Genomic DNA, 144179 nt, shown 5'->3' on the forward strand with positions numbered 1-144179 from the left:
TGTCAGTCCAGTTCTACATTCCGATGCTACACTTCAGGTTTACTGTATACCATGGACCTTCGTATAGACGATGAAGCACAGAAAATGCATCGGAATAAAATTCAAAACGCATAATTCCGACTTAAGTACTAGAGGACTGTGACTCTAACTTTCTATGATTTGAGCCCCTCCTGTGAGTCCAGCTTTAAATTCCGATGCTTCACTTCAGGTTTACTGTATACCTTGGACCTTCTTATTGACGATGAAACACGGAAATTGCATTGGAATTATATACAAAAGGAACAGTGCTGACTTAAGTACAAGAGGACTGACACTCTCACTTTCTATGATTTGAACCTCTCCTGTGAGTCCAGTTTTAGAGTCCGATGCTTCACGTCTGGTTTACTGTATACCTTGCACCTTCATATTGACGATGAAGCACAGAAATTGCATTGGAATTAAATACAAAAGGCACAATGCCGACCTAAGTACAAGAGGACTGACACTCTAACTTTCTATGATATGAAACTTACCTGTGAGTCCAGTTTTGGATTCCGATGCTTCACTTCAGGTTTACTGTATACCTCGGACCATCTTATTGACGATGAAGCACAGAAATTGCGTCGAAATTAAATACAAAAGGCACAATGCCGACTTAAGTACAAGAGGACTGACACTCTAACATTCTATTATTTGAACCTCTCCTGTGAGTCCAGTTTTGAATTCTAATGCTTCACTTCAGGTTTACTGTATACCTTGGACCTTCTTATTGACGATGAAACACAGAAATTGCATCGGAATTAAATACAAAAGGCACAATGTCGACTTAAGTACAAGAGGACTGAAACTTTAACTTTCTATGATTTGAACCTCTCCAGTGATTCCAGTTTTAGTTTCCGATGCTTCACTTCACGTTAACTGTATACCTTGGACCTTCTTATTGACGATGAAACACAGAAATTGCATCGGAATTAAATTCAAAAAACACAATGCCGACTTAAGTACAAGAGCACTCACACTCTAACTTTATATGATTTGAACCTCTCCTGTGAGTCCTGTTTTAGAATCCGATGCTTCACTTCAGGTTTACTGTATACCTTGGACCTACTTATTGACGATGAAACACAAAAATTGCATCGGAATTAAATTCAAAAGTCACAATGCCTACTTATGTACAAGCGGACTGACACTCTAACTTTCTATGATTTGAACCACTCTTATGAGTCCAGTTTTAGATTCTGATGCTTCACTTCAGGTTTACTGTATACCTTGGACCTTCTTATTGACGATGAAACACAGAAATTGCATCCGAATTTAATGCAAAAGGCATAATGCTGACTTATGTACAAGAGGACTGACACTCTAACTTTCTATGATTTGAACCTCTCCAGTGATTCCAGTTTTAGTTTCCGATGCTTCACTTCAGCTTTACTGTATACCTTGGACCTTCTTATTGACGATGAAGCACAGAAATTGCGTCGAAATTAAATACAAAAGGCACAATGCCGACTTAAGTACAAGAGGACTGACACTCTAACATTCTATTATTTGAACCTCTCCTGTGAGTCCAGTTTTGAATTCTAATGCTTCACTTCAGGTTTACTGTATACCTTGGACCTTCTTATTGACGATGAAACACAGAAATTGCATCGGAATTAAATACAAAAGGCACAGTGCTGACTTAAGTACAAGGGGACTGACACTCTCATATTCTATGATTTGAACCTCTCCTGTGAGTCCAGTTTTAGCTTTCGATGCTTCACTTCAGGTTTGCTGTGTACCTTGGACCTTCGAATTAACGTGGAAGCACAGAAAATGCATCGGAATTAAATTCAAAAGGCACAATGCCGACATAAGTACAAGAGGACTGACACTCTAACTTTCTATGATTTGAACCTCCCCTGTGAGTCCAGTTTTACATTCCGATGCTTCACTTCAGGTTTACTGTATACGTTGGACCTTCTTATTGACGATGAAGCACAGAAAATGCAACGGAATTAAATTCAAAAGGCACAATGCCGACCTAAGTACAAGAGGACTGACACTCTAACTTTCTATGATTTGAACCTCTCCTGTGAGTCCAGTTTTTTAGATTCCGATGCTTCACTTCAGTTTTACTGTATCCAATGGACCTTCTTATTGACGATTAAACACAGAAATTGCATCGGAAATTAATACAAAAGGCACAATGCCGACTTAAGTACAAGAGGACTGACACTCTAACTTTCTATGATTTGAACCTCTCCAGTGATTCCAGTTTTAGATTCCGATGCTTCACTTCACGTTAACTGTATCCCTTGGACGCTCTTATTGACGATGAAACACAGAAATTGCATCTGAATTTAATACAAATGGCACAATGAAGACTTAAGTACAAGAGGACTGACTTTCTAACTTTCTATGATATTAACCTCTAATGTGAGTCCAGTTTTAGATTCCGATGCTTCACTTCAGATTTACTGTATACCTTGGACCTTCCTATTGACGATGAAACACAGAAATTGCATCGGAATCAAATTCAAAAGGCACAATGCCAACTTAAGTACATGAGGACTCACACTCTAACTTTCTATGATTTAAACCTCTCCAATGAGTCCAGTTTAGATTCCGATGCTTCACTTCAGGTTTACTGTATACCTTGGACCTACTTATTGAAGATGAAACACAGAAATTGCATCGGAATTAAATTCAAAGGGCACAACGCCGACTTAAGTACAAGAGGACGGACACTCTAACTTTCTATGATTTGTACCTCTCCTGTCAGTCCAGTTTTAGATTCCGATGCTACACTTCAGGTTTACTGTATACCATAGACCTTCGTATAGACGATGAAGCACAGAAAATGCATCGGAATAAAATTCAAAAGGCATAATTCCGACTTAAGTACAAGAGGACTGTGACTCTAACTTTCTATGATATGAACCTCTCCTGTGAGTCCAGTTTTAAATTCCGATGCTTCACTTCAGGTTTACTGTATACCTTGGACTTTCTTATTGACGATGAAACACAGAAATTGCATTGGAATTAAATACAAAAGGCACAGTGCTGACTTGAGTACAAGAGGACTGACACTCTCACTTTCTGTGATTTGAACCTCTCCTGTGAGTCCAGTTTTAGATTCCGATGCTTCACTTCTGGTTTACTGTATACCTTGCACATTCATATTGACGATGAAGCACAGAAATTGCATCGGAATTATATACAAAATACACAATGCCGACCTAAGTACAAGAGGACTGACACTCTAACTTTCTATGATTTGAAACTCACCTGTGAGTCCAGTTTTGGATTCCGATGCATCACTTCAGGATTACTGTATACCTTGGACCTTCTAATTGAAGATGAAACACAGAAATTGCATCGCAATAAAAATTCAAAAGGCACAATGTCGACTTAAGTACAAGAGGACTGAAACTTTAACTTTCTATGATTTGAACCTCTCCAGTGATTCCAGTTTTAGATTCCGATGCTTCACTTCACGTTAACTGTATACCTTGGACCTTCATATTGACGATGAAACACAGAAATTGCATCGGAATTAAATTCAAAAAGCACAATGCCGACTTAAGTAAAAGAGGACTCACACTCTAACTTTCTATGATTTGAACCGATCCTGTGAGTCCTGTTTTAGAATCCGATGCTTCACTTCAGGTTTACTGTATACCTTGGACCTTCTTATTGACGATGAAATACAGAAATTGCATCGGAATTAAATTGAAAAGGCACAACGCCGACTTAAGTACAAGAGGACGGACACTCTAACTTTCTATGATTTGAACCTCTCCTGTCAGTCCAGTTTTAGATTCCGATGCTACACTTCAGGTTAACTGTATACCATGGACCTTCGTATTGACGATGAAGCACAGAAAATGCATCGGAATTAAAAATCAAAAGGCACAATGCCGACTTATGTACAAGAGGACTGACACTCTAACTTTCTATGATTTGAACTTCTCCTGTGAGTCCAGTTTTAAATTCCGATGCTTCTCTTCAGGTTTACTGTATACCTTGGAGCTTCTTCTTATTGGCGATGAAACACAGAAATTGCATCGGAATTAAATTCAAAAGGCACAATGACGACTTAAGTACAAGAGGACTGACACTCTAACATTCTATGATTTGAACCTCTCCTGTGAGTCCAGTTTTTTAGATTCCGATGCTTCACTTCAGTTTTACTGTATCCAATGGACCTTCTTATTGACGATTAAACACAGAAATTGCATCGGAAATTAATACAAAAGGCACAATGCCGACTTAAGTACAAGAGGACTGACACTCTAACTTTCTATGATTTGAACCACTCCTGTGAGTCGAGTTTTAGATTCCGATGCTTCACTTCAGGTTTACTGTATTTCTTGGACCTTCTTATTCACGATGAAACAAGGAAATTGCATCCGAATTTAATACAAAAGGCACAATGCCGACTTAAGTACAAGAGGACTGACACTCTAACTTTCTATGATTTGAACCTCTCCAGTGATTCCAGTTTTAGATTCCGATGCTTCACTTCGCGTTAACTGTATCCCTTGGACCCTCTTATTGACGATGAAACACAGAAATAGCATCTGAATTTAATACAAAAGGCAAAATGAAGACTTAAGTACAAGAGGACTGACTTTCTAACTTTCTATGCTTTGAACCTCTAATGTGAGTCCAGTTTTAGATTCCGATGCTTCACTTCAGGTTTACTGTATACCTTGGACCTTCTTATTGACGATGAAACACAGAAATTGCATTGGAATTAAATACAAAAGACACAGTGCTGACTTAAGTACAAGAGGACTGACACTCTCACTCTCTATGATTTGAACCTCTCCTGTGAGTCCAGTTTTAGATTCCGATGCTTCACTTCTGGTTTACTGTATACCTTGGACCTTCATATTGACGATGAAGCACAGAAAATGGCATGGGAATTAAATACAAAAGGCACAATGCCGACCTAAGTACAAGAGGACTGACACTCTAACTTTCTATGATTTGAAACTCACCTGTGAGTCCAGTTTTGGATTCCGATGCTTCACTTCAGGTTTACTGTATACCTTGGACCTACTTATTAAAGATGAAACACAGAAATTGCATCGGAATTAAATTCTAAGGGCACAACGCCGACTTAAGTACAAGAGGACGGACACTCTAACTTTCTATGATTTGAACCTCTCCTGTGAGTAAAGTTTTAGATTCCGATGCTTCACTTCTGGTTTACTGTATACCTTGGACCTTCATATTGACAATGAAGCACAGAAATTGCATCGGAATTAAATACAAAAGGCACAATGCCGACCTAAGTACAAGAGGACTGACACTCTAACTTTCTATGATTTAAACGTCTCCAATGAGTCCAGTTTAGATTCCGATGCTTCACTTCAGGTTTACTGTATACCTTGGACCTACTTATTGAAGATGAAACACAGAAATTGCATCGGAATTAAATTCAAAGGGCACAACGCCGACTTAAGTACAAGAGGACGGACACTCTAACTTTCTATGATTTGAACCTCTCCTGTGAGTCCAGTTTTAAATTCCGATGCTTCACTTCAGGTTTACTGTATACCTTGGACCTTCTTATTGACGATGAAACACAGAAATTGCATTGGAATTAAATACAAAAGACACGGTGCTGACGTAAGTACAAGAGGACTGACACTCTCACTTTCTATGATTTGAACCTCTCCTGTGAGTCCAGTTTTAGATTCCGATGCTTCACTTCTGGTTTACTGTATACCTTGGACCTTCATATTGACGATGAAGCACAGAAGTTGCATCGGAATTAAATACAAAAGGCACAATGCCGACGTAAGTACAAGATGACTGACACTCTAACTTTCTATGATTTGAAACTCACCTGTGAGTCCAGTTTTGGATTCCGATGCTTCACTTCAGGTTTACTGTATACCTCGGACCATCTTATTGACGATGAAACACAGAATTAGCATCGGAATTAATTTCCAAACGCACAATGCCGACTTAAGTACAAGAGGACTGACACTCTAACTTTCTATGATTTGAACCCCTCCTGTCAGTCCAGTTTTAGATTCCGATCCATCACTTCAGGATTACTGTATACCTTGGACCTTCTTATTGAAGATGAAAAAAAGAAATTGCATCGCAATTAAATTCAAAAGGCACAATGTCGACTTAAGTACAAGAGGACTGACACTTTAACTTTCTATGATTTGAACCTCTCCAGTGATTCCAGTTTTAGTTTCCGATGCTTCACTTCACGTTAACTGTATACCTTGGACCTTCTTATTGACGATGAAACACAGAAATTGCATCGGAATTAAATTCAAAAGGCAGAATGCCGACTTAAGTACAAGAGGACTGACACTCTCACTTTCTATGATTTGAACCTCTCCTGTGAGTCCTGTCTTACAATCCGATGCTTCACTTCAGGTTTACTGTATACCTTGGACCTACTTATTGACGATGAAACACAGAAATTGCATCGGAATTAAATTCAACAGGCACAACGCCGACTTAAGTACACGAGGACGGACACTCTAACTTTCTATGATTTGAACCTCCCCTGTCAGTCCAGTTTTAGGTTCCGATGCTACACTTCCGGTTAATGGTATACCATGGACCTTCGTATTGACGATGAAGCACAGAAATTGCATCGGAATTAAAAATCAAAAGTCACAATGCCGACTTAAGTACAAGAGGACTGACACTCTAACTTTCTATGATTTGAACCTCTCCTGTGAGACCAGTTTTTTAGATTCCGATGCTTCACTTCAGTTTTTTTGTATCCAATGGACCTTCTAATTGACGATGAAACACGGAAATGGCATCGGAAATTAGTACAAGAGGCACAATGCCGACTTAAATGCAAGAGGACTGACACTCTAACTTTCTATGATATGAACCACGCCTGTGAGTCCAGTTTTAGATTCCGATGCTTCACTTCAGGTTTACTGTATTACTTGGAACTTCTTATTGACGATGAAACAAGGAAATTGCATCCGAATTTAATACAAAAGGCACAATGCCGACTTAAGTACAAGAGGACTGACACTCTAACTTCCTATGATTTGAACCTCTCCAGTGATTCCAGTTTTAGATTCCGATGCTTCACTTCACGTTAACTGTATACCTTGGACCTTCATATTGACGATGAAACACAGAAATTGCATCGGAATTAAATTCAAAAAGCACAATGCCGACTTAAGTAAAAGAGGACTCACACTCTAACTTTCTATGATTTGAACCGATCCTGTGAGTCCTGTTTTAGAATCCGATGCTTCACTTCAGGTTTACTGTATACCTTGGACCTTCTTATTGACGATGAAATACAGAAATTGCATCGGAATTAAATTGAAAAGGCACAACGCCGACTTAAGTACAAGAGGACGGACACTCTAACTTTCTATGATTTGAACCTCTCCTGTCAGTCCAGTTTTAGATGCCGATGCTACACTTCAGGTTAACTGTATACCATGGACCTTCGTATTGACGATGAAGCACAGAAAATGCATCGGAATTAAAAATCAAAAGGCACAATGCCGACTTATGTACAAGAGGACTGACACTCTAACTTTCTATGATTTGAACTTCTCCTGTGAGTCCAGTTTTAAATTCTGATGCTTCTCTTCAGGTTTACTGTATACCTTGGAGCTCTTTCTTATTGGCGATGAAACACAGAAATTGCATCGGAATTAAATTCAAAAGGCACAATGACGACTTAAAAACAAGAGGACTGACACTCTAACATTCTATGATTTGAACCTCTCCTGTGAGTCCAGTTTTTTAGATTCCGATGCTTCACTTCAGTTTTACTGTATCCAATGGACCTTCTTATTGACGATTAAACACAGAAATTGCATCGGAAATTAATACAAAAGGCACAATGCCGACTTAAGTACAAGAGGACTGACACTCTAACTTTCTATGATTTGAACCACTCCTGTGAGTCGAGTTTTAGATTCCGATGCTTCACTTCAGGTTTACTGTATTTCTTGGACCTTCTTATTCACGATGAAACAAGGAAATTGCATCCGAATTTATTACAAAAGGCACAATGCCGACTTAAGTACAAGAGGACTGACACTCTAACTTTCTATGATTTGAACCTCTCCAGTGATTCCAGTTTTAGATTCCGATGCTTCACTTCGCGTTAACTGTATCCCTTGGACCCTCTTATTGACGATGAAACACAGAAATAGCATCTGAATTTAATACAAAAGGCAAAATGAAGACTTAAGTACAAGAGGACTGACTTTCTAACTTTCTATGCTTTGAACCTCTAATGTGAGTCCAGTTTTAGATTCCGATGCTTCACTTCAGGTTTACTGTATACCTTGGACCTTCTTATTGACGATGAAACACAGAAATTGCATTGGAATTAAATACAAAAGACACAGTGCTGACTTAAGTACAAGAGGACTGACACTCTCACTTTCTATGATTTGAACCTCTCCTGTGAGTCCAGTTTTAGATTCCGATGCTTCACTTCTGGTTTACTGTATACCTTGGACCTTCATATTGACGATGAAGCACAGAAATTGCATGGGAATTAAATACAAAAGGCACAATGCCGACCTAAGTACAAGAGGACTGACACTCTAACTTTCTATGATTTGAAACTCACCTGTGAGTCCAGTTTTGGATTCCGATGCTTCACTTCAGGTTTACTGTATACCTTGGACCTACTTATTGAAGATGAAACACAGAAATTGCATCGGAATTAAATTCTAAGGGCACAACGCCGACTTAAGTACAAGAGGACGGACACTCTAACTTTCTATGATTTGAACCTCTCCTGTGAGTAAAGTTTTAGATTCCGATGCTTCACTTCTGGTTTACTGTATACCTTGGACCTTCATATTGACAATGAAGCACAGAAATTGCATCGGAATTAAATACAAAAGGCACAATGCCGACCTAAGTACAAGAGGACTGACACTCTAACTCTCTATGATTTAAACGTCTCCAATGAGTCCAGTTTAGATTCCGATGCTTCACTTCAGGTTTACAGTATACCTTGGACCTACTTATTGGTGATGAAACACAGAAATTGCATCGGAATTAAATTCAAAGGGCACAACGCCGACTGAAGTACAAGAGGACGGACACTCTAACTTTCTATGATTTGTACCTCTCCTGTCAGTCCAGTTTTAGATTCCGATGCTACACTTCAGGTTTACTGTATACCATGGACCTTCGTATTGACGATGAAGCACAGAAAATGCATCGGAATAAAATTCAAAAGGCATAATGCCGACTTAAGTACAAGAGGACTGAGACTCTAACTTTCTATGATTTGAACCTCTCCTGTGAGTCCAGTTTTAAATTCCGATGCTTCACTTCAGGTTTACTGTATACCTTGGACCTTCTTATTGACGATGAAACACAGAAATTGCATTGGAATTAAATACAAAAGACACGGTGCTGACGTAAGTACAAGAGGACTGACACTCTCACTTTCTATGATTTGAACCTCTCCTGTGAGTCCAGTTTTAGATTCCGATGCTTCACTTCTGGTTTACTGTATACCTTGGACCTTCTTATTGACGATGAAACACAGAAATTGCATTGGAATTAAATACAAAAGACACGGTGCTGACGTAAGTACAAGAGGACTGACACTCTCACTTTCTATGATTTGAACCTCTCCTGTGAGTCCAGTTTTGGATTCCGATGCTTCACTTCAGGTTTACTGTATACCTCGGACCATCTTATTGACGATGAAACACAGAAATAGCGTCGGAATTAATTTCCAAACGCACAATGCCGACTTAAGTACAAGAGGACTGACACTCTAACCTTCTATGATTTGAACCCCTCCTGTCAGTCCAGTTTTAGATTCCGATGCATCACTTCAGGATTACTGTATACCTTGGACCTTCTTATTGAAGATGAAAAAAAGAAATTGCATCGCAATTAAATTCAAAAGGCACAATGTCGACTTAAGTACAAGAGGACTGACACTTTAACTTTCTACGATTTGAACCTCTCCAGTGATTCCAGTTTTAGTTTCCGATGCTTCACTTCACGTTAACTGTATACCTTGGACCTTCTTATTGACGATGAAACACAGAAATTGCATCGGAATTAAATTCAAAAGGCAGAATGCCGACTTAAGTACAAGAGGACTGACACTCTAACTTTCTATGATTTGAACCTCTCCTGTGAGTCCTGTCTTAGAATCCGATGCTTCACTTCAGGTTTACTGTATACCTTGGACCTACTTATTGACGATGAAACACAGAAATTGCATCGGAATTAAATTCAACAGGCACAACGCCGACTTATGTACACGAGGACGGACACTCTAACTTTCTATGACTTGAACCTATCCTGTCAGTCCAGTTTTAGGTTCCGATGCTACACTTCCGGTTAATGGTATACCATGGACCTTCGTATTGACGATGAAGCACAGAAAATGCATCGGAATTAAAAATCAAAAGGCACAATGCCGACTTAAGTACAAGAGGACTGACACTCTAACTTTCTATGATTTGAACCTCTCCTGTGAGACCAGTTTTTTAGATTCCGATGCTTCACTTCAGTTTTTTTGTATCCAATGGACCTTCTAATTGACGATGAAACACGGAAATGGCATCGGAAATTAGTACAAAAGGCACAATGCCGACTTAAATACAAGAGGACTGACACTCTAACTTTCTATGATATGAACCACGCCTGTGAGTCCAGATTTAGATTCCGATGCTTCACTTCAGGTTTACTGTATTACTTGGACCTTCTTATTGACGATGAAACAAGGAAATTGCATCCGAATTTAATACAAAAGGCACAATGCCGACTTAAGTACAAGAGGACTGACACTCTAACTTCCTATGATTTGAACCTCTCCAGTGATTCCAGTTTTAGATTCCGATGCTTCACTTCACGTTAACTGTATCAGTTGGAGCTTCTTATTGACGATGAAACACAGAAATAGCATCCGAATTTAATACAAAAGGCACAATGAAGACTTAAGTACAAGAGGACTGACATTCTAACTTTCTGTGATTTGAACCTCTAATGTGAGTCCAGTTTTAGATTCCGATGCTTCACTTCAGGTTTACTGTATACCTTGGACCTCCTTATTGACGATGAAACACAGAAATTGCATCGGAATTAAATTCAAAAGGCACATCGCCGACTTAAGTACAAGAGGAAGGACACTCTAACTTTCTATGATTTGAACCTCTCCTGTGAGTCCTGTCTTAGAATCCGATGCTTCACTTCAGGTTTACTGTATACCTTGGACCTACTTATTGACGATGAAACACAGAAATTGCATCGGAATTAAATTCAACAGGCATAACGCCGACTTAAGTACACGAGGACGGACACTCTAACTTTCTATGATTTGAACCTCTCCTGTCAGTCCAGTTTTAGGTTCCGATGCTACACTTCAGGGTAACTGTATACCATGGACCTTCGTATTGACGATGAAGCACAGAAAATGCATCGGAATTAAAAATCAAAAGGCACAATGCCGACTTAAGTACAAGAGGACTGACACTCTAACTTTCTATGATTTGAACTTCTCCTGTGAGTCCAGTTTTAAATTCCGATGCTTCACTTCAGGTTTACTGTATACCTTGGACCTTCTTATTGACGATGAAACACAGAAATAGCATCGGAATTAAATTCAAAAGGCACAATGCCTACTTAAGCACAAGCGGACTGACACTCTAACTTTCTATGATTTGAACCTCTCTTGTGAGTCCAGTTTTAGATTCCGATTCTTCACTTCAGGTTTACTGTATACCTTGGACCTTCTTAATGACGATAAAACACAGAAATTGCATCCGAATATAATGCAAAAGGCATAATGCTGACTTAGGTACAGGAGGACTGACACTCTAACTTTCTATGATTTGAACCTCTCCTGAGAGTCCAGTTTTAGATTTTGATGCTTTACTTCAGGTTTAGTGTATACCTTGGACCTTCTTATTGACGACGAAGCACAGAAATTGCGTCGAAATTAAATACAAAAGGCACAATGCCGACTTAAGTACAAGAGGACTGACACTCTAACATTCTATTCTTTGAACCTCTCCTGTGAGTCCAGTTTTAGTTTCCGATGCTTCACTTCAGGTTTACTGTATACCTTGGACCTTCGAATTGACGATGAAGCACAGAAAATGAATCGGAATTAAATTCAAAAGGCACAATGCCGACATAAGTACAAGAGGACTGACACTCTAACTTTCTATGATTTGAACCTCTCCTGTGAGTCCAGTTTTTTAGATTCCGATGCTTCACTTCAGTTTTTTTGTATCCAATGGACCTTCTAATTGACGATGAAACACGGAAATGGCATCGGAAATTAGTACAAGAGGCACAATTCCGACTTAAATACAAGAGGACTGACACTCTAACTTTCTATGATATGAACCACGCCTGTGAGTCCAGTTTTAGATTCCGATGCTTCACTTCAGGTTTACTGTATTACTTGGACCTTGTTATTGACGATGAAACAAGGAAATTGCATCCGAATTTAATACAAAAGGCACAATGCCGACTTAAGTACAAGAGGACTGACACTCTAACTTCCTATGATTTGAACCTCCCCAGTGATTCCAGTTTTAGATTCCGATGCTTCACTTCACGTTAACTGTATCCCTTGGACCTTCTTATTGACGATGAAACACAGAAATAGCATCCGAATTTAATACAAAAGGCACAATGAAGACTTAAGTACAAGAGGACTGACATTCTAACTTTCTATGATTTGAACCTCTAATGTGAGTCCAGTTTTAGATTCCGATGCTTCACTTCAGGTTTACTGTATACCTTGGACCTCCTTATTGACGATGAAACACAGAAATTGCATCGGAATTAAATTCAAAAGGCACAACGCCGACTTAAGTACAAGAGGAAGGACCCTCTAACTTTCTGTGATTTGAACCTCTCCTGTCAGTCCAGTTTTAGATTCCGATGCTACACTTCAGGTTTACTGTATACCATGGACCTTCGTATTGACGATGAAGCACAGAAAATGCATCGGAATTAGATTTAAAAGGCACAATGCCGACTTAAGTACAAGAGGACTGACACTCTAACTTTCTATGATTTGAACCTCTCCTGTGAGTCCAGTTTTAAATTCCGATGCTTCACTTCAGGTTTACTGTATACCTTGGACCTTCTTATTGACGATGAAACACAGAAATTGCATCGGAATTAAATACAAAAGGCACAGTGCTGACTTAAGTACAAGAGGACTGACACTCTCACTTTCTATGATTTGAACCTCTCCTGTGAGTCCAGTTTTAGATTCCGATGCTTCACTTCTTGTTTACTGCATGCCTTAGACCTTCTTATTGACGATGAAGCACAGAAAATGCATCGGAATTAAATACAAAAGGCACAATGCCCACCCGAATGCAAGAAGACTGACACTCTAACTTTCTATGATTTGAACCTCTCCTGTGAGTCCAGTTTTAGATTCCGATGCTTCACTTCCGGTTTACTGTATACCTTGGACCTTCTTATTGACGATGGATTACAGAAATTGCATCGGATATAAATTCAAAAGGCACAATACCGACTAAAGTACAAGAGGACGGATACTCTAACTTTCTATGATTTGAATCTCTCCTGTGAGTCCAGTTTTTGATTCCGATGCTTCACTTCAGGTTTACGGTATACCTCGGACCTTCTTATTGACGATGAAACACAGAAATAGCATCGGAATTAAATTCAAAAAGCACAATCCCGACTTATGTACAAGAGGACGGACACTCTAACTTTCTATGATTTGAACTGCTCCTGTGAGTCCAGTTTTAGATTCCGATGCTTCACTTCAGGTTTACTGTATACCTTGGACGTTCTTATTGACGATGAAACACAGAAATTGAATCGGAATTAAATTCAAAAGGCACAATGCCGACTTAAGTACAAGAGGACGGACACTCTAACTTCCTATGATTTAATCCTCTCCTGTGAGTCCACTTTTAGATTCCGATGCTTCACTTCACGTTTACTGTATTCCTTGGACCTTCTTATTGACGATGAAACACAGAAATTGCATCCGAATTTAATACAAAAGGTACAATGAAGACTTAAGTAAAAGAGGACTGACTTTCTAACTTTCTATGATTTGAACCTCTAATGTGAGTCCAGTTTTAGATTCCGATGCTTCACTTCAGGTTTACTGTATACCTTGGACCTTTTTTATTGACGATGAAACACAGAAATTGCATCGGAATTAAATTCAAATGCACAATGCCGACTTAAGTGCAAGAGGACGGACACTAACTTTCTATGATTTGAACCTCTCCTGTGAGAATAGTTTTAGGTTCTGATGCTACACTTCAGGTTAACTGTATACCATGGACCTTCTTATTGACGATGAAACACAGAAATTGCATCCAAATTTAATGCAAAAGGCACAATGCTGACTTATGTACAAGAGGACTGACACACTAACTTTCTAAGATGTGAACCTCTCCTGTTAGTCAAGTTTTAGATTCTGATGCTTTACTTCAGGTTTACTGTATACCTTGGACCTTCATATTGACGATGAAGCACAGAATATGCGTCAAAATTAAATACAATAGGCACAATGCCGACTTATGTACAAGAGGACTGACACTCTAACTTTCTATGATTTGAACCTCTCCAGTGATTCCAGTTTTAGATTTCGATGCTTCACTTCACGTTAACTGTATCCCTTGGACCTTCTTATTGACGATGAATCACAGAAATAGCATCTGAATTTAATACAAAAGGCACAAGGAAGACTTAAGTACAAGAGGACTGACTTTCTAACTTTCTATGATTTGAACCTCTAATGTGAGTCCAGTTTTAGATTCCGATGCTTCACTTCAGATTTACTACATACTTTGGACCTTCTTATTGACGATGAAGCACAGAAATTGCATCGGAATTAATTACAAAAGGCACAATGCCGACTTGAGTACAAGAGGACTGACACTCTATTTTTCTATGATTTGAACCTTTCCTGTGAGTCCAGTTTTGGATTCCAATGCTTCACTTCAGGTTTTCAGTATACCTTGAACCTTCTTATTGACGATGAAACACAGAAATTGCATCGGAATTAAATACAAAAGGCACAATGCTGAATTAAGTACAAGAGGACTGCCACTCTAACTCTCTATGATTTGAATCTCTCCCGTGAGTCCAGTTTTTTCTTCCTATTCTTCACTTCAGGATTACTGTATACCTCGGACCTTCTTATTGACGATGAAACACAGAAATTGCATCGGAATTAAATTAAAAAGGCACAATGCCGACTTAAATACAAGAGGACGGCTACTCTAACTTTCTATGATTTGAACCACTCCTGTGAGTCCAGTTTTAGATTCCGATGCTTCACTTCAGGTTCACTGTATACCTTGGACCTTCTTATTGACGATGAAACACAGAAATTGCATCGGAATTAAATTCAAAAGGCACATTGGCGACTAAAGTACAAGAGGACGGATACTGTAGCTTTCTATGATTTGAACCTCTCCTGTGAGTCCAGTTTTTGATTCCGATGCTTCACTTCAGGTTTACTGTATACCTTGGACCTTCTTATTGACGATGAAATACAGAAATAGCATCCGACTTTAATGCAAAAGGCACAATGCTGACTTACGTACAAGAGGACAGACACTCTCACTCTCTATGATTTGAACCTCTCCTATGAGTCCAATTTTAGATTCTGATGCTTTACTTCAGGTTTACTGTATACCTTGGACATTCTTATTGACGATAAAGCACAGAAATTGGGTCGAAATTAAATACAAAAGGCACAATGCCGACTTAAGTACAAGAGGACTGACACTCTGACATTCTGTAATTAGAACCTCTCCTGTGAGTCCAGTTTTGGATTCTGATGATTCACTTGAGGTGTACTGTTTACGTTGGACCTTCTTATTGACGATGAAACACAGAAATTGCATCGGAATTCAATTCAAAAGGCACAATGACGACTTAAGTCCAAGAGGACTGACACTCTAACTTCCTATGATTCGAACCTCTCCTGTGAGTCCAGTTTTGGATTCCGATGGTTCACTTCAGGTTTACTGTATACCTTGGACCTTCTTATTGACGACGAAACGCAGAAATTGCATCGGAACTAAATTCAAAAGGCACAATGCCGACTTAAGTACAAGAGGACTGACACTCTAACTGTCAATGATTTGAACCTCTCCTGTGAGACCAGTTTTAGATTACGATGCTTCACTTCATGTTAACTGTATACCTTGGACCTTCTTATTGACGATGAAACACAGAAATTGCATCGGAATTAAATACAAAATGCACAGTACTGACTTAAGTACAAGAGGTCTGTCACTCTAACTTTCTATGATTTGAACCTCTCCTGTGGGTCCAGGATTAGATTCCGATGCTGCACTTCAGGTTTACTGTATACCTTGGACCATCTTATTGACGATGAAACACAGAAATTGCATCCGAATTTAATGCAAAAGGCACAATGCTGACTTAGGTGAAAGAGGACTGACACTCTAAATTTCTATGATTTGAACATCTCCTGTGAGTCCAGTTTTAGATTCCGATGCTTTACTTCAGGTGTACTGTCTACCTTGGACCTTCGTATTGACGATGAAGCAGAGAAATTGCGTCGGAATTACATACAAAAGGCACAATGCCTACTTAAGTACAAGAGGAATGACATTCTAACTTTCTATAATTTTAACCACTCCTATGAGTCCAGTTTTAGATTCCGATGCATCATTTCTGGTTTACTGTATACATTGGACCTTCTTATTGACGATGAAACACAGAAATTGCACCGGAATTAAATTCAAATGGCACAATGCGGACTGAAGTACAAGAGGACTAACACTCTAACTTTCTATGATTAGAACCTCTCCTGTGAGTAAAGTTTTAGATTCCGGTGCTTCAGTTCAGGTTTACTGTATCGCTTGGACCTTCTTATTGACGATGAAACACAGAAATTGCATCCGAATTTAATACAATGGGCACAATGCCGACTTATGTACAAGAGGACTGACACTCTAACTTTCTATGAATTGAAACTCTCCTTTGAGTCCAGTTTTAGATTCCGATGCTTCACTTCATGTTTACTGTATACCTTGGACCATCTTATTGACGATGAAACACAGAAATTGCATCGGCATTAAATTCAAAAGGCACAATGCTGACTTAAGTACAAGAGGACGGATTCTATAACTTTCTATGAGTTGAACCTCTCTTGTGAGTCCAGTTTTAGATTCCGATGCTTCAGTTCAGGTTTAGTGTATACCTTGGACCTTCTTATGGACGATGAAACACAGAAATTGCATCCGAATTTAATGCAAAAGGCACAATGCTGACATAGGTAAAAGAGGACTGACACTCTAACTTTCTATGATTTGAACCTCTCCTGTGAGTCCAGTTTTAGATTCCGATGCTTTACTTCAGGTTTACTGTATACCTTGGACCTTCTTATTGACGATGAAGCAGAGAAATTGCATCGGAATTACATACTAAAGGCACAATGCCGACTTAAGTACAAGAGGACTGACACTCTAACTTTCTATGATTTGAACCTCTCCTGTGAGTCCAGTTTTAGATTCCGATGTTTCACTTGGGGTTTACTGTATCCCTGGGACCTTCGTATTGACGACGAAGCACAGAAAATGCATCGGAAATTAATACAAAAGGCACAATGCCGATTTAAGTACATGAGGACTGAAACTCTAACTTTCTATGATTTGAACCTGTCCTGTGAGTCCAGTTTTAGATTCCGATGTTTCACTTCAGGTTTACTGTATACCTTGGACCTTCTTATTGACGATGAAACACAGAAATTGCGTCGGAATTAAATACAAAAGGCACAGTGTTGACTTAAGTACAAGTGGACTGACACTCTAACTTTCTATGATTTGAACCTCTCCTGTGAGTCCAGATTTAGATTCCGATGCTTCACTTCAGGTTTACTGTATACCTTGGACCTTCTTATTGACGATGTAACACAGAAATTGAATCGGCATTAAATTCAAAAGGCACAATGCCGACTTAAGTATAAGAAGACGGATACTCTAACTTTCTATGATTTGAACCTCTACTGAGAGTCCAGTTTTAGATTCCGATACTTCACTTCAGGTTTACTGTATACCTTGGACCTTCTTATTGACGATGAAGCACAGAAAATGCATCGGAATTAAATTCAAAAGTCACAATGCCGACTTAAGTACAAGAGGACTGACACTATAACTTTCTATGATTTGAACCACTCTTGTGTGTCCAGTTTTGGATTCCGATGCTTCACTTCAGGTTTACTGTATACCTTGGACCTTCTTATAGACGATGAAACACAGAAATTGCATCCGAATTTAATACAATAGCCACAATGCCAACTTAAGTACAAGAGGACGGACACTCTAACTTTCTATGATTTGAACCTCTCCTGTGAGTCCAGTCTTAGATTCCGATGCTCCGCTCCATGTTTACTGTATACCTTGGACCTTCTTATTGATGATGGAACACAGAAATTGGATTCGAATTTAATACAAAAGGCACAATGCCGACTAAAGTACAAGAGGACTAACACTCTAACTTTCTATGATTAGAACCTCTCCTGTGAGTAAAGTTTTAGATTCCGGTGCTTCAGTTCAGGTTTACTGTATCCCTTGGACCTTCTTATTGACGATGAAACACAGAAATTGCATCCGAATTTAATGCAAAAGGCACAGTGCTGACTTAAGTACAAGAGGACTGACACTCTAACTTTCTATGATTTGAACCTCTCCTGTGAGTCCAGTTTTGGATTCCGATGCTTCACTTCAGGTTTACTGTATACCTTGGACCTTGTTATTGACGGAGAAACACATAAATTGCATCGGAATTAAATTCAAAACGCACAATGCGGACTGAAGTACAAGAGGACTGACACTCTCACTATCTATGATTTGAACCTCTCCTGTGAGTCCAGTTTTAGATTCCGATGTTTCACTTGAGGTTTACTGTATCCCTGGGACCTTCGTATTGACGACGAAGCACAGAAAATGCGTCGGAAATTAATACAAAAGGCACAATGCCGATTTAAGTACATGAGGACTGAAACTCTAACTTTCTATGATTTGAACCTGTCCTGTGAGTCCAGTTTTAGATTCCGATGTTTCACTTCAGGTTTACTGTATACCTTGGACCTTCTTATTGACGATGAAACACAGAAATTGCGTCGGAATTAAATACAAAAGGCACAGTGTTGACTTAAGTACAAGTGGACTGACACTCTAACTTTCTATGATTTGAACCTCTCCTGTGAGTCCAGATTTAGATTCCGATGCTTCACTTCAGGTTTACTGTATACCTTGGACCTTCTTATTGACGATGTAACACAGAAATTGAATCGGCATTAAATTCAAAAGGCACAATGCCGACTTAAGTACAAGAAGACGGATACTCTAACTTTCTATGATTTGAACCTCTACTGAGAGTCCAGTTTTAGATTCCGATACTTCACTTCAGGTTTACTGTATACCTTGGACCTTCTTATTGACGATGAACCACAGAAAATGCATCGGAATTAAATTCAAAAGTCACAATGCCGACTTAAGTACAAGAGGACTGACACTATAACTTTCTATGATTTGAACCACTCTTGTGTGTCCAGTTTTGGATTCCGATGCTTCACTTCAGGTTTACTGTATACCTTGGACCTTCTTATAGACGATGAAACACAGAAATTGCATCCGAATTTAATACAATAGCCACAATGCCAACTTAAGTACAAGAGGACGGACACTCTAACTTTCTATGATTTGAACCTCTCCTGTGAGTCCAGTCTTAGATTCCGATGCTCCGCTCCATGTTTACTGTATACCTTGGACCTTCTTATTGATGATGGAACACAGAAATTGGATTCGAATTTAATACAAAAGGCACAATGCCGACTAAAGTACAAGAGGACTAACACTCTAACTTTCTATGATTAGAACCTCTCCTGTGAGTAAAGTTTTAGATTCCGGTGCTTCAGTTCAGGTTTACTGTATCCCTTGGACCTTCTTATTGACGATGAAACACAGAAATTGCATCCGAATTTAATTCAATGGGCACAATGCCGACTTATGTACAAGAGGACTGACACTCTAACTTTCTATGATTTGAAACTCTCCTTTGAGTCCAGTTTTAGATTCCGATGCTTCACTTCATGTTTACTGTATACCTTGGACCATCTTATTGACGATGAAACACAGAAATTGCATCGGCATTAAATTCAAAAGGCACAATGCTGACTTAAGTACAAGAGGACGGATTCTATAACTTTCTATGAGTTGAACCTCTCTTGTGAGTCCAGTTTTAGATTCCGATGCTTCAGTTCAGGTTTACTGTATACCTTGGACCTTCTTATGGACGATGAAACACAGAAATTGCATCCGAATTTAATGCAAAAGGCACAATGCTGACATAGGTAAAAGAGGACTGACACTCTAACTTTCTATGATTTGAACCTCTCCTGTGAGTCCAGTTTTAGATTCCGATGCTTTACTTCAGGTTTACTGTATACCTTGGACCTTCTTATTGACGATGAAGCAGAGAAATTGCATCGGAATTACATACTAAAGGCACAATGCCGACTTAAGTACAAGAGGACTGACACTCTAACTTTCTATGATTTGAACCTCTCCTGTGAGTCCAGTTTTAGATTCCGATGTTTCACTTGAGGTTTACTGTATCCCTGGGACCTTCGTATTGACGACGAAGCACAGAAAATGCATCGGAAATTAATACAAAAGGCACAATGCCGATTTAAGTACATGAGGACTGAAACTCTAACTTTCTATGATTTGAACCTGTCCTGTGAGTCCAGTTTTAGATTCCGATGTTTCACTTCAGGTTTACTGTATACCTTGGACCTTCTTATTGACGATGAAACACAGAAATTGCGTCGGAATTAAATACAAAAGGCACAGTGTTGACTTAAGTACAAGTGGACTGACACTCTAACTTTCTATGATTTGAACCTCTCCTGTGAGTCCAGATTTAGATTCCGATGCTTCACTTCAGGTTTACTGTATACCTTGGACCTTCTTATTGACGATGTAACACAGAAATTGAATCGGCATTAAATTCAAAAGGCACAATGCCGACTTAAGTACAAGAAGACGGATACTCTAACTTTCTATGATTTGAACCTCTACTGAGAGTCCAGTTTTAGATTCCGATACTTCACTTCAGGTTTACTGTATACCTTGGACCTTCTTATTGACGATGAAGCACAGAAAATGCATCGGAATTAAATTCAAAAGTCACAATGCCGACTTAAGTACAAGAGGACTGACACTATAACTTTCTATGATTTGAACCACTCTTGTGTGTCCAGTTTTGGATTCCGATGCTTCACTTCAGGTTTACTGTATACCTTGGACCTTCTTATAGACGATGAAACACAGAAATTGCATCCGAATTTAATACAATAGCCACAATGCCAACTTAAGTACAAGAGGACGGACACTCTAACTTTCTATGATTTGAACCTCTCCTGTGAGTCCAGTCTTAGATTCCGATGCTCCGCTCCATGTTTACTGTATACCTTGGACCTTCTTATTGATGATGGAACACAGAAATTGGATTCGAATTTAATACAAAAGGCACAATGCCGACTAAAGTACAAGAGGACTAACACTCTAACTTTCTATGATTAGAACCTCTCCTGTGAGTAAAGTTTTAGATTCCGGTGCTTCAGTTCAGGTTTACTGTATCCCTTGGACCTTCTTATTGACGATGAAACACAGAAATTGCATCCGAATTTAATGCAAAAGGCACAGTGCTGACTTAAGTACAAGAGGACTGACACTCTAACTTTCTATGATTTGAACCTCTCCTGTGAGTCCAGTTTTGGATTCCGATGCTTCACTTCAGGTTTACTGTATACCTTGGACCTTGTTATTGACGGAGAAACACATAAATTGCATCGGAATTAAATTCAAAAGGCACAATGCCGACTTAAGTACAAGAGGACTGACACTCTAACTTTCTATGATTTGAAACTCTTCTGTGAGTCCAGTTTTAGATTCCGATGCTTCACTTCTAGTTTACTGTATACCTTGGACCTTCTTATAGACGATGAAACACAGAAATTGCATCCGAATTTAATACAAAAGCCACAATGCCGACTTAAGTACAAGAGGACTGACACTCTAACTTTCTATGATTTGAACCTCTCCTGTGAGTCCAGTCTTAGATTCCGATGCTCCACTCCAGGTTTACTGTATCCCTTGGACCTTCTTATTGACGATGAAACACAGAGATTGCATCCGAAATTAATACAATGGGCACAATGCCGACTGAAGTACAAGAGGACTGACACTCTAAGTTTCTGTGATTTGAACCTCTCCTGTGAGTCCAGATTTAGATTCCGATGCTTCACTTCAGGTTACTGTATACCTTGGACCTTCCTATTGACGATGTAACACAGAAATTGCATCAGCATTAAATTCAAAAGGCACAATGCCGACTTAAGTACAAGAGGACGGATACTCTAACTTTCTATGATTTGAACCTCTCCTGAGAGTCCAGTTTTAGATTCCGATACTTCATTTCAGGTTTACTGTATACCTTGGACCTTCTTATTGTCGATGAAGCACAGAAAATGCATCGGAATTAAATTCAAAAGTCACAATGCCGACTTAAGTACAAGAGGACTGACACTATAACTTTCTATGATTTGAACCTCTCCTGTGATTCCAGTCTTAGATTCCGATGCTCCACTCCAGGTTTACTGTATACCTTGGACCTTCTTGTTGACGATTAAACACAGAAATTGCATCCGAATTTAATGCAAAAGGCACAAAGCTGACTTAGGTACAAGAGGACTGACACTCTCACTTTCTATGATTTGAACCTCTCCTGTGAGTCCAGTTTTAGCTTCCGATGCTTTACATCAGGTTTACTGTATACCTTGGACCTTCTTGTTGACGATGAAGCACAGATATTGCGTCGTAATTAAATACAAAAGGCACAATGCCGACTTAAGTACAGGAGGTCTGACACACTAACTTTCTATGATTTGAACCTCTTCTGTGAGTCCAGTTTTGGATTCCGATGCTTCACTTCAGGTTTACCGTATACCTTGGACCTTCTTATTGACGATGAAACACAGAAATTGCATCCGAATTTAATATAAAAGGCACAATGCCGACTTAAGTACAAGGGGAACGACACTCTAACATTCTATAATTTGAACCACTCCTATGAGTCCAGTTTTAGATTCCGATGCTCCCCTTCAGGTTTACTGTATACCTTGCACCTTCTTATTGACGATGAAACACAGAAATTGCATCGGAATTAAATTCAAATGGCACCATGCCGACTTAAGTACAAGAGGACTGACACTCTAACTTTCTATGATTTGAAACTCTTCTGTGAGTCCAGTTTTAGATTCCGATGCTTCACTTCAGGTTTACTGTATACCTTTGACCTTCTTATAGACGATGAAACACAGAAATTGCAACCGAATTTAATACAAAAGCCACAATACCGACTTAAGTACAAGAGGACTGACACTCTAACTTTCTATGAATAGAACCTCTCCTTTGAGTCCAGTTTTAGATTCCGATGCTTCACTTCATGTTTACTGTATACCTTGGACCTTGTTATTGAGGATGAAACACAGAAATAGCATCGGCATTAAATTCAAAAGGCACAATGCCGACTTAAGTACAAGAGGACGGATTCTATAACTTTAAATGAGTTGAACCTCTCTTGTGAGTCCAGTTTTAGATTCCGATGCTTCACTTCAGGTTTACTGTATACTTTGGACCATCTTATTGACGATGAAACACAGAAATTGCATCCGAATTTAATGCAAAACGCACAATGCTGACTTAGGTGAAAGAGGACTGACACACTAAATTTCTATGATTTGAACATCTCCTGTGGGTCCAGTTTTAGATTCCGATGCTTTACTTCAGGTGTACCGTCTACCTTGGACCTTCTTATTGACGATGAAGCACAGATAATGCATCGGAATTTAATACAAAAGGCACAATGCCGATTTAAGTACATGAGGACTGAAACTCTAAGTTTCTATGATTTGAACCTGTCCTGTGAGTCCAGTTTTAGATTCCGATGTTTCACTTCAGGTTTACTGTATACCTTGGACCTTCTTATTGACGATGAAACACAGAAATTGCGTCGGAATTAAATACAAAAGGCACAGTGCTGACTTAAGTACAAGTGGACTGACACTCTAACTTTCTATGAATTGAACCTGTCCTGTGAGTCCTGTTTTAGATCACGATGCTTCACTTCAGGTTTACTGAATACCTTGGACATTCTTATTGACGATGAAGCACAGAAAATGCATCGGAATTAAATTCAAAAGGCACAATGCCGACTTAAGTACTAGAGGACTGACACTCTAACTTTCTATGATTTGAACCTATCCTGTGAGACCAGTTTTAGATTCCGATTCTTCACATCAGGTTTACTGTATACCTTGGACCATCTTATTGACGATGAAACACAGAAATTGCATCGGAATTAAATTCAAAAGGCACAATGCAGACTTAAGTAAAAGGGGACTGACACTCTAACTTTCTATGATTTGAACCTCACCTGTGAGTCCAGATTTAGATTCCGATGCTTCACTTCAGGTTTACTGTATACATTGGACTTTCTAATTGACGATTTAACACAGATATTGCATCCGAATTTAATGCAAAAGGCACAATGCTGACTTAGGTACAAGAGGACTGACACTCTAACTTTCTATGATTTGAACCTCTTCTGTGAGTCCAGTTTTGGATTCCGATGCTTCACTTTAGGTTTACTGTATACCTTGGACCTTCTTATTGACGATGAAACACAGAAATTGCATCCGAATTTAATTCAAAAGGCACAATGCCGACTTAAGTACAAGAGGAACGACACTCTAACATTCTATTATTTGAACCACTCCTATGAGTCCAGTTTTAGATTCCGATGCTCCCCTTCAAGTTTACTGTATACCTTGGACCTTCTTATTGATGATGAAACACAGAAATTTTATTCGAATTTAATACAAAAGGCACAATGCCGACTTAAGTACAAGAGGACTGACACTCTAACTTTCTATGATTTGAACCTCTTCTGTGAGTCCAGTTTTGGATTCCGATGCTTCACTTCAGGTTTACTGTATACCTTGGACCTTCTTATTGACGATGAAACACAGAAATTGCATCAGAATTTAATACAAAAGGCACAATGCCGACTTAAGTACAAGAAGAACGACACTCTAACAATCTATAATTTGAACCACTCCTATAACTCCAGTTTTAGATTCCGATGCTTCACTTCAGGTTTACTGTATACCTTGGACCTTCTTATTGACGATGAAACACAGAAATTGCATCGGAATTAAATTCAAAAGGCACAATGCCGACTTAAGTACAAGAGGACTGACACTCTAACTTTCTATGATTAGAAACTCTTCTGTGAGTCCAGTTTTAGGAACCGATGCTTCACTTCTGGTTTACTGTATACCTTGGACCTTCTTATAGACGATGAAACACAGAAATTGCAACCGAATTTAATACATAAGCCACAATGCCGACTTAAGTACAAGAGGACGGACACTCTAACTTTCTATGATTTGAACCTCTCCTGTGAGTCCAGTCTTAGATTCCGATGCTCCGCTCCATGTTTACTGTATACCTTGGACCTTCTTATTGATGATGGAACACAGAAATTGGATTCGAATTTAATACAAAAGGCACAATGCCGACTAAAGTACAAGAGGACTAACACTCTAACTATCTATGATTAGAACCTCTCCTGTGAGTAAAGTTTTAGATTCCGGTGCTTCAGTTCAGGTTTACTGTATCCCTTGGACCTTCTTATTGACGATGAAACACAGAAATTGCATCCGAATTTAATACAATGGGCACAATGCCGACTTATGTACAGGAGGACTGACACTCTAAATTTCTATGAATTGAACCTCTCCTTTGAGTCCAGTTTTAGATTCCGATGCTTCACTTCATGTTTACTGTATACCTTGGACCATCTTATTGACGATGAAACACAGAAATTGCATCGGCATTAAATTCAAAAGGGCACAATGCTGACTTAAGTACAAGAGGACGGATTCTATAACTTTCTATGAGTTGAACCTCTCTTGTGAGTCCAGTTTTAGATTCCAATGCTTCAGTTCAGGTTTACTGTATACCTTGGACCTTCTTGTGGACGATGAAACACAGAAATTGCATCCGAATTTAATGCAAAAGGCACAATGCTGACTTAGGTAAATGAGGACTGACACTCTAACTTTCTATGATTTGAACCTCTCCTGTGAGTCCAGTTTTAGATTCCGATGCTTTACTTCAGGTTTACTGTATACCTTGGACCTTCTTATTGACGATGAAGCAGAGAAATTGCATCGGAATTACATACTAAAGGCACAATGCCGACTTAAGTACAAGAGGACTGACACTCTAACTTTCTATGATTTGAACCTCTCCTGTGAGTCCAGTTTTGGATTCCGATGCTTCACTTCAGGTTTACTGTATAACTTGGACCTTCTTATTGACGATGAAGCACAGAAATTGCATCCGAATTTAATACAAAAGGCACAATGCCGACTTAAGTACAAGAGGAACGACACTCTAAATTTCTATAATTTTAACCACTCCTATGAGTCCAGTTTTAGATTCCGATGCTACATTTCAGGTTTACTGTATACATTGGACCTTCTTATTGACGATGAAACACAGAAATTGCATCGGAATTAAATTCAAAAGGCACAATGCGGACTTAAGCACAAGAGGACTGACACTCTAACTTTCTATGATTTCAATCTCTCCTGCGAGTCCAGTTTTAGATTCCGATGCTTTACATCAGCTTTACTGTTTTCCTTGGACCTTCTTACTGACGAAGAAACACAGAAATTGCATCCGAATTTATTGCAAAAGGCACAGTGCTGACTTAAGTACAAGATGACTGAAACTCTAACTTTCTATGATTTGAACCTCTCCTGTGAGTCTAGTTTTAGATTCCGATGCTTCACTTCAGGTTTTGAGTATGCCTTGGACCTTCTTATTGATGATGAAACACAGAAATTGGATTCGAATTTAATACAAATGGCACAATGCCGACTTAAGTACAACAGGACTGACACTCAAACTTTCTATGATTTGAACCTCTTCTGTGAGTCCAGTTTTGGATTCCGATGCTTCACTTCAGGTTTACTGTATACCTTGGACCTTCTTATTGACGATGAAACACAGAAATTGCATCCGAATTTCATACAAAAGGCACAATGCCGACTAGAGAACAAGAGGAACGACACTCTAACAAACTATAATTTGAACCACTCCTATGACTCCAGTTTTAGATTCCGATGCTTCACTTCAGGATTACTGTATACCTTGGACCTTCTTATTGACGGAGAAACACATAAATTGCATCGGAATTAAATTCAAAAGGCACAATGCCGACTTAAGTACAAGAGGACTGACACTCTAACTTTCTATGATTTGAAACTCTTCTGTGAGTCCAGTTTTAGATTCCGATGCTTCACTTTTGGTTTACTGTATACCTTGGACCTTCTTATAGACGATGAAACACAGAAATTGCATCCGAATTTAATACAAAAGCCACAATGCCGACTTAAGTACAAGAGGACTGACACTCTAACTTTCTATGATTTGAACCACTCCTGTGAGTCCAGTCTTAGATTCCGATGCTCCACTCCAGGTTTACTGTATCCCTTGGACCTTCTTATTGACGATGAAACACAGAGATTGCATCCGAAATTAATACAATGGGCACAATGCCGACTGAAGTACAAGAGGACTGACACTCTAAGTTTCTATGATTTGAACCTCTCCTGTGAGTCCAGATTTAGATTCCGATGCTTCACTTCAGGTTACTGTATACCTTGGACCTTCTTATTGACGATGTAACACAGAAATTGCATCGGCATTAAATTCAAAAGGCACAATGCCGACTTAAGTACAAGAGGACGGATACTCTAACTTTCTATGTTTTGAACCTCTCCTGAGACTCCAGTTTAAGATTCCGATACTTCACTTCAGGTTTACTGTATACCTTGGACCTTCTTATTGTCGATGAAGCACAGAAAATGCATCGGAATTAAATTCAAAAGTCACAATGCCGACTTAAGTACAAGAGGACTGACACTATAACTTTCTATGATTTGAACCTCTCTTGTGAGTCTAGTTTTAGATTCCGATGCATCACTTCAGGTTTACTGTATACGTTGGACCTTCTTATTGACGATTAAACACAGAAATTGCATCCGAATTTAATGCAAAAGGCACAATGCTGACTTAGGTACAAGAGGACTGACACTCTAACTTTCTATGATTTGAACCTCTCCTGTGAGTCCAGTTTTAGCTTCCGATGCTTTACATCAGGTTTACTGTATACCTTGGACCTTCTTGTTGACGATGAAGCACAGAAATTGCGTCGGAATTAAATACAAAAGGCACAATGCCGACTTAAGTACAGGAGGTCTGACACTCTAACTTTCTATGATTTGTACCTCTTCTGTGAGTCCAGTTTTGGATGCCGATGCTTCACTTCAGGTTTACTGTATACCTTGGACCCTCTTATTGACGATGAAACACAGAAATTGCATCCGAATTTAATACAAAAGGCACAATGCCGACTTAAGTACAAGAGGAACGACACTCTAACATTCTATAATTTGAACCACTCCTATGAGTCCAGTTTTAGATTCCGATGCTCCCCTTCAGGTTTACTGTATACCTTGCACCTTCTTATTGACGATGAAACACAGAAATTGCATCGGAATTAAATTCAAATGGCACAATGCCGACTTAAGTACAAGAGGACTGACACTCTAACTTTCTATGATTTGAAACTCTTCTGTGAGTCCAGTTTTAGATTCCGATGCTTCACTTCAGGTTGACTGTATACCTTGGACCTTCTTATAGACGATGAAACACAGAAATTGCAACCGAATTTAATACAAAAGCCACAATACCGACTTAAGTACAAGAGGACTGACTCTCTAACTTTCTATGACTTGAACCTCTCCTGTGAGTCCAGTCTTAGATTCCGATGCTCCACTCCAGGTTTACTGTATACCTTGGACCTTCTTATTGATGATGAAACACAGAAATTTTATTCGAATTTAATACAAAAGGCACAATGCCGACTAAAGTACAAGAGGACTAACACTGTAACTTTCTATGATTAGAACCTCTCCTGTGAGTAAAGTTTTAGATTCCGGTACTTTACTTCAGGTTAACTGTATCCCTTGGACCTTCTTATTGACGATGAAACACAGAAATTGCATCCGAATTTAATACAATGGGCACAACGCCGACTTAAGTACAAGAGGACTGACACTCTAACTTTCTATGATTTGAACAACTCCTGTGAGTTCAGTTTTAGATTCCGATGCTTCACTTCAGGTTTACTGTATACCTTGGACCTTCTTATTGACGATGAAACACAGAAATTGCATCGGAATTAATTTAGAAAGGCACAATGCCGACTTATGTACAAGAGGACTGACACTCTAACTTTCTATGAATTGAACCTCTCCTTTGAGTCCAGTTTTAGATTCCGATGCTTCACTTCATGTTCACTGTATACCTTGGCCCATCTTATTGACGATGAAACACAGAGATTGCATCGGCATTAAATTCCAAAGGCACAATGCCGACTTAAGTGCAAGCGGACGGATTCTATAACTTTCTATGAGTTGAACCTCTCTTGTGAGTCCAGTTTTAGATTCCGATGCTTCACTTCAGGTTTACTGTATACCTTGGACCTTCTTATGGACGATGAAACACAGAAATTGCATCCGAATTTAATGCAAAAGGCACAATGCTGACTTAGGTAAAAGAGGACTGACACTCTAACTTTCTATGATTTGAACCTCTCCTGTGAGTCCAGTTCTAGATTCCGATGCTTTACTTCAGGTTTACTGTATACCTTGGACCTTCTTATTGACGATGAAGCAGAGAAATTGCATCGGAATTACATACTAAAGGCACAATGCCGACATAAGTACAAGAGGACTGACACTCTAACTTTCTATGATTTGAACCTCTCCTGTGAGTCCAGTTTTGGATTCCGATGCTTCACTTTAGGTTTACTGTATACCTTGGACCTTCTTATTGACGATAAAGCACAGAAATTGCATCCGAATTTAATACAAAAGGCACAATGCCGACTTAAGTACAAGAGGAACGACACTCTAAATTTCTATAATTTTAAACACTCCTATGAGTCCAGTTTTAAATTCCGATGCTACATTTCAGGTTTACTGTATACCTTGGACCTTCTTATTGACGATGAAACACAGAAATTGCATCCGAATTTAATACAAAAGGCACAATGCCGACTTAAGTACAAGAGGAACGACACTCTAACAATCTATAATTTGAACCACTCCTATGACTCCAGTTTTAGATTCCGATGCTTCACTTCAGGATTACTGTATACCTTGGACCTTCTTATTGACGGAGAAACACATAAATTGCATTGGAATTAAATTCAAAAGGCACAATGCCGACTTAAGTACAAGAGGACTGACACTCTAACTTTCTATGATTTGAAACTCTTCTGTGAGTCCAGTTTTAGATTCCGATGCTTCACTTCTGCTTTATTGTATACCTTGGACCTTCTTATAGACGATGAAACACAGAAATTGCATCCGAATTTAATACAAAAGCCACAATGCCGACTTAAGTACAAGAGGACTGACACTCTAACTTTCTATGATTTGAACCTCTCCTGTGAGTCCAGTCTTAGATTCCGATGCTCCACTCCAGGTTTACTGTATCCCTTGGACCTTCTTATTGACGATGAAACACAGAGATTGCATCCGAAATTAATACAATGGGCACAATGCCGACTGCAGTACAAGAGGACTGACACTCTAAGTTTCTATGATTTGAACCTCTCCTGTGAGTCCAGATTTAGATTCCGATGCTTCACTTCAGGTTACTGTATACCTTGGACCTTCTTATTACGATGTAACACAGAAATTGCATCGGCATTAAATTCAAAAGGCACAATGCCGACTTAAGTACAAGAGGACGGATACTCTAACTTTCTATGTTTTAAACCTCTCCTGAGAGTCCAGTTTTAGATTCCGATACTTCACTTCAGGTTTACTGTATACCTTGGACCTTCTTATTGTCGATGAAGCACAGAAAATGCATCGGAATTAAATTCAAAAGTCACAATGCCGACTTAAGTACAAGTGGACTGACACTATAACTTTCTATGATTTGAACCTCTCTTGTGAGTCTAGTTTTAGATTCCGATGCATCACTTCAGGTTTACTGTATACCTTGGACCTTCTTATTGACGATTAAACACAGAAATTGCATCCGAATTTAATGCAAAAGGCACAATGCTGACTTAGGTACAAGAGGACTGACACTCTAACTTTCTATGATTTGAACCTCTCCTGTGAGTCCAGTTTTAGCTTCCGATACTTTACATCAGGTTTACTGTATACCTTGGACCTTCTTGTTGACGATGAAGCACAGAAATTGCGTCGGAATTAAATACAAAAGGCACAATGCCGACTTAAGTACAGGAGGTCTGACACTCTAACTTTCTATGATTTGAACCTCTTCTGTGAGTCCAGTTTTGGATGCCGATGCTTCACTTCAGGTTTACTTTATACCTTGGACCTTCTTATTGACGATGAAACGCAGAAATTGCATCCGAATTTAATACAAAAGGCACAATGCCGACTTAAGTACAAGAGGAACGACACTCTAACACTCTATAATTTGAACCACTCCTATGAGTCCAGTTTTAGATTCCGATGCTCCCCTTCAGGTTTACTGTATACCTTGCACCTTCTTATTGACGATGAAACACAGAAATTGCATCGGAATTAAATTCAAATGGCACAATGCCGACTTAAGTACAAGAGGACTGACACTCTAACTTTCTATGATTTGAAACTCTTCTGTGAGTCCAGTTTTAGATTCCGATGCTTCACTTCAGGCTTACTGTATACCTTGGACCTTCTTATTGACGATTAAACACAGAAATTGCATCCGAATTTAATGCAAAAGGCACAATGCTGACTTAGGTACAAGAGGACTGACACTCTAACTTTCTATGATTTGAACCTCTCCTTTGAGTCCAGTTTTAGATTCCGATGCTTCACTTCATGTTCACTGTATACCTTGGCCCATCTTATTGACGATGAAACACAGAAATTGCATCGGCATTAAATTCAAAAGGCACAATGCCGACTTAAGTGCAAGCGGACGGATTCTATAACTTTCTATGAGTTGAACCTCTCTTGTGAGTCCAGTTTTAGATTCCGATGCTTCACTTCAGGTTTACTGTATACCTTGGACCTTCATATGGACGATGAAACACAGAAATTGCATCCGAATTTAATGCAAAAGGCACAATGCTGACTTAGGTAAAAGAGGACTGACACTCTAACTTTCTATGATTTGAACCTCTCCTGTGAGTCCAGTTTTAGATTCCGATGCTTTACTTCAGGTTTACTGTATACCTTGGACCTTCTTATTGACGATGAAGCAGAGAAATTGCATCGGAATTACATACAAAAGGCACAATGCCGCCTTAAGTACAAGAGGACTGACACTATAACTTTCTATGATTTGAACCTCTCCTGTGAGTCCAGTTTTGGATTCTGATGCTTCACTTCAGGTTTACTGTATACCTTGGACCTTCATATTGACGATGAAGCACAGAAATTGCATTCGAATTTAATACAAAAGGCACAATGCCGACTTATGTACAAGAGGAACGACACTCTAAATTTCTATAATTTTAACCACTCCTATGAGTCCAGTTTTAGATTCCGATGCTACATTTCAGGTTTACTGTATACATTGGACCTTCTTATTCACGATGAAACACAGAAATTGCATCGGAATCAAATTCAAAAGGCACAATGCGGACTTAAGTACAAGAGGACAGAAACTCTAACTTTCTATGATTTGAACCTCTCCTGTGAGTCTAGTTTTAGATTCCGACGCTTCACTTCAGGTTTTGTGTATGCCTTGGACCTTCTTATTGATGATGAAACACAGAAATTGGATTCGAATTTAATACAAAAGGCACAATGCCGACTTAAGTACAAGAGGACTGACACTCTAACTTTCTATGATATGAACCTCTTCTGTGAGTCCAGTTTTGGATTCCGGTGCTTCACTTCAGGTTTACTGTATACCTTGGACCTTCTTATTGACGATGAAACACAGAAATTGCATCCGAATTTAATACAAAAGGCACAATGCCGACTTAAGTACAAGAGGAACGACACTCTAACAATCTATAATTTGAACCACTCCTATGACTCCAGTTTTAGATTCCGATGCTTCACTTCAGGATTACTGTATACCTTGGACCTTCTTATTGACGGTGAAACACATAAATTGCATCGGAATTAAATTCAAAAGGCACAATGCCGACTTAAGTACAAGAGGACTGACACTCTAACTTTCTATGATTTGAAACTCTTCTGTGAATCCAGTTTTAGATTCCGATGCTTCACTTCTGGTTTACTGTATACCTTGGACCTTCTTATTGTCGATGAAGCACAGAAAATGCATCGGAATTAAATTCAAATGTCACAATGCCGACTTAAGTACAAGTGGACTGACACTATAACTTTCTATGATTTGAACCTCTCTTGTGAGTCTAGTTTTAGATTCCGATGCATCACTTCAGGTTTACTGTATACCTTGGACCTTCTTATTGACGATTAAACACAGAAATTGCATCCGAATTTAATGCAAAAGGCACAATGCTGACTTAGGTACAAGAGGACTGACACTCTAACTTTCTATGATTTGAACCTCTCCTGTGAGTCCAGTTTTAGCTTCCGATACTTTACATCAGGTTTACTGTATACCTTGGACCTTCTTGTTGACGATGAAGCACAGAAATTGCGTCGGAATTAAATACAAAAGGCACAATGCCGACTTAAGTACAGGAGGTCTGACACTCTAACTTTCTGAGATTTGAACCTCTTCTGTGAGTCCAGTTTTGGATGCCGATGCTTCACTTCAGGTTTACTTTATACCTTGGATCTTCTTATTGACGATGAAACACAGAAATTGCATCCGAATTTAATACAAAAGGCACAATGCCGACTTAAGTACAAGAGGAACGACACTCTAACACTCTATAATTTGAACCACTCCTATGAGTCCAGTTTTAGATTCCGATGCTCCCCTTCAGGTTTACTGTATACCTTGCACCTTCTTATTGACGATGAAACACAGAAATTGCATCGGAATTAAATTCAAATGGCACAATGCCGACTTAAGTACAAGAGGACTGACACTCTAACTTTCTATGATTTGAAACTCTTCTGTGAGTCCAGTTTTAGATTCCGTAGCTTCACTTCAGGCTTACTGTATACCTTGGACCTTGTTATAGACGATGAAACACAGAAATTGCAACCGAATTCAATACAAAAGCCACAATACCGACTTAAGTACAAGAGGACTGACACTCTAACTTTCTATGATTTGAACCTCTCCTGTGAGTCCAGTCTTAGATTCCGATGCTCCACTCCAGGTTTACTGTATACCTTTACCTTCTTATTGATGATGAAACACAGAAATTTTATTCGAATTTAATACAAAAGGCACAATGCCGACTTAAGTACAAGAGGACTGACACTCTAACTTTCTATGATTTGAACCTCTCCTGTGAGTCCAGTCTTAGATTCCGATGCTCCGCTCCAGGTTTACTGTATACCTTGGACCTTCTTATTGATGATGGAACACAGAAATTGGATTCGAATTTAATACAAAAGGCACAATGCCGACTAAAGTACAAGAGGACTAACACTGTAACTTTCTATGATTAGAACCTCTCCTGTGAGTAAAGTTTTAGATTCCGGTGCTTCACGTCAGGTTTACTGTATCCCTTGGACCTTCTTATTGACGATGAAACACAGAAATTGCATCCGAATTTAATACAATGGGCACAACGCCGACTTAAGTACAAGAGGACTGACACTCTAACTTTCTATGAATTGAACCTCTCCTTTGAGTCCAGTTTTAGATTCCGATGCTTCACTTCATGTTCACTGTATACCTTGGCCCATCTTATTGACGATGAAACACAGAAATTGCATCGGCATTAAATTCAAAAGGCACAATGCCGACTTAAGTGCAAGCGGACGGATTCTATAACTTTCTATGAGTTGAACCTCTCTTGTGAGTCCAGTTTTAGATTCCGATGCTTCACTTCAGGTTTACTGTATACCTTGGACCTTCTTATGGACGATGAAACACAGAAATTGCATCCGAATTTAATGCAAAAGGCACAATGCTGACTTAGGTAAAAGAGGACTGACACTCTAACTTTCTATGATTTGAACCTCTCCTGTGAGTCCAGTTTTAGATTCCGATGCTTTACTTCAGGTTTACTGTATACCTTGGACCTTCTTATTGACGATGAAGCAGAGAAATTGCATCGGAATTACATACAAAAGGCACAATGCCGCCTTAAGTACAAGAGGACTGACACTATAACTTTCTATGATTTGAACCTCTCCTGTGAGTCCAGTTTTGGATTCCGATGCTTCACTTCAGGTTTACTGTATACCTTGGACCTTCTTATTGACGATGAAGCACAGAAATTGCATCCGAATTTAATACAAAAGGCACAATGCCGACTTATGTACAAGAGGAACGACACTCTAAATTTCTATAATTTTAACCACTCCTATGAGTCCAGTTTTAGATTCCGATGCTACATTTCAGGTTTACTGTATACATTGCACCTTCTTATTCACGATGAAACACAGAAATTGCATCGGAATCAAATTCAAAAGGCACAATGCGGACTTAAGTACAAGAGGACAGAAACTCTAACTTTCTATGATTTGAACCTCTCCTGTGAGTCAAGTTTTAGATTCCGATGCTTTACATCAGCTTTAATGTATCCCTTGGACCTTCTTATTTACGAAAAAAAACACAGAAATTGCATCCGAATTTAATGCAAAAGGCACAGTGCTGACTTAAGTACAAGAAGACTGAAACTCTAACTTTCTATGATTTGAAAATCTCCAGTGAGTCTAGTTTTAGATTCCGATGCTTCACTCCAGATGTACTGTATCCCTTTTACCCTCTTATTGACGAAGAAGCACAGAATTTGCATCGGAATTAAATTCAAAAGGCACAATGCCAACTTAAGTACAAGAGGACTGACACTCAAACTATCTATGATTTGAACCTCTCCAGTGGGTCCTGTTTTAGATTCCGATGCTTCTCTTGAGGTTTACTGTATCCCTGGGACCTACGTATTGACGATGAAACACATAAATTGCATCGGAATTAAATTCAAAAGGCACAATGCCGACTTAAGTACAAGAGGACGGACACTGTAACTTTCTACGAATTGAACCTCTCCTGTGAGTCCAGTTTTAGATTCCGATGCTACACTTCAGGTTTACTGTATACCTTGGGCCTTCGTATTGACAATGAAGCACAGAAAATGCATCGGAATTTAATACAAAACGCACAATGCCGACTTAAGTACGTGAGGACTGACACTCTAACTTCCTATGATTTGAACCAGTCCTGTGAGTCCAGTTTTAGAATCCGATGCTTCACTTCAGGTTTACTGAATACCTTGGACCTTCTTATTGACGATGAAACACAGAAATTGAGTCGGAATTAAATACAAAAGGCACAGTGCTGACTTAAGTACAATTGGACTGACACTCTAATTTTCTATGATTTGAACCTGTTCTGTGAGTCCAGTTTTAGATTTCGATGCTTCGCTTCAGGTTTACTGAATACCTTGGACCTTCTTATTGACGATGAAGCACAGAAATTGCATCGGAATTAAATACAAAATGCACAATGCCGCCTTAAGTACAAGAGGACTGACACTCTTACTATCTATGATTTGAACCTTTCCTGTGAGTCCAGTTTTGGATGCCGATGCTTCACTTCAGGTTTACTGTATACCTTGGACCTTCCTATTGACGACGAAACACAGAAATTCCATCGGAATTAAATTCAAAAGGCACAATGCCGACTTAAGTACAAGAGGACTGACACTCTAACTTTCTATGATTTGAAACTCTCCTGTGAGTCCAGTTTTAGATTCCGATACTTCACATCAGGTTTACTGTATACCTTGGACCTTCTTATTGACGATGAAGCACAGAAAATGCATCGGAATTAAATTGAAAATTCACAATGCCGACTTAAGTACAAGAGGACTGACACTGTAACTTTCTATGATTTGAACCTCTCTTGTGAGTCCAGTTTTGGTTTCCGATGCTTCACTTCAGGTTTACTGCATACCTTGGACCTTCTTATTGATGATGAAACACAGAAATTGGATGCGAATTTAATACAAAAGGCACAATGCTGACTTAAGTACAAGAGGACTGACACTCTAACTTTCTATGATTTGAACCTCTTCTGTGAGTCCAGTTTTGGATTACGATGCTTCAATTCAGGTTTACTGTATACCTTGGACCTTGTTATTGACGATGAAACACAGAAATTGCATCCGAATTTAATACAAAAGGCGCAATGCCGACTTAAGTACAAGAGGAAAGACACTTTCACAGTCTATAATTTGAACCACCCCTATGACTCCAGTTTTAGATTCCGATGCTTCACGTCAGGTTTACTGTATACCTTGGACCTTCTTATTGACGATGAAACACAGAGATTGCATCGGAATTTCATGCAAAAGGCACAATGCTGACTTAGGTACAAGAGGACTGACACTCTAACTTTCTATGATTTGATACAATTCTGTGAGTCCAGTTTTAGATTCCGATGCTTCACTTCTGGTTTACTGTATACCTTGGACCTTCTTATAGACGATGAAACACAGATATTGCATCCGAATTTAATATAAAAGCCACAATGCCGATATTAAGTACGAGAGGACGGACACTCTAACTTTCTTTGATTTGAACCTCTCCTGTGAGTCCAGTCTTATACTCCGATGCTCCACTCCAGGTTTACTGTATACCTTGGACCTTCTTATTGATGATGAAGCACAGAGATTGGATTCGAATTTAATACAAAAGGCACAATGCCGACTAAAGTACAAGAGGACTAACACTCTAACGTTCTATGATTAGAACCTCTCCTGTGAGTCCAGTTTTAGATTCCGGTGCTTCACTTCAGGTTTACTGTATCCCTTGGACCTTCTTATTGACGATGAAATACTGAAATTGCATCCGAATTTAATACAATGGGCACAATGCCGACTTAAGTACAAGAGGACTGACACTCTAACTTTCTATGATTTGAACCACACCTGTGAGTTCAGTTTTAGATTCCGATGCTACACTTCAGGTTTACTGTATCCCTTGGACCACCTTTATGACGATGAAGCACAGTGATTGCATCGGAATAAAATACAAAAGGCACAATGCAGACTTAAGTACAAGAGGACGGATACTCGAACTTTCTATGATTTGAACCTTTCCTGTGAGTCCAGTTTTAGATTCAGATACTTCACTTCAGGTTTACTGTATACCTTGGACCCTCTTATTGACGATGAAGCACAGAAAATGCATCGGAATTAAATTCAAATGTCACAATGCCGACATAAGTACAAGAGGACTGACACTATTACTTTCTATGATTTGAACCTCTCTTGTGAGTCCAGTTTTAGATTCCGATGCTTCACTTCAGGTTTACTGTATACCTTGGACCTTCTTATTGACGATGAAACACAGAGATTGCATCGGAATTTCATGCAAAAGGCACAATGCTGACTTAGGTACAAGAGGACTGACACTCTAACTTTCTATGATTTGAACCGCTCCTGTGAGTCCAGTCTTAGATTGCGATACTCCACTCCATTTTTACTGTATACCTTGGACCTTCTTATTGATGATGAAACACAGAAATTGGATTCGAATTTAATACAAAAGGCACAATGCCGAGTAAAGTACAAGAGGACTAACACTCTAACTTTCTATGATTAGAACCTCTCCTGTGAGTCCAGTTTTAGATTCCGGTGCTTCACTTCAGGTTTACTGTATCCCGTGGACCTTCTTATTGACGATGAAACACCGAAATTGCATCCGAATTTAACACAATCGGCACAACGCCGACTTAAGTACAAGAGGACTGACACTCTAACTTTCTATGATTTGAGCCTGTCCTGTGAGTCCAGTTTTAGTTTCCGATGCTTTACTTCAGGTTTACTGTATACCTTGGACCTTCTTATTGACGATGAAACACAGAAATTGCATCCGAATTTAATACAAATGGCACAATGCCGACTTAAGTACAAGAGGAACGACACTCTAACATTTTATAATTTCAACCACTCCTATGAGTCCAGTTTTGGATGCCGATGCTTCACTTCAGGTTTACTGTATACCTTGGACCTTCCTATTGACGACGAAACACAGAAATTGCATCGGAATTAAATTCAAAAGGCACAATGCCGACTTAAGTACAAGAGGACTGACACTCTAACTTTCTATGATTTGAACCTCTCCTGTGAGTCCAGTTTTAGATTCCGATACTTCACATCAGGTTTACTGTATACCTTGGACCTTCTTATTGACGATGAAGCACAGAAAATGCATCGGAATTAAATCGAAAATTCACAATGCCGACTTAAGTACAAGAGGACTGACACTGTAACTTTCTATGATTTGAACCTCTCTTGTGAGTCCAGTTTTGGTTTCCGATGCTTCACTTCAGGTTTACTGCATACCTTGGACCTTCTTATTGATGATGAAACACAGAAATTGGATGCGAATTTAATACAAAAGGCACAATGCTGACTTAAGTACAAGAGGACTGACACTCTAACTTTCTATGATTTGAACCTCTTCTGTGAGTCCAGTTTTGGATTACGATGCTTCACTTCAGGTTTACTGTATTCCTTGGACCTTGTTATTGACGATGAAACACAGAAATTGCATCCGAATTTAATACAAAAGGCACAATGCCGACTTAAGTACAAGAGGAAAGACACTCTAACAGTCTATAATTTGAACCACCCCTATGACTCCAGTTTTAGATTCCGATGCTTCACTTCAGGTTTACTGTATACCTTGGACCATCGTATTGACGATGAAACACAGAAAATGCATCGGAATTAAATTCAAAAGGCACAATTCCGACTTAAGTACAAGAGGACTGACACTCTAACTTTCTATGATTTGATACAATTCTGTGAGTCCAGTTTTAGATTCCGATGCTTCACTTCTGGTTTACTGTATACCTTGGACCTTCTTATAGACGATGAAACACAGATATTGCATCCGAATTTAATATAAAAGCCACAATGCCGATATTAAGTACAAGAGGACGGACACTCTAACTTTCTTTGATTTGAACCTCTCCTGTGAGTCCAGTCTTAGATTCCGATGCTCCACTCCAGGTTTACTGTATACCTTGGACCTTCTTATTGATGATGAAGCACAGAGATTGGATTCGAATTTAATACAAAAGGCACAATGCCGACTAAAGTACAAGAGGACTAACACTCTAGCGTTCTATGATTAGAACCTCTCCTGTGAGTCCAGTTTTAGATTCCGGTGCTTCACTTCAGGTTTACTGTATCCCTTGGACCTTCTTATTGACGATGAAATACAGAAATTGCATCCGAATTTAATACAATGGGCACAGTGCCGACTTAAGTACAAGAGGACTGACACTCTAACTTTCTATGATTTGAACCACTCCTGTGAGTTCCCTTTTAGATACAAATGCTTCACTTCAGGTTTACTGTATACCTTGGACCTTCTTATTGACGATGAAACACAGAAATTTCATCGGAATTAAATTCGAAAGGCACAATGCCGACTTAAGTACAAGAGGACTGACACTCTAACATTCTATGAATTGAACCTCTCCTTTGAGTCCAGTTTTAGATTCCGATGCTTCACTTCATGTTTACTGTATAACTTGGACCTTCTTATTGACGATGAAACACAATAAATGCATCGTCATTAAATTCAAAAGGCACAATGCCGACTTAAGTACAATAGGACGGATTCTCTAACTCTCTATGAGTTGAACCTCTCTTGTGAGTCCAGTTTTAGATTCCGATGCTTCACTTCAGGTTTACTGTATACCTTGGACCTTCTTATTGACGATGAAGCACAGAAATTGCATCCGAATTTAATACAAAAGGCACAATCCCGACTTAAGTACAAGAGGAACGACACTCTAACTTTCTATAATTTTAACCACTCCTATGAGTCCAGTTTTAGATTCCAATGCTACATTTCAGGTTTACTGTATACATTGGACCTTCTTATTGACGATGAAACACAGAAATTGCATCTGAATTAAATTCAAAAGGCACAATGCGGACTTAAGTACAAGAGGACTGACACTCTAACTTTCTATGATTACAACCTCTCCTGTGAGTCCAGTTTTAGATTCCGATGCTTTACATCAGCTTTAATGTATCCCTTGGACCTTCTTATTTACGAAAAAAAACACAGAAATTGCATCCGAATTTAATGCAAAAGGTACAGTGCTGACTTAAGTACAAGAAGACTGAAACTCTAACTTTCTATGATTTGAAAATCTCCAGTGAGTCTAGTTTTAGATTCCGATGCTTCACTCCAGATGTACTGTATCCCTTTTACCCTCTTATTGACGAAGAAGCACAGAATTTGCATCGGAATTAAATTCAAAAGGCACAATGCCAACTTAAGTACAAGAGGACTGACACTCAAACTATCTATGATTTGAACCTCTCCAGTGGGTCCTGTTTTAGATTCCGATGCTTCTCTTGAGGTTTACTGTATCCCTGGGACCTACGTATTGACGATGAAACACATAAATTGCATCGGAATTAAATTCAAAAGGCACAATGCCGACTTAAGTACAAGAGGACGGACACTGTAACTTTCTACGATTTGAACCTCTCCTGTGAGTCCAGTTTTAGATTCCGATGCTACACTTCCGGTTTACTGTATACCTTGGGCCTTCGTATTGACAATGAAGCACAGAAAATGCATCGGAATTTAATACAAAACGCACAATGCCGACTTAAGTACGTGAGGACTGACACTCTAACTTCCTATGATTTGAACCAGTCCTGTGAGTCCAGTTTTAGAATCCGATGCTTCACTTCAGGTTTACTGAATACCTTGGACCTTCTTATTGACGATGAAACACAGAAATTGCGTCGGAATTAAATACAAAAGGCACAGTGCTGACTTAAGTACAATTGGACTGACACTCTAATTTTCTATGATTTGAACCTGTTCTGTGAGTCCAGTTTTAGATTTCGATGCTTCGCTTCAGGTTTACTGAATACCTTGGACCTTCTTATTGACGATGAAGCACAGAAATTGCATCGGAATTAAATACAAAATGCACAATGCCGCCTTAAGTACAAGAGGACTGACACTCTTACTATCTATGATTTGAACCTTTCCTGTGAGTCCAGTTTTGGATGCCGATGCTTCACTTCAGGTTTACTGTATACCTTGGACCTTCCTATTGACGACGAAACACAGAAATTCCATCGGAATTAAATTCAAAAGGCACAATGCCGACTTAAGTACAAGAGGACTGACACTCTAACTTTCTATGATTTGAACCTCTCCTGTGAGTCCAGTTTTAGATTCCGATACTTCACATCAGGTTTACTGTATACCTTGGACCTTCTTATTGACGATGAAGCACAGAAAATGCATCGGAATTAAATTGAAAATTCACAATGCCGACTTAAGTACAAGAGGACTGACACTGTAACTTTCTATGATTTGAACCTCTCTTGTGAGTCCAGTTTTGGTTTCCGATGCTTCACTTCAGGTTTACTGCATACCTTGGACCTTCTTATTGATGATGAAACACAGAAATTGGATGCGAATTTAATACAAAAGGCACAATGCTGACTTAAGTACAAGAGGACTGACACTCTAACTTTCTATGATTTGAACCTCTTCTGTGAGTCCAGTTTTCGATTACGATGCTTCACTTCAGGTTTACTGTATACCTTGGACCTTGTTATTGACGATGAAACACAGAAATTGCATCCGAATTTAATACAAAAGGCGCAATGCCGACTTAAGTACAAGAGGAAAGACACTCTAACAGTCTATAATTTGAACCACCCCTATGACTCCAGTTTTAGATTCCGATGCTTCACTTCAGGTTTACTGTATACCTTGGACCTTCTTATTGACGATGAAACACAGATATTGCATCCGAATTTAATATAAAAGCCACAATGCCGATATTAAGTACAAGAGGACTGACACTCTAACTTTCTTTGATTTGAACCACTCCTGTGAGTCCAGTCTTAGATTCCGATGCTCCACTCCAGGTTTACTGTATACCTTGGACCTTCTTATTGATGATGAAGCACAGAGATTCGATTCGAATTTAATACAAAAGGCACAATGCCGACTAAAGTACAAGAGGACTAACACTCTAACGTTCTATGATTAGAACCTCTCCTGTGAGCCCAGTTTTAGATTCCGGTGCTTCACTTCAGGTTTACTGTATCCCTTGGACCTTCTTATTGACGATGAAATACAGAAATTGCATCCGAATTTAATACAATGGGCACAATGCCGACTTAAGTACAAGAGGACTGACACTCTAATTTTCTATGATTTGAACCACACCTGTGAGTTCAGTTTTAGATTCCGATGCTACACTTCAGGTTTACTGTATCCCTTGGACCACCTTTATGACGATGAAGCACAGTAATTGCATCGGAAAAAAATACAAAAGGCACAATGCAGACTTAAGTACAAGAGGACGGATACTCGAACTTTCTATGATTTGAACCTTTCCTGTGAGTCCAGTTTTAGATTCCGATACTTCACTTCAGGTTTACTGTATACCTTGGACTCTCTTATTGACGATGAAACACAGAAAATGCATCGGAATTATATTCAAATGTCACAATGCCGACATAAGTACAAGAGGACTGACACTATTACTTTCTATGATTTGAACCCCTCTTGTGAGTCCAGCTTTAGATTCCGATGCTTCACTTCAGGTTTACTGTATACCTTGGACCTTCTTATTGACGATGAAACACAGAGATTGCATCGGAATTTCATGCAAAAGGCACAATGCTGACTTAGGTACAACAGGACTGACACTCTAACTTTCTATGATTTGAACCTCTCCTGTGAGTCCAGTCTTAGATTCCGATACTCCACTCCATTTTTCCTGTATACCTTGGACCTTCTTATTGATGATGAAACACAGAAATTGGATTCGAATTTAATACAAAAGGCACAATGCCGTGTAAAGTACAAGAGGACTAACACTCTAACTTTCTATGATTAGAACCTCTCCTGTGAGTCCAGTTTTAGTTTCCGATGCTTTACTTCAGGTTTACTGTATACCTTGGACCTTCTTGTTGACGATGAAGCACAGAAATTGCGTTGAAATTAAATACAAGAGGCACAATGCCGACTTAAGTACAAGAGGACTGACACTCTAACATTCTATGATTTGAACCTCTTCTGTGAGTCCAGTTTCGGATTCCAATGCTTCACTTCAGGTTTACTGTATACCTTGGACCTTCTTATTGACGATGAAATACAGAAATTGCATCCGAATTTAATACAAATGGCACAATGCCGACTTAAGTACAAGAGGAACGACACTCTAACATTCTATAATGTCAACCACTCCTATGAGTCCAGTTTTAGATTCCGATGCTTCACTTCAGATTTACTGTATACCTTGGACCTTCTTATTGACGATGTAACACAGAAATTGCATCGGAATTAAATTCAAAATGCACAATGCCGACATAAGTACAATAGGACTGACACTCTAACTTTCTATGATTTGAACCTCTTCTGTGAGTCTAGTTTTGGATTCCGATGCTTCACTTCAGGTTTACTGTATACCTTGGACCTTCTTATTGATGATGAAATACAGAAATTGCATCCGAATTTAATACAAAAGGCACAATGCCGACTTAAGTACAAGAGGAACGTCACTCTAACAATCTATAATTTGAACCACTCCCATGAGTCCAGTTTAGATTCCGATGCTTCACTTCAGGTTTACTGTATACCTTGGACCTTCTTATTGACGATGAAACGGAGAAATTACATCGGAATTAAATTCAAAAGGCACAATGCCGACTTAAGTACAAGAGGACTAACACACTAACTTTTTATGTATTGAACCTCTCCTTTGAGTCCAGTTTTAGATTCCGATGCTTCACTTCATGTTTACTGTATACCTTGAACCTTCCTATTGACGATGAAACACAGAAATTGCATCGGCATTGATTTCAAAAGGCACAATGCCGACTTAAATACAAGAGGACGGATTCTCGAATTTTCTATGATTTCCACCTCTCTTGTGAGTCCAGTTTTAGATTCCGATGCTGCACTTCAGGTTTACTGTATACCTTGGACCTCCTTATTGACGATGAAACACAGATATTGCATCCGAATTTAATGCAAAAGGCACAATGCAGACTTAGGTAAAAGAGGACTGACACTATACTTTCTATGATTTGCACCTCTCCTGTGAGTCCAGTTTTAGATTCCGATGCTTTACTTCAGGTTTACTGTATACCTTGGACCTTCTTATTGACGATGAAGCAGAGAAATTGCGTCGGAGTTACATACAAAAGGCACAATGCCGACATTAGTACAAGAGGACTGACACTCTAACTTTCTATGATTTGAACCTCTCCTGCGAGTCCAGTTTTGGATTCCGATGCTTCCCTTCAGGTTTACTGTATACCTTGAACCTTCTTATTGACGATGAAGCACAGAAATTGCATCCGAATTTAATACAAAAGGCACAATGCCGACTTAAGTACAAGAGGTACGACACTCTAACTTTCTATAATTTGAACCACTCCTATGAGTCCACTTTTAGATTCCGATGCTTCATTTCAGGTTTACTGTATACATTGGACCTTATTATAGACGATGAAACACAGAAATTGCATCGGAATTAAATTCAAAAGTCACAATGCCGACTTAAGTACAAGAGGACTGACACTCTAACTTTCTATGATTTGAACCTCTCCTGTGAGTCCAGTTTTAGATTCCGATACTTCACTTCAGGTTTACTGTGTACATTGGACCTTCTTATTGACGATGAAGCACAGAAAATGCATCGGAATGAAATTCAAAAGTCACAATGCCGACTTAAGTACAAGAGGACTGACACTGTAACTTTCTATGATTTGAACCGCTCTTGTGAGTCCAGTTTTGGATTCCGATGCTTCACTTCAGGTTTACTGCAATACCTTGGACCTTCTTATTCATGATGAAACACAGAAATTGGATTCGAATTTAATACAAAAGGCACAATGCTAACTTAAGTACAAGAGGACTGACACTCTAACTTTCTATGATTTGAACCTCTTCTGTGAGTCCAGTTTTAGATTCCGATGCTTCGCTTCAGGTTTACTGTATACCTTGGACCTTCTTATTGACGATGAAACACAGATAATGCATCGGAATTAAATTCAAAAGGCACAATGCCGACTTAAGTACAAGAGGACTGACACTCTAACTTTCTATGATTTGAAACAATTCTGTGAGTCCAGTTTTAGATTCCGATGCTTCACTTCTGGTGTACTGTATACCTTGGACCTTCTTATAGACGATGAAACACAGAAATTGCATCCGAATTTAATATAAAAGCCACAATGCCGATATTAAGTACAAGAGGACGGACACTCTAACTTTCTATGATTTGAACCTCTCCTGTGAGTCCAGTCTTAGATTCCGATGCTCCACTCCAGGTTTACTGTATACCTTGGACCTTCTTATTGATGATGAAGCACAGAGATTGGATTCGAATTTAATAAAAAAGGCACAATGCCGACTAAAGTACAAGAGGACTAACACTCTAACGTTCTATGATAAGAACCTCTCCTGTGAGTCCAGTTTTAGATTCCGGTGCTTCACTTCAGGTTTACTGTATCCCTTGGACCTTCTTATTGACGATGAAACACAGAAATTGCATCCGAATTTAATACAATGGGCACAATGCCGACTTAAGTACAAGAGGACGGATACTCGAACTTTCTATGATTTGAACCTCTCCTGTGAGTCCAGTTTTAGGTTCCGATACTTCACTTCAGGTTTACTGTATACCTTGGACCCTCCTATTGACGATGAAGCACAGACAAGGCATCGGAATTAAATTCAAATGCCGCAATGCCGACATAAGTACTAGAGGACTGCCACTATTACTTTCTATGATTTGAACCTCTCTTGTGAGTCCAGTTTTAGATTCCGATGCTTCATTTCAGGTTTACTGTATACCTTGGACCTTCTTATTGACGATGAAACACAGGGATTGCATCGGAATTTAATGCAAAAGGCACAATGCTGACTTAGGTTTAAGAGGACTGACACTCTAACTTTCTATGATTTGAACCTCTCCTGTGAGTCCAGTTTTAGTTTCCGATGCTTTACTTCAGGTTTACTGTATACCTTGGACCTTCTTGTTGACGATGAAGCACAGAAATTGCGTTGAACTTAAATACAAAAGGCACAATGCCGACTTAAGTACAAGAGGACTGACACTCTAACTTTCTATGATTTGAACCTCTTCTGTGAGTCCAGTTTCGGATTCCAATGCTTCACTTCAGGTTTACTGTATACCTTGGACCTTGTTATTGACGATGAAACACAGAAATTGCATCCGAATTTAATACAAAAGGCACAATGCCGACTTAAGTACAAGAGGAACGACACTCTAACATTCTATAATTTCAACCACTCCTATGAGTCCAGTTTTAGATTCCGATGCTTCACTTCAGGTTTACTGTATACCTTGGACCTTCTTATTGACGATGAAACACAGAAATTGCATCGGAATTAAATTGAAAATTCACAATGCCGACTTAAGTACAAGAGGACTGACACTGTAACTTTCTAAGATTTGAACCTCTCTTGTGAGTCCAGTTTTGGATTCCGATGCTTCACCTCAGGTTTACTGCATACCTTGGACCTTCTTATTGACGATGTAACACAGAAATTGCATCGGCATTAAATTCAAAAGGCACAATCCCGACTTAAGTACAAGAGGACGGATACTCTAACTTTCTATGATTTGAACCTCTCCTGTGAGTCCAGTTTTAGATTCCGATTTTTCACATCAGGTTTACTGTATACCTTGGACCTTCTTATTGACGATGAAGCACAGAAAATGCATCGGAATTAAATTGAAAATTCACAATGCCGTCTTAAGTACAAGAGGACTGACACTCTAACTTTCTATGATTTGAACCTCTTCTGTGAGTCCAGTTTTGGATTCCGATGCTACACTTCAGGTTTACTGTATCCCTTGGACCACCTTTTTGACGAGAAGCACAGTAATTGCATCGGAATAAAATACAAAAGGCACAATGCCGACTTAAGTACAAGAGGACGGATACTCTAACTTTCTATGATTTGAACCTCTCCTGTGAGTCCAGTTTTAGATTCCGATTTTTCACATCAGGTTTACTGTATACCTTGGACCTTCTTATTGACGATGAAGCACAGAAAATGCATCGGAATTAAATTGAAAATTCACAATGCCGTCTTAAGTACAAGAGGACTGACACTCTAACTTTCTATGATTTGAACCTCTTCTGTGAGTCCAGTTTTGGATTCCGATGCTACACTTCAGGTTTACTGTATCCCTTGGACCACCTTTTTGACGAGAAGCACAGTAATTGCATCGGAATAAAATACAAAAGGCACAATGCCGACTTAAGTACAAGAGGACGGATACTCGAACTTTCTATGATTTGAACCTTTCCTGTGAGTCCAGTTTTAGATTCCGATACTTCACTTCAGGTTTACTGTATACCTTGGACCCTCTTATTGACGATGAAGCACAGAAAAAGCATCGGAATTAAATTCAAATGTCACAATGCCGACATAAGTACAAGAGGACTGACACTATTACTTTCTATGATTTGAACCTCTCTTGTGAGTCCAGTTTTAGATTCCGATGCTTCACTTCAGGTTTACTGTATACCTTGGACCTTCTTATTGACGATGAAACACAGAGATTGCATCGGAATTTAATGCAAAAGGCACAATGCTGACTTAGGTACAAGAGGACTGACACTCTAACTTTCTATGATTTGAAACTCTCCTGTGAGTCCAGTCTTAGATTCCGATACTCCACTCCATTTTTACTGTATACCTTGGACCTTCTTATTGATGATGAAACACAGAAATTGGATTCGAATTTAATACAATAGGCACAATCCCGAGTAAAGTACAAGAGGACTAACACTCTAACTTTCTATGATTAGAACCTCTCCGGTGAGTCCAGTTTTAGATTCCGGTGCTTCACTTCAGGTTTACTGTATCCCGTGGACCTTCTTATTGACGATGAAACACCGAAATTGCATCCGAATTTAACACAATCGGCACAACGCCGACTTAAGTACAAGAGGACTGACACTCTAACTTTCTATGATTTCAGCCTGTCCTGTGAGTCCAGTTTTAGTTTCCGATGCTTTACTTCAGGTTTACTGTATACCTTGGACCTTCTTGTTGACGATGAAGCACAGAAATTGCGTTGAAATTAAATAAAAGAGGCACAATGCCGACTTAAGTACAAGAGGACTGACACTCCAACATTCTATGATTTGAACCTCTTCTGTGAGTCCAGTTTCGGATTCCAATGCTTCACTTCAGGTTTACTGTATACCTTGGACCTTCTTATTGACGATGAAACACAGAAATTGCATCCGAATTTAATACAAATGGCACAATGCCGACTTAAGTACAAGAGGAACGACACTCTAACATTCTATAATTTCAACCACTCCTATGAGTCCAGTTTTAGATTCCGATGCTTCACTTCAGATTTACTGTATACCTTGGACCTTCTTATTGACGATGTAACACAGAAATTGCATCGGAATTAAATTCAAAATGCACAATGCCGACATAAGTACAATAGGACTGACACTCTAACTTTCTATGATTTGAACCTCTTCTGTGAGTCCAGTTTTGGATTCCGATGCTTCACTTCAGGTTTACTGTATACCTTGGACCTTCTTATTGATGATGAAATACAGAAATTGCACCCGAATTTAATACAAAAGGCACAATGCCGACTTAAGTACAAGAGGAACGACACTCTAACAATCTATAATTTGAACCACTCCTATGAGTCCAGTTTAGATTCCGATGCTTCACTTCAGGTTTACTGTATACCTTGGACCTTCTTATTGACGATGAAATACAGAAATTGCATCGGAATTAAATTCAAAAGTCACAATGCCGACTTAAGTACAAGAGGACTGACACTCTAACTTTCTGTGATTTGAAACCCTTCAGTGAGTCCAGTTTTAGACTCCGATGCTTCACTTCTGGTTTACTGTATACATTGGACCTTCTTATAGACGATGAAACACAGAAATTGCATCCGAATTTAATACAAAAGCCACAATGCCGACTTAAGTACAAGAGGACGGACGCTCTAACTTTCTATGATTTGAGCCTCTCCTGTGAGTCCAGTTTTTGATTCCTATGCTTCACTTTAGGTTTACTGTATACCTTGGACCTTCTTATTGACGATGAAGCACGGATAATGCATCGGAATTAAATTCAAAAGGCACAATCCTGATTTAAGTACAAGAGGACAGACACTTTAACTTTCTATGATTTGAATCTATCCTGTGAGTCCAGTTTTAGATTCCGATTGTTCACTTCAGGTTTACTGTATACGTTGGACCTTCTTATTGACGATGAAATACAGAAATTGCATCGGAATTAAATTCAAAAGTCACAATGCCGACTTAAGTACAAGAGGACTGACACTGTAACTTTCTATGATTTGAGCCGCTCTTGTGAGCCTAGTTTTGGATTCCGATGCTTCACTTCAGGTTTACTGCAATACCTTGGACCTTCTTATTCATTATGAAACACAGAAATTGGATTCGAATTTAATACAAAAGGCACAATGCTGACTTAAGTACAAGAGGACTGACACTCTAACTTTCTATGATTTGAGCCTCTTCTGTGAGTCCAGTTTTGGATTACGATGCTTCACTTCAGGTTTACTGTATACCTTGGACCTTTTTATTGACGATGAAACACAGAAATTGCATCCGAATTTAATACAAAAGGCACAATGCCGACTTAAGAACAAGAGGAAAGACACTCTAACAATCTATAATTTGAACCACTCCTATGACTCCAGTTTTAGATTCCGATGCTTCGCTTCAGGTTTACTGTATACCTTGGACCTTCTTATTGACGATGAAACACAGATAATGCATCGGAATTAAATTCAAAAGGCACAATGCCGACTTAAGTACAAGAGGACTGACACTCTAACTTTCTATGATTTGAAACAATTCTGTGAGTCCAGTTTTAGATTCCGATGCTTCACTTCTGGTTTACTGTATACCTTGGACCTTCTTATAGACGATGAAACACAGAAATTGCATCCGAATTTAATATAAAAGCCACAATGCCGATATTAAGTACAAGAGGACGGACACTCTAACTTTCTATGATTTGAACCTCTCCTGTGAGTCCAGTCTTAGATTCCGATGCTCCACTCCAGGTTTACTGTATACCTTGGACCTTCTTATTGATGATGAAGCACAGAGATTGGATTCGAATTTAATAAAAAAGGCACAATGCCGACTAAAGTACAAGAGGACTAACACTCTAACGTTCTATGATTAGAACCTCTCCTGTGAGTCCAGTTTTAGATTCCGGTGCTTCACTTCAGGTTTACTGTATCCCTTGGACCTTCTTATTGACGATGAAACACAGAATTTGCATCCGAATTTAATACAATGGGCACAATGCCGACTTAAGTACAAGAGGACTGACACTCTAACTTTCTATGATTTGAACCACACCTGTGAGTTCAGTTTTAGATTCCGATGCTTCACTTCAGGTTTACTGTATCCCTTGGACCACCTTTTTGACGATGAAGCACAGTAATTGCATCGGAATAAAATACAAAAGGCACAATGCCGACTTAAGTACAAGAGGACGGATACTCGAACTTTCTATGATTTGAACCTCTCCTGTGAGTCCAGTTTTAGGTTCCGATACTTCACTTCAGGTTTACTGTATACCTTGGACAATCCTATTGACGATGAAGCACAGAAAATGCATCGGAGTTAAATTCAAATGTCACAATGCCGACATAAGTACTAGAGGACTGACACTATTACTTTCTATGATTTGAACCTCTCTTGTGAGTCCAGTTTTAGATTCCGATGCTTCATTTCAGGTTTACTGTATACCTTGGACCTTCTTATTGACGATGAAACACAGGGATTGCATCGGAATTTAATGCAAAAGGCACAATGCTGACTTAGGTACAAGAGGACTGACACTCTAACTTTCTATGATTTGAACCTCTCCTGTGAGTCCAGTTTTAGTTTCCGATGCTTTACTTCAGGTTTACTGTATACCTTGGACCTTCTTGTTGACGATGAGGCACAGAAATTGCGTTGAAATTAAATACAAAAGGCACAATGCCGACTTAAGTACAATAGGACTGACACTCTAACTTTCTATGATTTGAACCTCTTCTGTGAGTCCAGTTTTGGATTCCGATGCTTCACTTCAGGTTTACTGTATACCTTGGACCTTGTTATTGATGATGAAGTACAGAAATTGCATCCGAATTTAATACAAAAGGCACAATGCCGACTTAAGTACAAGAGGAACGACACTCTAACAATCTATAATTTGAACCACTCCTATGAGTCCAGTTTTAGATTCCGATGCTTCACTTCAGGTTTACTGTATACCTTGGACCTTCTTATTGACGATGAAACTGAGAAATTGCATCGGAATTAAATTCAAAAGGCACAATGTCGACTTAAGAACAAGAGGACTGACACTATACTTTCTATGATTTGCACCTCTCCTGTGAGTCCAGTTTTAGACTCCGATGCTTCACTTCTGATTTACTGTATACCTTGGACCTTCTTATAGACGATGAAACACAGAAATTGCATCCGAATTTAATACAAAAGCCACAATGCCGACTTAAGTACAAGAGGACGGACGCTCTAACTGTCTATGATTTGATCCTCTCCTATGAGTCCAGTCTTAGATTCCGATACTCCACTCCACTTTTACTGTATACCTTGGACCTTCTTATTGATGATGAATCACAGAAATTGGATTCGAATTTAATACAAAAGGCACAATGCCGACTAAAGTACAAGAGGACTAACACTCTAACTTTCTATGATTAGAACCTCTTCTGTGAGTCCAGTTTTAGATTCCGGTGCTTCACTTCAGGTTTACTGTATCCCGTGGACCTTCTTATTGACGATGAAACACCGAAATTGCATCCGAATTTAACACAATCGGCACAACGCCGACTTAAGTACAAGAGGACTGACACACTAACTTTCTATGTATTGAACCTCTCCTTTGAGTCCTGTTTTAGATTCCGATGCTTCACTTCATGTTTACTGTATACCTTGAACCTTCCTATTGACGATGAAACACAGAAATTGCATCGGCATTGAATTCAAAAGGCACAATGCCGACATAAATACAAGTGGACGGATTCTCTAACTTTCTATGATTTCAACCTCTCTTGCGAGTCCAGTTTTAGATTCCGATGCTTCACTTAAGGTTTACTGTATACCTTGGACCTCCTTATTGACGATGAAACACAGATATTGCATCCGAATTTAATGCAAAAGGCACAATGCAGACTTAGGTAAAAGAGGACTGACACTATACTTTCTATGATTTGCACCTCTCCTGTGAGTCCAGTTTTAGATTCCGATGCTTTACTTCAGGTTTACTGTATACCTTGGACCTTCTTATTGACGATGAAGCAGAGAAATTGCGTCGGAGTTACATACAAAAGGCACAATGCCGACATTAGTACAAGAGGACTGACACTCTAACTTTCTATGATTTGAACCTGTCCTGTGAGTCCAGTTTTGGATTCCGATGCTTCCCTTCAGGTTTACTGTATACCTTGAACCTTCTTATTGACGATGAAGCACAGAAATTGCATCCGAATTTAATACAAAAGGCACAATGCCGACTTAAGTACAAGAGGAACGACACTCTAACTTTCTATAATTTCAACCACTCCTATGAGTCCAATTTTAGATTCCGATGCTTCATTTCAGGTTTACTGTATACATTGGACCTTCTTATAGACGATGAAACACAGAAATTGCATCGGAATTAAATTCAAAAGGCACAATGCCGACTTAAGTACAAGAGGACTGACACTCTAACTTTCTATGATTTGAACCTCTCCTGTGAGTCCAGTTTTAGATTCCGATACTTCACTTCAGGTTTACTGTATACCTTGGACCTTCTTATTGACGATGAAGCACAGAAAATGCATCAGAATTAAATTCAAAAGTCACAATGCCGACTTAAGTACAAGAGGACTGACACTGTAACTTTCTATGATTTGAACCTCTCTTGTGAGTCCAGTTTTGGATTCCGATGCTTCACTTCAGGTTTACTGCATACCTTGGACCTTCTTATTGATGATGAAACACAGAAATTGGATTCGAATTTAATACCAAAGGCACAATGCTGACTTAAGTACAAGAGGACTGACACTCTAACTTTCTATGATTTGAACCTCTTCTGTGAGTCCAGTTTTGGATTACGATGCTTCACTTCAGGTTTACTGTATACCTCGGACCTTGTTATTGACGATGAAACACAGAAATTGCATCCGAATTTAATACAAAAGGCACATTGCCGACTTAAGAACAAGAAGAAAGACACTCTAACAATCTATAATTTGAACCACTCCTATGACTCCAGTTTTGGATTCCGATGCTACGCTTCAGGTTTACTGTATACATTGGACCTTCTTATTGACGATGAAACACAGAAAATGCATCGGAATCAAATTCAAAAGGCACAATGCCGACTTAAGTACAAGAGGACTGACACTCTAACTTTCTATGATTTGAACCACACCTGTGAGTTCAGTTCTAGATTCCGATGCTTCACTTCAGGTTTACTGTATCCCTTGGACCACCTTTTTGACGATGAAGCACAGTAATTGCATCGGAATAAAATACAAAAGGCACAATGCCGACTTATGTACAAGAGGACGGATACTCGAACTTTCTATGATTTGAACCTCTCCTGTGAGTCCAGTTTTAGATTCCGATACTTCACTTCACGTTTACTGTATACCTTGGACCCTCTTATTGACGATGAAGCACAGAAAATGCATCGGAATTAAATTCAAATGTCACAATGCCGACATAAGTACAAGAGGACTGACACTATTACTATCTATGATTTGAACCTCTCTTGTGAGTCCAGTTTTAGATTCCGATGCTTCACTTCAGGTTTACTGTATACCTTGGACCTTCTTATTGATGATGAAATACAGAAATTGCACCCGAATTTAATACAAAAGGCACAATGCCGACTTAAGTACAAGAGGAACGACACTCTAACAATCTATAATTTGAACCACTCCTATGAGTCCAGTTTTAGATTCCGATGCTTCACTTCAGGTTTACTGTATACCTTGGACCTTCTTATTGGAGATGAAACTGAGAAATTGCATCGGAATTAAATTCAAAAGGCACAATGCCGACTTAAGAACAAGAGGACTGACACTCTAACTTTCTATGATTTGAAACCCTTCAGTGAGTCCAGTTTTAGACTCCGATGCTTCACTTCTGATTTACTGTATACCTTGGACCTTCTTATAGACGATGAAACACAGAAATTGCATCCGAATTTAATACAAAAGCCACAATGCCGTCTTAAGTACAAGAGGACGGACGCTCTAACTTTCTATGATTTGAAACTCTCCTGTGAGTCCAGTCTTAGATTCCGATACTCAACTCCACTTTTACTGTATACCTTGGACCTTCTTATTGATGATGAAACACAGAAATTGGATTCGAATTTAATACAAAAGGCACAATGCCGACTAAAGTACAAGAGGACTAACACTCTAACTTTCTATGATTAGAACCTCTTCTGTGGGCCCAGTTTTAGACTCCGATGCTTCACTTCAGATTAACTGTATACCTTGGACCATCTTATTGACGATGAAGCACGGATAATGCATCGGAATTAAATTCAAAAGGCACAATCCTGATTTAAGTACAAGAGGACAGACACTCTAACTTTCTATGATTTGAATCTATCCTGTGAGTCCAGTTTTAGATTCCGATTCTTCACTTCAGGTTTACTGTATACCTTTGACCTTCTTATTGACGATGAAACACAGAAATGGCATCGGAATTAAATTCAAAAGGCACAATGCCGACTTAAGTACAAGAGGACTGACACACTAACTTTCTATGTATTGAACCTCTCCTTTGAGTCCAGTTTGAGATTCCGATGCTTCACTTCATGTTTACTGTATACCTTGAACCTTCCTATTGACGATGAAACACAGAAATTGCATCGGCATTGAATTCAAAAGGCACAATGACGACTTAAATACAAGAGGACGGATTCTCTAACTTTCTATGATTTCAACCTCTCTTGTGAGTCCAGTTTTAGATTCCGATGCTTCACTTCAGGTTTACTGTATACCTTGGACCTCCTTATTGACGATGAAACACAGATATTGCATTCGAATTTAATGCAAAAGGCACAATGCAGACTTAGGTAAAAGAGGACTGACACTATACTTTCTATGATTTGCACCTCTCCTGTGAGTCCAGTTTTAGATTCCGATGCTTTACTTCAGGTTTACTGTATACCTTGGACCTTCTTATTGACGATGAAACAGAGAAATTGCGTCGGAGTTACATACAAAAGGCACAATACCGACATTAGTACAAGAGGACTGACACTCTAACTTTCTATGATTTGAACCTCTCCTGTGAGTCCAGTTTTGGATTCCGATGCTTCCCTTCAGGTTTACTGTATACCTTGAACCTTCTTATTGACGATGAAGCACAGAAATTGCATCCGAATTTAATACAAAAGGCACAATGCCGACTTAAGTACAAGAGGAACTACACTCTAAATTTCTATAATTTGAACCACTCCTATGAGTCCAGTTTTAGATTCCGATGCTTCATTTCAGGTTTACTGTATACATTGGACCTTCTTATAGACGATGAAACACAGAAATTGCATCGGAATTAAATTCAAAATGCACAATGCCGACTTAAGTGCAAGAGGACTGACCCTCTATCTTTCTATGATTTGAACCTCTCCTGTGAGACCAGTTTTAGATTCCGATGCTTTACTTCAGATTTACTGTATCCCTTTTACCTTCTTATTGACGATGAAGCACAGAAATTGCATCGGAATTAAGTTCAAAATGCACAATGCCGACTTAAGTACAATAGGACAGACGCTCTAACTTTCTATGATTTGAACCTCTTCTGTGAGTCCAGTTTTGGATTCCGATGCTTCACTTCAGGTTTACTGTATACCTTGGACCTTGTTATTGATGATGAAGTACAGAAATTGCATCCGAATTTAATAGAAAAGGCACAATGCCGACTTAAGTACAAGAGGAACGACACTCTAACAATCTATAATTTGAACCACTCCTATGAGTCCAGTTTTAGATTCCGATGCTTCACTTCAGGTTTACTGTATACCTTGGACCTTCTTATTGACGATGAAACTGAGAAATTGCATCGGAATTAAATTCAAAAGGCACAATGCCGACTTAAGAACAAGAGGACTGACACTCTAACTTTCTATGATTTGAAACCCTTCAGTGAGTCCAGTTTTAGACTCCGATGCTTCACTTCTGATTTACTGTATTCCTTGGACCTTCTTATAGACGATGAAACACAGAAATTGCATCCGAATTTAATACAAAAGCCACAATGCCGACTTAAGTACAAGAGGACGGACGCTCTAACTGTCTATGATTTGATCCTCTCCTGTGAGTCCAGTCTTAGATTCCGATACTCCACTCCACTTTTACTGTATACCTTGGACCTTCTTATTGATGATGAATCACAGAAATTGGATTCGAATTTAATACAAAAGGCACAATGCCGACTAAAGTACAAGAGGACTAACACTCTAACTTTCTATGATTAGAACCTCTTCTGTGAGACCAGTTTTAGATTCCGGTGCTTCACTTCAGGTTTACTGTATCCCGTGGACCTTCTTATTGACGATGAAACACCGAAATTGCATCCGAATTTAACACAATCGGCACAACGCCGACTTAAGTACAAGAGGACTGACACTCTAACTTTCTATGATTTGAGCCTCTCCTGTGAGTCCAGTTTTAGATTCCTATGCTTCACTTCAGGTTTACTGTATACCTTGGACCTTCTTATTGACGATGAAGCACGGATAATGCATCGGAATTAAATTCAAAAGGCACAATCCTGATTTAAGTACAAGAGGACAGACACTCTAACTTTCTATGATTTGAATCTATCCTGTGAGTCCAGTTTTAGATTCCGATTCTTCACTTCAGGTTTACTGTATACCTTGGACCTTCTTATTGACGATGAAACACAGAAATTGCATCGGAATTAAATTCAAAAGGCACAATGCCGACTTAAGTACAAGAGGACTGACACACTAACTTTCTATGTATTGAACCTCTCCTTTGAGTCCAGTTTTAGATTCCGATGCTTCACTTCATGTTTACTGTATACCTTGAACCTTCCTATTGACGATGAAACACAGAAATTGCATCGGCATTGAATTCAAAAGGCACAATGCCGACTTAAATACAAGAGGACGGATTCTCTAACTTTCTATGATTTCATCCTCTCTTGTGAGTCCAGTTTTAGATTCCGATGCTTCACTTCAGGTTTACTGTATACCTTGGACCTCCTTATTGACGATGAAACACAGATATTGCATCCGAATTTAATGCAAAAGGCACAATGCAGACTTAGGTAAAAGAGGACTGACACTATACTTTCTATGATTTGCACCTCTCCTGTGAGTCCAGTTTTAGATTCCGATGCTTTACTTCAGGTTTACTGTATACCTTGGACCTTCTTATTGACGATGAAGCAGAGAAATTGCGTCGGAGTTACATACAAAAGGCACAATGCCCACATTAGTACAAGAGGACTGACACTCTAACTTTCTATGATTTGAACCTCTCCTGTGAGTCCAGTTTTGGATTCCGAAACTTCCCTTCAGGTTTACTGTATACCTTGAACCTTCTTATTGACGATGAAGCACAGAAATTGCATCCGAATTTAATACAAAAGGCACAATGCCGACTTAAGTACAAGAGGAACGACACTCTAACTTTCTATAATTTGAACCACTCCTATGAGTCCAGTTTTAGATTCCGATGCTTCATTTCAGGTTTACTGTATACATTGGACCTTCTTATAGACGATGAAACACAGAAATTGCATCGGAATTAAATTCAAAAGGCACAATGCCGACTTAAGTACAAGAGGACTGACACTGTAACTTTCTATGATTTGAACCTCTCTTGTGAGTCCAGTTTTGGATTCCGATGCTTCACTTCAGGTTTACTGCATACCTTGGACCTTCTTATTGATGGTGAAACACAGAAATTGGATTCGAATTTAATACAAAAGGCACAATGCTGACTTAAGTACAAGAGGACTGACACTCTAACTTTCTATGATTTGAACCTCTTCTGTGAGTCCAGTTTTGGATTGCGATGCTTCACTTCAGGTTTACTGTATACCTCGGACCTTGTTATTGACGATGAAACACAGAAATTGCATCCGAATTTAATACAAAAGGCACAATGCCGACTTAAGAACAAGAGGAAAGACGCTCTAACAATCTATAATTTGAACCACTCCTATGACTCCAGTTTTAGGTTCCGATGCTTCGCTTCAGGTTTACTGTATACCTTGGACCTTCTTATTGACGATGAAACACAGAAAATGCATCGGAATCAAATTCAAAAGGCACAATGCCGACTTAAGTACAAGAACACTGACACTCTATCTTTCTATGATTTGAACCACACCTGTGAGTTCAGTTCTAGATTCCGATGCTTCACTTCAGGTTTACTGTATCCCTTGGACCACCTTTTTGACGATGAAGCACAGTAATTGCATCGGAATAAAATACAAAAGGCACAATGCTGACTTAAGTACAAGAGGACGGATACTCGAACTTTCTATGATTTGAACCTCTCCTGTGAGTCCAGTTTTAGATTCCGATACTTCACTTCAGGTTTACTGTATACCTTGGACCCGCTTATTGACGATGAAGCACAGAAAATGCATCGGAATTAAATTCAAATGTCACAATGCCGACATAAGTACAAGAGGACTGACACTATTACTTTCTATGATTTGAACCTCTCTTGTGAGTCCAGTTTTAGATTCCGATGCTTCACTTCAGGTTTACTGTATACCTTGGACCTTCTTATTGATGATGAAATACAGATATTGCACCCGAATTTAATACAAAAGGCACAATGCCGACTTAAGTACAAGAGGAACGACACTCTAACAATCTATAATTTGAACCACTCCTATGAGTCCAGTTTTAGATTCCGATGCTTCACTTCAGGTTTACTGTATACCTTGGACCTTCTTATTGACGATGAAACTGAGAAATTGCATCGGAATTAAATTCAAAAGGCACAATGCCGACTTAAGAACAAGAGGACTGACACTCTAACTTTCTATGATTTGAAACCCTTCAGTGAGTCCAGTTTGAGACTCCGATGCTTCACTTCTGATTTACTGTATACCTTGGACCTTCTTATAGACGATGAAACACAGAAATTGCATCCGAATTTAATACAAAAGCCACAATGCCGTCTTAAGTACAAGAGGACGGACGCTCCAACTTTCTATGATTTGAACCTCTCCTGTGAGTCCAGTCTTAGATTCCGATACTCAACTCCACTTTTACTGTATACCTTGGAACTTCTTATTGATGATGAAACACAGAAATAGGATTCGAATTTAATACAAAAGGCACAATGCCGACTAAAGTACAAGAGGACTAACACTCTAACTTTCTATGATTAGAACCTCTTCTGTGAGTCCAGTTTTAGATTCCGGTGCTTCACTTCAGGTTTACTGTATCCCGTGGACCTTCTTATTGACGATGAAACACCGAAATTGCATCCGAATTTAACACAATCGGCACAACGCCGACTTAAGTACAAGAGGACTGACACTCTAACTTACTATGATTTGAGCCTCTCCTGTGAGTCCAGCTTTAGATTCCTATGCTTCACTTCAGGTTTACTGTATACCTTGGACCTTCTTATTGACGATGAAGCACGGATAATGCCTTGGAATTAAATTCAAAAGGCACAATCCTGATTTAAGTACAAGAGGACAGACACTCTAACTTTCTATGATTTGAATCTATCCTGTGAGTCCAGTTTTAGATTCCGATTCTTCACTTCAGGTTTACTGTATACTTTGGACCTTCTTATTGACGATGAAACACAGAAATGGCATCGGAATTAAATTCAAAAGGCACAATGCCGACTTAAGTACAAGAGGACTGACACACTAACTTTCTATGTATTGAACCTCCCCTTTGAGTCCAGTTTTAGATTCCGATGCTTCACTTCATGTTTACTGTATACCTTGAACCTTCCTATTGACGATGAAACACAGAAATTGCATCGGCATTGAATTCAAAATGCACAATGCCGACTTAAATACAAGAGGACGGATTCTCTAACTTTCTATGATTTCAACCTCTCTTGTGAGTCCAGTTTTAGATTCCGATGCTTCACTTCAGGTTTACTGTATACCTTGGACCTCCTTATTGACGATGAAACACAGATATTGCATTCGAATTTAATGCAAAAGGCTCAATGCAGACTTAGGTAAAAGAGGACTGACACTATACTTTCTATGATTTGCACCTCTCCTGTGAGTCCAGTTTTAGATTCCGATGCTTTACTTCAGGTTTACTGTATACCTTGGACCTTCTTATTGACGATGAAGCAGAGAAATTGCGTCAGAGTTACATACAAAAGGCACAATACCGACATTAGTACAAGAGGACTGACACTCTAACTTTCTATGATTTGAACCTCTCCTGTGAGTCCAGTTTTGGATTCCGATGCTTCCCTTCAGGTTTACTGTATACCTTGAACCTTCTTATTGACGATGAAGCACAGAAATTGCATCCGAATTTAATACAAAAGGCACAATGCCGACTTAAGTACAAGAGGAACTACACTCTAAATTTCTATAATTTGAACCACTCCTATGAGTCCAGTTTTAGATTCCGATGCTTCATTTCAGGTTTACTGTATACATTGGACCTTCTTATAGACGATGAAACACAGAAATTGCATCGGAATTAAATTCAAAATGCGCAATGCCGACTTAAGTGCAAGAGGACTGACCCTCTATCTTTCTATGATTTGAACCTCTCCTGTGAGACCAGTTTTAGATTCCGATGCTTTACTTCAGATTTACTGTATCCCTTTTACATTCTTATTGACGGTGAAGCACAGAAATTGCATCGGAATTAAATTCAAAAGTCACAATGCCGACTTAAGTATAAGAGGACTGACACTGTAACTTTCTATGATTTGAACCTCTCTTGTGAGTCCAGTTTTGGATTCCGATGCTTCACTTCAGGTTTACTGCATACCTTGGACCTTCTTATTGATGATGAAACACAGAAATTGGATTCGAATTTAATACAAAAGGCACAATGCTGACTTAAGTACAAGAGGACTGACACTCTAACTTTCTATGATTTGAACCTCTTCTGTGAGTCCAGTTTTGGATTACGATGCTTCACTTCAGGTTTACTGTATACCTTGGACCTTGTTATTGACGATGAAACACAGAAATTGCACCCGAATTTAATACAACAGGCACAATGCCGACTTAAGTACAAGAGGACTGACACTCTAACTTTCTATGATTTGAAGCAATTCTGTGAGTCCAGTTTTAGATTCCGATGCTTCACTTCTGTTTTACTGTATATCTTGGACCTTCTTATAGACGATGAAACACAGAATTTGCATCCGAATTTAATATAAAGGCCACAATGCCGATATTAAGTACAAGAGGACGGACACTCTAACTTACTATGATTTGAACCTCTCCTGTGAGTCCAGTCTTAGATTCCGATGCTCCACTCCAGGTTTACTGTATACCTTGGACCTTCTTATTGATGATGAAGCACAGAGATTGGATTCGAATTTAATAAAAACGGCACAATGCCGACTAAAGTACAAGAGGACTAACACTCTAACTTTCTATGATTAGAACCTCTCCTGTGAGTCGAGTTTTAGATTCCGGTGCTTCACTTCAGGTTTAGTGTATCCCTTGCACCTTCTTATTGACGATGAAACACAGAAATTGCATCCGAATTTAATACAATGGGCACAATGCCGACTTAAGTACAAGAGGACTGACACTCTAACATTCTATGATTTGAACCACACCTGTGAGTTCAGTTTTAGATCCCGATGCTTCACTTCAGGTTTACTGTACCCCTTGGACCACCTTTTTGACGATGAAGCACAGTAATTGCATAGGAATAAAATACAAAAGGCACAATGCCGACTTAAGTACAAGAGGACGGATACTCGAACTTTCTATGATTTGAACCTCTCCTGTGAGTCCAGTTTTAGATTCCGATACTTCACTTCAGGTTTACTGTATACCATGGACCCTCTTATTGACGATGAAGCACAGAAAATGCATCGGAATTAAATTCAAATGTCACAATGCCGACATAAGTACAAGAGGACTGACACTATAACTTTCTATGATTTGAACCTTTCTTGTGAGTCCAGTTTTAGATTCCGTTGCTTCACTTCAGGTTTACTGTATACCTTGGACCTTCTTATTGACGATGAAACACAAAGATTACATCGGAATTTAATGCAAAGGGCACAATTCTGACTTAGGTACAAGAGGACTGACACTCTAACTTTCTATGATTTGAACCTCTCCTGTGAGTCCAGTTTTAGTTTCCGATGCTTTACTTCAGGTTTGCTGTATACCTAGGACCTTCTTGTTGACGATGAAGCACAGAAATTGCATCCGAATTTAATACAAAAGGCACAATGCCGACATAAGTACAAGAGGAACGACACTCTAACAATCTATAATTTGAACCACTCCTATGAGTCCAGTTTTAGATTCCGATTCTTCACTTCAGATTTACTGTATACCTTGGACCTTCTTATTGACGATGAAACACAGAAATTACATCGGAATTAAATTCAAAATGCACAATGCCGACTTAAGTACAATAGGACTGACACTCTAACTTTCTATGATTTGAAACCCTTCAGTGAGTCCAGTTTTAGATTCCGATGCTTCACTTCTGATTTACTGTATACCTTGGACCTTCTTATAGACGATGAAACACAGAAATTGCATTCGAATTTAATACAAAAGCCACAATGCCGACTTAAGTACAAGAGGACGGACGCTCTAACTTTCTATGATTTGAACCTCTCCTGTGAGTCCAGTCTTAGATTCCGATGCTCCACTCCATTTTTACTGTATACCTTGGACCTTCTTATTGATGATGAAACACAGAAATTGGATTTCAATTTAATACAAAAGGCACAATGCCGACTAAAGTACAAGAGGACTAACACTCTAACTTTCTATGATTAGAACCTCTCCTGTGAGTCCAGTTTTAGATTCCGGTGCTTCACTTCAGGTTTACTGTATCCCGTGGACCTTCTTATTGACGATGAAACACCGAAATTGCATCCGAATTTAACACAATGGGCACAATGCCGACTTAAGTACAAGAGGACTGACACTCTAACTTTCTATGATTTGAGCCTCTCCTGTGAGTCCAGTTTTAGATTCCTGTGCTTCACTTCATGTTTACTGTATACCTAGGACCTCCTTATTGACGATGAAGCACAGATAATGCATCGGAATTAAATTCAAAAGGCACAATCCTGATATAAGTACAAGAGGACCGACACTCTAACTTTCTATGATTTGAACCTATCCTGTGAGTCCAGTTTTAGATTCCGATTCTTCACTTCAGGTTTACTGTATACTTTGGACCTTCTTATTGACGATGAAACACAGAAATTGCATCGGAATTAAATTCAAAAGGCACAATGCCGACATAAGTACAAGAGGACTGACACTATTACTTTCTATGATTTGAACATCTCTTGTGAGTCCAGTTTTAGATTCCGATGCTTCACTTCAGGTTTACTGTATACCTTGGACCTTCTTATTGACGATGAAACACAGGGATTGCATCGGAATTTAATGCAAAAGGCACAATGCTGACTTAGGTACAAGAGGACTGACACTGTAACTTTCTATGATTAGAACCTCTCCTGTGAGTCCAGTTTTACTTTCCGATACTTCACTTCAGGTTTACTGTATACCTTGGACCCTTCTATTGACGATGAAGCACAGAAAATGCATCGGAATTAAATTCAAATGTCACAATGCCGACATAAGTACAAGAGGACTGACACTATTACTTTCTATGATTTGAACCTCTTCTGTGAGTCCAGTTTCGGATTCCAATGCTTCACTTCAGGTTTACTGTATACCTTGGACCTTCTTATTGACGATGAAACACAGAAATTGCATCCGAATTTAATACAAAAGGCACAATGCCGACTTAAGTACAAGAGGAACGACACTCTAACATTCTATAATTTCAACCACTCCTATGAGTCCAGTTTTAGATTCCGATGCTTCACTTCAGATTTACTGTGTACCTTGGACCTTCTTATTGATGATGAAGCACAGAGATTGGATTCGAAATTAATAAAATAGGCACAATGCTGACTAAAGTACAAGAGGACTAACACTCTAACGTTCTATGATTAGAACCTCTCCTGTGAGTCCAGTTTTAGATTCCGGTGCTTCACTTCAGGTTTACTGTATCCCTTGGACCTTGTTATTGACGATGAAACACAGAAATTGCATCCAAATTTAATACAACGGTCACAATGCCGACTTAAGTACAAGAGGACTAACACTCTAACTTTCTATGAGTTGAACCACACCTGTGAGTTCAGTTTTAGATTCCGATGCTTCACTTCAGGTGTACTGTATCCCTTGGACCACCTTTTTGACGATGAAGCACAGTAATTGCATCGGAATAAAATACAAAAGGCACAATGCCGACTTAAGTACAAGAGGACGGATACTCGAACTTTCTATGATTTGAACCTCTCCTGTGAGTCCAGTTTTAGATTCCGATACTTCACTTCAGGTTTACTGTATACCTTGGACCCTCTTATTGACGATGAAGCACAGAAAATGCTTCGGAATTAAATTCAAATGTCACAATGCCGACATAAGTACAAGAGGACTGACACTATTACTTTCTATGATTTGAACCTCTCTTGTGAGTCCAGTTTTACATTCCGATGCTTCACTTCAGGTTTACTGTCTACCTTGGACCTTCTTATTGATGATGAAATACAGAAATTGCACCCGAATTTAATACAAAAGGCACAATGCCGACTTAAGTACAAGAGGAACGACACTCTAACAATCTATAATTTGAACCACTCCTATGAGTCCAGTTTTAGATTCCGATGCTTCACTTCAGGTTTACTGTATACCTTGGACCTTCTTATTGACGATGAAACTGAGAAATTACATCGGAATTAAATTCAAAAGGCACAATGCCGACTTAAGAACAAGAGGACTGACACTCTAACTTTCTATGATTTGAAACCCTTCAGTGAGTCCAGTTTTAGACTCCGATGCTTTACTTCTGATTTACTGTATACCTTAGACCTTCTTATAGACGATGAAACACAGAAATTGCATCCGAATTTAATACAAAAGCCACAATGCCGTCTTAAGTACAAGAGGACGGACGCTCTAACTTTCTATGATTTGAACCTCTCCTGTGAGTCCAGTCTTAGATTCCGATACTCAACTCCACTTTTACTGTATACCTTGGACCTTCTTATTGATGATGAAACACAGAAATTGGATTCGAATTTAATACAAAAGGCACAATGCCGACTAAAGTACAAGAGGACTAACACTCTAACATTCTATGATTAGAACCTCTTCTGTGAGTCCAGTTTTAGATTCCGGTGCTTCACTTCAGGTTTACTGTATCCCGTGGACCTTCTTATTGACGATGAAACACCGAAATTGCATCCGAATTTAACACAATCGGCACAACGCCGACGTAAGTACAAGAGGACTGACACTCTAACTTTCTATGATTTGAGCCTCTCCTGTGAGTCCAGTTTTAGATTCCTATGCTTCACTTCAGGTTTACTGTATACCTTGGACCTTCTTATTGACGATGAAGCACGGATAATGCATCGGAATTAAATTCAAAAGGCACAATCCTAATTTAAGTACAAGATCACAGACACTCTAACTTTCTATGATTTGAATCTATCCTGTGAGTCCAGTTTTAGATTCCGATTCATCACTTCAGGTTTACTGTATACCTTGGACCTCCTTATTGACGATGAAACACAGAAATTGCATCGGAATTAAATTCAAAAGGCACAATGCCGACTTAAGTACAAGAGGACTGACACACTAACTTTCTATGTATTGAACCTCTCCTTTGAGTCCAGTTTTAGATTCCGATGCTTCACTTCATGTTTACTGTATACCTTGAACCTTCCTATTGACGATGAAACACAGAAATTGCATCGGCATAGAATTCAAAAGGCACAATGCCGACTTAAATACAAGAGGACGGATTCTCTAACTTCCTATGATTTCAACCTCTCTTGTGAGTCCAGTTTTAGATTCCGATGCTTCACTTCAGGTTTACTGTATACCTTGGACCTCCTTATTGACGATGAAACACAGATATTGCATCCGAATTTAATGCAAAAGGCACAATGCAGACTTAGGTAAAAGAGGACTGACACTATACTTTCTATGATTTGCACCTCTCCTGTGAGTCCAGTTTTAGATTCCGATGCTTTACTTCAGGTTTACTGTATACCTTGGACCTTCTTATTGACGATGAAGCAGAGAAATTGCGTCGGAGTTACATACAAAAGGCACAATGCCGACATTAGTACAAGAGGACTGACACTCTAACTTTCTATGATTTGAACCTCTCCTGTGAGTCCAGTTTTGGATTCCGATGCTTCCCTTCAGGTTTACTGTATACCTTGAACCTTCTTATTGACGATGAAGCACAGAAATTGCATCCGAATTTAATACAAAAGGCACAATGCCGACTTAAGTACAAGAGGAACGACACTCTAACTTTCTATAATTTGAACCACTCCTATGAGTCCAGTTTTAGATTCCGATGCTTCATTTCAGGTTTACTGTATACATTGGACCTTCTTATAGACGATGAAACACAGAAATTGCATCGGAATTTAATACAATGGGCACAATGCTGACTTAAGTACAAGAGGACTGACACTCTAACTTTCTATGATTTGAACCACACCTGTGAGTTCAGTTTTAGATTCCGATGCTTCCCTTCAGGTTTACTGTATACCTTGAACCTTCTTATTGACGATGAAGCACAGAAATTGCATCCGAATTTAATACAAAAGGCACAATGCCGACTTAAGTGCAAGAGGACTGACACTCTAACTTTCTATGATTTGAACCCCTCCTGTGAGTCCAGTTTTAGATTCCGATACTTCACTTCAGGTTTACTGTATACCTTGGACCTTCTTATAGACGATGAAACACAGAAATTGCATCCGAATTTAATATAAAAGCCACAATGCCGATATTAAGTACAAGAGGACGGACACTCTAACTTTCTATGATTTGAACCTCTCCTGTGAGTCCAGTCTTAGATTCCGATGCTCCTCTCCAGGTTTACTGTATACCTTGGACCTTCTTATTGATGATGAAGCACAGAGATTGGATTCGAATTTAATAAAAAAGGCACAATGCCGACTAAAGTACAAGAGGACTAACACTCTAACGTTCTATGATTAGAACCTCTCCTGTGAGTCCAGTTTTAGATTCCGGTGCTTCACTTCAGGTTTACTGTATCCCTTGGACCTTCTTATTGACGATGAAACACAGAAATTGCATCCGAATTTAATACAATGGGCACAATGCTGACTTAAGTACAAGAGGACTGACACTCTAACTTTCTATGATTTGAACCACACCTGTGAGTTCAGTTTTAGATTCCGATGCTTCACTTCAGGTTTACTGTATCCCTTTGACCACCTTTTTGACGATGAAGCACAGTAATTGCATCGGAATAAAATACAAAAGGCACAATGCCGACTTAAGTACAAGAGGACGGATACTCGAACTTTCTATGATTTGAACCTCTCCTGTGAGTCCAGTTTTAGATTCCGATACTTCACTTCAGGTTTACTGTATACCTTGGACCCTCTTATTGACGATGAAGCACAGAAAATGCATCGGAATTAAATTCAAATGTCACAATGCCGACATAAGTACAAGAGGACTGACACTATTACTTTCTATGATTTGAACCTCTCTTGTGAGTCCAGTTTTACATTCCGATGCTTCACTTCAGGTTTACTGTATACCTTGGACCTTCTTATTGATGATGAAATACAGAAATTGCACCCGAATTTAATACAAAAGGCACAATGCCGACTTAAGTACAAGAGGAACGACACTCTAACAATCTATAATTTGAACCACTCCTATGAGACCAGTTTTAGATTCCGATGCTTCACTTCAGGTTTACTGTATACCTTGGACCTTCTTATTGACGATGAAACTGAGAAATTGCATCGGAATTAAATTCAAAAGGCACAATGCCGACTTAAGAACAAGAGGACTGACACTCTAACTTTCTATGATTTGAAACCCTTCAGTGAGTCCAGTTTTAGACTCCGATGCCTCACTTCTGATTTACTGTATACCTTAGACCTTCTTATAGACGATGAAACACAGAAATTGCATCCGAATTTAATACAAAAGCCACAATGCCGTCTTAAGTACAAGAGGACGGACGCTCTAACTTTCTATGATTTGAACCTCTCCTGTGAGTCCAGTCTTAGATTCCGATACTCAACTCCACTTTTACTGTATACCTTGGACCTTCTTATTGATGATGAAACACAGAAATTGGATTCGAATTTAATACAAAAGGCACAATGCCGACTAAAGTACAAGAGGACTAACACTCTAACTTTCTATGATTAGAACCTCCTCTGTGAGTCCAGTTTTAGATTCCGGTGCTTCACTTCAGGTTTACTGTATCCCGTGGACCTTCTTATTGACGATGAAACACCGAAATTGCATCCGAATTTAACACAATCGGCACAACGCCGACGTAAGTACAAGAGGACTGACACTCTAACTTTCTATGATTTGAGCCTCTCCTGTGAGTCCAGTTTTAGATTCCTATGCTTCACTTCAGGTTTACTGTATACCTTGGACCTTCTTATTGACGATGAAGCACGGATAGTGCATCGGAATTAAATTCAAAAGGCACAATCCTAATTTAAGTACAAGAGGACAGACACTCTAACTTTCTATGATTTGAATCTATCCTGTGAGTCCAGTTTTAGATTCCGATTCATCACTTCAGGTTTACTGTATACCTTGGACCTTCTTATTGACGATGAAACACAGAAATTGCATCGGAATTAAATTCAAAAGGCACAATGCCGACTTAAGTTCAAGAGGACTGACACACTAACTTTCTATGTATTGAACCTCTCCTTTGAGTCCAGTTTTAGATTCCGATGCTTCACTTCATGTTTACTGTATACCTTGAACCTTCCTATTGACGATGAAACACAGAAATTGCATCGGCATTGAATTCAAAAGGCACAATGCCGACTTAAATACAAGAGGACGGATTCTCTAACTTTCTATGATTTCAACCTCTCATGTGAGTCCAGTTTTAGATTCCGATGCTTCACTTCAGGTTTACTGTATACCTTGGACCTCCTTATTGACGATGAAACATAGATATTGCATCCGAATTTAATGCAAAAGGCACAATGCAGACTTAGGTGAAAGAGGACTGACACTATACTTTCTATGATTTGCACCTCTCCTGTGAGTCCAGTTTTAGATTCCGATGCTTTACTTCAGGTTTACTGTATACCTTGGACCTTCTTATTGACGATGAAGCAGAGAAATTGCGTCGGAGTTACATACAAAAGGCACAATGCCGACATTAGTACAAGAATACTGACACTCTAACTTTCTATGATTTGAACCTCTCCTGTGAGTCCAGTTTTGGATTCCGATGCTTCCCTTCAGGTTTACTGTATACCTTGAACCTTCTTATTGACGATGGAGCACAGAAATTGCATCCGAATTTAATACAAAAGGCACAATGCCGACTTAAGTACAAGAGGAACGACACTCTAAATTTCTATAATTTGAACCACTCCCATGAGTACAGTTTTAGATTCCGATGCTTCATTTCAGGTTTACTGTATACATTGGACCTTCTTATAGACGATGAAACACAGAAATTGCATCGGAATTAAATTCAAAATGCACAATGCCGACTTATGTGCAAGAGGACTGACCCTCTATCTTTCTATGATTTGAACCTCTCCTGTGAGACCAGTTTAAGATTCCGATGCTTTACTTCAGATTTACTGTATCCCTTTTACCTTCTTATTGACGATGAAGCACAGAAATTGCATCGGAATTAATTTCAAAAGTCACAATGCCGACTTAAGTACAAGAGGACTGACACTGTAACTTTCTATGATTTGAACCTCTCTTGTGAGTCCAGTTTTGGATTCCGATGCTTCACTTCAGGTTTACTGCATACCTTGGACCTTCTTATTGATGATGAAACACAGAAATTGGATTCGAATTTAATACAAAAGGCACAATGCTGACTTAAGTACAAGAGGACTGACACTCTAACTTTCTATGATTTGAACCTCTTCTGTGAGTCCAGTTTTGGATTACGATTCTTCACTTCAGGTTTACTGTATACCTTGGACCTTGTTATTGACGATGAAACACAGAAATGGCACCCGAATTTAATACAAAAGGCACAATGCCGACTTAAGTACAAGAGGAAAGACACTCAAACAATCTATAATTTGAACCACTCCTATGACTCCAGTTTTAGATTCCGATGCTTCGCTTCAGGTTTACTGTATACCTTGGACCTTCTTATTGACGATGAAACACAGAAAATGCATCAGATTTAAATTCAATAGGCACAATGCCGACTTAAGTACAAGAGGACTGACACTCTAACTTTCTATGATTTGAAACAATTCTGTGAGTCCAGTTTTAGATTCCGATGCTTCACCTATGGTTTACTGTATACCTTGGACCTTCTTATAGACGATGAAACACAGAATTTGCATCCGAATTTAATATAAAAGCCACAATGCCGATATTAAGTACAAGAGGACGGACACTCTAACTTTCTATGATTTGAACCTCTCCTGTGAGTCCAGTCTTAGATTCCGATGCTCCACTCCAGGTTTACTGTATGCCTTGGACCTTCTTATTGATGATGAAGCACAGAGATTGGATTCGAATTTAATAAAAACGGCACAATGCCGACTAAAGTACAAGAGGACTAACACTCTAACTTTCTATGATTAGAACCTCTCCTGTGAGTCCAGTTTTAGATTCCGGTGCTTCACTTCAGGTTTACTGTATCCCTTGGACATTCTTATTGACGATGAAACACAGAAATTGCATCCGAATTTAATACAATGGGCACAATGCCGACTTAAGTATAAGAGGACTGACACTCTAACTTTCTATGATTTGAACCACACCTGTGAGTTCAGTTTTAGATTCCGATGCTTCACTTCAGGTTTACTGTATCCCTTGGACCACCTTTTTGACGATGAAGCACAGCAATTGCATAGGAATAAAATACAAAAGGCACAATGCCGACTTAAGTACAAGAGGACGGATACTCGAACTTTCTATGATTTGAACCTCTCCTGTGAGTCCAGTTTTAGATTCCGATACTTCACTTCAGGTTTACTGTATACCATGGACCCTCTTATTGACGATGAAGCACAGAAAATGCATCGGAATTAAATTCAAATGTCACAATGCCGACATAAGTACAAGAGGACTGACACTATAACTTTCTGTGATTTGAACCTATCTTGTAAGTCCAGTTTTAGATTCCGATGCTTCACTTCAGGTTTACTGTATACCTTGGACCTTCTTGTTGACGATGAAGCACAGAAATTGCGACGTAATTAAATACAAAAGGCACAATGCCGACTTTAGTACGAGAGGACTGACGCTCTAACTTTCTATAATTTAAACCTCTTCTGTGAGTCCAGTTTCAGATTCCAATGCTTCACTTCAGGTTTACTGTATACCATGGACCTTCTTATTGACGATGAAACACAGAAATTGCATCCGAATTTAATACAAAAGGCACAATGCCGACATAAGTGCAAGAGGAACGACACTTTAACATTCTATAATTTGAACCACTCCTATGAGTCCAGTTTTAGATTCCGATTCTTCACTTCAGATTTACTGTATACCTTGGACCTTCTTATTGACGATGAAACACAGAAATTGCATCGGAATTAAATTCAAAATGCACAATGCCGACTTAAGTACAATAGGACTGACACTCTAACTTTCTATGATTTGAAACCCTTCAGTGAGTCCAGTTTTAGATTCCGATGCTTCACTTCTGATTTACTGTATACCTTGGACCTTCTTATAGACGATGAAACACAGAAATTGCATCCGAATTTAATACAAAAGCCACAATGCCGACTTAAGTACAAGAGGACGTACGCTCTAACTTTCTATGATTTGAACCTCTCCTGTGAGTCCAGTCTTAGATTCCGCTGCTCCACTCCATTTTTACTGTATACCTTAGACCTTCTTATTGATGATGAAACACAGAAATTGGATTTGAATTTAATACAAAAGGCACAATGCCGACTAAAGTACAAGAGGACTAACACTCTAACTTTCTATGATTAGAACCACTCCTGTGAGTCCAGTTTTAGATTCCGGTGCTTCACTTCGGTTTACTGTATCCCGTGGACCTTCTTATTGACGATGAAGCACAGATAATGCATCGGAATTAAATTCAAAAGGCACAATCCTGATATAAGTACAAGAGGACAGACACTCTAACTTTCTATGATTTGAACCTATCCTGTGAGTCCAGTTTTAGATTCCGATTCTTCACTTCAGGTTTACTGTATACTTTGGACCTTCTTATTGACGATGAAACACAGAAATTGCATCGGAATTAAATTCAAAAGGCACAATGCCGACTTAAGTACAAGAGGACTGACACACTAACTTTCTATGTATTGAACCTCTCCTTTGAGTCCAGTTTTAGATTCTGATGCTTCACTTCATGTTTACTGTATACCTTGAACCTTCCTATTGACGATGAAACACAGAAATTGCATCGGCATTGAATTCAAAAGGCACAATGCCGACTTAAATACAAGAGGACGGATTCTCTAACTTTCTATGATTTCAACCTCTCTTGTGAGTCCAGTTTTAGATTCCGATGCTTCACTTCAGGTTTACTGTATACCTTGGACCCCCTTATTGACGATGAAACACAGATGTTGCATCCGAATTTAATGCAAAAGGCACAATGCAGACTTAGGTAAAAGAGGATTGACACTATACTTTCTATGATTTGCACCTGTCCTGTGAGTCCAGTTTTAGATTCCGATGCTTTACTTCAGGTTTACTGTATACCTTGGACCTTCTTATTGACGATGAAGCAGACAAATTGCGTCGGAGTTACATACAAAAGGCACAATGCCGGCTTTAGTACAAGAGGACTGACACTCTAACTTTCTATGATTTGAACCTCTCCTGTGAGTCCAGTTTTGGATTCCGATGCTTCCCTTCAGGTTTACTGTATACCTTGAACCTTCTTAACCTTCTTAAGTACAAGAGCAATGCCGACTTAAGTACAAGAGGACTGACACTCTAACTTTCTATGATTTGAACCTCTCCTGTGCCTCCAGTTATAGATTCTGAAGCTTCACTTCAGAATTGCATCTGAATTAAATTCAAAAGGCGCAATGCCGACTTAAGTACAAGAGGACTGACACTCTTACTTTCTATGATTTGAACCTCTCCTGTGACTCCAGTTATAGATTCTGATGCTTCACTTCAGAATTGCTGTATCCCTTGGACCTTCTTATTGACGATGAAGCACAGAAATTTCATCGGAATTAAATTCAAAAGGCACAATGCCGACTTAAGTACAAGAGGACTGACACTCTAACTTTCTATGATTTGAAACTCTTCTGTGAATCCAGTTTTAGATTCCGATGCTTCACTTCAGGTTTACTGTATCCCTTGGACCTTCCTATTGACGATGAAACACAGAAATTGAATTCGAATTTAATACAAAAGGCACAATGCCGACTTAAGTACAAGAGGACTGACACTCTAACTTTCTATGATTTGAACCTCTCCTGTGAGTCCAGTTTTAGATTCCGATGCTTCGCTTCAGGTTTACTGTATCCCTGGGACCTTCGTATTGACGATGAAGCACAGAAATTTCATCGCGATTAAATTCAAAAGGCACAATGCCGACTTAAGTACAAGAGGACTGACACTCTAACTTTCTATGATTTGAAACTCTTCTGTGAATCCAGTTTTAGATTCCGATGCTTCACTTCAGGTTTACTGTATCCCTTGGACCTTCTTATTGTCGATGAAACACAGAAATTGAATCCGAATTTAATACAAAAGGCACAATGCCGTCTTAAGTACAAGAGGACTGACACTCTAACTTTCTATGATTTGAACCTCTCCTGTGAGTCCAGTTTTAGTCTCCGATGCTTCACTTCAGGTTTACTGTATCCCTTGGACCTTCTTATTGGCGATGAAACATAGAAATTGCATCCGAATTTAATACAATGGGCACAACGCCGACTTAAGTACAAGAAGACTGACACTCTAACTTTCTATGATTTGAACCTCTCCTGTGAGTCCAGTTTTAGATTCCAATGCTTGACTTCAGGTTTACTGTATACCTTGGACCTTCTTATTCAGACGAAACACAGAAATTGCATCCCAATTTAACACAAAAGGCAGAATGCCGACTTAAGTTTAAGAGGACTGTCACTCTCACATTCTATGATTTGAACCTCTCCTGTGAGTCCTGTTTTTGATTCCCATGCTTCACATCAGGTTTAGTGTATACCTTGGACTTTCTTAGTGACGATGAAACACAGAAATTGCATCCGAATTTAATACAAAAGCCACAATGACGATTTAAGTACAAGAGGACTGACACTCTCACTTTCTATGATTTGAACCTCTCCTGTGAGTCCAGTTTTAGATTTCGATGCTTCACTTCAGTTTTACTGTATACCTTGCACCTTCTTATTGACGATGAACCACAGAAATTGCATCCGAATTTAACACAAAAGGCACAATGCCGACTTAAGTACTAGAGGACTGCACTCTAACGTTCTATGATTTGAACCTCTCCTGTGAGTCCAGTTTTAGATTCTGATGCTTCACTTCAGAATTGCTGTATCCCTTGGGCCTTCTAATTGACGATGATACACAGAAATTGCATCCGAATTTAATACAAAAGGCACAATGCCGACATAAGTACAAGAGGACTGACACCCTAAATTTCTGTGATTTGAACCTCTCCTGTGAGTCCAGTTTTAGACTCCGATGCTTCACTTCAGGTTTACTGTGTACCTTGGACTCTCTTAGTGACGATGAAACACAAAAATTGCATCCGAATTTAATACAAAAGCCACAATGACGACTTAAGTACAAGAGGACTGACACTCTAACTTTCTATGATTTGAACCTCTCCTGTGAGTCCAGTTTTAGATTTCGATGCTTCATTTCAGTTTTACTGTATACCTTGCACCTTCTTATTGAGGATGAAACACAGAAAATGCATCCCAATTTAAAACAAAAGGCACAATGTCGACTTAAGTACAGAAGGACAGACACTCTAACTTTCTATGATTTGAACTTCTCCTGTGACTCCAGTTTTAGATACCGATGCTTCACTTCAGGTTTACTGTATCCCTTGGACCTTCTTAATGACGCTGAAATACAGAAATTGAATCCGAATTCATTACAAAAGGCACAATGCCGACTTAAGTACAAGAGGACTGACACTCTAAATTTCTATGATTTGAACCTCTCCTGTGAGTCCAGTTTTAGACTCCGATGCTTCACTTCAGGTTTACTGTATCCCTTGGACCTTCTTATTGGCGATGAAACACAGAAATTGCATCTGAATTTAATACAAAAGGCACAATGCCGACTTAAGTACCAGAGGACTGTTACTCTAACATTCTATGATTTGAACCTCTCCTGTGAGTCCAGTTTTAGATTCTGATGCTTCACTTCAGAATTGCTGTATCCCTTGGGCCTTCTTATTGACGATGATACACAGAAATTGCATCCGAATTTAATACAAAAGGCAGAAGGCTACATAAGTACAAGAGGACAGACACTTTAACTTTCTATGATTTGAACCTCTCCTGTGAGTCCAGTTTTAGATTCCAATGCTTCACTTCAAGTTTACTGTATACCTTGGACCTTCTTATTGACGATGAAACACAGAAATTGCATCCCAATTTAACACAAGAGGCACAATGCCGACTTAAGTAGAAGAGGACTGACACTCTCACATTATATGATTTGAACCTTTCCTGTGAGTCCTGTTTTTGATTCCGATGCTTCACTTCAGGTTTAGTGTATACCTTGGACTTTCTTAGTGACGATGAAACACAGAAATTGCATCCGAATTTAATACAAAAGCCACAATGACGACTGAAGTACAAAGGACTGACACTCTAACTTTCTACGATTTGAACCACTCCTGTGAGTCCAGTTTTAGACTCCGATGCTTCACTTCAGTTTTACTGTATCCCTTGGACCTTCTTATTGGCGATGAACCACAGAAATTGCATCCGAATTTAATACAAAAGGCACAATGCCGACTTAAGTACTAGAGGACTGACACTCTAACTTTCTATGATTTGAACCTCTCCTGTGAGTCCAGATTTAGATTCTGATGCTTCACTTCAGAATTGCTGTATCGCTTGGGCCTTCTTATTTACGATGATACACAGAAATTGCATCCAGTGTAATACAAAAGGCACAATGCCGACATAAGTACAAGAGGACTGACACTCTAACTTTCTATGATTTGAACCTCTCCTGTGAGTCCAGTTTTAGATTTCGATGCTTCATTTCAGTTTTACTGTATACCTTGCACCTTCTTATTGAGGATGAAACACAGAAAATGCATCCCAATTTAAAACAAAAGGCACAATGTCGACTTAAGTACAGAAGGACAGACACTCTAACTTTCTATGATTTGAACTTCTCCTGTGACTCCAGTTTTAGATACCGATGCTTCACTTCAGGTTTACTGTATCCCTTGGACCTTCTTAATGACGCTGAAATACAGAAATTGAATCCGAATTCATTACAAAAGGCACAATGCCGACTTAAGTACAAGAGGACTGACACTCTAAATTTCTATGATTTGAACCTCTCCTGTGAGTCCAGTTTTAGACTCCGATGCTTCACTTCAGGTTTACTGTATCCCTTGGACCTTCTTATTGGCGATGAAACACAGAAATTGCATCTGAATTTAATACAAAAGGCACAATGCCGACTTAAGTACCAGAGGACTGATACTCTAACATTCTATGATTTGAACCTCTCCTGTGAGTCCAGTTTTAGATTCTGATGCTTCACTTCAGAATTGCTGTATCCCTTGGGCCTTCTTATTGACGATGATACACAGAAATTGCATCCGAATTTAATACAAAAGGCAGAAGGCTACATAAGTACAAGAGGACAGACACTTTAACTTTCTATGATTTGAACCTCTCCTGTGAGTCCAGTTTTAGATTCCAATGCTTCACTTCAAGTTTACTGTATACCTTGGACCTTCTTATTGACGATGAAACACAGAAATTGCATCCCAATTTAACACAAGAGGCACAATGCCGACTTAAGTAGAAGAGGACTGACACTCTCACATTATATGATTTGAACCTTTCCTGTGAGTCCTGTTTTTGATTCCGATGCTTCACTTCAGGTTTAGTGTATACCTTGGACTTTCTTAGTGACGATGAAACACAGAAATTGCATCCGAATTTAATACAAAAGCCACAATGACGACTGAAGTACAAAGGACTGACACTCTAACTTTCTACGATTTGAACCACTCCTGTGAGTCCAGTTTTAGACTCCGATGCTTCACTTCAGTTTTACTGTATCCCTTGGACCTTCTTATTGGCGATGAACCACAGAAATTGCATCCGAATTTAATACAAAAGGCACAATGCCGACTTAAGTACTAGAGGACTGACACTCTAACTTTCTATGATTTGAACCTCTCCTGTGAGTCCAGATTTAGATTCTGATGCTTCACTTCAGAATTGCTGTATCGCTTGGGCCTTCTTATTTACGATGATACACAGAAATTGCATCCAGTGTAATACAAAAGGCACAATGCCGACATAAGTACAAGAGGACTGACACTCTAACTTTCTATGATTTGAACCTCGTCTGTGAGTCCAGTTTTGGATTCCGATGCTTCACTTCAGGTTTACTGTATACCTTGGACCTTCTTATTGACGATGAAACACTGAAATTGCATCCGAATTTAACACAAAAGGCACAATGCCGACTTCAGTACAAGAGGAACGACACTCTAACATTCTATAATTTGAACCACTCCTATGAGTCCAGTTTTAGATTACGATGCTTCACTTCAGGATTACTGTATACCTTGGACCTTCTTATTGACGATAAAACACAGAAATTGCATCTGAATTAAATTCAAAATGCACAATGCCGACTTAAGTACAAGAGGACTGACACTCTAACTTTCTATGATTTGAACCTCTCCTGTGACTCCAGTTATAGATTCTGATGTTTCACTTCAGAATTGCTGTATCCCTTGGGCCTTCTTATTGACGATGAAACACAGAAATTGCATTCGAATTTAATACAAAAGGCACAATGCCGACTTAATTACTAGAGGACTGATACTCTAACTTTCTATGATTTGAACCTCTCCTGTGAGTCCTGTTTTTGATTCCGATGCTTCACTTCAGGTTTACTGTATCCCTTGGACCTTCTTATTGACGATGAAACACAGAAATTGAATCCGAATTTAATACAAAAGGCACAATGCCGACTTAAGTACAAGAGAACTGACACTCTAACTTTCTATGATTTGAACCTCTCCTGTGAGTCCAGTTTTAGATTCCGATGCTTTGCTTCAGGTTTACTGTATCCCTGGGACCTTCGTATTGACGATGAAGCACAGAAATTTCATCGGAATTGAATTCAAAAGGCACAATGCCGACTTAAGTACAAGAGGACTGACACTCAAACTTTCTATGATTTGAAACCCTTCTGTGAATCCAGTTTTAGATTCCGATGCTTCACTTCAGGTTTACTGTATCCCTTGGACCTTCTTATTGACGATGAAACCCAGAAATTGAATCCAAATTTAATACAAAAGGCACAATGCCGACTTAAGAACAAGAGGACCGACACTCTAACTTTCTATGATTTGAACCTCTCCTGTGAGTCCAGTTTTAGATTCCGATGCTTCGCTTCAGGTTTACTGTATCCCTGGGACCTTCGTATTGACGATGAAGCACAGAAATTTCATCGGAATTGAATTCAAAAGGCACAATGCCGACTTAAGTACAAGGGGACTGACACTCAAACTTTCTATGATTTGAAACTCTTCTGTGAATCCAGTTTTAGATTCCGATGCTTCACTTCAGGTTTACCGTATCCATTGGACCTTCTTATTGACGATGAAACACAGAAATTGAAATCGAATTTAATACAAAAGGCACAATGAAGTCTTAAGTACAAGAGGACTGACACTAACTTTCTATGATTTGAACCTCTCCTGTGAGTCCAGTTTTAGTCTCCGATGCTTCACTTCAGGTTTACTGTATCCCTTGGACCTTCTTATTGGCGATGAAACATAGAAATTGCATCCGAATTTAATACAAAAGGCACAATGCCGACTTAAGTACTAGAGGACTGACACTCTAACTTTCTATGATTGTAACATCTCCTGTGGGTCCAGATTTAGATTCTGAAGCTTCACTTCTGAATTGCTGTATCCCATGGGCCTTCTTATTGACGATGATACACAGAAATTGCATCCGAATTTAATACAAAAGGCACATAGCCGACATAAGTACTAGAGGACTGACACTCTAAATTTCTATGATTTGAACCTCTGCTGTGAGTCCAGTTTTGGATTCCAATGCTTGACTTCAGGTTTACTGTATACCTTGGACATTCTTATTCACGATGAAACACAGAAATTGCATCCCAATTTAACACAAAAGGCAGAATGCCGACATAAGTACAAGATTACTGTCACTCTCACATTCTATGATTTGAACCTCTCCTGTGAGTCCTGTTTTTGATTCCGATGCTTCACATCAGGTTTAGTGTATACCTTGGACTTTCTTAGTGACGATGAAACACAGAAATTGCATCCGAATTTAATACAAAAGCCACAATGACGACATAAGTACAAGAGGACTGACACTCTCACTTTCTATGATTTGAACCTCTCCTGTGAGTCCAGTTTTAGATTTCGATGCTTCACTTCAGTTTTACTGTATACCTTGCACCTTCTTGTTGATGATGAACCACAGAAATTGCATCCCAATTTAACACAAAAGGCACAATGCCGACTTAAGTACTAGAGGACTGCACTCTAACTTTCTGTGATTTGAACCTCTCCTGTGAGTCCAGTTTTAGACTCCGATGCTTCACTTCAGGTTTACTGTATCCCTTGGACCTACTTATTGGCGATGAAACACAGAAATTGGATCTGAATTTAATACAAAAGGCACAATGCCGACGTAAGTACTAGAGGACTGACACTCTAACTTTCTATGATTTGAACCTCTCCTGTGACTCCAGTTATAGATTCTGATGCTTCACTTCAGAATTGCTGTATCCCTTGGGCCTTCTATTTGACGATGATACACAGAAAAAGCATCCGAATTTAATACAAAAGGCACAATGCCGACATAAGTACAAGAGGACTGACACTCTAACATTCTATGATTTGAACCTCTCCTCTGAGTCCAGTTTTAGATTCCAATGCTTCACTTCAGGATTACTGTATACCTTGGACCTTCTTATTGACGATGAAACACAGAAATTGCATCCCAATTTAACACAAAAGGCACAAAGCTGACTTAAGTACAAGAGGACTGACACTCTCACATTCTATGATTTGAACCTCTCCTGTGAGTCCTGTTTTTAATTCCGATGCTTCACTTCAGGTTTAGTGTATACCTTGGACTCTCTTAGTGACGATGAAACACAGAAATTGCATCTGAATTTAATACAAAAGGCACAATGCCGACTTAAGTACTAGAGGACTGACACTCTAACTTTCTATGATTTGAACCTCTCCTGTGAGTCCAGTTTTAGATTCTGATGCTTCACTTCAGAATTGCTGTATCCCTTGGGCCTTCTTATTGACGATGATACACAGAAATTGCATCCGAATTTAATACAAAAGGCAGAATGCCGACATAAGTACAAGAGGACAGACACTTTAACTTTCTATGATTTGAACCTCTCCTGTGAGTCCAGTTTTAGATTCCAATGCTTCACTTCAAGTTTACTGTATACCTTGGACCTTCTTATTGACGATGAAACACAGAAATTCCATCCCAATTTAACACAAAAGGCACAATGCCGACTTAAGTACAAGAGGACTGACACTCTCACATTATATGATTTGAACCTTTCCTGTGAAGCCTATTTTTGATTCCGATGCTTCACTTCAGGTTTAGTGTATACCTTGGACTTTCTTAGTGACGATGAAACACAGAAATTGCATCCGAATTTAATACAAAAGCCACAATGACGACTTAAGTACAAGAGGACTGACACTCTAACTTTCTATGATTTGAACCTCTCCTGTGAGTCCAGTTTTAGACTCCGATGCTTCACTTCAGTTTTACTGTATCCCCTGGACCTTCTTGTTGGCGATGAACCACAGAAATTGCATCCGAATTTAATACAAAAGGCACAATGCCGACTTAAGTACTAGAGGACTGACACTCTAACTTTCTATGATTTGAACCTCTCCTGTGAGTCCAGATTTTGATTCTGATGCTTCATTTCAGAATTGCTGTATCGCTTGGGCCTTCTTATTTACGATGATACACAGAAATTGCATCCAGTGTAATAAAAAAGGCACAATGCCGACTTAAGTACAAGAGGACTGACACTCTAACTTTCTATGATTTGTACCTCTTCTGTGAGTCCAGTTTTCGATTCCGATACCTCTCTCCAGGTTTACTGTATCCCTTGGACTTTCTTATTGACGATGAAAGACAGAATATGCATCCGAATTTAACACAAAAGGCACAATTCAGACTTATGTACTAGAGGACTGACACTCTACCTTTCTATGATTTGAACCTCCCCTGTGAGTCCAGTTTTAGATTCTGATGCTTCACTTTAGAATTGCTGTATCCCTTGGGCCTTCTTATTGACGATGATACACAGAAATTGCATCCGAATTTAATACAAAAGGCACAATGCCGACTTAAGAACAAGAGGCCTGACACTCTAACTTTCTATGATTTTAACCTCTTCTGTGAGTCCAGTTTTAGATTCCAATGCTTCACTTCAGGTTTACTGTATACCTTGGACCTTCTTATTGACGATGAAACACAGAAATTGCATCCCAATTTAACACAAAAGGCACAATGCCGACTTATGTACTAGAGGACTGACACTCTAACTTTCTATGATTTGAACCTCTCCTGTGAGTCCAGTTTTAGATTCTGATGCTTTACTTTAGAATTGCTGTATCCCTTGGGCCTTCTTATTGGCGATGATGCACAGAAATTGCATCCGAATTTAATACAAAAGGCACATTGCCGACTTACGGACAAGAGGACTGACACTCTAACTTCCTATGATTTGAACCTCTCCTGTGAGTCTAGTTTTAGATTCCAATGCTTCACTTAAGGTTTACTGTATACCTTGGACCTTCTTATTGACGATGAAACACAGAAATTGCATCCCAATTTAACACAAAAGGCACAATGCCGACTTAGGTACAAGAGGACTGACACTCTCACATTCTATGATTTGAACCTCTCCTGTGAGTCCAGTTTTAGATTCTGATGCTTCACTACAGAATTGCTGTATCCCTTAGGCCTTCTTATTGACGATGATACACAGAAATTGCATCCGAATTTAATACAAAAGGCACAATGCCGACATAAGTACTAGAGGACTGACACTCTAACTCTCTATGATTTGAACCTCTCCTGTGAGTCCAGTGTTAGACTCCAATGCTTCACTTCAGGTTTACTGTATACCTTAGACCTTCTTATTGACGATGAAACACAGAAATTGCATCCCAATTTAACACAAAAGGCACAATGCCGACTTAAGTACAAGAGGACTACCACTCTCACATTCTATGATTTGAACCTCTCCTGTGAGTCCTGTCTTTGATTCCGATGCTTCACTTCAGTTTCACTGTACATCTTGGACCTTCTTATTGTCGATGAAATACTGAAATTGCATCCCAATTTAACATAAAGGCACAATGCCGACTTAAGTACAAGAGGACTGACACTCTCACATTCTATGATTTGAACCTTTCCTGTGAGTCCTGTTTTTGATTCCGATGCTGCACTTCAGGTTTAGTGTATACCTTGGACTTTCTTAGTGACGATGAAACACAGAAATTGCATCCAAATTTAATACAATAGCCACAATAACGACTTAAGTACAAGAGGACTGACACTCTCACTTTCTATGATTTGAACCTCTCCTGTAAGACCAGGTTTGGATTTCGATGCTTCACTTCAGTTTTACTGTATACCTTGCACCTTCTTATTGACGATGAAACACAGAAATTGCATTCCAATTTAAAACAAAAGGCACAATATCGACTTAAGTGCAAGAGGACTGACACTCTAACTTTCTATGATTTGAACCTCTCCTGTGACTTCAGTTTTAGATACCGATGCTTCACTTCAGGTTTACTGTATCCCTTGGACCTTTCTGTTGACGCTGAAACACAGAAATTGAATCCGAATTTAATACAAAAGGCACAATGCAGACTTAAGTACAAGAGGACTGACACTCTAAATTTCTATGATTTGAACCTCTCCTGTGAGTCCAGTTTTATACTCCAATGCTTCACTTCAGGTTTACTGTATCCCTTCGACCTTCTTATTGGCGATGAAACACAGAAACTGCATCCGAAATTAATACAAAAGGCACAATGCCGACTTAAGTACTAGAGGACTGACACTCTAACTTTCTATGATTTGAACCTCTCCTGTGAGTCCAGTTTTAGATTCTGATGCTTCACTTCAGAATTGCTGTATCCCTTGGGCCTTCATATTGACGATGATACACAGAAATTGCATCCGAATTTAATACAAAAGGCACAATGCCGACATAAGTACAAGAGGACTGACACTCTAACTTTCTATTATATGAACCTCTCCTGTGAGTCCAGTTTTAGATTCCAATGCTTCACTTCAGGTTTACTGTACATCTTGGACCTTCTTATTGACGCTGAAACATAGAAATTGAATCCGAATTTAATACCAAAGGCACAATGCCGACTTAAGGGCAAGAGGACTGACACTCTAAATTTCTATGATTTGAGCCTCTCCTGTGAGTCCAGTTTTAGACTCCGATGCTTCACTTCCGGTTTACTGTATCCCTTGGACCTTCTTATTGCCGATGAAACTCAGAGATTGCATCCGAATTTAATACAAAAGGCACAATGCCGACTTAAGTACTAGAGGACTGACACTCTAACTTTCTTTGATTTGAACCTCTCCTGTGAGTCCAGTTTTAGATTCTGATGCTTCTCTTCAGAATTGCTGTATCCCTTGGGCCTTCTTATTGACGATGATACACAGAAATTCCATCCGAATTTAATACAAAAGGCACAATGTCGACATAAGTACAAGAGGACTGACACTCTAACTTTCTATGATTTGAACCTCTCCTGTGAGTCCAGTTTTAGATTACAATGCTTCACTTCAGGTTTACTGTATACCTTGGACCTTCTTATTGACGATGAAACACACAAATTGCATCCCAATTTAGCACAAAAGGCACAATGCCGACTTAAGTGCAAGAGGACTGACACTCTCACATTCTATGATTTGAACCTCTCCTGTGAGTCCTGTTTTTGATTCCGATGCTTCACTTCAGGTTTAGTGTATACTTTGGACTTTCTTAGTGACGATGAAGCACAGAAATTGCATCCGAATTTAATTCAAAAGCCACAATGACGACTTAAGTACAAGAGGACTGACACTCTAACTTTCTATGATTTGAACCTCTCCTGTGAGTCCAGTTTTAGATTCCTATGCTTCACTTCAGGTTTACTGTATACCTTGGACCTTGTTATTGACGATGAAACACAGAAATTGCATCCCAATTTAACACAAAAGGCACAATGCCGACTTAAGTACAAGAGGACTGACACTCTCACATTCTAAAATTTGAACCTCCCCTGTGAGTCCTGTTTTTGATTCCGATGCTTCACTTCAGGTTTAGTGTATACCTTGGACTTTCTTAGTGACGATGAAACACAGAAATTGCATCCGAATTTAATACAAAAGCCACAATGCCGACATAAGTACAAGAGGACTGACACTAACTTTCTATGACTTGAACCTCTCCTGTGAGTCCAGTTTTAGATTTCGATGCTTCACTTCAGTTTTACTGAATACCTTGCACCTTCTTATTGACGATGAAACACAGAAAATGCATCCCAATTCAAAACAAAAGGCACAATGTCGACGTAAGTACAAGAGGACTGACACTCTAACTTTCTATGATTTGAACCTCTCCTGTGAGTTCAGTTTTAGATTCCGATGCTTAACTTCCGGTTTACTGTATCCCTTGGACCTTCTTATTGACGATGAAACACAGAAATTGCATCCGAATTTAATACAAAAGCCACAATGCCGACTTAAGTACTAGAGGACTGACACTCTAACTTTCTATGATTTGAACCTCTCCTGTGAGTCCAGTTTTAGATTCCGATACCTCTCTCCAGGTTTACTGTATCCCTTGGACTTTCTTATTGACGATGAAAGACAGAATATGCATCCGAATGTAACACAAAAGGCACAATTCAGACTTATGTACTAGAGGACTGACACTCTACCTTTCTATGATTTGAACCTCCCCTGTGAGTCCAGTTTTAGATTCTGATGCTTCACTTTAGAATTGCTGTATCCCTTGGGCCTTCTTATTGACGATGATACACAGAAATTGCATCCGAATTTAATACAAAAGGCACAATGCCGACTTAAGAACAAGAGGCCTGACACTCTAACTTTCTATGATTTTAACCTCTTCTGTGAGTCCAGTTTTAGATTCCAATGCTTCACTTCAGGTTTACTGTATACCTTGGACCTTCTTATTGACGATGAAACACAGAAATTGCATCCCAATTTAACACAAAAGGCACAATGCCGACTTATGTACTAGAGGACTGACACTCTAACTTTCTATGATTTGAACCTCTCCTGTGAGTCCAGTTTTAGATTCTGATGCTTTACTTTAGAATTGCTGTATCCCTTGGGCCTTCTTATTGGCGATGATGCACAGAAATTGCATCCGAATTTAATACAAAAGGCACATTGCCGACTTACGGACAAGAGGACTGACACTCCAACTTACTATGATTTGAACCTCTCCTGTGAGTCTAGTTTTAGATTCCAATGCTTCACTTAAGGTTTACTGTATACCTTGGACCTTCTTATTGACGATGAAACACAGAAATTGCATCCCAATTTAACACAAAAGGCACAATGCCGACTTAGGTACAAGAGGACTGACACTCTCACATTCTATGATTTGAACCTCTCCTGTGAGTCCAGTTTTAGATTCTGATGCTTCACTACAGAATTGCTGTATCCCTTAGGCCTTCTTATTGACGATGATACACAGAAATTGCATCCGAATTTAATACAAAAGGCACAATGCCGACATAAGTACTAGAGGACTGACACTCTAACTCTCTATGATTTGAACCTCTCCTGTGAGTCCAGTGTTAGACTCCAATGCTTCACTTCAGGTTTACTGTATACCTTAGACCTTCTTATTGACGATGAAACACAGAAATTGCATCCCAATTTAACACAAAAGGCACAATGCCGACTTAAGTACAAGAGGACTACCACTCTCACATTCTATGATTTGAACCTCTCCTGTGAGTCCTGTCTTTGATTCCGATGCTTCACTTCAGTTTCACTGTACATCTTGGACCTTCTTATTGTCGATGAAATACTGAAATTGCATCCCAATTTAACATAAAGGCACAATGCCGACTTAAGTACAAGAGGACTGACACTCTCACATTCTATGATTTGAACCTTTCCTGTGAGTCCTGTTTTTGATTCCGATGCTGCACTTCAGGTTTAGTGTATACCTTGGACTTTCTTAGTGACGATGAAACACAGAAATTGCATCCGAATTTAATACAATAGCCACAATAACGACTTAAGTACAAGAGGACTGACACTCTCACTTTCTATGATTTGAACCTCTCCTGTAAGACCAGGTTTGGATTTCGATGCTTCACTTCAGTTTTACTGTATACCTTGCACCTTCTTATTGACGATGAAACACAGAAATTGCATTCCAATTTAAAACAAAAGGCACTATATCGACTTAAGTGCAAGAGGACTGACACTCTAACTTTCTATGATTTGAACCTCTCCTGTGACGTCAGTTTTAGATACCGATGCTTCACTTCAGGTTTACTGTATCCCTTGGACCTTCCTATTGACGCTGAAACACAGAAATTGAATCCGAATTTAATACAAAAGGCACAATGCAGACTTAAGTACAAGAGGACTGACACTCTAAATTTCTATGATTTGAACCTCTCCTGTGAGTCCAGTTTTATACTCCAATGCTTCACTTCAGGTTTACTGTATCCCTTCGACCTTCTTATTGGCGATGAAACACAGAAACTGCATCCGAAATTAATACAAAAGGCACAATGCCGACTTAAGTACTAGAGGACTGACACTCTAACTTTCTATGATTTGAACCTCTCCTGTGAGTCCAGTTTTAGATTCTGATGCTTCACTTCAGAATTGCTGTATCCCTTGGGCCTTCTTATTGACGATGATACACAGAAATTGCATCCGAATTTAATACAAAAGGCACAATGCCGACATAAGTACAAGAGGACTGACACTCTAACTTTCTATTATATGAACCTCTCCTGTGAGTCCAGTTTTAGATTCCAATGCTTCACTTCAGGTTTACTGTACATCTTGGACCTTCTTATTGACGCTGAAACATAGAAATTGAATCCGAATTTAATACCAAAGGCACAATGCCGACTTAAGGGCAAGAGGACTGACACTCTAAATTTCTATGATTTGAGCCTCTCCTGTGAGTCCAGTTTTAGACTCCGATGCTTCACTTCCGGTTTACTGTATCCCTTGGACCTTCTTATTGCCGATGAAACTCAGAGATTGCATCCGAATTTAATACAAAAGGCACAATGCCGACTTAAGTACTAGAGGACTGACACTCTAACTTTCTTTGATTTGAACCTCTCCTGTGAGTCCAGTTTTAGATTCTGATGCTTCTCTTCAGAATTGCTGTATCCCTTGTGCCTTCTTATTGACGATGATACACAGAAATTGCATCCGAATTTAATACAAAAGGCACAATGTCGACATAAGTACAAGAGGACTGACACTCTAACTTTCTATGATTTGAACCTCTCCTGTGAGTCCAGTTTTAGATTACAATGCTTCACTTCAGGTTTACTGTATACCTTGGACCTTCTTATTGACGATGAAACACACAAATTGCATCCCGATTTAGCACAAAAGGCACAATGCCGACTTAAGTGCAAGAGGACTGACACTCTCACATTCTATGATTTGAACCTCTCCTGTGAGTCCTGTTTTTGATTCCGATGCTTCACTTCAGGTTTAGTGTATACTTTGGACTTTCTTAGTGACGATGAAGCACAGAAATTGCATCCGAATTTAATTCAAAAGCCACAATGACGACTTAAGTACAAGAGGACTGACACTCTAACTTTCTATGATTTGAACCTCTCCTGTGAGTCCAGTTTTAGATTCCTATGCTTCACTTCAGGTTTACTGTATACCTTGGACCTTGTTATTGACGATGAAACACAGAAATTGCATCCCAATTTAACACAAAAGGCACAATGCCGACTTAAGTACAAGAGGACTGACACTCTCACATTCTAAAATTTGAACCTCCCCTGTGAGTCCTGTTTTTGATTCCGATGCTTCACTTCAGGTTTAGTGTATACCTTGGACTTTCTTAGTGACGATGAAACACAGAAATTGCATCCGAATTTAATACAAAAGCCACAATGCCGACATAAGTACAAGAGGACTGACTCTAACTTTCTATGACTTGAACCTCTCCTGTGAGTCCAGTTTTAGATTTCGATGCTTCACTTCAGTTTTACTGAATACCTTGCACCTTCTTATTGACGATGAAACACAGAAAATGCATCCCAATTCAAAACAAAAGGCACAATGTCGACGTAAGTACAAGAGGACTGACACTCTAACTTTCTATGATTTGAACCTCTCCTGTGAGTTCAGTTTTAGATTCCGATGCTTAACTTCCGGTTTACTGTATCCCTTGGACCTTCTTATTGACGATAAAACACAGAAATTGCATCCGAATTTAATACAAAAGCCACAATGCCGACTTAAGTACTAGAGGACTGACACTCTAACTTTCTATGATTTGAACCTCTCCTGTGAGTCCAGTTTTAGATTCCGATGCTTCACTTCAGGTTTACTGTATACCTTGGACCTTCTTATTGACGATGAAACACAGAAATTACATCGGAATTAAATTCAAAAGGCACAATGCCGACTTAAGTACAAGAGGACTGACACTCTAACTTTCTATGATTTGAACCTCTCCTGTTAGTCTAGTTTTAGATTCCGATGCTTCACATCAGGTTTATTGCATCCCTTGGACCATCTTATTGACGAAGAAACACAGAAATAGCATCCGAATTTAATACAAAAGGCAAAGTGCTGACTTAAGTACAAAAAGACTGAAACTCTAACTTTCTATGATTTGAAAATCTCCTGTGAGTCCAGTTTTAGATTCCGATGCTCCACTTCAGGTTTAGTGTATCCCCTGGACCTTCTTATTCACGAGGCAACACAGAAATCGATTCGGAATTGAATTCAAAAGGCACAATGCCGACTTAAGTGCAAGCGGACTGACACTCTAACTTTCTGTGATTTGAATCCCTCCTGTGAGATCAGTTTTAGATTCCGATACTTAACTTCAGGTTTACTGTATACCTTGGACCTTCTTATTGACGATGAAACACAGAAATTGCATCCCAATTTAACACAAAAGGCACAATGCCGACATAAGTACAAGAGGACTGACACTCTCACATTCTATGATTTGAACCTCTCCTGTGAGTCCTGTTTTAGATTTCGATGCTTCCCTTCAGGTTTAGTGTGTACCTTGGACTTTCTTTGCGACGATGAAACACAGAAATTGCATCTGAAATTAATACAAAAGGCACAAAGCCGACTTAAGTACAAGAGGACTGACACTCTAACTTTCTATGATTTGAACCTCTCCTGTGAGTCCAATTTTAGATTCCGATGCTTCACTTTAGAATTGCTGTATCCCTTGGGCCTTCTTATTGACGATGATACAGAGAAATTGCATCCGAATTTAATACAAAAGGCACAATGCCGACTTAAGAACAAGAGGCCTGACACTCTAACTTTCTATGATTTTAACCTCTTCTGTGAGTCCAGTTTTAGATTCCAATGCTTCACTTCAGGTTTACTGTATACCTTGGACCTTCTTATTGACGATGAAACACAGAAATTGCATCCCAATTTAACACAAAAGGCACAATGCCGACTTAGGTACAAGAGGACTGACACTCTCACATTCTATGATTTGAACCTCTCCTGTGAGTCCAGTTTCAGATTCTGATGCTTCACTACAGAATTGCTGTATCCCTTGGGCCTTCTTATTGACGATGATACACAGAAATTGCATCCGAAATTAATACAAAAGGCACAATGCCGACATAAGTACAAGAGGACTGACACTCTAACTCTCTATGATTTGAACCCCTCCTGTGAGTCCAGTGTTAGACTCCAATGCTTCACTTCAGGTTTACTGTATACCTTAGACCTTCTTATTGACGATGAAACACAGAAATTGCATCCCAATTTAACACAAAAGGCACAATGCCGACTTAAGTACAAGAGGACTACCACTCTCACATTCTATGATTTGAACCTCTCCTGTGAGTCCTGTCTTTGATTCCGATGCTTCACTTCAGTTTCACTGTACATCTTGGACCTTCTTATTGTCGATGAAATACAGAAATTGCATCCCAATTTAACATAAAGGCACAATGCCGACTTAAGTACAAGAGGACTGACACTCTCACATTCTATGATTTGAACCTTTCCTGTGAGTCCTGTTTTTGATTCCGATGCTGCACTTCAGGTTTAGTGTATACCTTGGACTTTCTTAGTGACGATGAAACACAGAAATTGCATACGAATTTAATACAATAGCCACAATGCCGACTTAAGTACAAGAGGACTGACACTCTCACTTTCTATGATTTGAACCTCTCCTGTAAGACCAGGTTTGGATTTCGATGCTTCACTTCAGTTTTACTGTATACCTTGCACCTTCTTATTGACGAAGAAACACAGAAATTGCATTCCAATTTAAAACAAAAGGCACAATATCGACTTAAGTGCAAGAGGACTGACACTCTAACTTTCTATGATTTGAATCTCTCCTGTGACTTCAGTTTTAGATACCGATGCTTCACTTCAGGTTTACTGTATCCCTTGGACCCTTTTATTGACGCTGAAACACAGAAATTGAATCCGAATTTAATACAAAAGGCACAATGCAGACTTAAGTACAAGAGGACTGACACTCTAAATTTCTATGATTTGAACCTCTCCTGTGAGTCCAGTTTTATACTCCAATGCTTCACTTCAGGTTTACTGTATCCCTTCGACCTTCTTATTGGCGATGAAACACAGAAACTGCATCCGAAATTAATACAAAAGGCACAATGCCGACTTAAGTACTAGAGGACTGACACTCTAACTTTCTATGATTTGAACCTCTCCTGTGAGTCCAGTTTTAGATTCTGATGCTTCACTTCAGAATTGCTGTATCCCTTGGGCCTTCTTATTGACGATGATACACAGAAATTGCATCCGAATTTAATACAAAAGGCACAATGCCGACATAAGTACAAGAGGACTGACACTCTAACTTTCTATTATATGAACCTCTCCTGTGAGTCCAGTTTTAGATTCCAATGCTTCACTTCAGGTTTACTGTACATCTTGGACCTTCTTATTGACGCTGAAACATAGAAATTGAATCCGAATTTAATACCAAAGGCACAATGCCGACTTAAGGGCAAGAGGACTGACACTCTAAATTTCTATGATTTGAGCCTCTCCTGTGAGTCCAGTTTTAGATTCCAATGCTTCACTTCAGGTTTACTGTATACCTTGGACCTTCTTATTGCCGATGAAACACACAAATTGCATCCCAATTTAACACAAAAGGCACAATGCCGACTTAAGTGCAAGAGGACTGACACTCTCACATTCTATGATTTGAACCTCTCCTGTGAGTCCTGTTTTTGATTCCGATGCTTCACTTCAGGTTTAGTGTATACTTTGGACTTTCTTAGTGACGATGAAGCACAGAAATTGCATCCGAATTTAATTCAAAAGCCACAATGACGACTTAAGTACAAGAGGACTGACACTCTAACTTTCTATGATTTGAACCTCTCCTGTGAGTCCAGTTTTAGATTCCAATGCTTCACTTCAGGTTTACTGTATACCTTGGACCTTATTATTGACGATGAAACACAGAAATTGCATCCCAATTTAACACAAAAGGCACAATGCCGACTTAAGTACAAGAGGACTGACACTCTCACATTCTATGATTTGAACGTCCCCTGTGAGTCCTGTTTTTGATTCCGATGCTTCACTTCAGGTTTAGTGTATACCTTGGACTTTCTTAGTGACGATGAAACACAGAAATTGCATCCGAATTTAATACAAAAGCCACAATGCCGACATAAGTACAAGAGGACTGACACTAACTTTCTATGACTTGAACCTCTCCTGTGAGTCCAGTTTTAGATTTCGATGCTTCACTTCAGTTTTACTGAATACCTTGCACCTTCTTATTGACGATGAAACACAGAAAATGCATCCCAATTCAAAACAAAAGGCACAATGTCGACGTAAGTACAAGAGGACTGACACTCTAACTTTCTATGATTTGAACCTCTCCTGTGAGTTCAGTTTTAGATTCCGATGCTTAACTTCCGGTTTACTGTATCCCTTGGACCTTCTTATTGACGATGAAATACAGAAATTGCATCCGAATTTAATACAAAAGCCACAATGCCGACTTAAGTACTAGAGGACTGACACTCTAACTTTCTATGATTTGAACCTCTCCTGTGAGTCCAGTTTTAGATTCCGATTCTTCACTTCAGGTTTACTGTATACCTTGGACCTTCTTATTGACGATGAAACACAGAAATTACATCGGAATTAAATTCAAAAGGCACAATGCCGACTTAAGTACAAGAGGACTGACACTCTAACTTTCTATGATTTGAATCTCTCCTGTTAGTCTAGTTTTAGATTCCGATGCTTCACATCAGGTTTATTGCATCCCTTGGACCTTCTTATTGACGAAGAAACACAGAAATAGCATCCGAATTTAATACAAAAGGCAAAGTGCTGACTTAAGTACAAAAAGACTGAAACTCTAACTTTCTATGATTTGAAAATCTCCTGTGAGTCCAGTTTTAGATTCCGATGCTCCACTTCAGGTTTAGTGTATCCCCTGGACCTTCTTATTCACGAGGCAACACAGAAATCGATTCGGAATTAAATTCAAAAGGCACAATGCCGACTTAAGTGCAAGCGGACTGACACTCTAACTTTCTGTGATTTGAATCTCTCCTGTGAGATCAGTTTTAGATTCCGATACTTAACTTCAGGTTTACTGTATACCTTGGACCTTCTTATTGACGATGAAACACAGAAATTGCATCCCAATTTAACACAAAAGGCACAATGCCGACTTAAGTACTAGAGGACTGACACTCTAACTTTCTCTGATTTGAACCTCTCCTGTGAGTCCAGTTTTAGATTCTGATGCTTCTCTTCAGAATTGCTGTATCCCTTGGGCCTTCTTATTGACGATGATACACAGAAATTGCATCCGAATTTAATACAAAAGGCACAATGTCGACATAAGTACAAGAGGACTGACACTCTAACTTTCTATGATTTGAACCTCTCCTGTGAGTCCAATTTTAGATTCCGATGCTTCACTTTAGAATTGCTGTATCCCTTGGGCCTTCTTATTGACGATGATACACAGAAATTGCATCCGAATTTAATACAAAAGGCACAATGCCGACTTAAGAACAAGAGGCCTGACACTCTAACTTTCTATGATTTTAACCTCTTCTGTGAGTCCAGTTTTAGATTCCAATGCTTCACTTCAGGTTTACTGTATACCTTGGACCTTCTTATTGACGACGAAACACAGAAATTGCATCCCAATTTAACACAAAAGGCACAATACCGACTTATGTACTAGAGGACTGACACTCTAACTTTCTATGATTTGAACCTCTCCTGTGAGTCCAGTTTTAGATTCTGATGCTTCACTTTAGAATTGCTGTATCCCTTGGGCCTTCTTATTGGCGATGATGCACAGAAATTGCATCCGAATTTAATACAAAAGGCACATTGCCGACTTACGGACAAGAGGACTGACACTCTAACTTCCTATGATTTGAACCTCTCCTGTGAGTCTAGTTTTAGATTCCAATGCTTCACTTAAGGTTTACTGTATACCTTGGACCTTCTTATTGACGATGAAACACAGAAATTGCATCCCAATTTAACACAAAAGGCACAATGCCGACTTAGGTACAAGAGGACTGACACTCTCACATTCTATGATTTGAACCTCTCCTGTGAGTCCAGTTTCAGATTCTGATGCTTCACTACAGAATTGCTGTATCCCTTGGGCCTTCTTATTGACGATGATACACAGAAATTGCATCCGAATTTAATACAAAAGGCACAATGCCGACATAAGTACAAGAGGACTGACACTCTAACTCTCTATGATTTGAACCTCTCCTGTGAGTCCAGTGTTAGACTCCAATGCTTCACTTCAGGTTTACTGTATACCTTAGACCTTCTTATTGACGATGAAACACAGAAATTGCATCCCAATTTAACACAAAAGGCACAATGCCGACTTAAGTACAAGAGGACTACCACTCTCACATTCTATGATTTGAACCTCTCCTGTGAGTCCTGTCTTTGATTCCGATGCTTCACTTCAGTTTCACTGTACATCTTGGACCTTCTTATTGTCGATGAAATACAGAAATTGCATCCCAATTTAACATAAAGGCACAATGCCGACTTAAGTACAAGAGGACTGACACTCTCACATTCTATGATTTGAACCTTTCCTGTGAGTCCTGTTTTTGATTCCGATGCTGCACTTCAGGTTTAGTGTATACCTTGGACTTTCTTAGTGACGATGAAACACAGAAATTGCATCCGAATTTAATACAATAGCCACAATGCCGACTTAAGTACAAGAGGACTGACACTCTCACTTTCTATGATTTGAACCTCTCCTGTAAGACCAGGTTTGGATTTCGATGCTTCACTTCAGTTTTACTGTATACCTTGCACCTTCTTATTGACGATGAAACACAGAAATTGCATTCCAATTTAAAACAAAAGGCACAATATCGACTTAAGTGCAAGAGGACTGACACTCTAACTTTCTATGATTTGAACCTCTCCTGTGACTTCAGTTTTAGATACCGATGCTTCACTTCAGGTTTACTGTATCCCTTGGACCTTTTTATTGACGCTGAAACACAGAAATTGAATCCGAATTTAATACAAAAGGCACAATGCAGACTTAAGTACAAGAGGACTGACACTCTAAATTTCTATGATTTGAACCTCTCCTGTGAGTCCAGTTTTATACTCCGATGCTTCACTTCAGGTTTACTGTATCCCTTCGACCTTCTTATTGGCGATGAAACACAGAAACTGCATCCGAAATTAATACAAAAGGCACAATGCCGACTTAAGTACTAGAGGACTGACACTCTAACTTTCTATGATTTGAACCTCTCCTGTGAGTCCAGTTTTAGATTCTGATGCTTCACTTCAGAATTGCTGTATCCCTTGGGCCTTCTTATTGACGATGATACACAGAAATTGCATCCGAATTTAATACAAAAGGCACAATGCCGACATAAGTACAAGAGGTCTGACACTCTAACTTTCTATTATATGAACCTCTCCTGTGAGTCCAGTTTTAGATTCCAATGCTTCACTTCAGGTTTACTGTACATCTTGGACCTTCTTATTGACGCTGAAACATAGAAATTGAATCCGAATTTAATACCAAAGGCACAATGCCGACTTAAGTACAAGAGGACTGACACTCTAAATTTCTATGATTTGAGCCTCTCCTGTGAGTCCAGTTTTAGACTCCGATGCTTCACTTCCAGTTTACTGTATCCCTTGGACCTTCTTATTGCCGATGAAACTCAGAGATTGCATCCGAATTTAATACAAAAGGCACAATGCCGACTTAAGTACTAGAGGACTGACACTCTAACTTTCTTTGATTTGAACCTCTCCTGTGAGTCCAGTTTTAGATTCTGATGCTTCTCTTCAGAATTGCTGTATCCCTTGGGCCTTCTTATTGACGATGATACACAGAAATTGCATCCGAATTTAATACAAAAGGCACAATGTCGACATAAGTACAAGAGGACTGACACTCTAACTTTCTATGATTTGAACCTCTCCTGTGAGTCCAGTTTTAGATTACAATACTTCACTTCAGGTTTACTGTATACCTTGGACCTTCTTATTGCCGATGAAACACACAAATTGCATCCCAATTTAACACAAAAGGCACAATGCCGACTTAAGTGCAAGAGGACTGACACTCTCACATTCTATGATTTGAACCTCTCCTGTGAGTCCTGTTTTTGATTCCGATGCTTCACTTCAGGTTTAGTGTATACTTTGGACTTTCTTAGTGACGATGAAGCACAGAAATTGCATCCGAATTTAATACAAAAGCCACAATGACGACTTAAGTACAAGAGGACTGACACTCTAACTTACTATGATTTGAACCTCTCCTGTGAGTCCAGTTTTAGATTCCAATGCTTCACTTCAGGTTTACTGTATACCTTGGACCTTATTATTGACGATGAAACACAGAAATTGCATCCCAATTTAACACAAAAGGCACAATGCCGACTTAAGTACAAGAGGACTGACACTCTCACATTCTATGATTTGAACCTCCCCTGTGAGTCCTGTTTTTGATTCCGATGCTTCACTTCAGGTTTAGTGTATACCTTGGACTTTCTTAGTGACGATGAAACACAGAAATTGCATCCGAATTTAATACAAAAGCCGCAATGCCGACATAAGTACAAGAGGACTGACACTAACTTTCTATGACTTGAACCTCTCCTGTGAGTCCAGTTTTAGATTTCGATGCTTCACTTCAGTTTTACTGAATACCTTGCACCTTCTTATTGACGATGAAACACAGAAAATGCATCCCAATTCAAAACAAAAGGCACAATGTCGACGTAAGTACAAGAGGACTGACACTCTAACTTTCTATGATTTGAACCTCTCCTGTGAGTTCAGTTTTAGATTCCGATGCTTAACTTCCGGTTTACTGTATCCCTTGGACCTTCTTATTGACGATGAAACACAGAAATTGCATCCGAATTTAATACAAAAGGCACAATGCCGACTTAAGTACTAGAGGACTGACACTCTAACTTTCTATGATTTGAACCTCTCCTGTGAGTCCAGTTTTAGATTCCGATGCTTCACTTCAGGTTTACTGTATACCTTGGACCTTCTTATTGACGATGAAACACAGAAATTACATCGGAATTAAATTCAAAAGGCACAATGCCGACTTAAGTACAAGAGGACTGACACTCTAACCTTCTATGATTTGAACCTCTCCTGTTAGTCTAGTTTTAGATTCCGATGCTTCACATCAGGTTTATTGCATCCCTTGGACCTTCTTTTTGACGAAGAAACACAGAAATAGCAACCGAATTTAATACAAAAGGCAAAGTGCTGACTTAAGTACAAAAAGACTGAAACTCTAACTTTCTATGATTTGAAAATCTCCTGTGAGTCCAGTTTTAGATTCCGATGCTCAACTTCAGGTTTAGTGTATCCCCTGGACCTTCTTATTCACGAGGCAACACAGAAATCGATTCGGAATTAAATTCAAAAGGCACAATGCCGACTTAAGTGCAAGCGGACTGACACTCTAACTTTCTGTGATTTGAATCTCTCCTGTGAGATCAGTTTTAGATTCCGATACTTAACTTCAGGTTTACTGTATACCTTGGACCTTCTTATTGACGCTGAAACACAGAAATTGCATCCCAATTTAACACAAAAGGCACAATGCCGACATAAGTACAAGAGGACTGACACTCTCACATTCTATGATTTGAACCTCACCTGTGAGTCCTGTTTTAGATTTCGATGCTTCCCTTCAGGTTTAGTGTGTACCTTGGACTTTCTTTGCGACGATGAAACACAGAAATTGCATCTGAAATTAATACAAAAGGCACAAAGCCGACTTAAGTACAAGAGGACTGACACTCTAACTTTCTATGATTTGAACCTCTCCTGTGAGTCCAATTTTAGATTCCGATGCTTCACTTCAGGATTACTGTATACCTTGGACTTTCGTATTGACGATGAAACACAGAAATTGCATCCCAATTTAACACAAAAGGCACAATGCCGACTTAAGTACAAGAGGAACGACACTGTAACATTCTATAATTTGAACCACTCCTATGAGTCCAGTTTTAGATTCCGATGCTTCACTTCAGGTTTACTGTATACCTTGGACCTTCTTATTGACGATGAAACACAGAAATTACATCGGAATTAAATTCAAAAGGCACAATGCCGACTTAAGTACAAGAGGACTGACACTCTAACTGTCTATGATTTGAACCTCTCCTGTTAGTCCAGTTTTAGATTCCGATGCTTCACATCAGGTTTATTGTATCCCTTGGACCTTCTTATTGACGAAGGAACACAGAAATAGCATCCGAATTTAATACAAAAGGCAAAGTGCTGACTTAAGTACAAAAAGACTGAAACTCTAACTTTCTATGATTTGAACCTCTCCTGTGAGTCCAGTTTTAGATTCCGATGCTCCACTTCAGGTTTAGTGTATCCCCTGGACCATCTTATTCACGAGGCAACACAGAAATTGCATCGGAATTAAATTCAAAAGGCACAATGCCGACTTAAGTGCAAGCGGACTGACACTCTAACTTACTGTGATTTGAATCTCTCCTGTGAGATCAGTTTTAGATTCCGATGCTTCACTTCAGATTTATTGTATCCCTTTTACCTTCTTATTGACGATGAAGCACTGAAATTATCATCGGAAATAAATTCAAAAGGCACAATGCCGACTTAAGTACAAGAGGATTGGCACTCTAACTCTCTATGATTTGAACCTCACCTGTGAGTCCAGTTTTAGATTCAGATGCTTCACTTCAGGTTTGCTGTATACCTTGGACCTTCTTATTGACGATGAAACACAGAAATTTGCATTCGAATTTAATAAAAAGTGCACAATGGCGACTAAAGTACAAGAGGACTGACACTCTAACTTTCTACGGTTTAAACCTCTCCTGTGAGTCCAGTTTTAGATTCCGGTGCTTCACTTCGGGTTTACTGTATCCCTTGGACCATGTTATTGACGATGAGACACAGATATTGCATCCGAATTTAATACAATGGGCAAATGCCGACTTAAGTACAAGAGGACTGACACTCTAACCTTCTATGATTTGAACCTGTCCTGTGAGTTCAGTTTTAGATTCTGATGCTTCACTTCAGGATTACTCTATCCCTTAGACCTTCTTATTGACGATGAAACACAGAAATTGCATCCGAATTTAAACAAAAGGCGAAATATCCGACTTAAGTACAAGAGGACTGACACTCTAACTTTCTATGATTTGAAGCTCTCCTGTGAGTCCTGTTTTAGATTCCGATGCTTAACTTCAGGTTTACTGTACACCTTGGACCTTCTTATTGACGATGAAACACAGAAATTGCATCACAATTTAACACAAAAGGCACAATGCCGACTTAAGTACAAGAGGTCTGACACTCTCACAATCTATGATTTGAACCTCTCCTGTGAGTCATGGTTCAGATTCCGATGCTTCACTTCAGGTTTAGTGTATACCTTGGACTTCCTGAGTGACGATGGAACACAGAAATTGCATACGAATTTAATACAAAAGGCACAATGACGACTTAAGTACAAGATTACTGGCACTCTCACTTTCAATTATGTGAACGTTTACTGTGAGTCCAGTTTTACATTTCGTTGCTTCACTTCAGTTTTACTGTATACCTTGCACCTTCGTATTGACGATGAAACACAGATATTGCATCCCAATTTAAAACAAAAGGCACAATGTCGACTTAAGTACTAGAGGACTGACACTCTAACTTTCTATGATTTGAACCTCTACTGTGACTCCAGTTTAAGATTCCGATCCATCACTTCTGGTTTACTGCATCACTTGGACCTTCTTATTGACCATGAAACACAGAAATTGAATCCGAATTTAATACAAAACTCACAATGCCGACTTAAGTAAAAGAAGACTGACACTCTCTCTTTCTATGATTTGAACCTTTCCTGTGAGACCAGTTTTAGATTCCGATGCTTCACTTCAGGTTTACTTTATACCTTGGACCTACTTATTGACGAAGAAACACAGAAATTGCATCCCAATTTAACACAAAAGGCACAATGTCGACCTAAGTTCAAGAGGAACGACACTCTAACATTCTATAATTTGAACCACTCCTATGAGTCCAGTTTGTGATTAACATGCTTCACTTCAGGTTTACTGTATACCTTGGACCTCCTTAGTGACGATGAAACACAGAAATTACATCGGAATTAAATTAAAAAGGCACAATGCCGACTAAAGTACAAGAGGACTGACACACTAACTTTCTATGATTTGAACCTCTCCTGTGAGTCCAGTTTTAGATTCCGATGCTTCACATCAGGTTTTATGGATCCCTTGGACCTTCTTATTGACGAAGAAACACAGCAGTAGCATCCGAATTTAATACAAAAGGCACACTGCTGACTTAAGTACAAAAAGACTGAAACTCTAACTTTCTATGAATTGAACCTCTCCTGTGAGTCCACTTTTAGATTCAGATGCTTCACTTCAGGTTTAGTGTATCCCTTGGACCTTCTTATTCACGAGGCAACACAGAAATTGCATCGGAATTAAATTCAAAATGCACAATGCCGACTTAAGTGCAAGTGGACTGACACTCTAACTTTCTGTGATTTGAACCTCTCCTGTGAGTCCAGTTTTAGATTCTGATGCTTCACTTCAGGTTTACTGTATCCCTGGGACCTTCGTATTGACGATGAAGCACAGAAATTTCATAGGAATTAAATACAAAATGCACAATGCCGACTTAAGTACAAGAGGACTGACACTCTAACTTTCTATGATTTGAAACTCTTTTGTGAGTCCAGTTTTAGATTCCGATGCTTCACTTCAGGTTTACTGTATACCTTGGACCTTCTTATTGACGATGAAACACAGAAATTTGCATTCGAATTTAATACAAAAGGCACAATGCCGACTAAAGTACAAGAGGACTGACACTCTAACTTTCTATGGTTTAAACCTCTCCTGTGAGTTCAGTTTCAGATTCCGGTGCTTCACTTCAGGTTTACTGTATCCCTTGGACCTTGTTACTGACGATGAAACACAGAAATAGCATCCGAATATAATACAATGGGCACAATGCCGACTTAAGTACAAGTGGACTGACACACTAACTTTCTATGATTTGAACCTCTCCTGTGAGTTCAGTTTTAGATTCTGATGCTTCACTTCAGGTTTACTGTATCCATTGGACCTTCTTATTGACGATGTAACACAGATATTGCATCCGAATTTAATAGAAAAGGCACAATGCCGACTTAAGTACTATAGGACTGACACTCTAACTTTCTATGATTTGAACCTCTCCTGTGAGTCCAGTTTTAGATTCTGATGCTTCACTTCAGGTTTGCTGTATCCCTTGGACCTTCTTATTGACGAAGAAACACAGAAATTGCATCCGAAATCAATACAAAAGGCACAATGCCAACATATGTACAAGACGACTGACACTCTAACTTTCTATGATTTGAACCTCTCCTGTGAGTCCTGTTTTAGATTCCGATGCTTCACTTCAGGTGTACTGTATACCTTGGACCTTCTTATTGACGATGAAACACAGAAATTGCATCCCAATTTAAAACAAAAGGCACAATGTCGACTTAAGTACAAGAGGACTGACACTCTAACTTTCTATGATTTGAACCTCTCCTGTGACTCCAGTTTAAGATTCCGATGCTTCACTTCTGGTTTACTGTATCACTTGGACCTTCTTATTGACCATGAAACACAGAAATTGAATCCGAATTTAATACAAAACTCACAATGCCGACTTAAGTACAAGAGGACTAACACTCTCTATTTCTATGATGTGAACCTCTCCTGTGAGGCCTGTTTTAGATTTCGATGCTTCACTTCGGGTTTACTGGATACATTGGACTTTCTTAGCGACGATGAAACACAGAAATTGCATCCGAATTTAATACAAAAGGCACAATGCCTACTTAAGTACAAAAGGACTGACACTCTCACTTTCTGTGATTTGAACCTCTCCTGTGAGTCCAGTTTTAGATTTCGATGCTTCACTTCAGGTTTACTTTATACCTTGGACTTACTTATTGACGAAGAAACACAGAAATTGCATTCCAATTTAACACAAAAGGCACAATGTCGACCTAAGTTCAAGAGGAACGACACTCTAACATTCTATAATTTGAACCACTCCTATGAGTCCAGTTTGTGATTAACATGCTTCACTTCAGGTTTACTGTATACCTTGGACCTCCTTAGTGACGATGAAACACAGAAATTACATCGGAATTAAATTAAAAAGGTACAATGCCGACTAAAGTACAAGAGGACTGACACTCTAACTTTCTATGATTTGAACCTCTCCTGTGAGTCCAGTTTTAGATTCCGATGCTTCACATCAGGTTTTATGGATCCGTTGGACCTTCTTATTGACGAAGAAACACAGAAGTAGCATCCGAATTTAATACAAAAGGCACACTGCTGACTTAAGTACAAAAAGACTGAAACTCTAACTTTCTATGAATTGAACCTCTCCTGTGAGTCCACTTTTAGATTCCGATGCTTCACTTCAGGTTTAGTGTATCCCTTGGACCTTCTTATTCACGAGGCAACACAGAAATTGCATCGGAATTAAATTCAAAATGCACAATGCCGACTTAAGTACTAGAGGACTGACACTCTAACTTTCTATGATTTGAACCTCTCCTGTGAGTCCAGTTTTAGATTCTGATGCTTCACTTCAGGTTTGCTGTATCCCTTGGACCTTCTTATTGACGAAGAAACACAGAAATTGCATCCGAAATCAATACAAAAGGCACAATGCCAACATATGTACAAGACGACTGACACTCTAACTTTATATGATTTGAACCTCTCCTGTGAGTCCTGTTTTAGATTCCGATGCTTCACTTCAGGTGTACTGTATACCTTGGACCTTCTTATTGACGATGAAACACAGAACTTGCATCCCAATTTAAAACAAAAGGCACAATGTCGACTTAAGTACAAGAGGACTGACACTCTAACTTTCTATGATTTGAACCTCTGCTGTGACTCCAGTTTAAGATTCCGATGCTTCACTTCTGGTTTACTGTATCACTTGGACCTTCTTATTGACCATGAAACACAGAAATTGAATCAGAATTTAATACAAAACTCACCATGCCGACTTAAGTACAAGAGGACTGACACTCTCTATTTCTATGATGTGAACCTCTCCTGTGAGGCCTGTTTTAGATTTCGATGCTTCACTTCAGGTTTACTGGATACATTGGACTTTCTTAGCGACGATGAAACACAGAAATTGCATCCGAATTTAATACAAAAGACACAATGCCGACTTAAGTACAAGAGGACTGACACTCTCACTTTCTGTGATTTGAACCTCTCCTGTGAGTCCAGTTTTAGATTTCGATGCTTCACTTCAGGTTTACTGTATACCTTGGACCTTCTTATTGACGATGAAACACAGAAATTACATCGGAATTAAATTAAAAAAGCACAATGGCGACTAAAGTACAACAGGACTGACACTCTAACTTTCTATGATTTGAACCTCTCCTGTGAGTCCAGTTTTAGATTCCGATGCTTCACATCAGGTTTTATGTATCCCTTGGACCTTCTTATTGACAAAGAAACTCAGAAGTAGCATCCGAATTTAATACAAAAGGCACAGTGCTGACTTAAGTTCAAAAAGACTGAAACTCTAACTTTCTATGATTTGAACCTCTCCTGTGAGTCCAGTTTTAGATTCCGATGCTTTACTTCAGGTTTAGTGTATCCCTTGGACCTTCTTATTCACGAGGCAACACAGAAATTGCATCGGAAATAAATTCAAAAAGCACAATGCCGACTTAAGTGCAAGCGGACTGACACTCTAACTTTCTGTGATTTAAACCTCTCCTGTGAGTCCAGTTTTAGATTCCGATGCTTCACTTCAGATTTACTGTATCCCTTTTACCTTCTTATTGACGATGAAGCAGAGAAATTGCATCGGAATTAAAATCACAAGGCACAATGCCGACTTAAGTACAAGAGGACTGACACTCTAACTTTCTACGATTTGAAACTCTTTAGTGAATCCAGTTTTAGATTCCGATGCTTCACTTCAGGTTTTCTGTATACCTTGGACCTTCTTATTGACGATGAAACACAGAAATTTGCATTCGAATTTAATACAAAAGCTCAATGCCGACTAAAGTACAAGAGGACTGACACTCTAACATTCTATGGTTTAAACCTCTCCTGTGAGTCCAGTTTTAGATTCCGGTGCTTCACTTCAGGTTTACTGTATCCCTTGGACCTTGTTAATGACGATGAAACACAGAAATTGCATCCGAATATAATACAATGGGCACAATGCCGACTTAAGTACAAGAGGACTGACACTCTAACTTTCTATGATTTGAACCTCTCCTGTGAGTTCAGTTTTAGATTCTGATGCTTCACTTCAGGTTTACTGCATCCCTTGGACCTTCTTATTGACGATGTCACACAGATATTGCATCCGAATTTAATACAAAAGGCACAATGCCGACTTAAGTACTAGAGGACTGACACTCTAACTTTCTATGATCTGAACTTCTCCTGTGAGTCCAGTTTTAGATTCTGATGCTTCACTTCAGGTTTGCTGTATCCCTTGGACCTTCTTATTAACGATGAAACACAGAAATTGCATCCGAATTCAATACTAAAGGCACAATGCCAACATAAGTACAAGAGGACTGACACTCTAACTTTCTATGATTTGAACCTCTCCTGTGAGTCCTGTTTTAGATTCCGATGCTTCACTTCAGGTGTACTGTATACCTTGGACCTTCTTATTGACGATGAAACACAGAAATTGCATCCACATTTAAAACAAAAGGCACAATGGCGACTTAAGTACAAGAGGACTGACGTTCTCACTTTCTATGATTTGAACCTCTCCTGTGACTCCAGTTTAAGATTCCGATGCTTCACTTCTGGTTTTCTGTATCACTTGGACCTTCTTATTGATCATGAAACACAGAAATTGAATCCGAATTTAATACAAAACTCACAATGCCGACATAAGTACAAGAGTACCGACACTCTCTCTTTCTGTGATTTGAACCTCTCATGTGAGTCCAGTTTTAGATTCCGATGCTTCACTTCAGGTTTACTTCATACCTTGGACCTACTTATTAACGAAGAAACACAGAAATTGCATCCCAATTTAACACAAAAGGCACAATGTCGACCTATATTCAAGAGGAACGGCACTCCAACATTCTATAATTTGAACCACTCCTATGAGTCCAGTTTTAGATTCCGATGCTTCCTTTCAGGTTAACTGTATACCTTGGACCTTCTTATTGACGATGAAACACAGAAATTACATCGGAATTAAATTAAAAAGGCACAATGCCGACTAAAGTACAAGAGGACTGACACTCTAACTTTCTATGATTTGAACCTCTCCTGTGAGTCCAGTTTTGGATTCCGATGCTTCACTTCAGATTTACTGTATCCCTTTTACCTTCTTATTGACGATGAAGCACAGAAATTGCATCGGAATTAAATTCACAAGGCACAATGCCGACTTAAATACAAGAGGATTGACACTCTAACTTTCGATGATTTGAACCTCACCTGTGAGTCCAGTTTTAGATTCAGATGCTTCACTTCTGGTTTACTGTATCCCTGGGACCATCGTATTGACGATGAAGCACAGAAATTTCAGAGGAATTAAATTCAAAAGGCACAATGCCGACTTAAATACAAGAGGACTGGCACTCTAACATTCTATGATTTGAAACTCATTTGTGAGTCCAGTTTTAGATTCCGATGCTTCACTTCAAGTTTACTGTATACCTTGGACCTTCTTATTGACGATGAAACACAGAAATTTGCATTCGAATTTAAGACAAAAGGCTCAATGCCGACTAAAGTACAAGAGGACTGACACTCTAACTTTCTATGGTTTAAAACTCTCCTGTGAAACCAGTTTTAGATTCCGGTGCTACACTTCAGGTTTACTGTATCCCTTGGACCTTGTTATTGACGATGAAACACAGAAATTGCATCCGAATATAATACAATGGGCACAATGCCGACTTAAGTACAAGAGGACTGACACTCTAACTTTCTATGATTTGAACCTCTCCTGTGAGTTCAGTTTTAGATTCTGATGCTTCACTTCAGGTTTACTGTATTACTTGGACCTTCTTATTGACGATGTAACACAGATGTTGCATCCGAATTTAATACAAATGGCACAATGCCGACTTAAGTACTAGAGGACTGACACTCTAACTTTCTATGATTTGAACCTCTCCTGTGACTCCAGTTTAAGATTCCGATGCTTCACTTCTGGTTTACTGTATCACTTGGACCTTCTTATTGACCATGAAACACAGAAATTGAATCCGAATTTAATACAAAACTCACAATGCCGACTTAAGTACAAGAGGACTGACACTCACTCTTTCTATGATTTGAACCTCTCCTGTGAGTCCAGTTTTAGATTCCGATGCTTCACTTCAGGTTTAGTGTATCCCTTGGACCTACTTATTTACGAGGCAACACAGAAATTGCATCGGAATTAAATTCAAAAGGCACAATAACGACATAAGTGCAAGCGGACTGACACTCTAACTTTCTATGATTTTAACTACTCCTCTAAGACCAGCTTTAGATTCAGATGCTTCACTTCATATTTACTGTATCCCTTTTACCTTCTTATTGACGATGAAGCACAGAAATTGCATCGGAATTAAATTCAAAAGGCACAATGCCGACTTAAGTACAAGAGGACTGACACTCTAACTTTCTATGATTTGAACCTGTCCTGTGGGTCCAGTTTTAGATTCCGATGCTTCACTTCAGGTTTACTGTATCCCTGGGACCTTCGTATTGACGATGAAGCACAGAAATTTCATCGGAATTAAATTCAGAAGGCACAATGCCGACTTAAGTACAAGAGGACAGACTCTCTAACTTTCTATGATTTGAAATTCTTCTGTGAGTCCAGTTTTAGATTCCGATGATTCACTTCAGGTTTACTGTATACCTTGGACCCTCTTATTGACGATGAAACACAGATATTGCATCCGAATTTAATACAAAAGCCACATTGCCGACTTAAGTACAAGGGGACTGACACTCTAACTTTCTATGATTTGAACTTCTCCTGTGAGTCCAGTCTTAGATTCTGATGATCCACTTCAGGTTTACTGTATACCTTGGACCTTCTTTTTGACGATGAAACACAGAAATTGCATCCCAATTTAATACAAAAGGCAAAATTCCGACTTAAGAACAAGAGGACTGACACTCTAACTCTCTATGATTTGAACCTGTAATGTGAGTCCAGTTTCAGATTCCGATGCTTCACTTCAGGTTTACTGTATCGCTTGGACCTTCGTATTGACGAGGCAACACAGAATTTGCATCGGAATTAAATTCAAAAGCCACAATGCCGACTTAAGTGCAAGAGGACTGACACTCTAACGTTCTATGATTTGAACCTCTCCAGTGAGACCAGTTTTAGATTCCGATGCTTCACTTCAGATTTACTGTATCCCTTTTACCTTCTTATTGACGATGAAGCACAGAAATTGCATCGGAATTAAATTCACAAGGCACAATGCCGACTTAAATACAAGAGGATTGACACTCTAACTTTCGATGATCTGAACCTCACCTGTGAGTCCAGTTTTAGATTCAGATGCTTCACTTCTGGTTTACTGTATCCCTGGGACCTTCGTATTGACGATGAAGCACAGAAATTTCAGAGGAATTAAATTCAAAAGGCACAATGCCGACTTAAGTACAAGAGGACTGGCACTCTAACATTCTATGATTTGAAACTCTTTTGTGAGTCCAGTTTTAGATTCCGATGCTTCACTTCAGGTTTACTGTATACCTTGGACCTTCTTATTGACGATGCTCCCTGCCGCCGTTGGATAAGCAGCTGCAGCAGCAAGTCGTATACTCCTAGCTCACTCATTTGTTTTATAGTTTAATTCTTAATTTTTTGCGTGTTTTTGGTACTTGCATTGTTTAATTCATAAATTTCGATCGTATTATAGTATTTGAGAGTTGTAGCATCGCGTTTTAGTACCTGAATAGTGTAAATTCGCGTAGTCGTTTGTCTACTGTTTTGTTTTGAACGGCCAGTGTCGGTTGGTCGCAGTCAGTGTGCTCCCTGCCGCCGTTGGATAAGCAGCTGAGCAGCAAGTCGTATACTCCTAGCTCACTCATTTGTTACATAGTTTAATTCTTAATTTCTTTGCGTGTTTTTGGTTCTTTCATTGTTTAATTCATAAATTTCGGGCGTATTATAGTATTTGAGAGTGTAGCGTCGTGTTTTAGTACCTGAATAGTGTAATTTCGCTTAGTCTCCTTCCGCCGCCGAGCAGTGTCAGCAGTGCGCAAGTAGCAGCATTACTGCATTTACTAGGCAATCTTGTATTTTAATAACCGTTTAAATTTTGTCGATTTGTTTGCGCTCTCTGTAGATTAGTTCCGACGTTCTTAGCAAAACAGTTTTTAGCATGGATAGGGACTGCAACTGCTGTGTTCGGATGCAGGCTGAGTTGGCATCCCTTCGCTCCCAGCTTCAGGCAGTGTTGGCTTCGGTCACACAGCTTGAGGCTGTTGCCAATGGGCATCACTGTGGGGGTCGGGATGGGGGTTTGTCGGGGACGGCCAGCTCGTCCCACGCATCCCCTGATCGGACTACGACTGTGGTTGCCCGGGATACTGCCCGCATTGAGGCTGATCCCTCACCTGTGGTAGAGTGGGAGGTCGTTTCAAGGTGTGGCAGGGGGCGAAAGACATTCCGGAGGGCTGAACGGAAAGCCTCTCCAGTTTGTCTGAAGAACCGGTTTCAGGCTCTGTCTCAGGCTGATACTGATCTTCGGCCTGACATGGCTGCTTGTCCTGTTCCAGAGGTTGCCCCTCAGTCTGCAAGATCCGGGCAGTCGCAGAGGGTGGGCTTACTGGTAGTTGGGAGCTCCAACGTCAGGCGCGTAATGGGGCCCCTTAGGGAAATGGCAGCAAGAGAGGGGAAGAAAACCAATGTGCACTCCGTGTGCATACCGGGGGGAGTCATTCCAGATGTGGAAAGGGTCCTTCCGGATGCCATGAAGGGTACAGGGTGCACCCATCTGCAGGTGGTCGCTCATGTCGGCACCAATGATGTGTGTCGCTATGGATCGGAGGAAATCCTCTCTGGCTTCCGGCGGCTATCTGATTTGGTGAAGACTGCCAGTCTCGCTAGCGGGATGAAAGCAGAGCTCACCATCTGCAGCATCGTCGACAGGACTGACTGCGGACCTTTGGTACAGAGCCGAGTGGAGGGTCTGAATCAGAGGCTGAGACGGTTCTGCGACCATGTGGGCTGCAGATTCCTCGACTTGCGCCATAGGGTGGTGGGGTTTCGGGTTCCGCTGGATAGGTCAGGAGTCCACTACACGCAACAAGCGGCTACACGGGTAGCAGGGGTTGTGTGGCGTGGGCTGGGCGGTTTTTTAGGTTAGATGGCCTTGGGCAAGTACAGAAAGGGCAACAGCCTCAAAGGGTGCGGGGCAAAGTCAGGACATGCGGGGACCAAGCAGCAATCGGTATTGTAATTGTCAACTGTCGAAGCTGCGTTGGTAAAGTACCGGAACTTCAAGCGCTGATAGAAAGCACCGAAGCTGAAATCGTTATAGGTACAGAAAGCTGGCTTAAGCCAGAGATAAATTCTGCCGAAATTTTTACAAAGGTACAGACGGTGTTTAGAAAGGATAGATTGCATGCAACCGGTGGTGGAGTGTTCATCGCTGTTAGTAGTAGTTTATCCTGTAGTGAAGTAGAAGTGGATAGTTCCTGTGAATTATTATGGGTGGAGGTTACACTAAACAACCGAACTAGGTTAATAATTGGCTCCTTTTACCGACCTCCCGACTCAGCAGCATTAGTGGCAGAACAACTGAGAGAAAATTTGGAATACATTTCACATAAATTTTCTCAGCATGTTATAGTCTTAGGTGGAGATTTCAATTTACCAGATATATACTGGGACACTCAGATGTTTAGGACGGGTGGTAGGGACAGAGCATCGAGTGATATTATACTGAGTGCACTATCCGAAAATTACCTCGAGCAATTAAACAGAGAACCGACTCGTGGAGATAACATATTGGACCTACTGATAACAAACAGACCCGAACTTTTCGAATCTGTATGTACAGAACAGGGAATCAGTGATCATAAGGCCGTTGCAGCATCCCTGAATATGGAAGTTAATAGGAATATAAAAAAAGGGAGGAAGGTTTATCTGTTTAGCAAGAGTAATAGAAGGCAGATTTCAGACTACCTAACAGATCAAAACGAAAATTTCTGTTCCGACACTGACAATGTTGAGTGTTTATGGAAAAAGTTCAAGGCAATCGTAAAATGCGTTTTAGACAGGTACGTGCCGAGTAAAACTGTGAGGGACGGGAAAAACCCACCGTGGTACAACAACAAAGTTGGGAAACTACTGCGAAAGCAAAGAGAGCTCCACTCCAAGTTTAAACGCAGCCAAAACCTCTCAGACAAACAGAAGCTAAACGATGTCAAAGTTAGCGTAAGGAGGGCTATGCGTGAAGCGTTCATTGAATTCGAAAGTAAAATTCTATGTACCGACTTGACAGAAAATCCTAGGAAGTTCTGGTCTTACGTTAAATCAGTAAGTGGCTCGAAACAGCATATCCAGACACTACGGGATGATGATGGCATTGAAACAGAGGATGACACGCGTAAAGCTGAAATACTAAACACCTTTTTCCAAAGCTGTTTCACAGAGGAAGACCGCACTGCAGTTCCTTCTCTAAATCCTCGCACAATCGAAAAAATGGCTGACATCGAAATAAGTGTCCAAGGAATAGAAAAGCAACTGGAATCACTCAATAGAGGAAAGTCCACTGGACCTGACGGGATACCAATTCGATTCTACACAGAGTACGCGAAAGAACTTGCCCCCCTTCTAACAGCCGTGTACCGCAAGTCTCTAGAGGAACGGAGGGTTCCAAATGATTGGAAAAGAGCACAGATAGTCCCAGTCTTCAAGAAGGGTCGTCGGGCAGATGCGCAAAACTATAGACCTATATCTCTTACGTCGATCTCTTGTAGAATTTTAGAACATGTTTTTTGCTCGCGTATCATGTCATTTCTGGAAACCCAGAATCTACTATGTGGGAATCAACATGGATTCCGGAAACAGCGATCGTGTGAGACCCAACTCGCTTTATTTGTTCATGAGACCCAGAAAATATTAGATACAGGCTCCCAGGTAGATGCTATTTTTCTTGACTTCCGGAAGGCGTTCGATACAGTTCCGCACTGTCGCCTGATAAACAAAGTAAGAGCCTACGGAATATCAGACCAGCTGTGTGGCTGGATTGAAGAGTTTTTAGCAAACAGAACACAGCATGTTGTTATCAATGGAGAGACGTCTACAGACGTTAAAGTAACCTCTGGCGTGCCACAGGGGAGTGTTATGGGACCATTGCTTTTCACAATATATATAAATGACTTAGTAGATAGTGTCGGAAGTTCCATGCGGCTTTTCGCGGATGATGCTGTAGTATACAGAGAAGTTGCTGCATTAGAAAATTGTAGCGAAATACAGGAAGATCTGCAGCGGATAGGCACTTGGTGCAGGGAGTGGCAACTGACCCTTAACATAGACAAATGTAATGTATTGCGAATACATAGAAAGAAGGATCCTTTATTGTATGATTATATGATAGCGGAACAAACACTGGTAGCAGTTACTTCTGTAAAATATCTGGGAGTATGCGTACGGAACGATTTTAAGTGGAATGATCATATAAAACTAATTGTTGGTAAGGCGGGTACCAGGTTGAGATTCATTGGGAGAGTGCTTAGAAAATGTGGTCCATCAACAAAGGAGGTGGCTTACAAAACACTCGTTCGACCTATACTTGAGTATTGCTCATCAGTGTGGGATCCGTACCAGGTCGGGTTGACGGAGGAGATAGAGAAGATCCAAAGGAGAGCGGCGCGTTTCGTCACTGGGTTATTTGGTAACCGTGATGGCGTTACGGAGATGTTTAATAAACTCAAGTGGCAGACTCTGCAAGAGAGGCGCTCTGCATCGCGGTGTAGCTTGCTCGCCAGGTTTCGAGAGGGTGCGTTTCTGGATGAGGTATCGAATATATTGCTTCCCCCTACTTATACCTCCCGAGGAGATCACGAATGTAAAATTAGAGAGATTAGAGCGCGCACGGAGGCTTTCAGACAGTCGTTCTTCCCGCGAACCATACGCGACTGGAACAGGAAAGGGAGGTAATGACAGTGGCACGTAAAGTGCCCTCCGCCACACACCGTTGGGTGGCTTGCGGGGTATCAATGTAGATGTAGATGTAGAAATTTGCATTCGAATTTAATACAAAAGGCTCAATGCCGACTAAAGTACAAGAGGACTGACACTCTAACTTTCTATGGTTTAAAACTCTCCTGTGAGTCCAGTTTTAGATTCCGGTGCTACACTTCAGGTTTACTGTATCCCTTGGACCTTGTTATTGACGATGAAACACAGAAATTGCATTCGAATATAATACAATGGGCACAATGCCGACTTAAATACAAGAGGACTGACACTCTAACTTTCTATGATTTGAACCTCTCCTGTGAGTTCAGTTTTAGATTCTGATGCTTCACTTCAGGTTTACTGTATTACTTGGACCTTCTTATTGACGATGTAACACAGATATTGCATCCGAATTTAATACAAATGGCACAATGCCGACTTAAGTACTAGAGGACTGAAACTCTAACTTTCTATGATTTGAACCTCTCCTGTGAGTCCAGTTTTAGATTCTGATGCTTCACTTCAGGTTTGCTGTATTCCTTGGACCTTCTTATTGAAGATGAAACACAGAAATTGCATCCGAATTCAATACAAAAGGCACAATGCCAACATAAGTACAAGAGGACTGACAATCTAACTTTCTATGATTTGAACCTCTCCTGTGAGTCCTGTTTTAGATTCCGATGCTTCACTTCAGGTGTACTGTATACCTTGGACCTTCTTATTGACGATGAAACACAGAAATTGCATCCCAATTTAAAACAAAAGGCACAATGTCGACTTAAGTACAAGAGGACTGACACTCTAACTTTCTATGATTTGAACCTCTCCTGTGATTCCAGTTTAAGATTCCGATGCTTGACTTCTGGTTTACTGTATCACTTGGACCTTCTTATTGACCATGAAACACAGAAATTGAATCCGAATTTAATACAAAACTCACAATGCCGACTTAAGTACAAAAGGACTGACACTCACTCTTTCTATGATTTGAACCTCTCCTGTGAGTCCAGTTTTAGATTCCGATGCTTCACTTCAGGTTTAGTGTATCCCTTGGACCTTCTTATTCACGAGGCAACACAGAAATTGCATCGGAATTAAATTCAAAAGGCACAATGCCGACATAAGTGCAAGCGGACTGACACTCTAACGTTCTACGATTTTAACTACTCCTCTGAGACCAGCTTTAGATTCAGATGCTTCACTTCATATTTACTGTATCCCTTTTACATTCTTATTGACGATGAAGCACAGAAATTGCATCGGAATTTAATACAATGGGAACAATGCCGACTTAAGTACAAGAGGACTGACACTCTAACTTTCTATGATTTGAACCTCCCTGAGAGTTCAGTTTTAGATTCCGATGCTTCACTTCAGGTTTACTTCACACCTTGGACCTACTTATTAACGAAGAAACACAGAAATTGCATCCCAATTTAACACAAAATTCACAATGTCGACCTAAATTCAAGAGGAACGGCACTCCAACATTCTATAATTTGAACCACTCCTATGAGTCCAGTTTTAGATTCCGATGCTTCCTATCAGGTTTACTGTATACCTTGGACCTTCTTATTGACGATGAAACAGAGAAATTACATCGGAATTAAAAAAAAAAGGCACAATGCCGACTAAAGTACAAGAGGACTGACATTCTAACTTTCTATGATTTGAACCTCACCTGTGAGTCCAGTTTTAGATTCCGATGCTTCACTTCAGGTTTACTGTATACCTTGGACCTTCTTATTGACGATGAAACACAGAAATTTGCATTCGAATTTAATACAAAAGGCTCAATGCCGACTAAAGTACAAGAGGACTGACACTCTAACTTTCTATGGTTTAAAACTCTCCTGTGAGTCCAGTTTTAGATTCCGGTGCTACACTTCATGTTTACTGTATCCCTTGGACCTTGTTATTGGCGATGAAACACAGAAATTGCATCCGAATATAATACTATGGGCACAATGCCGACTTAAGTACAAGAGGACTGACACTCTAACTTTCTATGATTTGAACCTCTCCTGTGAGTTCAGTTTTAGATTCTGATGCTTCACTTCAGGTTTACTGTCTTACTTGGACCTTCTTATTGACGATGTAACACAGATATTGCATCCGAATTTAATACAAATGGCACAATGCCGACTTAAGTACTAGAGGACTGACACTCTAACTTTCTATGATTTGAACCTCTCCTGTTAGTCCAGTTTTAGATTCTGATGCTTCACTTCAGGTTTGCTGTATTCCTTGGACCTTCTTATTGACGATGAAACACAGAAATTGCATCCGAATTCAATACAAAAGGCACAATGCCAACATAAGTACAAGAGGACTGACACTCTAACTTTCTATGATTTGAACCTCTCCTGTGAGTCCTGTTTTAGATTCCGATGCTTCACTTCAGGTGTACTGTATACCTTGGACCTTCTTATTGACGATGAAACACAGAAATTGAATCCGAATTTAATACAAAACTCACAATGCCGACTTAAGTACAAGAGGACTGACACTCACTCTTTCTATGATTTGAACCTCTCCTGTGAGTCCAGTTTTAGATTCCGATGCTTCACTTCAGGTTTAGTGTATCCCTTGGACCTTCTTATTCACGAGGCAACACAGAAATTGCATCGGAATTAAATTCAAAAGGCACAATGCCGACATAAGTGCAAACGGACTGACACTCTAACGTTCTACGATTTTAACTACTCCTCTGAGACCAGCTTTAGATTCAGATGCTTCACTTCATATTTACTGTATCCCTTTTACATTCTTATTGACGATGAAGCACAGAAATTGCATCGGAATTTAATACAATGGGCACAATGCCGACTTAAGTACGAGAGGACGGACACTCTAACTTTCTATGGTTTAAAACTCTCCTGTGAGTCCAGTTTTAGATTCCGGTGCTACACTTCATGTTTACTGTATCCCTTGGACCTTGTTATTGGCGATGAAACACAGAAATTGCATCCGAATATAATACAATGGGCACAATGCCGACTTAAGTACAAGAGGACTGACACTCTAACTTTCTATGATTTGAACCTCTCCTGTGACTCCAGTTTAAGATTCCGATGCTTCACCTCTGGGTTACTGTATCACTTGGACCTTCTTATTGACCATGAAACACAGAAATTGAATCCGAATTTAATACAAAACTCACAATGCCGACTTAAGTACAAGAGGACTGACACTCACTCTTTCTATGATTTGAACCTCTCCTGTGAGTCCAGTTTTAGATTCCGATGCTTTTATACAAAGCACATAATGCCGACTTAGGTACAAGAGGACTGACACTCTAACTTACTATTATTTGAACCTCTCCTGTGAGTCCATTTTTAGATTCCGATGCTTCACTTCAGGTTTACTGTACCCCTTGGACCATCTTATTGACGAGGCAACACAGAAATTGCATCGGAATTAAATTCAAAAGGCACAATGCCGACCTAAGTACAAGAGGACTGACACTCTAACTTTCAATGATTTGAACTTCTCCTGTGAGTCCAGTTTTAGATTCAGATGCTTCACTTCTGGTTTACTGTATCCCTGGGACCTTCGTATTGACGATGTAGCACAGAAATTTCAGAGGAATTAAATTCAAAAGGCACAATGCCGACTTAAGTACAAGAGGACTGGCACTCTAACATTCTATGATTTGAAACTCTTTTGTGAGTCCAGTTTTAGATTCCGATGCTTCACTTCAGGTTTACTGTATACCTTGGACCTTCTTATTGACGATGCTCCCTGCCGCCGTTGGATAAGCAGCTGCAGCAGCAAGTCGTATACTCCTAGCTCACTCATTTGTTTTATAGTTTAATTCTTAATTTTTTGCGTGTTTTTGGTACTTGCATTGTTTAATTCATAAATTTCGAGCGTATTATAGTATTTGAGAGTTGTAGCATCGCGTTTTAGTACCTGAATAGTGTAAATTCGCGTAGTCGTTTGTCTACTGTTTTGTTTTGAACGGCCAGTGTCGGTTGGTCGCAGTCAGTGTGCTCCCTGCCGCCGTTGGATAAGCAGCTGAGCAGCAAGTCGTATACTCCTAGCTCACTCATTTGTTACATAGTTTAATTCTTAATTTCTTTCCGTGTTTTTGGTTCTTTCATTGTTTAATTCATAAATTTCGGGCGTATTATAGTATTTGAGAGTGTAGCATCGTGTTGTAGTACCTGAATAGTGTAATTTCGCTTAGTCTCCTTCCGCCGCCGAGCAGTGTCAGCAGTGCGCAAGTAGCAGCATTACTGCATTTACTAGGCAATCTTGTATTTTAATAACCGTTTAAATTTTGTCGATTTGTTTGCGCTCTCTGTAGATTAGTTCCGACGTTCTTAGCAAAACAGTTTTTAGCATGGATAGGGACTGCAACTGCTGTGTTCGGATGCAGGCTGAGTTGGCATCCCTTCGCTCCCAGCTTCAGGCAGTGTTGGCTTCGGTCACACAGCTTGAGGCTGTTGCCAATGGGCATCACTGTGGGGGTCGGGATGGGGGTTTGTCGGGGACGGCCAGCTCGTCCCACGCATCCCCTGATCGGACTACGACTGTGGTTGCCCGGGATACTGCCCGCATTGAGGCTGATCCCTCACCTGTGGTAGAGTGGGAGGTCGTTTCAAGGTGTGGCAGGGGGCGAAAGACATTCCGGAGGGCTGAACGGAAAGCCTCTCCAGTTTGTCTGAAGAACCGGTTTCAGGCTCTGTCTCAGGCTGATACTGATCTTCGGCCTGACATGGCTGCTTGTCCTGTTCCAGAGGTTGCCCCTCAGTCTGCAAGATCCGGGCAGTCGCAGAGGGTGGGCTTACTGGTAGTTGGGAGCTCCAACGTCAGGCGCGTAATGGGGCCCCTTAGGGAAATGGCAGCAAGAGAGGGGAAGAAAACCAATGTGCACTCCGTGTGCATACCGGGGGGAGTCATTCCAGATGTGGAAAGGGTCCTTCCGGATGCCATGAAGGGTACAGGGTGCACCCATCTGCAGGTGGTCGCTCATGTCGGCACCAATGATGTGTGTCGCTATGGATCGGAGGAAATCCTCTCTGGCTTCCGGCGGCTATCTGATTTGGTGAAGACTGCCAGTCTCGCTAGCGGGATGAAAGCAGAGCTCATCATCTGCAGCATCGTCGACAGGACTGACTGCGGACCTTTGGTACAGAGCCGAGTGGAGGGTCTGAATCAGAGGCTGAGACGGTTCTGCGACCATGTGGGCTGCAGATTCCTCGACTTGCGCCATAGGGTGGTGGGGTTTCGGGTTCCGCTGGATAGGTCAGGAGTCCACTACACGCAACAAGCGGCTACACGGGTAGCAGGGGTTGTGTGGCGTGGGCTGGGCGGTTTTTTAGGTTAGATGGCCTTGGGCAAGTACAGAAAGGGCAACAGCCTCAAAGGGTGCGGGGCAAAGTCAGGACATGCGGGGACCAAGCAGCAATCGGTATTGTAATTGTCAACTGTCGAAGCTGCGTTGGTAAAGTACCGGAACTTCAAGCGCTGATAGAAAGCACCGAAGCTGAAATCGTTATAGGTACAGAAAGCTGGCTTAAGCCAGAGATAAATTCTGCCGAAATTTTTACAAAGGTACAGACGGTGTTTAGAAAGGATAGATTGCATGCAACCGGTGGTGGAGTGTTCATCGCTGTTAGTAGTAGTTTATCCTGTAGTGAAGTAGAAGTGGATAGTTCCTGTGAATTATTATGGGTGGAGGTTACACTAAACAACCGAACTAGGTTAATAATTGGCTCCTTTTACCGACCTCCCGACTCAGCAGCATTAGTGGCAGAACAACTGAGAGAAAATTTGGAATACATTTCACATAAATTTTCTCAGCATGTTATAGTCTTAGGTGGAGATTTCAATTTACCAGATATATACTGGGACACTCAGATGTTTAGGACGGGTGGTAGGGACAGAGCATCGAGTGATATTATACTGAGTGCACTATCCGAAAATTACCTCGAGCAATTAAACAGAGAACCGACTCGTGGAGATAACATATTGGACCTACTGATAACAAACAGACCCGAACTTTTCGAATCTGTATGTACAGAACAGGGAATCAGTGATCATAAGGCCGTTGCAGCATCCCTGAATATGGAAGTTAATAGGAATATAAAAAAAGGGAGGAAGGTTTATCTGTTTAGCAAGAGTAATAGAAGGCAGATTTCAGACTACCTAACAGATCAAAACGAAAATTTCTGTTCCGACACTGACAATGTTGAGTGTTTATGGAAAAAGTTCAAGGCAATCGTAAAATGCGTTTTAGACAGGTACGTGCCGAGTAAAACTGTGAGGGACGGGAAAAACCCACCGTGGTACAACAACAAAGTTAGGAAACTACTGCGAAAGCAAAGAGAGCTCCACTCCAAGTTTAAACGCAGCCAAAACCTCTCAGACAAACAGAAGCTAAACGATGTCAAAGTTAGCGTAAGGAGGGCTATGCGTGAAGCGTTCATTGAATTCGAAAGTAAAATTCTATGTACCGACTTGACAGAAAATCCTAGGAAGTTCTGGTCTTACGTTAAATCAGTAAGTGGCTCGAAACAGCATATCCAGACACTACGGGATGATGATGGCATTGAAACAGAGGATGACACGCGTAAAGCTGAAATACTAAACACCTTTTTCCAAAGCTGTTTCACAGAGGAAGACCGCACTGCAGTTCCTTCTCTAAATCCTCGCACAATCGAAAAAATGGCTGACATCGAAATAAGTGTCCAAGGAATAGAAAAGCAACTGGAATCACTCAATAGAGGAAAGTCCACTGGACCTGACGGGATACCAATTCGATTCTACACAGAGTACGCGAAAGAACTTGCCCCCCTTCTAACAGCCGTGTACCGCAAGTCTCTAGAGGAACGGAGGGTTCCAAATGATTGGAAAAGAGCACAGATAGTCCCAGTCTTCAAGAAGGGTCGTCGGGCAGATGCGCAAAACTATAGACCTATATCTCTTACGTCGATCTCTTGTAGAATTTTAGAACATGTTTTTTGCTCGCGTATCATGTCATTTCTGGAAACCCAGAATCTACTATGTGGGAATCAACATGGATTCCGGAAACAGCGATCGTGTGAGACCCAACTCGCTTTATTTGTTCATGAGACCCAGAAAATATTAGATACAGGCTCCCAGGTAGATGCTATTTTTCTTGACTTCCGGAAGGCGTTCGATACAGTTCCGCACTGTCGCCTGATAAACAAAGTAAGAGCCTACGGAATATCAGACCAGCTGTGTGGCTGGATTGAAGAGTTTTTAGCAAACAGAACACAGCATGTTGTTATCAATGGAGAGACGTCTACAGACGTTAAAGTAACCTCTGGCGTGCCACAGGGGAGTGTTATGGGGCCATTGCTTTTCACAATATATATAAATGACTTAGTAGATAGTGTCGGAAGTTCCATGCGGCTTTTCGCGGATGATGCTGTAGTATACAGAGAAGTTGCTGCATTAGAAAATTGTAGCGAAATACAGGAAGATCTGCAGCGGATAGGCACTTGGTGCAGGGAGTGGCAACTGACCCTTAACATAGACAAATGTAATGTATTGCGAATACATAGAAAGAAGGATCCTTTATTGTATGATTATATGATAGCGGAACAAACACTGGTAGCAGTTACTTCTGTAAAATATCTGGGAGTATGCGTACGGAACGATTTGAAGTGGAATGATCATATAAAACTAATTGTTGGTAAGGCGGGTACCAGGTTGAGATTCATTGGGAGAGTGCTTAGAAAATGTGGTCCATCAACAAAGGAGGTGGCTTACAAAACACTCGTTCGACCTATACTTGAGTATTGCTCATCAGTGTGGGATCCGTACCAGGTCGGGTTGACGGAGGAGATAGAGAAGATCCAAAGGAGAGCGGCGCGTTTCGTCACTGGGTTATTTGGTAACCGTGATGGCGTTACGGAGATGTTTAATAAACTCAAGTGGCAGACTCTGCAAGAGAGGCGCTCTGCATCGCGGTGTAGCTTGCTCGCCAGGTTTCGAGAGGGTGCGTTTCTGGATGAGGTATCGAATATATTGCTTCCCCCTACTTATACCTCCCGAGGAGATCACGAATGTAAAATTAGAGAGATTAGAGCGCGCACGGAGGCTTTCAGACAGTCGTTCTTCCCGCGAACCATACGCGACTGGAACAGGAAAGGGAGGTAATGACAGTGGCACGTAAAGTGCCCTCCGCCACACACCGTTGGGTGGCTTGCGGGGTATCAATGTAGATGTAGATGTAGAAATTTGCATTCGAATTTAATACAAAAGGCTCAATGCCGACTAAAGTACAAGAGGACTGACACTCTAACTTTCTATGATTTGAACCTCTCCTGTGAGTCCTGTTTTAGATTCCGATGCTTCACTTCAGGTGTACTGTATACCTTGGACCTTCTTATTGACGATGAAACACAGAAATTGCATCCCAATTTAAAACAAAAGGCACAATGTCGACTTAAGTACAAGAGGACTGACACTCTAACTTTCTATGATTTGAACCTCTCCTGTGATTCCAGTTTAAGATTCTGATGCTTGACTTCTGGTTTACTGTATCACTTGGACCTTCTTATTGACCATGAAACACAGAAATTGAATCCGAATTTAATACAAAACTCACAATGCCGACTTAAGTACAAGAGGACTGACACTCACTCATTCTATGATTTGAACCTCTCCTGTGAGTCCAGTTTTAGATTCCGATGCTTCACTTCAGGTTTAGTGTATCCCTTGGACCTTCTTATTCACGAGGCAACACAGAAATTGCATCGGAATTAAATTCAAAAGGCACAATGCCGACATAAGTGCAAGCGGACTGACACTCTAACGTTCTACGATTTTAACTACTCCTCTGAGACCAGCTTTAGATTCAGATGCTTCACTTCATATTTACTGTATCCCTTTTACATTCTTATTGACGATGAAGCACAGAAATTGCATCGGAATTTAATACAATGGGCACAATGCCGACTTCAGTACAAGAGGACTGACACTCTAACTTTCTATGATTTGAACCTCCCTGAGAGTTCAGTTTTAGATTCCGATGCTTCACTTCAGGTTTACTTCACACCTTGGACCTACTTATTAACGAAGAAACACAGAAATTGCATCCCAATTTAACACAAAAGGCACAATGTCGACCTAAATTAAAGAGGAACGGCACTCCAACATTCTATAATTTGAACCACTCCTATGAGTCCAGTTTTAGATTCCGATGCTTCCTTTCAGGTTTACTGTATACCTTGGACCTTCTTATTGACGATTAAACAGAGAAATTACATCGGAATTAAATTAAAAAGGCACAATGCCGACTAAAGTACAAGAGGACTGACATTCTAACTTTCTATGATTTGAACCTCTCCTGTGAGTCCAGTTTTAGATTCCGATGCTTCACTTCAGGTTTACTGTATACCTTGGACCTTCTTATTGACGATGAAACACAGAAATTTGCATTCGAATTTAATACAAAAGGCTCAATGCCGACTAAAGTACAAGAGGACTGACACTCTAACTTTCTATGGTTTAAAACTCTCCTGTGAGTCCAGTTTTAGATTCCGGTGCTACACTTCATGTTTACTGTATCCCTTGGACCTTGTTATTGGCGATGAAACACAGAAATTGCATCCGAATATAATACTATGGGCACAATGCCGACTTAAGTACAAGAGGACTGACACTCTAACTTTCTATGATTTGAACCTCTCCTGTGAGTTCAGTTTTAGATTCTGATGCTTCACTTCAGGTTTACTGTCTTACTTGGACCTTCTTATTGACGATGTAACACAGATATTGCATCCGAATTTAATACAAATGGCACAATGCCGACTTAAGTACTAGAGGACTGACACTCTAACTTTCTATGATTTGAACCTCTCCTGTTAGTCCAGTTTTAGATTCTGATGCTTCACTTCAGGTTTGCTGTATTCCTTGGACCTTCTTATTGACGATGAAACACAGAAATTGCATCCGAATTCAATACAAAAGGCACAATGCCAACATAAGTACAAGAGGACTGACACTCTAACTTTCTATGATTTGAACCTCTCCTGTGAGTCCTGTTTTAGATTCCGATGCTTCACTTCAGGTGTACTGTATACCTTGGACCTTCTTATTGACGATGAAACACAGAAATTGCATCCCAATTTAAAACAAAAGGCACAATGTCGACTTAAGTACAAGAGGACTGACACTCTAACTTTCTATGATTTGAACCTCTCCTGTGACTCCAGTTTAAGATTCCGATGCTTCACCTCTGGGTTACTGTATCACTTGGACCTTCTTATTGACCATGAAACACAGAAATTGAATCCGAATTTAATACAAAACTCACAATGCCGACTTAAGTACAAGAGGACTGACACTCACTCTTTCTATGATTTGAACCTCTCCTATGAGTCCAGTTTTAGATTCCGATGCTTTTATACAAAGCACATAATGCCGACTTAAGTACAAGAGGACTGACACTCTAACTTTCAATGATTTGAACTTCTCCTGTGAGTCCAGTTTTAGATTCCGATGCCTCACTCAAGGTTTACTGCATCCCGGGGACCTTCGTAATGACGATGAAGCACAGAAATTTCATCGGAATTAAATTCAGAAGGCACAATGCCGACTTAAGTACAAGAGGACTGACAATCTCACTTTCTATGATTTGAACCTCTCCTGTGAGTCTAGTTTTAGATTCCGATGCTTCACTTCAAGTTTACTGTATACCTTGGACCCTCTTATTGACGATGAAACACAGAAATTACATCCGAATTTAATACATAAGCCACAATTCCGACATAAGTACAAGGGGACTGACACTCTAACTTTCTGTGATTTGAACCTCTCCTGTGAGTTCAGTTTTAGATTCCGATGCTTCACTTCAAGTTTACTGTATACCTTGGACCCTCTTATTGACGATGAAACACAGATATTGCATCCGAATTTAATACAAAAGCCACATTGCCGACATAAGTACAAGCTGACTGACACTCTAACTTTCTATGATTTGAACTTCTCCTGTGAGTCCAGTCTTAGATTCCGATGCTCCACTTCAGGTTTACTGTATACCTTGGACCTTCTTTTTGACGATGAAACACAGAAATTGCATCCCAATTTAATACAAAATGCAAAATTCCGACTTAAGTACAAGAGGACTGACACTATAACTCTCTATGATTTGAACCTGTAATGTGAGTCCAGTTTTAGATTCCGATGCTTCACTTCAGGTTTACTGTATCGCTTGGGCCTTCTTATTGACTAGGCAACACATAAATTGCATCGGAATTAAATTCAAAAGCCACAATGCCGACTTAAGTGCAAGAGGACTGACATTCTAACTTCCTATGATTTGAACCTCTCCTGTGAGACCAGTTTTAGATTCCGATGCTTCACTTCAGATTTACTGTATCCCTTTTATCTTCTTTTTGACGATGAAGCACAGAGATTGCATCGGAATTAAATTCAAAAGGCACAATGCCAACATATGTACAAGAGGACTGACACTCTAACTTTCTATGATTCGAACCTCTCCTGTGAGTCCAGTTTTAGATTCCGATGCTTCACTTCAGGTTTACTGTATCCCTGGGACCTTCGTATTGAGGATGAAGCACAGAAATTTCATCGGAATTAAATTCAAAGGGCACAATGCCGATTTAAGTACATGAGGACTGACACTGTAACTTTCTATGATTTGAAACTCTTCTGTGAGCCAGTTTTAGATTCCGATGCTTCACTTCAGGTTTACTGTATACCTTGGACCCTCTTATTGACGATGAAACACAGAAATTGCATCCGAATTTAATACAAAAGCCACAATTCCGACATAAGTACAAGGGGACTGACACTCTAACTTTCTGTGATTTGAACCTCTCCTGTGAGTCCAGTCTTAGATTCCGATGCTCCACTTCAGGTTTACTGTATACCTTGGACCTTCTTATTGACGATAAAACACAGAAATTGCATCCCAATTTAATACAAAAGGCAAAATTCCGACTTAAGTACAAGAGGACTGACACTCTAACTCTCTATGATTTGAACCTGTAATGTGAGTCCAGTTTTAGATTCCGATGCTTCACTTTAGGTGTACTGTATCCCTGGGACCTTCGTATTGAGGATGAAGCACAGAAATTTCATCGGAATTAAATTCAAAAGGCACAATGCCGATTTAAGTACAAGAGGACTGACACTGTAACTTTCTATGTATTGAAACTCTTCTGTGAGTCCAGTTTTACATACCGATGCTTCACTTCAGGTTTACTGTACACCTTGGACCCTCTTATTGACGATGAAACACAGAAATTGCATCCGAATTTAATACAATGGGCACAATGCCGACTTAAGTTCAAGAGGACTGACACACAAACTTTCTATGATTTGAACCTCCCTGAGAGTTCAGTTTCAGATTCCGATGCTTCACTTCAGGTTTACTGTATCCCTTGGTCCTTCTTATTGACGATGAAACACAGAAATGGCATCCGAATTTAATACAAAAGTCACAATGCGGACTTAAGTACTAGAGGACTGACACTCTAACTTTCTAAGATTTTACCCTCTCCTGTGAGTCCAGTTTTAGATTCTGATGCTTCACTTCAGGTTTGCTGTATCCCTTGGACCTTCCTGTTGACGATGAAACACAGAAATTGCATCCGAATTCAATACAAAAGGCACAATGCCGACATAAGTACAAGAGGACTGCACTCTAACATTCTATGATTTGAACCTCTCCTGTGAGTCCTGTTTTAGATTCCGATACTTCACTTTAGGTCTACTGTATACCTTGGACTTTCTTAGTGACGATGAAACACAGAAATTGCGTCCGAATTTAATACAAAAGGCACAATGCCGACTCAAGTACAAGAGGACTGACACTCTCACTTTCTATGATTTGAACCTCTCCTGTGAGACCAGTTTTAGATTCCGATGCTTCACTTCAGATTTACTGTATCCCTTTTATCTTCATATTGACGATGAAGCACAGAAATTGCATCGGAATTAAATTCAAAAGGCACAATGCGTACAAGAGGACTGACACTCTAACTTTCTACGATTTGAAACTCTTTTGTGAATCCAGTTTTAGATTCCGATGCTTCACTTCAGGTTTTCTGTATACCTTGGACCTTCTTATTGACGATGAAACACAGAAATTTGCATTCGAATTTAATACAAAAGGCACAATGCCGACTAAAGTACAAGAGGACTGACTCTCTAACTTTCTATGGTTTAAACCTCTCCTGTGAGTCCAGTTTTAGATTCCGGTGCTTCACGTCAGGTTAACTGTATTCCTTGGACCTTGTTTTTGACGATTAAACACAGAAATTGCATCCGAATATAATACAATGGGCACAATGCCGACTTAAGTACAAGAATAATGACACTCTAACTTTCTATGATTTGAACCTCTCCTGTTACTCCAGTTTAAGATTCCGATGCTTCACTTCAGGTTTACTGTGTACCTTGGACCCTCTTATTGACGATGAAACACAGATATTGCATCCGAAATTAATACAAAAGCCACATTGCCGACATAAGTACAAGGGGACTGACACTCTAACTTTCTATGATTTGAACTTCTCCTGTGAGTCCAGTCTTAGATTCCGATGCTCCACTTCAGGTTTACTGTATACCTTGGACCTTCTTTTTGACGATGAAACACAGAAATTGCATCCCAATTTAATACAAAAGGCAAAATTCCGACTTAAGTACAAGAGGACTGACACTCTAACTCTCTATGATTTGAACCTGTAATGTGAGTCCAGTTTTAGATTCCGATGCTTCACTTCAGGTTTACTGTACCCCTTGGACCATCTTATTGACGAGGTAACACAGAAATTGCATCGGAATTAAATTCAAAAGGCACAATGCCGACTTAAGTACAAGAGGACTGACACTTTAACTTTCTATGAATTGAACCATTCCTCTGAGACCAGCTTTAGATTCAGATGCTTCACTTCAAATTTACTGTATCCCTTTTACCTTCTTATTGACGATGAAGCACAGAAATTGCATCGGAATTAAATTCAAAATGCACAATGCCGACCTAAGTACAAGAGGACTGACACTCTAACATTCAATGATTTGAACCTCTCCTGTGAGTCCAATTTTAGATTCCGATGCTTCACTCAAGGTTTACTGTATCCCTGGGACCTTCGTATTGAGGATGAAGCACAGAACCTTCATCGGAATTAAATTCAAAAGGCACAATGCCGATTAAAGTACAAGAGGACTGACACTGCAACTTTCTATGATTTGAAACTCTTCTGTGAGTCCAGTTTTAGATTCCGATGCTTCACTTCAGGTTTACTGTATACCTTGGACCCTCTTATTGGCGATGAAACACAGATATTGCATCCGAATTTAATACAAAAGCCACATTGCCGACTTAAGTACAAGGGGACTGACACTCTAACTTTCTATGATTTGAACTTCTCCTGTGAGTCCAGTCTTAGATTCCGATGCTCCACTTCAGGTTTACTGTATACCTTGGACCTTCTTTTTGACGATACAACACAGAAATTGCATCCCAATTTAAAACAAAAGGCAAAATTCCGACATAAGTACAAGAGGACTGACACTCTAACTCTCTATGATTTGAACCTGTAATGTGAGTCCAATTTTAGATTCCGATGCTTCACTTCAGGTTTACTGTATCGCTTGGACCTTCTAATTGACGAGGCAACACAGAAATTGCATCGGAATTAAATTCAAAAGGCACAATGCCGACTTAAGTACAAGAGGACTGACACTCTAACTTTCTATTATTTGAACCTCTCCTGTGAGACCAGTTTTAGATTCCGATGCTTCACTTCAGATTTACTGTATCTCTTTTATCTTCTTATTGACGATGAAGCACAGAAATTGCATCGGAATTAAATTCAAAAGGCACAATGCCAACTTAAGTACAAGAGGACTGACACTCTAACTTTCTATGATTTGAACCTCTCCTGTGAGTCCAGTTTTAGATTCCGATGCTTCACTTTAGGTGTACTGTATCCCTGGGACCTTCGTATTGAGGATGAAGCACAGAAATTTCATCGGAATTAAATTCAAAAGGCACAATGCCGATTTAAGTACAAGAGGACTGACACTGTAACTTTCTATGTATTGAAACTCTTCTGTGAGTCCAGTTTTAGATACCGATGCTTCACTTCAGGTTTACTGTACACCTTGGACCCTCTTATTGACGATGAAACACAGAAATTGCATCCGAATTCAATACAAAAGGCACAATGCCGACATAAGTACAAGAGTACTGCACTCTAACATTCTATGATTTGAACCTCTCCTGTGAGTCCTGTTTTAGATTCCGATACTTCACTTTAGGTCTACTGTATACCTTGGACTTTCTTAGTGACGATGAAACACAGAAATTGCGTCCGAATTTAATACAAAAGGCACAATGCCGACTCAAGTACAAGAGGACTGACACTCTCACTTTCTATGATTTGAACCTCTCCTGTGAGACCAGTTTTAGATTCCGATGCTTCACTTCAGATTTACTGTATCCCTTTTATCTTCATATTGACGATGAAGCACAGAAATTGCATCGGAATTAAATTCAAAAGGCACAATGCGAACTTAAGTACAAGAGGACTGACACTCTAACTTTCTACGATTTGAAACTCTTTTGTGAATCCAGTTTTAGATTCCGATGCTTCACTTCAGGCTTTCTGTATACCTTGGACCTTCTTATTGACGATGAAACACAGAAATTTGCATTCGAATTTAATACAAAAGGCACAATGCCGACTAAAGTACAAGAGGACTGACTCTCTAACTTTCTATGGTTTAAACCTCTCCTGTGAGTCCAGTTTTAGATTCCGGTGCTTCACTTCAGGTTTACTGTATTCCTTGGACCTTGTTTTTGACGATTAAACACAGAAATTGCATCCGAATTTAATACAATGGGCACAATGCCGACTTAAGTACAAGAATAATGACACTCTAACTTTCTATGATTTGAACCTCTCCTGTTACTCCAGTTTAAGATTCCGATGCTTCACTTCAGGTTTACTGTACCCCTTGGACCATCTTATTGACGAGGCAACACAGAAATTGCATCGGAATTAAATTCAAAAGGCACAATGCCGACCTAAGTACAAGAGGACTGACACTCTAACTTTCAATGATTTGAACCTCTCCTGTGAGTCCAGTTTTAGATTCCGATGCTTCACTCAATGTTTACTGTATCCCGGGGACCTTCGTAATGACGATGAAGCACAGAAATTTCATCGGAATTAAATTCAGAAGGCACAATGCCGACTTAAGTACAAGAGGACTGACACTCTCACTTTCTATGATTTGAACCTCTCCTGTGAGTCTAGTTTTAGATTCCGATGCTTCACTTCAGGTTTACTGTATACCTTGGACCCTCTTATTGACGATGAAACACAGAAATTACATCCGAATTTAATACAAAAGCCACAATTCCGACGTAAGTACAAGGGGACTGACACTCTAACTTTCTGTGATTTGAACCTCTCCTGTGAGTTCAGTTTTAGATTCCGATGCTTCACTTCAAGTTTACTGTGTACCTTGGACCCTCTTATTGACGATGAAACACAGATATTGCATCCGAAATTAATACAAAAGCCACATTGCCGACATAAGTACAAGGGGACTGACACTCTAACTTTCTATGATTTGAACTTCTCCTGTGAGTCCAGTCTTAGATTCCGATGCTCCACTTCAGGTTTACTGTATACCTTGGACCTTCTTTTTGACGATGAAACACAGAAATTGCATCCCAATTTAATACAAAAGGCAAAATTCCGACTTAAGTACAAGAGGACTGACACTCTAACTCTCTATGATTTGAACCTGTAATGTGAGTCCAGTTTTAGATTCCGATGCTTCACTTCAGGTTTACTGTACCCCTTGGACCATCTTATTGACGAGGTAACACAGAAATTGCATCGGAATTAAATTCAAAAGGCACAATGCCGACTTAAGTACAAGAGGACTGACACTTTAACTTTCTATGAATTGAACCATTTCTCTGAGACCAGCTTTAGATTCAGATGCTTCACTTCAAATTTACTGTATCCCTTTTACCTTCTTATTGACGATGAAGCACAGAAATTGCATCGGAATTAAATTCAAAATGCACAATGCCGACCTAAGTACAAGAGGACTGACACTCTAACTTTCAATGATTTGAACCTCTCCTGTGAGTCCAATTTTAGATTCCGATGCTTCACTCAAGGTTTACTGTATCCCTGGGACCTTCGTATTGAGGATGAAGCACAGAAACTTCATCGGAATTAAATTCAAAAGGCACAATGCCGATTAAAGTACAAGAGGACTGACACTGCAACTTTCTATGATTTGAAACTCTTCTGTGAGTCCAGTTTTAGATTCCGATGCTTCACTTCAGGTTTACTGTATACCTTGGACCCTCTTATTGGCGATGAAACACAGATATTGCATCCGAATTTAATACAAAAGCCACATTGCCGACTTAAGTACAAGGGGACTGACACTCTAACTTTCTATGATTTGAACTTCTCCTGTGAGTCCAGTCTTAGATTCCGATGCTCCACTTCAGGTTTACTGTATACCTTGGACCTTCTTTTTGACGATACAACACAGAAATTGCATCCCAATTTAAAACAAAAGGCAAAATTCCGACATAAGTACAAGAGGACTGACACTCTAACTCTCTATGATTTGAACCTGAAATGTGAGTCCAATTTTAGATTCCGATGCTTCACTTCAGGTTTACTGTATCGCTTGGACCTTCTAATTGACGAGGCAACACAGAAATTGCATCGGAATTAAATTCAAAAGGCACAATGCCGACTTAAGTACAAGAGGACTGACACTCTAACTTTCTATTATTTGAACCTCTCCTGTGAGACCAGTTTTAGATTCCGATGCTTCACTTCAGATTTACTGTATCTCTTTTATCTTCTTATTGACGATGAAGCACAGAAATTGCATCGGAATTAAATTCAAAAGGCACAATGCCAACTTAAGTACAAGAGGACTGACACTCTAACTTTCTATGATTTGAACCTCTCCTGTGAGTCCAGTTTTAGATTCCGATGCTTCACTTTAGGTGTACTGTATCCCTGGGACCTTCGTATTGAGGATGAAGCACAGAAATTTCATCGGAATTAAATTCAAAAGGCACAATGCCGATTTAAGTACAAGAGGACTGACACTGTAACTTTCTATGTATTGAAACTCTTCTGTGAGTCCAGTTTTAGATACCGATGCTTCACTTCAGGTTTACTGTACACCTTGGACCCTCTTATTGACGATGAAACACAGAAATTGCATCCGAATTTAATACAATGGGCACAATGCCGACTTAAGTACAAGAGGACTGACACACTAACTTTCTATGATTTGAACCTCCCTGAGAGTTCAGTTTTAGATTCCGATGCTTCACTTCAGGTTTACTGTATCCCTTGGTCCTTCTTATTGACGATGAAACACAGAAATGGCATCCGAATTTAATACAAAAGTCACAATGCGGACTTAAGTACTAGAGGACTGACACTCTAACTTTCTAAGATTTTACCCTCTCCTGTGAGTCCAGTTTTAAATTCTGATGCTTCACTTCAGGTTTGCTGTATCCCTTGGACCTTCCTGTTGACGATGAAACACAGAAATTGCATCCGAATTCAATACAAAAGGCACAATGCCGACATAAGTACAAGAGGACTGCACTCTAACATTCTATGATTTGAACCTCTCCTGTGAGTCCTGTTTTAGATTCCGATACTTCACTTTAGGTCTACTGTATACCTTGGACTTTCTTAGTGACGATGAAACACAGAAATTGCGTCCGAATTTAATACAAAAGGCACAATGCCGACTCAAGTACAAGAGGACTGACACTCTCACTTTCTATGATTTGAACCTCTCCTGTGAGACCAGTTTTAGATTCCGATGCTTCACTTCAGATTTACTGTATCCCTTTTATCTTCATATTGACGATGAAGCACAGAAATTGCATCGGAATTAAATTCAAAAGGCACAATGCGAACTTAAGTACAAGAGGACTGACACTCTAACTTTCTACGATTTGAAACTCTTTTGTGAATCCAGTTTTAGATTCCGATGCTTCACTTCAGGTTTTCTGTATACCTTGGACCTTCTTATTGACGATGAAACACAGAAATTTGCATTCGAATTTAATACAAAAGGCACAATGCCGACTAAAGTACAAGAGGACTGACTCTCTAACTTTCTATGGTTTAAACCTCTCCTGTGAGTCCAGTTTTAGATTCCGGTGCTTCACTTCAGGTTTACTGTATTCCTTGGACCTTGTTTTTGACGATTAAACACAGAAATTGCATCCGAATTTAATACAATGGGCACAATGCCGACTTAAGTACAAGAATAATGACACTCTAACTTTCTATGATTTGAACCTCTCCTGTTACTCCAGTTTAAGATTCCGATGCTTCACTTCAGGTTTACTGTACCCCTTGGACCATCTTATTGACGAGGCAACACAGAAATTGCATCGGAATTAAATTCAAAAGGCACAATGCCGACCTAAGTACAAGAGGACTGACACTCTAACTTTCAATGATTTGAACCTCTCCTGTGAGTCCAGTTTTAGATTCCGATGCTTCACTCAATGTTTACTGTATCCCGGGGACCTTCGTAATGACGATGAAGCACAGAAATTTCATCGGAATTAAATTCAGAAGGCACAATGCCGACTTAAGTACAAGAGGACTGACACTCTCACTTTCTATGATTTGAACCTCTCCTGTGAGTCTAGTTTTAGATTCCGATGCTTCACTTCAGGTTTACTGTATACCTTGGACCCTCTTATTGACGATGAAACACAGAAATTACATCCGAATTTAATACAAAAGATACAATTCCGACGTAAGTACAAGGGGACTGACACTCTAACTTTCTGTGATTTGAACCTCTCCTGTGAGTTCAGTTTTAGATTCCGATGCTTCACTTCAAGTTTACTGTGTACCTTGGACCCTCTTATTGACGATGAAACACAGATATTGCATCCGAAATTAATACAAAAGCCACATTGCCGACATAAGTACAAGGGGACTGACACTCTAACTTTCTATGATTTGAACTTCTCCTGTGAGTCCAGTCTTAGATTCCGATGCTCCACTTCAGGTTTACTGTATACCTTGGACCTTCTTTTTGACGATGAAACACAGAAATTGCATCCCAATTTAATACAAAAGGCAAAATTCCGACTTAAGTACAAGAGGACTGACACTCTAACTCTCTATGATTTGAACCTGTAATGTGAGTCCAGTTTTAGATTCCGATGCTTCACTTCAGGTTTACTGTACCCCTTGGACCATCTTATTGACGAGGTAACACAGAAATTGCATCGGAATTAAATTCAAAAGGCACAATGCCGACTTAAGTACAAGAGGACTGACACTTTAACTTTCTATGATTTGAACCATTCCTCTGAGACCAGCTTTAGATTCAGATGCTTCACTTCAAATTTACTGTATCCCTTTTACCTTCTTATTGACGATGAAGCACAGAAATTGCATCGGAATTAAATTCAAAATGCACAATGCCGACCTAAGTAAAAGAGGACTGACACTCTAACTTTCAATGATTTGAACCTCTCCTGTGAGTCCAATTTTAGATTCCGATGCTTCACTCAAGGTTTACTGTATCCCTGGGACCTTCGTATTGAGGATGAAGCACAGAAACTTCATCGGAATTAAACTCAAAAGGCACAATGCCGATTAAAGTACAAGAGGACTGACACTGCAACTTTCTATGATTTGAAACTCTTCTGTGAGTCCAGTTTTAGATTCCGATGCTTCACTTCAGGTTTACTGTATACCTTGGACCCTCTTATTGGCGATGAAACACAGATATTGCATCCGAATTTAATACAAAAGCCACATTGCCGACTTAAGTACAAGGGGACTGACACTCTAACTTTCTATGATTTGAACTTCTCCTGTGAGTCCAGTCTTAGATTCCGATGCTCCACTTCAGGTTTACTGTATACCTTGGACCTTCTTTTTGACGATACAACACAGAAATTGAATCCCAATTTAAAACAAAAGGCAAAATTCCGACATAAGTACAAGAGGACTGACACTCTAACTCTCTATGATTTGAACCTGTAATGTGAGTCCAATTTTAGATTCCGATGCTTCACTTCAGGTTTACTGTATCGCTTGGACCTTCTAATTGACGAGGCAACACAGAAATTGCATCGGAATTAAATTCAAAAGGCACAATGCCGACTTAAGTACAAGAGGACTGACACTCTAACTTTCTATTATTTGAACCTCTCCTGTGAGACCAGTTTTAGATTCCGATGCGTCACTTCTGATTTACTGTATCCCCTTTATCTTCTTATTGACGATGAAGCACAGAAATTGCATCGGAATTAAATTCAAAAGGCACAATGCCAACTTAAGTACAAGAGGACTGACGCTCTAACTTTCTATGATTTGAACCTCTCCTGTGAGTCCAGTTTTAGATTCCGATGCTTCACTTCAGGTTTACTGTATCCCTGGGACCTTCGTATTGAGGATGAAGCACAGAAATTTCATCGGAATTAAATTCAAAGGGCACAATGCCGATTTAAGTACAAGAGGACGGACACTGCAACTTTCTATGATTTGAAACTCTTCTGTGAGTCCAGTTTTAGATTCCGATGCTCCACTTCAGGACTACTGTATACCATGGACCTTCTTATTGATGATAAAACACAGAAATTGCATTCGAATTTAATACAAAAGGCACAATGCCGACTTCAGTACAAGAGGACTGACACTCTAACTTTCTATGATTTGAACCTCCCTGAGAGTTCAGTTTTAGATTCTGATGCTTCACTTCAGGTTTACTGTATCCCTTGGACCTTCTTATTGGCGATGAAACACAGAAATTGCATCCGAATTTTATACAAAGCACATAATGCCGACTTAAGTACAAGAGGACTGACACTCTAACTTTCTATTATTTGAACCTCTCCTGTGAGTCCATTTTTAGATTCCGATGCTTCACTTCAGGTTTACTGTACCCCTTGGTCCATCTTATTGACGAGGCAACACAGAAATTGCATCGGAATTAAATTCAAAAGGCACAATGCCGACCTAAGTACAAGAGGACTGACACTCTAACTTTCAATGATTTGAACCTCTCCTGTGAGTCCAGTTTTAGATTCCGATGCTTCACTCAATGTTTACTGTAACGCGGGGACCTTCGTAATGACGATGAAGCACAGAAATTTCATCGGAATTAAATTCAGAAGGCACAATGCCGACTTAAGTACAAGAGGACTGACACTCTCACTTTCTATGATTTGAACCTCTCCTGTGAGTCTAGTTTTAGATTCCGATGCTTCACTTCAGGTTTACTGTATACCTTGGACCCTCTTATTGACGATGAAACACAGAAATTACATCCGAATTTAATACAAAAGCCACAATTCCGACATAAGTACAAGGGGACTGACACTCTAACTTTCTGTGATTTGAACCTCTCCTGTGAGTTCAGTTTTAGATTCCGATGCTTCACTTCAAGTTTACTGTATACCTTGGACCGTCTTATTGACGATGAAACACAGATATTGCATCCGAATTTAATACAAAAGCCACATTGGCGACATAAGTACAAGGGGACTGACACTGTAACTTTCTATGATTTGAATTTCTCCTGTGAGTCCAGTCTTAGATTCCGATGCTCCACTTCAGGTTTACTGTATACCTTGGACCTTCTTTTTGACGATGAAACACAGAAATTGCATCCCAATTTAATACAAAAGGCAAAATTCCGACTTAAGTACAAGAGGACTGACACTCTATCTCTCTATGATTTGAACCTGTAATGTGAGTCCAGTTTTAGATTCCGATGCTTCACTTCAGGTTTACTGTATCGCTTGGACCTTCTTATTGACGAGGCAACACAGAAATTGCATCGGAATTAAATTCAAAAGCCACAATGCCGACGTAAGTGCAAGAGGACTGACACTCTAACTTCCTATGATTTGAACCTCTCCTGTGAGACCAGTTTTGGATTCCGATGCTTCACTTCAGATTTACTGTATCCCTTTTATCTTCCTATTGACGATGAAGCACAGAAATTGCATCGGAATTAAATTCAAAATGCACAATGCCAACATAAGTACAAGAGGACTGACACTCTAACTTTCTATGATTCGAACCTCTCCTCTGAGTCCAGCTTTAGATTCCGATGCTTCACTTCAGGTTTACTGTATCCCTGGGCCCTTCGTATTGAGGATGAAGCACAGAAATTTCATCGGAATTAAATTCAAAGGGCACAATGCCGATTTAAGTACATGAGGACTGACACTGTAACTATCTATGATTTGAAACTCTTCTGTGAGTCCAGTTTTAGATTCCGATGCTTCACTTCAGGTTTACTGTATACCTTGGACCCTCTTATTGACGATGAAACACAGAAATTGCATCCGAAATTAATACAAAAGCCACAATTCCGACATAAGTACAAGGGGACTGACACTCTAACTTTCTGTGATTTGAACCTCGCCTGTGAGTCCAGCCTTAGAGTCCGATGCTCCACTTCAGGTTTACTGTATACCTTGGACCTTCTTATTGACGATAAAACACAGAAATTGCATTCGAATTTAATAAAAAAGGCACAATGCCGACTAAAGTACAAGAGGACTGACAATCTAACTTTCAATGATTTGAACCTCTCCTGTGAGTCCAATTTTAGACTCCGATGCTTCACTTCAGGTTTACTGTATCCCTTGGGCCTACTTACTGGCGACGAAACACAGAAATTGCATCCGAATTTAATACAAAGCACACAATGCCGACTTAACTATAAGAGGACTGACACTCTAACTTTCTATGATTTGAACCTCTCCTGTAAGTCCAGTTTTAGATTCCGATGCTTCACTTCAGGTTTACTGTACCCCTTGGACCATCTTATTGACGAGGTAACACAGAAATTGCATCGGAATTAAATTCAAAAGGCACAATGCCGACTTAAGTACAAGAGGACTGACACTTTAACTTTCTATGATCTGAACCATTCCTCTGAGACCAGCTTTACATTCAGATGCTTCACTTCAAATTTACTGTATCCCTTTTACCTTCTTATTGACGATGAAGCACAGAAATTGCATCGGAATTAAATTCAAAATGCACAATGCCGACCTAAGTACAAGAGGACTGACACTCTAACTTTCAATGATTTGAACCTCTCCTGTGAGTCCAATTTTAGATTCCGATGCTTCACTCAAGGTTTACTGTATCCCTGGGACCTTCGTATTGAGGATGAAGCACAGAAACTTCATCGGAATTAAATTCAAAAGGCACAATGCCGATTTAAGTACAAGAGGACTGACACTGCAACTTTCTATGATTTGAAACTCTTCTGTGAGTCCAGTTTTAGATTCCGATGCTTCACTTCAGGTTTACTGTATACCTTGGACCCTCTTATTGGCGATGAAACACAGATATTGCATCCGAATTTAATACAAAAGCCACATTGCCGACTTAAGTACAAGGGGACTGACACTCTAAATTTCTTTGATTTGAACTTCTCCTGTGAGTCCAGTCTTAGATTCCGATGCTCCACTTCAGGTTGACTGTATACCTTGTACCTTCTTTTTGACGATACAACACAGAAATTGCATCCCAATTTAAAACAAAATGCAAAATTCCGACATAAGTACAAGAGGACTGACACTCTAACTCTCTATGATTTGAACCTGTAATGTGAGTCCAGTTTTAGATTCCGATGCTTCACTTCAGGTTTACTGTATCGCTTGGACCTTCTAATTGACGAGGCAAAACAGAAATTGCATCGGAATTAAATTCAAAAGGCACAATGCCAACTTAAGTACAAGAGGACTGACGCTCTAACTTTCTATGATTTGAACCTCTCCTGTGAGTCCAGTTTTAGATTCCGATGCTTCACTTCAGGTTTACTGTATCCCTGGGACCTTCGTATTGAGGATGAAGCACAGATATTTCATCGGAATTAAATTCAAAGGGCACAATGCCGATTTAAGTACAAGAGGACTGACACTGCAACTTTCTATGATTTGAAACTCTTCTGTGAGTCCAGTTTTAGATTCCGATGCTCCACTTCAGGACTACTGTATACCATGGACCTTCTTATTGATGATAAAACACAGAAATTGCATTCGAATTTATTACAAAAGGCACAATGCCGACTAAAGTACAAGAGGACTGACGCTCTAACATTCTATGATTTGAACGTCTCCTGTGATTCCAGTTTTAGATTCCAGTGCTTCACTCCAGCTTTACTGTATCCCTTGGACCATCTTATTGTCGATGATACACAGATATTGCATCCGAATTTAATACAATGGGCACAATGCCGACTTAAGCACAAGAGGACTGACACTCTATATTTCTATGATTTGAACCTCTACTGAGAGTTCCGTTTTAGCTTCCGATGCTTCACTTCAGGTTTACTGTATCCCTTGGTCCTTCTTATTGACGATGAAACACAGAAATTGCATCCGAATTTAATACAAAAGGCACAATGCCGGCTTAAGTAAGAGAGGACTGACACTCTCACATTCTATGATTTGAACCTCTCCCGTGAGTCCTGTTTTTGATTCCGATGCTTCACTTCAGGTTTAGTATATACCTTGGACGCTCTTTGTGACGATGAAACGCAGAAATTATATCCGAATTTAATACAAAAGGCACAATGCCGACTGAAGTACAAGAGGACTGACACTCTCACTTTCTATGATTTGAACCTCTCCTGTGAGTCTAGTTTTAGATTCCGATGCTTCACTTCAGGTTTACAGTATACCTTGGACCTTCTTATTGACAATGAAACACAGAAATTGCATCCCAATTTAACACAAAAGACCATATGCCGACTTAAGTACAAGAGGAACGACACTCTAACATTCTATAATTTGAACCACTCCTATGAGTCCAGTTTTAGATTCCGATGCTTCACTTCAGGTTTACTGTATACCTTGGACTTTCTTATTGACGATGAAACACAGATATTGCATACGAATGTAATACAAAAGGCACAATGCCGACTTAAGTACTAGAGGACTGACACTCTAACTTTCTATGATTTGAACCTCTCCTGTGAGTCCAGTTTTAGATTCTGATGCTTCACTTCAGGTTTGCTGTATCCCTTGGACCTTCTTATTGACGATGAAACACAGAAATTGCATCCGAATTCAATACAAAAGGCACAATGCCGACATAAGTAGAAGAGGACTGCACTCTATCTTTCTATGATTTGAACCTCTCCTGTGAGTCCTGTTTTAGATTCCGATGCTTCACTTTAGGTCTACTGTATACCTTGGACTTACTTCGTGACGATGAAACACAGAAATTGCATCCGAATTTAATACAAAAGGCACAATGCCGACTTAAGTACAAGAGGACTGACACTCTCACTTTCTATGATTTGAACTTCTCCTGTGAGACCAGGTTCAGATTCCGATGCTTCACTTCAGATTTACTGTATCCCTTTTATCTTCTTATTGACGATGAAGCACAGAAATTGCATCAGAATTAAATTCAAAAGCACAATGCCAACTTAAGTACAAGAGGACTGACTCTCTAACTTTCTAAGATTTGAACCTCTTCTGTGAGTCCAGTTTTAGATTCCGATGCTTCACTTCAGCTTCACTGTATGCCTGTGACCTTCGTATTGAGGATGAAGCACAGAAATTTCATCGGAATTAAATTCAAAAGGGACAATGCCGATTTAAGTGCAAGAGGACTGACACTGTAACTTTCTATGATTTGAAATTCTTCTGTGAGTCCAGTTTTCGATTCCAATGCTTCACTTCAGGTTTACTGTACACCTTGGACCCTCTTATTGACGATGAAACACAGAAATTGCATCCGAATTTAATACAAAAGCTACAATTCCGACTTAAGTACAAGGGGACTGACACTCTAACTTTCTATGATTTGAACCTCTCCTGTGAGTCCAGTCTTAGATTCCGATGCTCCACTTCAGGTTTACTGTATACCTTGGACCTTCTTATTGACGATAAAATACAGAAATTGCATTCGAATTTAATACAAAAGGCACAATGCCGACTCATGTACAAGCGGACTGACTCTCTAACTTTCTATGATTTGAACCTCTCCTGTGAGTCCAGTTTTAGATTCTGATGCTTCACTTCAGGTTTGCTGTATCCCTTGGACCTTCTTATTGACGATGAAACACAGAAATTGCATCCGAATTCAATACAAAAGGCACAATGCCGACATAAGTAGAAGAGGACTGCACTCTATCTTTCTATGATTTGAAATTCTCCTGTGAGTCCTGTTTTAGATTCCGATGCTTCACTTTAGGTCTACTGTATACCTTGGACTTACTTCGTGACGATGAAACACAGAAATTGCATCCGAAATTAATACAAAAGGCACAATGCCGACTTAAGTACAAGAGGACTGACACTCTCACTTTCTATGATTTGAACTTCTCCTGTGAGACCAGTTTCAGATTCCGATGCTTCACTTCAGATTTACTGTATCCCTTTTATCTTCTTATTGACGATGAAGCACAGAAATTGCATCGGAATTAAATTCAAAAGGCACAATGCCAACTTAAGTACAAGAGGACTGACACTCTAACTTTCTAAGATTTGAACCTCTCCTGTGAGTCCAGTTTTAGATTCCGATGCTTCACTTCAGGTTCACTGTATGCCTGTGACCTTCGTATTGAGGATGAAGCACAGAAATTTCATCGGAATTAAATTCAAAAGGGACAATGCCGATTTAAGTGCAAGAGGACTGACACTGTAACTTTCTATGACTTGAAATTCTTCTGTGAGTCCAGTTTTCGATTCCGATGCTTCACTTCTGGTTTACTGTACACCTTGGACCTTCTTATTGACGATGAAACACAGAAATTGCATCCGAATTTAATACAAAAGCTACAATTCCGACTTAAGTACAAGGGGACTGACACTCTAACTTTCTATGATTTGAACCTCTCCTGTGTGTCCAGTCTTAGATTCCGATGCTCCACATCAGGTTTACTGTATACCTTGGACCTTCTTATTGACGATAAAATACAGAAATTGCATTCGAATTTAATACAAAAGGCACAATGCCGACTCAAGTACAAGCGGACTGACTCTCTAACTCTCTATGATTTGAACGTCTCCTGTGAGTCCAGTTTTAGATGCCGGTGCTTCACTCCAGCTTTACTGTATCCCTTGGACCATCTTATTGACGATGAAACACAGAAATTGCAGCCGAATTTAATACAATGGGCACAATGCCGACTTAAGTACAAGAGGACTGACACTCTAATTTTCTATGATTTGATCCTCTCCTGTGAGTTCAGTTTTAGATTCCGATGCTTCACTTCAGGTTTACTGTATCCCTTGGACCTTCTTATTGACGATGAAGCACAGAATTTGCATCCGAATTTAATACAAAAGGCACAAGGCCGACTTAAGTACAAGAGGACTGACACTCTAACTTTCTATGATTTAAACCTCTCCTGTGAGTCCAGTTTTAGATTCCGATGCTTAACTTCAGGTTTACTGTATACCTTGGACCTTCTTATTGACGATGAAACACAGAAATTGCATCCCAAAGTAACACAAAGGGCACAATGCCGACTTAGGTATAAGAGGACTGACACTCTCACTTTCTACGATTTGAACCTCTCCTGTGAGTCCTGTTTTAGATTCCGATGCTTCACTTCAGGTTTACTGTATACCTTGGACCCTCTTATTGACGATGAAACACAGATATTGCATCCAAATTTATAACAAAAGCCACATTGCCGACTTAAGTACAAGGGGACTGACACTCTAACTTTCTATGATTTGAACTTCTCCTGTGATACCAGTCTTAGATTCCGATGCTCCACTTCAGGTTTACTGTATACCTTGGACCTTCTTTTTGACGATGAAACACAGAAATGGCATCCCAATTTAATACAAAAGGCAAAATTCCGACATAAGTACAAGAAGACTGACACCCTAACTTTCTATGATTTGAACCTCTCCTGTACGACCAGTTTTAGATTCCGATGCTTCACTTCTGATTTACTGTATCCCTTTTATCTTCTTATTGACGATGAAGCACAGAAATTGCATCGGAATTAAATTCAAAAGGCACAATGCCAACTTAAGTACAAGAGGACTGACACTCTAACATTCTATGATTTGAACCTCTCCTGTGAGTCCAGTTTTAGATTCCGATGCTTCACTTCAGGTTCACTGTATCCCTGGGACCTTCGTATTGAGGATGAAGCACAGAAATTTCATCGGAATTAATTTCCAAAGGCACAATGCCGATTTAAGTGCAAGAGGACTGACACTGTAACTTACTATGATTTGAAACTCTTCTGTGAGTCCAGTTTTAGATTCCGATGCTTCACTTCAGGTTTACTGTACACCTTGGACCCTCTTATTGACGATGAAACACAGAAATTGCATCCGAATTTAAAACAAAAGCCACAATTCCGACTTAAGTACAAGAGGACTGACTCTCTAACTTTCTATGATTTGAACGTCTCCTGTGAGTCTAGTTTTAGATGCCGGTGCTTCACTCCAGCTTTACTGCATCCCTTGGACCATCTTATTGACGATGAAACACAGAAATTGCAGCCGAATTTAATACAATGGGCACAATGCCGACTTAAGTACAAGAGGACTGACATTCTAACTTTCTATGTTTTGAACCTCTCCTGTGAGACCAGTTTTAGATTCCGATGCTTCACTTCAGATTTACTGTATCCCTTTTATCTTCTTATTGACGATGAAGCACAGAAATAGCATCGGAATTAAATTCAAAAGGCACAATGCCAACTTAAGTACAAGTGGACTGACACTCTAGCTTTCTATGATTTGAACCTCTCCTGTGAGTCCAGTTTTAGATTCCGATGCTTCACTTCAGGTTCACTGTATCCCTGGGACCTTCGTATTGAGGATGAAGCACAGAAATTTCATCGGAATTAAAATCAAAAGGCACAATGCCGATTTAAGTGCAAGAGGACTGACACTGTAACTTTCTATGATTTGAAGCTCTTCTGTGAGTCCAGTTTTAGATTCCGATGCTTCACTTCAGGTTTACTGTACACCTTGGACCCTCTTATTGACGATGAAACACAGAAATTGCATCCGAATTTAAAACAAAAGCCACAATTCCAACTTAAGTACAAGGGGACTGACATTCTAACATTCTATGATTTGAACCTCTCCTGTAAGTCCAGTCTTAGATTCCGATGCTCCACTTCAGGTTTACTGTATACCTTGGACCTTCTTATTGACGATAAAAAACAGAAATTGCATCCGAATTTAATACAAAACACACAATGCCGACTTAAGTACAAGAGGACTGACACTCTAACTTGCTATGATTTGAACCACTCCTGTGAGTCCAGTTTTAGATTCCGATGCATCACATCAGGTTTACT

This window comes from Schistocerca americana, unplaced genomic scaffold (genome assembly GCF_021461395.2).
Source record: "Schistocerca americana isolate TAMUIC-IGC-003095 unplaced genomic scaffold, iqSchAmer2.1 HiC_scaffold_14, whole genome shotgun sequence".
Lineage (NCBI taxonomy): Eukaryota > Metazoa > Arthropoda > Insecta > Orthoptera > Acrididae > Schistocerca > Schistocerca americana.